This window comes from Moschus berezovskii, chromosome 10 (assembly GCF_049115385.1).
Source record: "Moschus berezovskii isolate FMDL1 chromosome 10, NW_MosBer_1.0, whole genome shotgun sequence".
Taxonomy (NCBI): domain Eukaryota; kingdom Metazoa; phylum Chordata; class Mammalia; order Artiodactyla; family Moschidae; genus Moschus; species Moschus berezovskii.
The window spans coordinates 4094526-4238704 of NC_142469.1; the positions used below are offsets into that span (position 1 = coordinate 4094526).

General features: G+C 38.7%; 1 protein-coding gene and 1 pseudogene across 6 annotated transcripts; one reads left to right on the forward strand and one right to left on the reverse strand.

Annotated features, from left to right (window-relative positions):
• Positions 1-16526: 16526 nt before the first annotated feature.
• On the forward strand, positions 16527-109184 carry PHF3 (PHD finger protein 3). Of its 6 annotated transcripts, none has more exons than XM_055433593.2 (16): positions 16527-16794; positions 29533-29801; positions 75776-75937; positions 79599-81348; positions 87026-87335; positions 89491-89674; positions 92920-93067; positions 93149-93305; positions 94524-94640; positions 96500-96631; positions 97200-97335; positions 100015-100210; positions 101009-101156; positions 103367-103456; positions 105940-106135; positions 106348-109184. In XM_055433593.2, exons 2-16 carry the CDS (start codon positions 29558-29560, stop codon positions 108447-108449), a joined length of 6072 nt encoding a protein of 2023 aa, XP_055289568.2. In that variant the 5' UTR covers positions 16527-16794; positions 29533-29557; the 3' UTR covers positions 108450-109184. The 6 variants fall into 6 exon arrangements, with proteins under 6 accessions (XP_055289568.2, XP_055289570.2, XP_055289569.2 ...); XM_055433594.2 differs by lacking the exon at positions 16527-16794 and adding an exon at positions 17754-18290; XM_055433596.2 differs by lacking the exon at positions 16527-16794 and adding an exon at positions 74717-74906 and having other exon boundaries at positions 29687-29801.
• LOC148776276 (HAUS augmin-like complex subunit 3 pseudogene) lies at positions 57939-65735 on the reverse strand (annotated as a pseudogene).
• Positions 109185-144179: the final 34995 nt, after the last annotated feature.

Sequence of the window (144179 nt, forward strand, 5' to 3'; positions counted from 1 at the left end):
AGGAAAGAACCGCCTCCATCAGCTCACAGCAGCAAATCAACGGCTTTAACGGCAGTTTTAGCCATTCTTCCCTCCTGATAAAAAGATGAGAGTATCCTAACATCTACCTAAGGCCAACCTGCAGTGGTTTATCGTTAGCACTCTAACAGACTAACTGAACCCTCACACACATGCTACTCTGCTTTGAGCAGGTCTCTATTACTCCATTTATATGTCTCCCTTAATAACAAAACTTTTGAAAGCAGCTGCTATACATGCTGCCTCTGTTTTTTTCTTATCGATATCCACTGTGATTTCTTCTATTTCCATAGAGGAAGCTTTAGCTGCAAATCAGCTTGTCTCTCAGTATCAAGCTTGATACTATTCCTCTGTTTCTTATGTGACAAAACTATCATGAATTGCATATCATTTGTCAGACACTATGAATCAAAAACTGTCCTCAAAACCCTAAAATAAACTATGGAAAGATAATTCCAACAAAGTCAACCATACCTTTTGCAGAGCATAATGATGAGAAGAGCACCAGAAACCACAGAACCTCAGAGGCTGTTCAGTGTGATTTGTGCTGCAACACATTGACTGAAGGTTTACAGTTTCATTTGTCCAGGGTTAACTCTCAGTGCCTTACTCTAAGTCCAAGAGCACTCTTAAAATATATCAGAGCCAAGTACCATTATAGAAAATTAATGCTGACTGAGGCCAGGGAGGCTGGGGTGGGAGGTGGGCAGGGCAGTGCGGCCTACTCCTCTGGCCCATTCCTGGACTGCTGCTGGGGTTGAGCTGGGGCTCAGGCCTCAGTGATGATCAACTGCCCCATCGCAGAAACTGCAAGCATTATTTTGGACTGCTACCTACTACTGAATGCCAAGATGGTGATACTTAAGGTCTTTCATTCAGAAGAAGGTAGTCAAGAAAAACCCAAGGCTCACGTGCTCCTGAGCTGCTGTGAATGGCCTCAGTGTTCCTTACCACTGTTTTGTGTGGGATGTCACTGAGATCCCTGAAATAGAGCCTGCTGCTGCTGTCACTCCTGAGTCTCCCAGACATGGCACCTCAGTCTGCCCTACTGCAATGTGATAAAACAGGTGAACTGGACATAATTCTGAGTATGAACCCACTTACAGATAAGATTTCTGCTTCACACTTTGAGAGTATTCAAACAGCTCTCATTAAAACCCATTTCTTGTCATCCTGGTGACCTCACACCCCTCAGATGTGAAAGCTAGACAGGCCATTAGACTTATGAGGTTCTTACATTTTTCTATTTAAGCCAACAGACCGAAAGGAAGACAGTTTTGCATTATCCTTAGAAGATGAGCACTTCTTTTATGTGGACATAATGAGACAAGGTGAAACTCCAGTACTTTGGCCACCTGATGTGAAGAGCTGGCTCATTGGAAAAGACCCCGATACTGAGGGCAGGAGGAGAAGGGAGTGACAGAGGATGAAATGGTTTGATGGCATCACCAACTCAATGGACATGAGTTTGAGCAAACTCCAAGAGATAGTGAAGGACAGGGAAGACTGATGTTGCATTTGACCTGTGGTTTATTTTAACAACAATCAAGTTAGGCATTTTGAAGATGATATTCAGTGGAATTAGATGTCTTATAAAGGAATGGGATGTTTCTGTTAATAAAACTAACAGAACCAAACAGTTTGAATATGTTATTCTATAGACTAGAGCTTCTAAAATGGATTTCATTGAGTTATAAGCTCATTTGTCCATAACAACAAAACAATGTGGAGTATTATTCATTAAATAATCTAGGCAGTTCAGAATTTTGTATGTATCTTACATGATTACTAGTTTTAAAAAATATTTAGTTCTGTTTAGAAAAAAAAGGAAGTTACACCAAGTAAAATTTCATCCGGTATTGGTCATTTGGAAGGTATTTCAAGATGCTGCAGTACTAACGAATTATCAATTATTATTACTTAGAATTTTGCACTTTGTGGGTGTTTGAATGTTTTGGTTGTTTCAATACTGTATCAGTTCAGTTCAGTTCAGTCGCTCAGTCGTGTCCGACTCTGCGACCCCATGAATCACAGCACGCCAGGCCTCCCTGTCCATCACCAACTCCCGGAGTTCACTCAAACTCATGTCCATCGAGTTGGTGATGCCATCCAGCCATCTCATTCTCTGTCGTCCCCGTCTCCTCCCACCCCCAATCCCTCCTAGCATCAGACTCTTTTCCAGTGAGTCAACTTGTCGCATGACAATGGAGTACTACTCAGCAATTAAAAAGAACATATTTGAATTAGTTCTAATGAGGAGGATGAAACTGGAGCCTATTATACAGAGTGAAGTAAGCCAGAAAGAAAAACATCAATACAGTATATTAACACATATATATGGAATATAGCAAGAGGATAATGATAACCCTGTATACGAGACAACAGGAGAGACACGGATGTGTGGAGCAGTATTTTGGACTCTGTGGGAGAGGGCGAGGGTGGGATGATTTGGGAGAATGCCATTGAAACATGTATATTATCATATGTGAAACGAATCTGACGTGGTTGGGTGCTCCCCACCTCAACACTCTGTGGATTCAAGAGGCCGTTCCTTCTGGAAGTGTATAAATTAGCCTGGGATAGAACCTGCACGCTGAATTTACTAATTAAGAAATGAGAAACCAGAACTATAAAGGTGGCATAGAAATACAAGAAACCATTCTTAAGTAATCTTTTAAAACTTTGAACAGAGTTACAGATTTTACCATTTGTGATAAACTGGTATATATAATTTAACCAGACTAAAAGAAAATTAGTATTGTGTGAATTCTGAAGTACTTTCAACATGTTGTAGGAATAATGTGGACTTTCTTGAGTTTTACACACTTATAAGTAAATGGTCTGTATCTCGTGCCTTTGTTGGCTTTCTTTGAGTTGTATTTTCTGGGAAGTGAGCAGCTCTCATTCCTGTAACTCTTGTAATTCAGTTATTCGTGTACCTCCTTCATGAGGATTTAGTACAACTGTGGTGCTGTTGTCCCTCTGATAGGAACTCTAACTCTGTGTAAAGCCCCAATGGTCTGTTACTTATTTTTATTTTATATTGTACTATATTTCATTTACACTGTTGTGTTTGTTTCAGGAGTATAGTGATACAGTTATATATATATATATATATATATATATATATATATATATATATATATATATGAATTAACAAAAGCAGTTCCCGTCTTTTGATGGAGTGCTCATGGTTTATAACATAAATGGCGTTATTTTGAGCGAGGGATAACTTAGGTATGGCATTGGGTTTTTTTTTCTTTTTGCAGCCTGAGGCAGTTGTAAAATAACTTAATGTAGCTTTTTACAACTGTGTATTCTATAGTATTTTTTCATTTGGTGAAATTTTAACTGTTAATGTTTGTGGCATTGTGCTTTGTCAGTTCAGTCAGTCAGTTCAGTCGCTCAGTCGTGTCCGACTCTCCGCGACCCCATGAATCACAGCACGCCAGGCCTCCCTGTCCATCACCAACTCCCGGAGTTCACTGTACCATTTATTAAATCAAAATTAAAAAAAAAATAATGTACATCCACTATACCTCAACAAAGGAAAAAAAAGAACCTGGGAAAAACTAGTGGTATACGGAGCAAAATTAACTAAATAAGCCAGGCAATGTGCTTACTATTAGGGATGTAGAAATGAAATGACAATCCAGTCCCCTAAGAGCTCAAATTCTAATGGGAAGGACAGCAGACTAATAAGACAACAGATTGGTCCCAAACAGGAAAAGAGAGTATGTCAAGGCTGTGTATTGTCACCCTGCTTATTTAACTTATATGCAGAGTACATCATGAGAAATGCTGGGCTGGATGAAGCCCAAGCTGGAATCAAGATTTCTGGGAGAAGTATCAGTAACTTCTTTGCAAGGACATATTCTTCATATCTCTTGTTTATATACCTAGGAGTGGAATTTCTGGGTCATATGGTAACACTCGGAGAAGGCAATGGCAAGCCACTCCAGTACTCTTGCCTAGAAAATCCCATGGACGGAGGAGCCTGGTAGCTGCAGTCCATGGGGTCGCTACGAGTCAGACATGACTGAGCGACTTCACTTTCACACATTGAAGAAGGAAATGGCAACCCACTCCAGTGTTCTTGCCTGGAGGATTCCAGGGACGGGGGAGCCTGGTAGGAGGCCGTCTATGGGGCCACAGAGAATCGGACATGACTGAAGTGACTTAGCAGCAGCAGCAGCAGCATGGTAACACTGTGTTTAAAAGTTTAAGAACTGCACATTGTATTCCAAAGCAGCTACACCATTTTGCATTCCCACCAGCAATGCACAAGTATTCTGATTTTCCACATCGTCATCAATAACTGTTATAATCTTTTTTTTTTTTTAATTATAGAAATCCTAGTGTATGTGAAGTAGTATCTCACTGTGAGTTTTTTTTTTTTTTTAATTTGTAATATTAGTTTCAGGTGAACAGCAATGACTCAAGATTTTTACAGATTATACTCCATTAAAAGTTATTACAAGATAATTGCTCTATTCTCCTGTGATGTATAATATCCTGGTTTCTTGTCTATTTTATGCATAGTAGTTAGTATCTCTTAACCTTCTCCCTCTAATTTGTCACTCCTCATTCCCCCTCCATTTTGGTTACCACTAGTTTATTTTCTGTGTCTGTAAGTCTGTTTCTGCTTTGTATACATTTGTTTGCATTATTTTTTAGATTCTATATATAGATGATATCATACAGTATTTGTCTTTCTCTGACTGATTTATTTCACTCAGCATAATATTCTCTAGGTCCATCCTCAGTGTGATTTTGATTTATATTTCCCTAAAGACTAATGTTGAGCATTTTTTGGCATGTTTATTGGCTATTTGTGTATTTCCTTGAGAAATGCATTTATATATCCTTTAAATTGGGTTATTCATCTTTTATTGTTCAGTTGTAAAAGTTCTTTGTGTATTTTGGATGCAAGTCTATCACTGGTTATATGATTTGCAAATATTTTCTCCCATTATGAGTGGTCTTTTCACTTTCTTAATAGTGTCTCTTGAAGCACAACAGTTTTTAATTTTGATGAAATCTACGTTATCTATTTTTCTTGCTGTTGTTGCTCATGCTTGTGTGTCATACTTAGGGAACTATCACCAAATACAAAATCATGAAGATTTACTCTCATGATTTCTTCTAAGAGTTTTATAATCTTTTCCCTTCACTTAGTCCATTTTTTAAAACTTTTTATTTTGTTTTGGGGTATAGCTGATTAACAATGTTGTGGTAGTTTCAGGTAAACAGTGAAGGGACTCAGCCATACATATATATCTATTCTTTCTCTCCCAAACACTTTTCCCATCCAGGCTGCCACATAACATTGAGCAGAGTTCCATGTGCTATGTAATAGGTCTTGTCGGTTGTCCATTATAAGCAGTGCGTATGTCCATCCCAAACTCCCTATCTCTTCCCCCATCCTTTCCCCCTAGCAACCATAAATTCCTTCTCTAAGTCTGTAAGTCTGTTTCTGTTTTGTAAGTAACTTCATTTGTTTCATTTCTTTTTAGACTCAACATATAGGGATGTCATACAATACTTTGTCTGACTTACTTCAAGCTGTATGACACTCTCTAGGTCCAACCATGTTGCAATGGTCCAACCATTGCTTATAACTCAATGTCCAATGAAATAAGGACGTTATTTCACTCCCTTTAATGGCTGAGTAATATTCCATTATGTATATATACTACATTTTCTTTATGCATTCCTCTGTTGATGGACATTTAAGTTGTTTCCACGTCTTGGCTATTGTAAACAGTGCTGCAATGAACACTGGTATATATATATATATATATATCGTTTTGGATCATGTTTTTCTCTGGATGGATGGGCTTCCCTTGTGCTTTAGCTGGTAAAGAATCCTCCTGAAATGACAAGGCAGGAGACCTGGGTTCAATCCGTGGGTTGGGAAGATGCTACCCAAGGAGGGAAAGGCTACCCACTCCAGTGATCTGGCCTGGAGAATTCCATGAACTGTATAGTCTGCTGCTGCTAAGTCACTCCAGTCGTGTCCGACTCTGTGCGACCCCAGAGACGACAGCCCACCAGGCTTCTCCGTCCCTGGGATTCTCCAGGCAAGAACACTGTAGTAGGTTGCCATTTCCTTCTCCAATGCATGAAAGTGAAAAGTGAAAGTGAAGTCGCTCAGTTGTGTCCGACTCTTCGCGATCCCATGGACTGCAGCCTACCAGGCTCCTCTGTCCATGGGATTTTCCAGGCAAGAGTACTGGAGTGGGTTGCCATTGCCTTCTCCGCTGTATAGTCTACAGGGTCGCAAAGAGTCAGACACGACTGAGTGATTTTCACTTTCTCTGGATAAAGTGAAATCCCACGCTGGGATTGTAGGATCATACAGTAACTCTATTTTTAGTTTTTTTAAGAAACCTCTGTACTATTCTCTATATGCAAATAACTATCATTGTATCTTTTCCCATATCTTTGTATTCTTTCTTTTCTGCCCATTTTATATTGGATAATATTGAATAACGGTGGTCATAGTAGGAGCCGTACTCATCCATGACCTGAGTGAGGATGTTTCTAATGCTTCATCATTAAGTGTTGTGAATTCAGACAATTATCATTGAGCTAAATCTTAAAAGGATGCAGAAGCAATCCAGAGAAAGTGGTGGAAGGAATTGTGGGGGCATTTGTGTCAGTTGGGAGGAGGACATTCTTGTCAGGGGTAATAGCATGAGCAAAGACTTCATGTTGAGGGACAGTAAGGATACGTGTAGAAAACAGCAAGAAATTTTATGTTGTGTATCATAAATTTTAATAGTAGAGAATAGGGAAAGAAGAGGCTGAGGAGCTGGAGAAGGACCAATCCTACAGGATCGTAATGACCATATTAAGAAATTTGAATTTTATTCTTTTTACTTTGGAAAGCCATGAAAATATTTCAAGCAGGGAGTTGACACTGTCTCTGAGGGTCTTTATCATACCTTCTTTGTTAAAAGATGTTTAATTATTTTGATGGTTATAGTATGTCTGACTAGGTAATGAAGCAATAGAAGTTCCAGAAACACAGCAAGATTCTCTGGTACTTTCTTACCTTTGAAGCATCTCCTCAGTCAGATAGGCCTTCTGTCCACGCTAAGCCAGGTAAAACATGACTGCATGTCCCCTGTACCAACTGCTATCAAAGCATTTACAAAGTTGCACTGTAATTGTCCCTTGGCTATTCTTTCTTACTCTTCTGAGTTCCTTGACGCCAGGAAGAATGCTTTTTATTTCTGAAACCCACTGGGAGTATATAATGGAGCAGATTTAATAAAGGAGCAAATAAATGTAGTTGTGGGTTGGCAGGGAGAGTATTATAGAGGGGTTGGGACAGGTAGCGTCATACAGATCATTACGGACAGAACGGGTTAGAAGACTGTGTCTCGGGTCTCTCTTTGCTCCCTCCCTGTACCTTAGAGTTGCTGAAGTGGGTAAAGGTGCTTTTACACCTTGTGCAGTCCTGGTGCATGGAAAAACTTTACGGCATTATTGGACTCACACTCTCTAGCTCTCCCTGAACTCTGTTATGCTGTGCAAATTGGATGGGGCATGCAGTTCCTCTCTATCCCTTGTTTGCTGCTGAAAGTCTGGGTGGCTGGGAGCCATCTCTCTGAATAAAATAGTCAGAAAATGAGGGGAAAGGGAGCGAGCCTATGAGTAATGAAGTGCACAGAGATCTGGACAAAGCTTCTAAATTTCATGATGAGCTCAATAAAATGACTTCAGGATATTTTAATCCCACAGTTTTGATCCCATGTTTAGGAATAAAAACATTTACATCTCTGAAACTAACTTGAAAGTGTATCTAAAATGTTTTTTCCTCAGAAAATCTCATTAAATAAATTTAATATTTTTATCAATTTTCTGTGCCTTACAGTTAACTGTTTCAATTATTCCCCATCTTTACTCTGATATAGTGCTGTTGCTGTTGTTCAGTCACTACATCATGTCCAACTCTTTGTGACCCCACGGACTACGGACTGCCAGGCTTCCCTGTCCTTTACTATCTCTCAGAGCTTGCTCAAACTCATGTCCAGTGATGCCACCCAACCATCTCATCCTCTGTCACCTCTTTCTCCTCATGCCCTCAGTCTTTCCCAGAATCAGGGTCTTTTCCAATGAGTCAGCTCTTCCTGTCAGATGGTCAAAGTACTGGAGTTTCAGCTTGAGCATCAGTCCTTCCAATGACCATTCAGAGCTGATTTCCTTTAGGGTTGACTGGTTTGATCTCCTTGCAGTCCAAGCAACTCTCAAGAGTCTTCTCCAGCACCACAATTTGAAAGCATCCGTTCTTCAGCGGTCAGTCTTCTTTATGCTCCAACTCTTACATTTGTACAAGACTATTAGAAAAGCCATAACTTTGACTACATGGACCTTTGTTGGCAAGGCGATGTTTCTGCTTTTTAACACCCTGCCTAGGTTTGTAATAGCTTTCCTTCCAAGGAGCAGGTGTCTTTTAATTGAATGGCTGCAGTCACTGTCCATAGTGATTTTGAAGCCGAAGAAAATAAAATCACTTTTCCCACTATTCCCCCATCTATTCGCCATGAAGTAAAAGAATCAGATGCCATGATCTTCATTTTTTGAATTTTAAGTCAGTAAGTTAAGTAAGTGGTGTGACAATATGCAGCCTTGATGTACTCCTTTCCCAATTTTTTTTTTTCCTTTCCCAGTTTTGAACCAGTCCGTTGTACCATGTTTTGTTCTAACTGTTGCTCCTTGACCTACAAATGGGATTCTCAGGAGACAGGTAAGGTGGTCTGATATTCCCATCTCTTCAAGAATTTTCTAGTTTGTTGTGATCCACACAGTCAAAGGCTTTAGCATAGGCAATTAAGCAAAAGTAGAAGTTTTTCTGGAATTCCTTTGCTTTCTCTATGATCCAGTGAATGTTGGCAATTTGATTTCTGGTTCCTCTTCCTTTCCTAAATCCAGCTTGTCTGGATTTATCTGGAGGTTTTCAGTTCATGTACTGTTGAAGTCTAGCTTGAAGGATTTTGAGCATTACCTTGCTAGCATTTGAAATGAGCACAATTTGCATGGTAGTTTGAACATTCTTTGGCATTGCCTTTCTTTGGAATTGAAATGGAAAATGACCTTTTCCAGTCCTGGAAAACACTGCTGAGTTTTCCAAATTTGCTGGTATATTGAGTGCAGCACTTTAACAACATCAGCTTTAAGGATTTCAAATAGTTCAGCTGGAATTCCATCATCTCCATTAGTTTTGTTGATAGTAATGATTACTGAGGCCCATTTGACTTCACAGTCTAGGATGTCTGGCTCTAGGTGAGTGATCACACCATTGTGGTTATCCAAGTTATTAAGACCTTTTTTGTATAGTTCTTCTGTGTATTTTTGCACCTCTTCTTAATTTTTTCAATTTTTAATGATGACAAGCATTTTTTATACCAAAATCAACCTTTTTATCTGCAAGATGAACTGTCTTTCATGACCACTTTTCCTGCCAGGCTCAATTTTGCAGGATCCAAATTTTGTCAATTTTCATTCTATCATATTTTTTTTTATACTCAGTTAAATCTATGATTTTTCTAGTAGTCATGTATGGATGTAAGAGTTGGACCATATGGACGACTGACTGGTGAAGAACTGGTGCTTTTGAATTGTGATGCTAAAGAAGACTCTTGAGAGTCCCTTGGACTGCAAGGAAATCAAACCAGTCAATTCTAAAGGAATTCAACCCTGAATGGTCATTGGAAGCGCTGGTGCTGAAGCTGAAGCTCCAATATTTGGCCACCTGATGCAAAGAGTTGACTCATTGAAAAAGACCGTGATTCTGGAAGAGATTGAGGGCAGGATGAGAAGGAAGTGACAGAGGATGAGATGGTTGGATGGCATCATTGACTCAGTGGACATGAATTTGAGCAAGCTCAGGACAGTGAAGGACAGGGAAGCCTGGCTTGCTGTAGTTCATGGGATTACAGAGAGTTGGACATACCTAGCAATTAAACAATAAACATACTGTCAGTTTTCACTATTGTTAGTTGTCTTGTTTTCTGTCATATTTAATTTTCCTAAGTTAATTGGGAGTTTTCAATGTTACCAATTGTTCAGTGGCTCAGTTGTGTCCAACTCTTTGTAATGTTACCGGTACAATCTGATTGTTTTCAAAAGATTGTTTAACTAGAACAGTGTCATGCATGAAATTAGAGCTTTCCCAGTATTATCATGTGTGAATTGGATAAGAATCACATAGTTTGTTACAAACTGTGTGAAGCAAAAAGCAAGACAAACGAGAATCTGGATTTTCGGATGGTTCAAAATAATAGAGTCCAAAGAACATGCTTCGTGACAAATATGCTGGCTTTTTTAAAGTTAAAAATCTTTGTTTTGTATTGTGCTAAGTCGTTTCAGTCTTGTCCGACTCCTTGCGATGCTATGGACCATAAGCCCACTAGGCTCCTCTCTCTATGGGATTCTTCAGGCAAGAATACTGGAATGGGTTGCTGTGTCCTCCTCCAGGGGATCTTCCTAACCCTGGGGCTGAACCACAACTCTTACATCTCCTCCATTTGCAGGAGGGCTCTTCACCACTGACCCTACCTGGGAAGCCCCACCAGTATTGAGTTGGCCAAAAGTTTCCTTCCGGTTTTTAAGTTAAAATGAAAGATGCATTTTTCATTTTCATCAAGAACTTTATTGAACAATGTGTTCATTGTTCACCACCATTTTGTTCCACTACCTTCTGCCATTTTTTCAGACAATGATGGAATTCCATCCTCCCCAGACTTTTGATCTCTTTGAGCAAAGAACTATTCCAGGTGCCTTTTACAGTCTTCTAGGGAACTGTAAATTTTTTCCATTAAGAGAATTTTATAAAGACTGAAATAAATGGACATCCAAATGTACACTGTTTGGTGAATACAATGAATGAATCAGAACTTTCCACCCAAGCTGTAACAGCTTTTGCTTGCTCATCAAAGAAACATGTGGTCTTGTCTTGTCCTGATGAAAGATTATGCCTTTTTTGTTGACTAATTCTGGATGCTTTTCATCAATTGCTGCCTTCAGTTGGTCTGTTTTGTAGCAGTACTTGTTGGAATTGATCTTTTGGTTTTACAGCAGGAGCTCATAATAGAGAACTCCCTTCCAATCCTACCTTATATACAATATCACTTTCTTTGGATGAAGTTGGGCCTTTGGTACGGTTGGTGGTGGTTCATTTCCCTTGCCCCACGATCTCATCCATTCCACATTATTGTGCAATATCCAGTTTGCATTGCCAGTTACAATTTGTTTTAAGAACAGAATGCTTTTTATGTCTAAGTAGAGAATTGCATGTGGAAATATGGTCAAGAATGTTTTTTTTCCTTTAACTTATGTGAAACTCAAACATCAAAGTAATTAACATAACCAAGCTGGTGCAAATGATTTTCAATGCTTGATTTGGATATTTTGAGTATGCCAGCTATCTCCCACATGGTATAACATTGTTTGATCACAATTAATGTCTTGATTTGATTGTTGTAAACTTCAACTGTTTTATCCGATAGTGGAGCATTGTCCAGCAAGAGATTTTCAGCATAAAACTTTGCACACGACTTTTGATATGTTCAATCATGGCATCTTCTCCATACACTTTACAATTTTTTTTTTTACATTTCAATTGCATATTTACCTTTCTTGAAACAATAAAGCATAATATGTCAAAAATGTTGCTTTTTCCTTCCACCTTCAATATTAAAATAGCTACACCAATTTTGGTAATTTTTTAAAACGCATGTGACAGCACAGCTGTCGCAACATATGTAGCAAAATTGTTTCAAATAAAGTTAAAGACAAGGAAGTGCTACTAGAACCATCTTACACAGAAGAGCTACTAGAGTCATCTTAAACAGAAGAAATGTACAAAAAAGCTCTTAATGACCCAGATAACCACGATAGTGTGGTCACTCACTTAGAGTCAGACATCCTGGAGTATGAAGTCAAGTGGGTCTTAGGAAGCATTTCTACGAACAAAGCTAGTGGAGGTGATGGAAATCCTAAAAGATGATGCTGTTAAAGTGCTGCACTCAATATGCCTGCAAATTTGGAAAACTCAACAGTACATGAACAGAGAACTTCCATATGTACAAACTGGATTTAGAAAAGACAGAGGAACCAGAGTCAGATTGCCAACATATGCTGGATCATAGGGAAAGCAAAGGAATTCTGGGAAACATCTACTTCTGCTTCATTGCCTATGCTAAAGACTTTGACTCTGTGGAGCACAACAAACTGTGGAATATTCTTGAAGAGATGGGAATACCAGACCATCTTTCATGCTTCCTGAGAAACTTGTATGCAGGACAAGAAACAACAGTTAGAACTGAAGATGGAACAATGGACTGGTTCAAAATTGGGAAAGGAGTAAGGCAAGGTGGTATATTGTCAGTCTTCCCTCATAGCTCTGTTGGTAAACACTCTGCCTGCAATGCAGGAGACCCAGGTTTGATCCCTGTGTTGGGAAGATCACCTGGAGAAGGAAATTGAAACCCACTCCAGTATTCTTGCCTGGAGAATCTCGTGGACAGAGGAGCTTGGCAGGCTCCATATAGTCCATGGGTCACAAGAGTACATTGTCACTCTGCTTATTTAACTTATATGCAGAGTATATCAAGTGAAATACTAGGCTAAATGACTCAAAAACTGGAATCAAGGTTGCTGGGAGAAATATCAACAATCTCAAATATGTAGATGATAAAGGCACAAAATGAAGAGGAACTAAAGAGCCTCTTGATGAAGGTGAAAGAGGAGAGTGAAAAAGCTGGCTTAAAAGTCAACATTCAAAAAACTGGAAGATCATGGCATCCGGTCCCATCACTGCATGGCAAATAGATGGGGAAAAAGTGGGAACAGTGTCAGACTTCTTTTTCTTGGGCCCCAAAATCACTGTGGACTGCGGCTGTAGCCACAAAATTAAAAGATGCTTGCTTCTTGGAAGGAAAACTATGACAAACCTAGACATTGTATTAGAAAGCAGAGCTGTCACTTTGCCAACAAAGATGCATATAGTCAAAGCTATGGTTTTTACAGTAGTCATGTAGGGATATGAGAGTTGGACCATAAAGAAGGTTGAGCAGTTAAGAATGGATGCTTTTGAACTGTGGTGTTGGAGAAGACTCTTGAGAGTTCCTTGGACTGCAAGGTGATCAAACCAGTCAACCCTAAAGGAAATCAACCCTGAATATTCATTGGAAGGACTGGTGCCGAAGCTGAAGTGCCAATGCTTTGGCCACCTGATAGGAAGAACCGACTCCTTGGAAAAGATCCTGATTCTGGGAAAGATTGAGGGCAAGACGAGAAGGGGACAACAGAGGATGAGATGGTTGGATGGCATCACTGACACAATGGACATGAGTTTCAACAAACTCTGGGAGATAGTGAAGGACAGGGAAGACTGGCAGGCTTCCATTCATGGAGTTGCAGAGTCAGACGTGTCTTAGGGCCTGAATTGCAGCCATGAAATTAAAAGACGCTTACTCCTTGGTAGGAAAGTTATGACCAACCTAGATAGTATATTAAAAAGCAGTGACATTACTTTGCCAACAAAGGTCCGTCTAGTCAAGGCTACTGTTTTTCCAGTGGTCATGTATGGATGTGAGAGTTGGACTGTGAAGAAAGCTGATCGCCGAAGAATTGATGCTTTTGAACTGTGGTGCTGACCTTGGACTGCAAGGAGATCCAACCAGTCCATTCTAAAGGAGATCAATCCTGGGTGTTCATTGGAAGGACTGATGCTAAAGCTGAAACTCCAATACTTTGGCCACCTCATGCGACGAGTTGACTCACTGGAAAAGACTCTGATGCTGGGAGCGATTGGGAGTAGGAGGAGACGGGGACGACTGAGAAGGAGATGGCTGGATGGCATCACTGACTCGATGGACATGAGTTTGAGTGAACTCTGGTAGTTCATGATGCACAGGGAGGCCTGGCGCGTTGTGATTCATGGGGTCGCAAAGAGTTGGACACGACTGAGCGACTGAGCTGAACCGAACAAGAAAAAAGAGCCATCTTATGGAAAAAACTGAATGAACATTTTCATCAGCCGAATAAATGTGGAAGACTTATGGTTTCTATACTTTCTTGTTATTTCATTTTATTTTTTCATAAATATATGAAAATTTCTCTAACAAGGTAAAGTTTTCCCCAGTTCTTCTAAGGGGATTTTCTATCTAATTCTGTTCTATTCAAGGTCTCCTGTATGAATTCCTTTATGGTGGAATTTGGGCTTTTCTCATAGCTCAATTGGTAAAGAATTCGCCTGCAATGCAGGAGACCTGGGCCAGGAAGATCACCTGGAGAAGGGATATGCTGCTGCTACTGCTGCTGCTGCTAAGTCACTGCTGCCCACTCCTATATTCTTGGGTTTCCCTTGTGGCTCAGTTGGTAAAGAATCTGCCTGCAATGTGGGAAATATGGGTTCAATGCCTGGGTTCAGAAGATCCCCTGGAGAAGGGAGAGGCTACCTACTCCAGTATTCTGGCCTGGAGACTTCCATGGACTATACAGTCCATGGTGTTGCAAAGAGTCAGCCATAACTGAGTGACTTTCACCACCACTATGGTGGAATTTTGTTTATGAAAATAATCTTCAAAAAACTTAATTAATTAATGACTGTGTTGAGTCTTCATTTCTACTCAAGGTCTATTCCTTAGTTGTGTGTGGGCTTCTCTTTGCAGTAGCTTCTCCTGCTGTGGTCATGCGTTTGTAGGCTGAATAGTTGTGGCACACGGGCTTAGTTGCCCCCAACATGTGGACTCTTCCCCGACCAGGGACTGAACCCATGTCCCGTGCATTGGCAGGTGGTTTCTTAATCACTGGACTACCAGGAAAGTCCTATGACAATAATCTTCTAAGGCCTTTTTCAAATTTCACATTGAAGTCCAGCAGAAGAGTAAAGTTAGATTTATTTTTGCAGTTCATCCAAGATACTGCAAGTGAAACAAAACAAAAAACAAACAAAAAACTTGACTATTCATTTCTATTTGCCTTTCTCAAAAAAAAAAAAAACAAACAAACAAAAAAAACAAACCCAACAACAACCTTTAAAAAAGAGAGATTATAAAACAAAGTTCTGAGGAATTGATGAATCAAGACAGGGCTTGAACTCTAGGATTCCAGAATTAGAACCAGAGAGTCTTTTGCTAGGAGGGATTAGGGGTGGGAGGAGACGGGGACTACAGAGAATGAGATGGCTGGATGGCATCACCGACTCGATGGACATGAGTTTGAGTGAACTCCGGGAGTTGGTGATGGACAGGGAGGCCTGGCGTGCTGTGATTCATGGGGTCGCGGAGAGTCGGACACGACTGAGCGACTGAACTGAACTGAACTGAAACTTCCATTCTGGAAGAGCATTTGGTTTGGGGAGCGCTCAAAATACCACAAAAACTGATAGAGTAGAGCACAGATCTTCACCACCTGCCTATGAACTATTACTCTATTAATATTTCACACTACATCCTCCAATGTGGCCATCCTGCTGTTGCCTTGAGGCTTAAATAAACAAGTAAAGGTTTTAAAAGCTATCATTTTTTAGTGGGTAATTGCAATGGTTCCTCCAGTAAGGAGACATTCCTGGTAGGGTTGAGATAGGGGTTAGTCTAACCTGCTGTGGAAGCACGTAAATTAAACCAGCGGTTTTCAGACTTTTTGGTCTCAGAACCCACCCCTATATGCTCTTAAAAATTACTGAGGGAGTTCGTAGACTTTTTGTTTATGTGGGTTAGTTACATGTATTGATATTTACTGTCTTAGAAATTAAACCAAAGGACAATAAAGAACATTTTAAAAATAACGAAATACATTGTTAACATAAATATTTATTATGAAAAATACATTCTCCAAGAAAACTTAATGAAAGAGTGGCATTATTTTAAAGTTGTGCAAATATCCGCAATGTCTGCCTTAGCAGAGAATGGCTGAATTCTCATATCTGCTTCTGCATTAAACTGCTACACGTTGCAGTCGGTTGAAGGAGACGAAGAAAATTTAGTCTTAGGCAGTTACAAGAACTAGAGACACTCTGAAACGTCTTGGGGCCCTGCAGGAAACCTATGGCCACCACCGTTGAGAGCTGCTGAGTTAGATCAGGAGCACTTCTCGAGGAGGCCTCTCGAGTCCTGAAAGCAGCGAGAATAGCTAACGTGCGCAAGCAGAGGGCGAGGCGGCTCACGAGCGGACTGTGGTGCAGGGCCAGCAGGGATCCCTCGGCTCGGGGTTGGTCGGTTCCCCCCTCGCCCGCCATTCTGGGACCCACGCCCCGTTCATGAAGAGAAGCGCAGGGGGAGAGACTTGCCCGTCAGTATCACACCGAGCGGGCGGTCACCGAGCCGCGGAGGAGCGGGCGCGCGCAGCACCGGCGAGCCGGCGGGCGGGCCGCGCCCTCGGAGGCCCGAGGCCCGCAGCGCGCAGGCGCGGCGCTGCCCCGGAACAGTAAACAGTGCGGTCACGTGACGCGGCCGCGCTCCAGCCGCCGGGCCGCCGCCGCACGCAGATGGCCTCCGGGTCTCGCGCCGCTGCACGGTCCGCACGAGGCGCGCTCTGCTGGGGCGCTGAGCGGCGGCGGCTGCACGAAGGCTGAGGAGGGCGGCGCAGAAGCCGGGGCGCCGGGGTCCGCGGCGGCCGGCGGGCCGTGAGGAGGAAGCGGCCTCGGCAGCGACGCCTGCGTCCCGCGCGTACCCCCTCTCGGCGCGCCGGCCCCCTCCTCCGCGCGGCGCGGCCACCATCTTCCCTCGCTGCCTGAGGTAGCGCTCTTCGGCGGAGCTGGTGAGTGGCGGCGCGGCGGCGGCTGGCAACGCGCGGCCCTCTTCCCCTGCCCCGCGCCCCGCGGCCTCCCGCCCTCCGCCGGCCGGGCTCCGCGCCTCCCTCCCTCGCAGACCGGGGCGCCCCCCGGCCTCTTGCGCAACGCCTCGGCCTGCCCGCGCCGCCTCGGCCGCCCGGGACCGTTTGGGCCGTGGCGGCGGGGCCGCCCGGCGAGGGTCGGGCCGCGGCCTCCCCGCCGGCTCCGCGCCCCCGCCTTGGGTGAGTCCCGCCGCCGCGCGGGCGCTCGGGCGGGGCGGCGCGGCCCGGAGGCCCAGCCAGCAGGCCTCGCCCTGGCGCTGCAGCTTCGAGCTTGGGGCCCGGGTCCGGCCGCGGAGCCGAGCGGGGTCCCCGCCGCCGGGACGCGGGACCGGCGCTCCATCCTCCCTCCCGCGGCCGCGCGCTTTTGTGGTCGGTCCCAAACTGTCGCCTCCTTTTGCATAGTTTGAAGTGAGGAGCCTGCAGCCTGGCCTTTGACTATACGTGTAATTTAATGAACCACTTGTCGACCCGTGGGTGTTAATGGTGCTAAATAGCTGGTCACCTGACCGGGGGGCGGGGAGGCCGGAGAAAGGGGGAGAATGCTGGTGCCGCACAGCGCCCCTGCTTCTCCCCAGCCGTGTATCGCGGGGTCAGAGGGTTCGTTCCCATCTTTGAGTTTTTAAATGCTGTTTTTCAAGACTCTGATTCGAAGAAGAGTGTGATTATTGGTGCTGTTCAGGAATCATTTGCATGATCTTGAATAGTGATTACTGTAGGTGGCAACAACGCTTTAATATCTTACCAGTCCTAATTTTCATTGCGTTTATTGATAATTTAAAATGAAGCGGAGGTAATTGAGCCTTCGCAAATACGATCTTTATCAAGTTATTTTAAGCTGATGGTGGGGGGAGGTACTTAAATACTACATTGTTTCTATTTAGTTACTGTTTTATTTTGGATTCAAACTTGTCTTCCCTTTTCTAAGCTGGTTGGGATCTTCCAAGACTGTGCTTCCATTATTCATTCATTAGCTACCATTTTTTGATTCTTGAATGAAGTGTTTGGGATTGTGAAAATGTTTGTAGATGTGTTTTTCTGGTAGGCGAGAAAGGAGTCAAAGAACCAGGAAATTTTTTGCAGCATTCTTCTGTTATTGAACTTGTATCTTCATTCCAGAGCACACATGGTGTGTTGTGAATATTTTTGTTTCAAGTAGTGATTTTTTTTTTTTTTTTACCATTATTACCTCTTAGACCTTTCCTTTATTATTTCTACCCAGTTCTGTTTATTGGTCGTATATAACGATAATGAATTTTCCCTCCATCAGCATCGTCGTCATCACTGTTATGAAATATATACTCCATTTCCTCATGATAGTAACAGGATTGAAGGAAGTACTTTTAACAGTTCTCATTGCGCTGATGAAACCAGAAACAGTTCAGTCAGTTCCTTAGCAGCAGAAAGACATCCACTCAACCGAGGTGAGCCTCTTGTTAAGTAGGCAGAACTACAACCTTAGATTTTAAGCTTTATTTGGTAGCTGTACCGGAGATTTGTGAGGAGATAGTGATGGACGGAGGAGCCTGATAGGCTGCAGTCCATGGGGTCGTGAAGAGTCGGACACGACTGAGCGACTTCACTTTCACGCATTGGAGAAGGAAATGGCAACCCACTCCAGTGTTCTTGCCTGGAGAATCCCAGGGACGGTGGAGCCTGGTGGGCTGCCGTCTGTGGAGTCGCACAGAGTCGGACACGACTGAATCGACTTAGCAGCAACAGCAGCAGCAGTGATTGGACAAGTTTCCCCGTTTCATGCATGCTTTGTAGGTCCATTTGTTGAAGAACATGGAAATGTAAATAATACTGCTTTTGCATCCATTGGGAGGATCGTGAACTTCCTTAACGATCACACTGAATTAGTTACGCCTTCAGTGCTCTTGGGATAGACGTCAGATAACTGTCTAGCTGATCTGTGACATATTCATCTGTTGCATACTTAGATAAGTCAAATCTATGAGAAGTGGTTTGTGTAAATGTAGGTGAAAAATCACATTGGTTCAAAGCAACGTCCAGGATGGACAAATGGAAAGGAAGTTGTCTTTATAATACTTAAAACCGTAATGTTAAGATCATAATTGTTTTGAGTATTGGAATCGGGAAGGGTTGATAATTTAACTTTATAATAGCAGTTAATAAAACGTTTTGAAATTTATTTTTCACTGAAGGATAATTGCTTTCCAGAATTTTGCTGCTTTCTGTCAAACCTCAACGTGAATTTATCATAGATACACATATACACATATATTCCCTCCCTTTTGAAACTCCCTCCCATCTCCCTCACACCCCTATAGGTTGATACAGAGCCCCTGTTTGAGTTAATAAAATTATTTTTGATGAAAGTTAGTTTTGGATACTAAAATATAAATTTATCTTCCTTGACATGGTAACTTTTTACCTTTTGATATGTCTTAGTTTCTTAAATTTTTTTTATCTTTACACAGATATCTCATGAAATCTTTTTTAGTTAATATTTTTTAAGGATAATAATCTGGAAGTAAGATCTTTATTTAATTTTTTAATGAGGAAATATTGATTAGCCTCTCAGGTTTGTGGATCACCACCAAAGTGTCAGGGAGTGCAAGGTTCTTGAAGTGCTGACTTCTAAATGTTTTTATTCATCTACATTTCATCAGTTCTTTTGTACTTGTGGTTGCTGGATTTCTTTCCTGGAACAGTACATCTTAGGCTCTGTTTCTTTCATTTTTTAGAGCACCCTCTGAGAATCCTGTAATATCTTTTCAGAACTGTAGATATCTTACTTTTTAACTACAAAAATGACTTGGCAAATTTTTACATATTTCTAGCATTTGCATTTTTAAGAACAGTAAAAAAAAAAAATTCTCCTTTAATGTTGCCCTTTAATTACATAGGGAATGATATTGACAGTATTGATTTTATTCAAAATGTTTGAGACTCAGGTACTATTTGTATTTTCATGGAATGTAATCTAGGTTGAGAAACCAGATTCAGATGGGAGCTGTTATATCACTGAATTAGAGATAAAAGAGGAAGATATTTCAAGAGTTACAAAACACATTGTATGAGGAATTGCCAAATGTATAGACTGAACAGTTATTGCCGTGCATTGTGTATTTAATCTAGATCATTTTTAATGATCAGGATTTAAATATTTAGGATCATTTGTATAATGGAGTGACGGTGAAGAGAAACAGTTAAGCAAAAACTTAAATAGTATCCTGACATTTTATCTTTTGTCGCAGTCTAACTTTATTAGACAGAATTTTGAATGGCATAGTGGGTTGTACACAAAGGCTTAAGTTTTAATTCATAATTTGTGGATGGTTACATGAAAACATTCTAAAATTGTAGACTTTGAAAATAAATTATGAAGTTTGTGGTTCATCACTTACACAGTGATGATATACACACTAAAGATACCTGTTTTATTTTTTATATGTAGGGAGTGGCTAAGTGCATATTTCCCAGTTTATTTTGGAAGTGGGCATGTCATTTTGTTTTCAGTATTTTAAGGATTTCATTAATGATATCAAGATTGATATGTGTTACGCATATAGACTTCACAAAGTATAGTAGGTTAAAAGTGCAGGCTCAGGAATCTTGCTGCCTGGATTCCCGTTTGGGTATAGAGACATACCTCTTTTATTGTGCTTTGCAGATACTGGTTTTTTTTTTTTATTTTTTAACAAATTGAAGGTTGTGGCAATCATGTATGGAGCGAGTCTTGCCGCCAGTTTTTTTTAAACGTCATTTGCTCACATTGAGTCTTCTATATCACGTTTTGTTAATTCTCACATTTTAAACTTTTTGTTGTTATTGTGCTGTTGCTTTGTGATTGGTGTTGATGTTACTGTTGTCATTTTGGGTTACCGCAAACCACGACCCTAATAAGATTGTGAACTTAATGGTAAATGTTGTGTGTGTTCTGACGCCTCCACCGACTGGCTGTTCCCTGTCTTTCTCCCTCTTCTTGGGCCTCCCTAGTCATTGAGATGCTATAATATTGAAAGTAGGCCAATTAATAACCCTGCTATGACCTCTTAAGTTTCAGAGTGAAGAGTCTGTGTCTCTCACTTGAAATGGAAAGTTAGAAATGACTGAGGTTAATGAGGAAGGCATGTTGAAAGCCAGGATATCTCCCAAAGTAGGCCTCTTGTGCCAGACGGTTAGCCGAGTTATGGATGCAAAGAAAAAGTTCTTGAAGAAAGTTAAACGTGCAGCTGCAGTGAACATATGAATGAAGAAAGTGAGGCGACCTTATTGCTGATACAGAGAAGGTTTTAGTGGTGTGGATAATCAAACCAAACACAACATTCTCTTAAGCCAGAGTCTAATCTAGAGCAAGGCCTTAACTCTCTTCTATTCTTTGAAGGCTGAGAGAGATAGGGGGACACAGAAGAAGACTTCGAACTAGGAGAGGTTGGTTCATGAGGTTGAAGAAAGAAACTGTCTCCATAACATAAAAGTACAAATGTGTGAAGTAGTGCATGCTGATGTGAAAGCTGCAACAAGTTAGCCAAAGGATCTAGCTAAGATAATTCATGAAGATGGCTACCGTGAACAACAGATTTTCAGTCTAGTCAAAATAGCCTTTTGTTGGAAGAAGATGCCGTCCTGGATGTTCATAGCTGGAGAGGAGAAATCAGTGCCTGGTTTTAAAGGACAGACTGGTTCTCCAGTTAGAGACTGATGCAGCTGGTGACTTCAAGTTGAAGCCAGTGCTCATTCTCAAAATGCTAGGGTCCTTAAAAATTATGTTAAATCTACTCTGCCTGTGCTCTGTAAATGGAGCAGCAAAGCCTGGATGACAGCACATCTGTTTGCAGCCTGGTTTACTGAATATTTTAAGCCCAATGTTATCCTGTTGCTCAGAAAAAGGTTCCTAAGTGTCACTGCTCATCGACCTGGTCAGTGCACCTTGTAATCCAAGAACTCTGGTGGAGATGGAGAGGGGATGAATGATCTTCATGCCTGCTCACAACAACATCCGTTCTGCAGCCCATGGATCATGGAGTCACTTCCACTTTCAGGTCTTATTTTTAAATATTTTCTGTAAGGCTATAGCTGCCATAGATACTGATTCCTCTAAGGGATCTGGGCAAAGTCAGATCAACATTCAGAGGAGTTTGGAAGAAGTTGATTCCAATCCTCATGGATGGCTTGGAGGGTTTCAGAATTTCAGTGGAGGAAGTAACTGCAGGTGTGGTGGCAATAGCAAGGGAACTAAAATTAGAAGTGGAGCTTGAAAATGTGGCTGAATTGCTGCAACCCTGTGATAAAATTTAAGTGGAGGAGGTGTTGCTTCATCTATTGTTCCTTATGAATGAGCAAAGTCAGTGGATTCTTGAGAAGAAATCTACTCCTGGCGAAGATGCTGTATAGATTGAAATGACAATACAGGATTTAGGTATTACATTAACTTAATTGATAAAGCAGCAGCAGGGTTTGAGAAGACTCCAAATTTGGAAGAAGTTCTGTGGTGTGTAATGTGCTATCGATAAGCATGTCATGTTACAGAGAAATTGTGGGAGGAAGAGCCAATCGGTGTATAAGACTTCATTGTTGTCTTCTTGTAAGAAATTGCTGCAGCCACCCCAACCTTCAGCAGCCACCAGCATTGAGGAAGGACCGGCCATCTGCAAAAAGATTACAGCTTGCTGAAAGTTCAGATGATGCATTTCTTAGCAGTAAATTATTTTTAATGTTTGTACATTGTATTTTTAGACATAATGCTATTGTATACTTAGACTAGAGTATAAACTAACTTTTATATGCATTGAGAAACCAAAAAATTGGTGTGACTTACTTCATTGTGTACAATACTCACTTTATTGTGGTGGTCTGGGAATTACACTGCAGTATATTTGAGGAACACTTGTCCTGGGTACGTGACCAGGACAAGTTTTGTATTTTATCATTGTTTTAGTAGTGGTACTTTTATTTTTTCTTGCTGCTACTATTACCACCTGTTAGAAATTTGCTAATAGTGAGCATGTTTGGTGAATTCACAGCTTAATTGACCCTACATAATGGTCTGGGCCTAAGTTTACTCATTAGCAAAATAGAGGAATCACATCTACTGTTTCTCAGTTGTGAGAGACTAGTGAGATGCGCATGCAGTACAGTTAGCATAGGGCCTCACACATAGTACACGTGAAGTACGTGTTAACTTGGATTACCATAGTTTTGATGACGAGCTGCTTGTACTATTTCTGTGGTTAATCCAAAGTACTGAAGCTTCCGATAGTGACAATAGGGCATCATAGTTGTAAATTTTAAAGGTAATTTTCTCACTGAGGGCTAAGTAATTCTGCTTTTGTCGGTTTCAGCTTGAGGGTTCTTTTTCTAGGTTGTTAGGTCTTCTCTCGTCTTAGTATGGTAGTCATCTTGGAGTCTTAAATATTCTTTTTACCTGATAAATTCAGTAACAAAGTTATGATCCTTCTTTATTTTTTTTAGGTAGTCTTACACATAGATTCCAGCTAAAGAAACTGGACCCAAATTTGAAATGGGCTTGTAGAGCAGGTGATGAGGTTGCATTGTTTTGTGGAAAGGTGCTTTTTAGAATTATGTCATACCATACATATTAACCATTCAGTGATTTTTCTTGACTCTGTCCCGAAAGGACAATTTATTCTTCTTTAACATTGTTGTATTAATGGTGGTGAAGAACTGACCTTTGTGTCAGAGGCGGTTTGGGGTTCTGTTACTTACTTATTCTGTAATATTGGGTGTAACTTGGCTCAGCTTTAGCTCACTGAATTGTGTGGGTGTGAAGTTTAAAGACATTATATACTTAAGTTAGCTTGTTGCCTGGCACATGATAGTCAATGAATTAACTGTGAAGAGATAATACTCGGTAGTGGTTAAGTGTATTGACTCTTGAATGAAACATTTGGGATTCAAATTTCAGCTCCACCACTGACTACAGCGAGTAATTTAATCTCTCTGATTCCAATTTTATCTATTTCTGTATAATCAGTATTATAGCATTGTTGAGAGGATTAAATTAATAAGTGTAGAGCAGGATTTCTTAACCTCAGCACTGTTTTTTGGCTGGCTAGTTCTTTATAATGGTGCTTTCCTAAATGCAGTGTAGTATGTTTACTAGCTGCCAGTATCATGTGTGCCCTCCAGTTTTGTTGACCAAAAATATATCCGTACATGACCAAATACCCTCTGGAGAGGCGTAATTACCTCTGCTGGAGAACTGCGGATGTGGAGCACTGTCGACTAAAGCACATTAAGTTTTATATTTTATCATTGTTTTAGTAGTGGTACTTTTATTTTTTCTTATTGCTACTATTACCGCCTGTTAGAAATTTGCTAGTAGTGAGCATGCTTGGTGAATTGACAGCTTAATTTAAACTGTGGTGTAGGGGTTGGAAGGAACCCAGGGCCTTCACATTTAGGTCTTTACTTGAGATGTTCACCATTTATGTGTGGATCACTCCCTCATTTCAAGTTTTGGCTCATATGTTGCCCTTGTTAGCAAGGCCTTCATTTACTGTCATGCATAGAAGGCCTTTCTCTTCTCACCGCTATTACAGTGTTTAATTATTCTTCATAGATTTTATAATGTTGTGATATATGTTTGTCCCCTCCTCTGCATTCTTATGTGCATGCACACACACACAACTTGAATAGTTTTAGTGATTTATTGTTAAGCTTACTATGTGTATGTGTGTGATTTTTTTAAAGAAAATGTGATAAAATACATAATTTTATTTTGAGGATATTTCTGAGAGTTTGGGGTGGTTTTAATTCACTCTTAATTTAAAGGGAATTTTGGTAGGAGTGTAATTTTTTTCCATTGATGCTTTTTAAATCTTTTTGCATTTTGTGCGTTCAGGAAACACTTAGAGAACAATTTATGTTGGTTTTATCAGTGTAAACAAAATTCGGCTGCACTGTAATTCTCTGTTACAGATGAAACAAGTGAGAAATATCTTTGAACTCAGATTCAGCATGTTAGTACTAATACTTATTTTTGGTTGTATTCTTTCTAAGTCTTCCATTAGGACCAACTCTACCTTTCACAGTCAGCACCTGCTGTTCATCTGTTTGAAAGTAGTCCCTGGAACATTAGGGCCCAGCTCACATCGCCTACTTAGCCTTTCTTGGCCCCATGGATTTTACCTTGCTCTGTGGTACCATCTGAGCCCTTCAGTTTGACACTTTCATATTTTGTTGTGATGTTTGCCTGTTATATTTGTTTATATGTCTGTACTTTGTTTTGCATCATAAGTTCCTTGAATTTGAGAATAGGGTTTGTTTCATTGGTATACTTATGATAGTACTTTATAGTAGATGCTTGATAAATACATGAGTAGAGGAGTAATTTTGAATTATTCAATTCTCTGACTTATGCATCTTATTGTCATATTTGAGGTGTGACTGTGAATCCCCAGAAGTAGTTTCTGATTTTAATATATATGTATTAGTTAATGTTACCAATTTAATTGTATAAATACATTTCATTAGGGTCTTAAAATACATCCTGGATAGGTTTGTTATGTTTTAATTATTAAATTTATGATGCCAAATATAAAGATGCATTTAAGTACAATTTCAGTGTAAGAAACAGGAATTTGTCTATTTATTTATCTTTTGGCTGCACTGCATGGCTTGTGGGATCTTAGTTCCTCTACCAGGGGTCAAAACCCAGGCCTTCAGCAGTGAACCCTCAGAGTGTAAAATCTCTGGTCTGGTGTGTGTGTGCTCAGTTGCTCAGTTGTATCTGACTCTTTGCAACCCCACGGACTGTAGCCTCCCAGGTGTCTCTGTTCCTGGTGAAATAATGGAGTGAGTTGCCAATTCCTTCTTCAGGGGATCTTCCCCACCCAGGAATTGCACTTAAGTCTCCTGCATTACAGGTGGAGTCTTTACCACTGAGCCTCTGGGGAAAAAAAGGAATTCCCAGAAATTTGTTTAAATGAAGCAATTTGTTTAATTATAATAAAAGGGACACTGAATCATCTCTTAAATTTCTCCTTTATTGGATCAGTTATCTTTGTCTATCTGCATGGCTAGGTATTTCAGGACATTGTGTTTTATGTTAGTTTTTTTTTTGATCTTATTTTGGAGTAGTTTTAGATTTATAGAAAAGTTGCAAACATGGTATAGAATCTAGTTTTCTTGATAGTTACACCTGACATAATGCTGGTGTCTTTTTTTTTTTTTTCCTTCAGTGTTTGTTTGACTGCATTGGGTCTTAGTTGCAGCACTTCAGTTTCCCTGTGGCTCTTCGGCTCAGTAGTTGCAGCCTGGAGCTTTGTTGTCCTGAGGCCTGTGACATCTGAGTTCCCTGACCAGGGATCAAACCCTGTCCCCTGCATTGAAAGGTGGATTTTTTTTTTTACCATTGGACCACTCGGGAAGTCCTAATGCTATTTTCTATTTTTTTAAATCAGAACTAGAGATTAACATTACTACTAACTTAACTCCAGATTTTATTCTGATTTCACCAGTTTTTCCACTACTCTCTTTTTTTCTGTTCCATGATCCAGATCAGGATACCACATTGCATTTAGTAGATTGGCTATTTGTGTTAACTAAGTTAATATTTCTTTCTACAGTTGGCTAACATTTCTTTTACAGTTTAGCATGGAGAGTTTTTATTTTTGATACTAAGTACTTGGTACATAAAACTGATTTAAAAAAAATGATTTATACTTCCAATCAGTGTTACTTTTAAGACAATCCTGCCATATGGCTGTATACTGTGATTTTTTGGCATTGTTTGGAATTGACTCCAGTATCTGTTGGAACAGCTTATGAAAATTCAGTCTTATCAGTTTATAACAATTGCATAAAACACTTCTGTTGAAATTGTCTTGTTTGGATCCGTAAGTTCGGGGTGCTTTATACTGTATTTTTGTCTTCTAAGATCCCCAGTTGCCTTGGCACATTCAATATGTCTTGTACAGTGGTAACTGCTTAGTGATCAGTTGCTGAATAAACTAAAGATATTAAAGAAATGTAACTTTGCTATACTGGTTTTTTTCAACTTTTTACGCTGTTTTCCTAATCTGCTTATTTAATCCAGGGAAACATACTTTATAAGTTATACTAGTTTTGTCCAAAAAAAAAAAATTGGAGAGTTAGGTTCACCCATCTTATATACAGTGTGCTTTACTTTTTAAATTGATCTTTAAAGACTAAATATTGTCTGCTGTTGAAACTACCATGTATACAATAGATAGCTAGTGGGAACCTGCTCTGTAGTGCCTGGAGCTCAGCGCGGTACTCTAGAGGGATGGGGTGGGGGGGTGGGGTCCGGGCCCAGGAGGGAGGGGATTTATGTGGTTATGTGGCTGATTTGCTTCATTGTACAGCAGAAGCTAATACAACATTGTAAGGCAACCATGTCTCAATTTAAAAAAAAAAAAAAAAAAAAAGCGACTATGCCAGAGGTTCTGAAGGGACTTTTTAGTACAAGAGTTTGGGATGGTTCAATAGTAGTATCACTGAAAAAAATTACTGCTTGTTTAGAATGGGCTGGTCTTCCTTGTAGCTCAGTGATTTCGAGCCATATAACTGTACCTTCTGAATGTCGTGAATGTCCCCAAAATGCACATGACAGAAGTTGGTGCAACAAAGACTGACCTTGGGTGAAATTTGTAGAATTTCCCAAACTCGTGTTGCTATGAGAATGAGTGCATAGTTAGTAGATTCAACATATAAATTTTTAAAGAAAGGTAACTGTTTCTTGAATTGGAATTGCCTTTTTTTCTTTGTTTCACCTGGAATGCAACTCTGAAGAGGAGTATGTTTTGGCTTGTGATTAACTTTGGGTTTTAGCATATTCAGATAAACAAATTTGTTGGTAGTTCTAGCTAATTTTGTAAATATTTAGTATCATTTTTGTAAATTATTTTTAATTACCAGAAATTTATTTTACTAAAATTTCTTTGGAATCTATAAATATATTAGTGGAAGTATTGGGGGTGTATGATAATTGAACCTTTCTTAGGTACTGAGATCAGACAGCTTCAAGGAATTAAAGCTGTTCCTGACTTTTCATCACTATTGTAGTTTAGTTTTCTCTAAATGTTTTAATTAGAGAATGCATGCATTTTATTTGGGTGCTTTGTTAATATTTCAGTGTAGATAATTTGAAAAATTTGAGAAGAGATACTGAAGTCTTATATTTAAAAGAGGATCAACTTTTGTAAGAGGCAATTTTTGTCCTTTTCTTTAAATTTTAAATTGAGTTACAGTGAAACTGCATCCATTTAAAATGAATAGATTGGTGAACTTTGGTGGGTATGTGTACTCAGTCAGATTTCAGGACATTTTCATCATCCTTCAAAATACATTCCTGTTGTTTGCAGTCAGTCCCTCTCTTATCCAAGGCCCCAGGCAACTGTTGATTTGTTGGAAAATGTTTTTGAAAGAAGAACCTTTAGGGAGTCAAATCTAGTCAGCTTCTACGTTTGTAAAAGGCTGCCTTTCTACCAGTGTGAAAGGGTTATAGCAGTGGGCCATATAGCCTTAAAACCTGGGTTTGGATGTTTAGCTCTGACTTCAGGGAACATGTTTAAATGCTTTTTGTTTACAAAACCAGGATATTAATGGAGTCTGTTATTATCACTGGGAATAAGTGAATTAAAAATGTTTAGCAGCATATAATATATACCTAGTAAATTGTAGAGTGTTTTTGAACTTCCTCTCCTCATTTTTACAGGATAAAGAATTCAAGGACAGTTTGAGGAAAGTTTGGTAGAATTGGAACTAATGTTCGGAATGTTGAAATCCAAGATGTTGTAGGTTAATTAGTGGAATTTTCTAGCTAATTAAATATTACTAGATCTTATTTAGTTGACTCTTCCCTGTCACCCAAAATACATTATTAGTTCATTATTCTCTGACACCAATAATAATTCAGCTTTTGATAATTAAGGCTCCACTGGAGCTTGAAATGACCTTTGTTGAGCAATGCCTAAGTACAGTTTGAATAGGGGATTGGCTTGATATCTGTATAAACCCCATATAGCTCACTGAGACAAATATAAATCTCTGATACATTCTTTTCATGACATTTATTTTATCTTAAAAAGGATGCTCCCTCCAAGTGTGTGTGTGCCTGCGTGTGTGTAGTTTTTTTGAGTTTTGATTTGTTGGGTTTAATTAATAGTTTCTTTCCATTTTTTTTCTTATTGTCCCACAAAAAAATTTTTGTGTTTCTTTAAATAATTTAAATGCATTGTAAATAAAACAAGGGTGTTTACAGTTTTAATAAATATGGGACAGTACTTTAAATCATTTGATTTTAGTTCATTTATATGACCTTTACTAATAAGCAGTGTCTGAGTCTTAATTTATGAAGAGAGTGTGGTTAAAAACATACGGTTTTTATGATTTAAACCATGTAATTCTTTCAAATGTGTCAAGTTAATGGACTATATATACATAGTTTTTTTTTTTCTCTAAAATTAAGTGAACCTTTAATAGGGTCTCTGTTAAAATGAAATTCTACATGCATGATGGAGAAACATTGTTTAGCAAAGATTCGTTCTACATGTCCAAATGTATATTCTAAAAGCAGTGAGGATTTTTTTAAAACAATTTAGAAATAACCTAAGTGTGTTCATAGACTCAAAACTATTAAAATAATTTGGTTTTAGGTGATTATCAGTTGATAGCTTTATTTCTTATGGTATTTTTTTTGTCTTTCTATAGGGCTGAAAGACACACAGAAGTCTTCATGGATATAGTTGATACATTTAATCATTTAATTCCTACTGAACACTTAGATGATGCCCTATTTCTAGGATCCAACCTGGAGAATGAAGTCTGTGAGGATTTTAGTACAAGTCAAAATGTCTTAGAGGACTCGCTGAAGAACATGCTCAGCGATAAGGATCCTATGCTAGGATCTGCAAGTAACCAGTTCTGTTTGCCTGTTTTGGATAGCAATGATCCCAATTTCCAGATGCCTTGTTCAACAGGTAATTCTTACTTTTTTTTTTAGTCTGCAATTTAAAATAAAAGGAATTTTCAGCAGTTTTTTTTTTTTTTTTTTTGATGAGGGTAGTACATTTAGGATTCTTTCCTTTGGATTTAGAGCTCCTTTTCTAGTCATCAGAATTAGAATTTAAATTTTCTTCCAAAGAATGTGGAGTTATCTTTGAGGATGTTGTGGATATAGATAGGGTAACCGTGTAATTTATCATCCAGAATGGGATGCCTTTTTTGAGAATCATAGGGGGTGCTGTTAATAATTACATCATGACAACAGGTATAAATTGGGACTCCTAGCAGATAGCGATTGCCTCATCAATTGCGACATGATGTCAAACTATGTCTGTTGGAGTCAAGGGAAATGGCTGAATTGACCTTTCCCAGTTCCCATCCTAGCTCTTATTGTGTGTTCCCATTTCAAGTCTTTTAGTATTTTGTGATTGTGTAATATCTCAAAAACCAGAGAAAGAGCTCTAGGCCTGTGCTGTCCAGCATAGCAACCACTATCCACTTAACTGTTAACCCCCTGAAATGAGTCTTTCTTAGTTGAGATGTGCTGTAAATTGCACATTTTATTTTAAACATTCAGTGTGAATAAAAAGATTGTAAAATGTTTCATCAAGTTTTAAAAATGTAGATTACATGTTGAGGTGATATTTTGGGTATTTTTGGTTAAATAAAATGTTTATTAAAATTAATTTCACCTGTTTTTAGTTTTTTTTTTGAAGTGGTTCCTTGAAAAGTTAAAATTACTTATGTGGTTTGCGTTATATTTCCACTGAACAGATGACACTTCTTTCAGATCTATAGTTGAAGTAACTGAAAGTAATTTTCAGAGGATAACTTTCTGTACTGCTAATCAAATTCTTAATAAGAGATTACTTCAGAGATCGTATTAATATGTGGAAAAATATGTAGGTTTTTTATTTTTTAATAAAGCAGAGAAGATATTGCAACAAACTTTGGAGCAATTAGCTATTCTGTAAGCTAAAATTAGACAAAGGAAAAGCAGCTTCACATGGAGAAGTTAGGCTTTTAGTTCAGGTTTATGTGGTAGTGTTCTGTTTTTCAATGACTCAAGACTTATGCACTACAGTTTTTCAGTAATTTTCATTACTTTTTTAAAATTTCCTACCTAATATTTTGATACAACAATACTTAAAGTTTGGATTAGGTGGCCTGCTATTCATTCGTAAATTTGTCAGATAACTCTGACTCAGCACTTTAGCTTCTAAGAATCTTTCATTTTAACGACTCTTTAATACTGAAGTCTTTTGAATTGCTTGCTAATAATGGTGTATCTCTGAATTATATACATTGTGTTGTGTTATTGCATAGGTTTACATTGTTTTTTGTTGTCATTGTATTCTTAAATGTTTTAAAGCTTTTGAAATTTTGTTTCATGTATGCATTGTTCCTGTGTCAGTACAGTATATTTAATTATTGTCAAGCACTTTTGACACTGGTTATATGCACAAAGTTTCGAGGCTTAGTCTGATTTCAGGAAGAACGATTACTGAATACTTATATGCTTATCACTAGAAGTACAGTTACCCTTAAGGATGTTCTATTAGGCCTGGAACTGGCAAATTTATCTTTTAGTCCCTGAGTAATACTGGTGTTCTTACAGTCTTTTTTAAAAATTTCTGTTGATGTGAAAAGTTTTTTTTCATATGAAAAGCCTCTGGCTGAATATTTCTTTTGCTAATAGAAGACTTAGAACTCTATATTGAAATAGTTAAATTTTTTTGAGTTCTGGTTAATACTTGTTTACAATTTCATTGTAAACTTTTAACTTTTTTATTAAGAATCTACAAACAAATATTTTCTAAATTTTCCTGTTTTAAATTTGTTTGCTACAATTATTTATCTTGGTTTTAAAGCAAAACTGTGCTAATATATGTGGTGTGTATCCATACACTTTGAAGATATGTAAGGAAATATGTGTGGGGAAATTTTAAGATTCTAAAGCTCCTTGTAGGATTGCTTAGATTTCATTGTGCCACAAAGCAGTGGATTTATCTTGGATTATTTCAAAATTTCTTTAGTCCTTTGGGATATTTGGTTCAGTAAAAGGCCAACATATTTTCTAATGATAGCAAAGTGGAAAACATTAAAAAATTTTTTTTTTGTAAACTATTTAGTGAAACCCTATTGTAACTAAGCTGTTCACAGACTGCTTCAGCTTTTTGTTATAAACTAAAGAGCGTAAGGTTCTTACCCAGACGTTTGTACCTGGCTCTCTAGGTTTTTACTAATTGTCTTGACTAAAGCTTTGCAGGATAATGGTTCTTTAGTATTCCTCGCCATTGAAAGTTATAGATTATGGTTATTTTGTATCTGTGGTTTTAACAGTGCAAAAGATAGCAAACAATAACTGCTGTTTTGTCCTCATGCTGACATAGGTTGGTTGCTGTAGTTATTAAAGAATGATTGTTGAATGTCTTCCATTATATTTCTTATATAAATTTTTCATTATATTTCATCGTCTCCAGAAATCCTAGAGAAACTTTAACAGTTATTAAAATAGGAAAGACATATGGAGGATCACCTTTAGTGCTGTCAGATGCTCAGAGTTAGGATGCTCACTGTTTAATCTTGAAACATAACCAGTAGACTTCTGATCCTCTTTTGGATGCTTTTGACTCTAAAAGTATTTATGTAAATGTAGCGACTTCACTTTCACTTTTCACTTTCACACATTGGAGAAGGAAATGGCAACCCACTCCAGTGTTCTTGCTTGGAGAATCCCAGGGATGGCGCAGCCTGGTGGGCTTCAATCTGTGGGGTCACACAGAGTCAGACGTGACTGAAGTGACTTAGCAGCAGCAGCAGTGTTTGCGTATGGTTTTTAGATTTGCCTGGTAATAAATTTAAAAAATATTCTAATAATTGAGGAAACCCTTTAAATCTGGAAAGTGTTTGATCTTGATGATCAAAGCAGTTATTTGTGTTCTTAAAAATTCCTGTTACCTTTAAAATAAAAATAATACTTTCCCAAGTAATAGGTTCAGGATATTGACTATATTGGTTAAATATACTACATTAGGAATGTATTAAAAATCATTGAAGTGCTATTTGAAAAACTGACATTGTCAGTGTAATAAAAAATGTTAATTTTATCTCTTTACAAACAACCATAATTCATAAGTGTGAAACAAATCTTGTATTTATGAAACCATTTCTTTACGTGGTAGAAGAGAAATGTTCAGTGGCTGTAATTTGGTTTATTTCCTTGAGACCAGGAGGAGGAGGGATGTGCTCTAGATAATATGGATATTCAGAGTAGCCTTTATAGCTACTGCATTCTTTAGTGAAGCCAGGGTGTCCTTTCCAGGCTATATCATTGCTTAAAAAACCATCATTGACTGAATTTAAAAAAAAGTCCCTAATGTAGCATGGTTTTGGAGAGTAAAAGCATCAAACAGTCGTTGAATTCAGTAACTTACATATTTGCCAAGAGTGTGGTTGATTGATTCATATCAATTGATTCATATCGTGTGGTTAGGTGTTTTTTCAGTGTAAAGAAATTCATATTATATAGTTTTTTCAGTTGTAAATTTCTGGTACCATACATACATGATAGTTGTTTCCTATCAAGAATGCCACTGGTAATTTATGACATCAAGTAGAATTGTTTAATAAGAGTTTTAGCTTAACTTGTGCTGCTTTTTTTCTGAGCAAAGTATTATTAATACATGTTAAGATTAGTTTTATAAGCTTCTCAGCAGTGTGATTTGGGCTTTTTTGTTTTTTTAGCACACAGATTTTTAACTTTTAAACATAGTTCTGTAGTTTGGGGCTCCTTCATCATTAAAGGCAGAATTCATCTGTGTAATATTAAAAAAATTATGGTACTTGTTCTGAAAAGATGATTGTTCTTTTTGCATCACTGAGATTTGTTTAAAAGGTATTTACAGCTTTTTATGGCTTCATGCTACTCTTGGACAACATTTCCAGTCAGTACATTGAACTAAACACTGATGGACCCCTGGTTCAATAAGATTCAGTTGTCAGGTAGTAGTTTTTGTTTTCCTTATTTGTACTTTGTAGGTGGGGGCAGCAGACGGTGCTGATTTATTGCATTTGCAGATCCAACTTCACATATGCATTCATTACATATTTGTACTGGGGTCTTTTTTCCACTAATATTATTTTTCTGAATAGTAGTGTTCATTGATTTTTTTTTAAACGTCTGTGCTTTAGTGAACCTTTCTTTGCCATTGGTCTTATTTTTGAGAGTTACACTTGAACAATAAAATACAAATTTAGTACGTGTAAACTAGCTGTGCAGGTGAAATGACAGTGTATTGGTTAAGACAAAGTGTATACCCTTTAGTTGAATGTTAGTAAAGTGTAACTGATCAACCTTGTAAGAACATTCATAATGCCTTCAAGAACAGAGATTTTTTTCTGTGAGATTGATGATTAGTATTATATGTTTTGAGTTAGAGGGGTTTCAGTGAAAGTCGGGTGTGTATGCTTGCTGAGTCATGCCTGACGCTTTGGACCCCATGGGCTGTAGCCCGCCAGGATCCTCTGTCTGTGGGATTCTCCAGGCAAAAATACTGGAGTGGGCTGCCCGTGCCTTCCTCCAGGGGATCTTCCCAACTCAGGGATCGAATCCACGTCTCTTTATGTCTACCTGCATTGACAGGGGGTCGTTCTTTACCACTAATGCTGTCGGGAGAACAAACAAAAGAAAGGCAGACACACTGTACAATCAGTGGAGAAAAGGAAATATTGGAAAATGGAAACAGTAGGACAAAACAGCAGCCATAGATTTTTGAAAGTTTGTCACTTGGACAAGAGATTTGACTCTTTTACGAATAATGGGAAAGAGGGGGCAGAGTTTGATTGGCTGAAAGGGAGAACTTGGGATTCCCTCAAGATAGAATGATAGGTTCCCTGGGGTTATGGGATTTATGCCTTTGCTGGGTGTGACGCCCTTGGCCCAGGTATTTCATTGGGGAATTTTGTCCCATAGGGTTTCTCTTAGGTGACCTTTCATGGCCAGTGTCCTCCGTCATTGTCTGTCCCAACATAAAGTGCCTGTTATTTCTTATTAAAAATTAAATTATGTTTACTTTAATACTAAATCTTATTTGTAGGCTTAATGTATTTCATTGCTTCTTTAAATTATTTGAAATACAACTTGAAAAGCATAGTGATAACTACTTTTATGTAAACAACTTTCATTGCTCTTAATTCACTGTTTCTTTCCATCTTATTTCTTATGCTCTCACTGTATGCAATTTAGACATTTTAAATATATAGTTCTTCACGAACATGTATTTTTTTATTAATCATTGCCACAAGTCATCCTACACTACCAAAATGACAGAATTGAACTCAGAGATAAAACAAATAAGCCCTTTAACACAAACATTAAAATGCCAGTTTCTAAATTCAGAAAATGAAGAGAGGGAATTTTTGGCCCAACCAGAGTTTTCCAGTTTACGGTTTTAGTTGGTATATTTTGTGGCCTTTCTGTTTTACCTCTGTTTGATTCAGTTGACTTTTGCTTTTCTTAGTTTGATGTAGTATAAAGCAGAACATATTTTAATTTTACTTTACATTGACTGAGCATTTTTCTGTCTTTTTAATTTAAAATGTGAATAAAATTAATCATGTATTCGTCACTGTATTCTTAATATCTTTCAGTTTCTTCCTTTCCTCTGTTACTTAAAATTTGCTCTTTGTTATTATTATTTTTAGTTTCTGGCTGTCCTGGGTCTTTAGTGCTTCACACAGGCTTCCTCTGGTTGCAGTGAGCGGGAACCGCAGCTGTGCGCAGGCTGCTCTTTGCGGTGGCCTGAAGCGTGGCTCCCGGGTGGGGGCTTCAGTCAGGGCTCTCAGTCTCTGTTAGTTGCAGCTTGCAGAATCTAGGATGGGGGCTCAGCAGTTGGGGTACGCTGGCTTAGTTGTCCCTAGGCGTGTGGAATCTTCCCAGACCAGGGATTGGCAGGCGAATTCTTTAACACTGGACCAACAGGGAAGTTCCAGTATAATTATTTTTTAGCTTACATTTCTGAACTATTATATAACAGACTTCTTTACCCACGGTCATGGGCATACTTCTGAGTTTACTGAAACTACCTGCTCCCAGCGCCCTCTGTCACTGTCTTGTTCTGTCTGCGTTTGCCGTGCTCCAGGCTTGTATATCTGTCATCCCCGAGTGTCTCTGCTCTCCTTGAGTGAAGCTATTGTTTTCCTAGATGTCAATTTCTTTAGCTATGCTCTCTGTACTTAATGACATCCTTAGTACCTTTCTAATAATATTACACTTGACTAATAATTTGCTTTTATAGTAACAAAATTGAATATCACTTTCCTTAAAATTTTGTAACTGGTATTCCTGATGGGTTGGCTGCTTGGGTTTGTATAAATAAGGCTTGTTGCTTTGTTAGGTGGCCTTTTCTGTACCCTACCCTGCTTTCAGTTTATTTGCTCAGTTGTGTGTGACTCTTTACGACACCACAGACTACAGCCAGCCAGGTCTCCCTGTCTATCACCAACTCCCAGAGTTTACTCAACTCATGCCCATTGAGTCGGTGATGCCATCCAACCATCTCATTCTGTCGTCCCCTTCTCCTCCCATCTTCAATCTTTCCCAGTGTCAGGGTCTTTTCCAGTTAGTCAGTTCTAGCATCAAGTGGCCAAAGTATTCGAGTTTCAGCTTTAGCATCAGTCGTTCCAATGAATATTCAGGACTGATCTCCTTTAGGATGGACTGGTTGGATCTCCTTGCAGTCCAAGGGATTCTCAAGAGTCTTCTCCAACACCACAGTTCAAAAGCATCAATTCTTCGGTGCGCGACTTTTTTTAAGTCCAACTCTCACATCCAAACATGGCTACTGGAAAAACCATAGATTTGACTAGATGGACCTTTGTTGGCAAAGTAATGTCTCTGCGTTTTAATATGCTGTCTAGGTTGGTTGTAGCTTTTCTTCCAAGAAGCAAGTGTCTTTTAATTTCACGGCTCCAGTCACCATCTGCAATGATTTTGTAGCCTAAAAAAAGAAAGTCTGTCACTGTTTCCATTGTTTCCCCATGTATTAGCCATGAAGTGATGGGACCAGATGCCATGATCTTAGTTTTCTGAATGTTGAGTTTTAAGCCAACTTTTTCGCTCCCCTCTTTCACTTTCATCAAGAGTCTCTTTAGTTCTTCCTCGCTTTCTGACGTAAGTGTGGTGTCATCTGCACATCTGAAATTATTATTTCTCTCGGCAGTCTTGATTCCAGCTTGTGCTTCTTACAGCCCGCCATTTCTCGTGATATACTCTGCATATAAGTTAAATAAGCAGGGTGACAATATACTTGATGTACTCCTTTTCCTATTTGGAACCAGTCTGTTGTTCCATTTCCAGTTCTAACTGTTGCTTCTTGACTGCATACAGATTTCTCAGGAGGCAGGTCAGTTCTGGTATTCCCATCTCTTCAAGAATTTTCTACAGTTTGTAAAACTGTCAAAGTTTTGGTCCACACTGTCAAAGGCTTTGGCATAGTCAATAAAGCAAAAGTAGATGTTTTTCTGGAACTCTCTTACTTTTTTGATGATCCAACGGATGTTGGCATTTTGATCTCTGGTTCCTCTGCCTTTTCTAAATCCAGCTTGAACATCTGGAAGTTCACGGTTCACATACTGTTGAAGCCTGGCTTTGAGAATTTTAAGCATTACTTTGCTAGTGTGTGAGATGAACACAATCGTGCATTAGTTTGATCACTGTTTGGCATTGCCTGTCTTTGGGATTGGAATGAAAACTGACCTTTTCCAGTCCTGTGGCCACTGCTCAGTTTTCCAAATTTGCTGGCGTATTGAGTGCTGCAGCACTTTCACAGCATCATCTTTCAGGATTTGAAATAGCTCAACTGGAATTTCATCATCTCCACTAGGTTTGTTCATAATGATCCTTCCTAAGGCCCATTTGACTTCACATTCCAGGATGTCTGGCTGTAAGTGAGTGATCACACTGTCGTGGTTATCTGGATCATGAAGATCTTTTTTGTGCAGTTCTGTGTATTCTTGCCATCTCTTCTTAAAATATCTTTTGCGTCTGTTATGTCCAGATAATTTCTGTTGTTTATTGTGCCCATCTTTGCATGAAATATTCCCTTGGTATCTAATTTTCTTGAAGAGATCTCTAGTTTTTCCCATTCTGTTGTTTTCCTCTGTTTCTTTGCACTGATCACTGAGGAACGCTTTCTTATCTCTCCTTGCTCTTTGGAACTCTGCATTCAAATGGGTATATCTTTCCTTTTCTCCTTTGCCTTTTGCTTCTCTTCTTTTCATAGGTGTTTTTAAGGCCTTTTTGCATTTCTTTTTCTTGGAGATGGTCTTGTTCACTGTTTCCTGTACAGTATCACGAACCTTCGTTCATAGTTCTTCAGGCACTCTGTCAGATCTAATTGGTTAAATTAGATCTCTTTGTCACTTCCACTGTATAATCTGTAGGGATTTGATTTAGGTCATACCTGAATGATCTAGTGATTTTCCCTACTTTTTTCACTAAATCTGAATTTGGTAATAAGGAGTTCATGATCTGAGCCACAGTCTGTACCAGCTTTCATATCTGCTTTAGGATGTTCTTATCTTTTGGTGTTTAGTTGTTGATTTATTTTTGCTGGCACTTGGTGGGCCTTTTCATTTGAAGAGTGATCCCTTTAGTTCTGGGAAGTTTTCTCGTTTTTTTTTTTTTTCCTGTAAACTCTTAGTAGGTGGTGGCCCTTTTGGATTAATTGCCCTTTTTTCTTATCTCTTACTTGCATCTTTTCCATCGTTTTGCTTTATGTCTTTTCAGAGACTCACTGACATAGTTTCCATCTCTTTGAATATTTAATATTGACAGTTACTGTTTCTGAGAACTCTTCTTTTTATCTGTACCGTTTTAAAAAGGTGCTTTGTTGTCATAGGTGTGTAGTGTGTGTCTAACTCTTTGCGACCTTGTGGACTGTAGGCTTCTCTGTCCATGGGATTCTCCAAGTGAGAATACTGGAGTGGGTTGCCCTTTCTTTCTCCAGGGATAGGATATAGTAAGAGTTTCTTTATAGTCTGAATTTGTTTTTTCTATTTGTTTAGTTTGATGTTTCTCGTAGTGTTGCATACTTCCCCTAAGTGATTATTTTTGGTTGCTCGTTGTTTAAAATGGGAGGAAATAGAAAATTAATGTTAAATTTTGCTGTGGGGTAAGTGGGCTTTGACTGGATAATCCTATGGTTCTTTTGAGGAATCTTTGAATGCCAGGGAGAGAAGCTCCTTATTATTAGGAGGTTGTGGTCTTGTTTCCTGCAGCTTGTTCATTCACTTTCAGTTTAGGGTTAAGAGATTTCCTTGATTGGAGTTGAGTGCTTGGCTATCAGCTCTAGTGGGTGCTGAAGTCAGGGAAGGCGTGAAGTTGACCTCTCAGTATTTAGTCCTTAAGTTAATTCCTTATTTCTGGCCTAACTCACTGTCAGTACCCTCTTATCATTCCATAATGGATATAAAATTTCTGATACTCAGTAATTCTTACTAATGGATTTCGGAATCCTGTGTATTGCTCTCTAGCTTTTGTCAGTGTTGAATTTTATGTTGTTTGTTTCTTCTGTGGTCAGTTAGCATTTGTTCCCTTCTGTTCAAAATTTCTTAACCTGTAAGTTATATTACTAGTTCTGTTAGTAATAAACCTATTAACAGACTTCTCAGAGTTAGCAAATCTCTGCTACCTCTCATCAGATTTTACAGAGAAAATGGAATGTGTGTGTATGGAGAGCACATGAGATTGCTTGCTTCACTGATTGAGACTTGTTTATCTTAAGTTTTATATAATTGTAGAGGCTAGCGAGCCCACACCTGCAGGGTAGACTGGAAACCCAGGGAAGAACTGATGTAGCAGCTTGAGTTTGAAGGCAGTTTGGAGACAAAATTCCCTCCTACTTGGGGAACCTCTACCTTTTTTTCTCTTAAGGCCTTCAACTGATTTGATGGGGCCCACCCACTTCTAGAACTAACTCCCAAAAAAGATGTCCTTTTCATTATATGGGACTGGAATGCAAAAGTAGGAAGTCAAGAGATACCTGGAGTAACAGCAAATCTGGCCTTGTAGTACAGATTGAAGCATGGCAAAGGCTAACAGAGTTTTCCCAAGAGAATGCACTGGTCATAGCAAACACCCTCTTCCAACAACACAAGAGAAGACTCTACACATGGACATCACCAGATGGTCAACACCGAAATCAGGTTGATTATATTCTTTGCAGCCAAAGATGGAGAAGCTCTATATAGTCAGCAAAAACAAGACCGGGAGCTGACTGTGGCTCAAATCATGAACTCCTTATTGCCAAATTGAGACTTAAATTGAAGAGGGAAATCCACTAGATCATGCAGGTATGACGTAAATCAAATCCTTTATGACTATACAGTGGAAGTGAGAAATAGATTTAAGGGATTAGATCTGATAGAGTGCCTGAAGAACTATGGAAGAAAGTTTGTGATACTGTACAGGAGACAGGGATCAGGAACATCCCCAAGAAAAAGAAATGCAAAAAGGCAAAATGGTTGTCTGAGGAGGCCTTAAAAACACCTATGAAAAGAAGAGAAGCAGAAGGCAAAGGAGAAAAGGAAAGATATATCCATTTGAATGCTGAATTCCAAAGAATAGCAAGAGGAGATAAGAAATCTTTCCGCAGTGATCACTGGAAAGAAATAGCAGAAAAAAATAGAATGGGAAAAAACTAGAGATCTCTTCTAGAAAATTAGAGATACTAAGGGAACTTTTCACGCATAGATGGGCACAATAAAGGACAAATGGTATGGACATAACAGAAGCAGAACATATTAAGAAGAGGTGGCAAGAATACGCAAAAGAACTGTGCAAAAAAGATCCTCAAGACCCAGATAATCATGATTTTGTGATCACTCACCTAGAACCAGGCATCCTGAGATGCAAAGTCAAATGAGCCTTAGGAAGCATCGCTACGAACAAAGCTAGTGGAGGTGATGGAATTTTAGTTGAGCTGTTTCAAATCCTAAACGATGATGCTGTGAAAGTTCTGCACTTAATATGCCAGCAAATTTGGAGAACTCCGCAGTGGCCATAGGACTGGAAAATGTCTGTTTTCGTTCTAATCCCAAAGAAGGGCAGTGCCAAGGAATGCTCAAAACTACTGCACAATTGCACTTGTGCAAACACTAGCAAAATTCTCCAAGACAGGCTTCAACAGTACGTGAACCGTGCTTTTCCACATGTTAAAGCTGTAGTTAGAAAAGGCACAGGAGCCAGGGATCAAATTGCCAACATCCGTTGGATTGTCGAAAAAGCAGGAGAGTTCCAGAAAAACATCTACTTTCCCTTTATTGACTGACAAAGCCTTTGACTGTGTGGATCACAATCAACTGTGGAAAATTCTTGAAGAGATGGGAATACAAGACCACCTGACCTGCCTCCTGAGAAATCTGTATGCAGGTCAAGAAGTGACAGTTGGAACTGGACATGGAACAACACACTGGTTCCAAATCAGGAAAGGAATACATCAAGGCTGTATATTGTCACCCTGCTTATTTAACTTATATGCAGAGTACATCATGAGAAATGCTGAGTTGCATGAAGCACAAACTGGAATCAAGATTGCCGAGAGAAATATCAATAATTTCAGATGTGCAGAAGACACCACACTTAAGTCAGAAAGCGAAGAAGAACTAAAGAGCCTCTTGATGAAAGGGAAAGAGTGAAAAAGTTGGCTTAAAATTCAGCATTGAAAAAACTAAGATCATGGCATCCGGTCCCATCACTTCATGGCAAATAGATGTGGAAATGGTGAGAGACTTTATTTTTGGGCTCCAAAATCACTGCAGATGGTGCCTGCAGATATGAAATTAAAGGATGCTTGCTTCCTTGGAAGAAAAGCTACGACCAACCTAGATAGCATACTAAAAAGCAGAGACATTACTTTGCCATCAAAGGTCTGTGTAGTCAAAGCTATGGTTTTTCCAGTAGTCATGTATGGATATGAGTGTTGGACTATTACGAAAGCTGATCACTGAAGAATTGATGCTTTTGAACTATAGTGTTGGAGAAGACTCTTGAGAGTCCCTTGGACAGTAAGGAGACCCATCCATTGCATCCTAAAGGAAATGAGTCCTGAATATTCATTTGAAGGGCTGATGCTGAAGCTGAAACTCCAATACTTTGGCCACCTGATGCGAAGAACTGACTCATTTGAAAAGACCCTGCTGCTGGGAAAGATTGAGGGCAGGCGGAGAAGGGGACAACAGAGAATGAGATGGTTGTATGACATTACCAACTCTATGGACATGAATTTGAGTAAACTGCGGGAGTTGGTGATGGACAGGGAGGCGTGGCGTGCTGCGGTTCAATGGGTCGAAGAGTCGGCCACGACTGAGCAACTGAACTGAACCCACATTATGTACAATAATCTGCTCCACTCATACTCTGTTGTTTTAAATCTCATGTGAAAATACCTTCACAGTCACATTTAGGCTGGCACTTCACTAAATATCTGAGTACTGTGGCATAATCTAGTTGATTCAGAGCATGATATTCTTTGAACTTTTACAGTTAGTTTATATGTGTTGTCATGAAGCTAGTTTTAATCTCAAGGTTTTTGGGAATGTTGTTTCATAGGGAGTTTGCAGGAAGAGTCAGCTTATATGGTCCCCAGGTCTTTTCTCTGAGGGATTATATATAAACGAAGTAGATAAAATAGTTAATACCATGTGGATGTTAATGAGCCAGGTACTGTATAAAAGTACTTTGCCAGTGTTATCTCTTTGCTGTAGATAAGTAGAATTAATACCATTTTATAGCTGAATAAACTGAGATTTTGAGGTAGTTAAGTAATTATAAGTCATAGTACTTGAATAGATTTTCTTCCTGTCTTCAAGTACATGAGTGCTCTTTAGATTAAGACTAGAAAAATTAGAAGATTTTTTTTTTTTAAGGTTCTGTTAAAAGATCAAAGGAGGTGTTAGTAGATAATCAGTAAATTTTTTAACTGGAAAAAAAGAAAAAGAGTACAAAGAAGGGAGAGAAGTAGGGCTACTTTGTGGGACCAGAGATTAAAATAGTAAATAAAGTACTGTCTGCAGGTGGGGCAATGCTTTGGCTCTCAGATTTTTCAAAGTTGTTGAAGAGAGCAGTGTAGGTGAAAACAAATCCAGTGCCCAGGGAAAGGGAAGCTATTTCTGATATTAAAAGTAGACATTTCATTCACAGTTCTGTTGTGATGTGATATAATAAAAGAAAATCCTTAACATAATTTTCAATGAACATAGGACCTTTTCTTGTGGTATCCCTGACTGTGTATCCCAGTAGAATTACAGGGACTAATAGAATGGTCTGACCTAATCCTCGGTTAAATATTAGGTTATTTTTCAGACAATTCATCTTGGATATCATTTTCAACATCATCTTTGTCTGAGAACTGTTGGGAATGCAATTATCTCTTACCTTCCCCCTTCTTTTTTGCCAGCTAAGTGCATAGAGAAGCTTTATTTATAAATAAACTGGGCTGTGATGGGGTATGAAAATTTAAAGGCACTGGTCGTGACATCTTTGTGAATAGTAGGAGGCTGCTCTGCCCTCCCTGTGGAGAGGAGGACAGAGTCAAGATTTTTCTCAGAAAATGATTTTGGATTCTCTAACACGTAAATAGGAGAAGCCTAATTTCAGACATAAGTGAAGATCATTTTATAGCCCATGTTTAAACTGGTAACTTGTTGAGTAAAATTCATAGTCTTCTGACTCCTTCAATTCCAGTTATTACTCTTGCAGTTTTCTTCTAGTCAGGCAGGATTGCAGAATCCTTTGTGGCCATTGTCACCGTGAGCATTGCCTGGATTCTGTTTGAATTGCTTTAACCCTCTCCTTTCTACTTCTGCCACTTGTACTTTTTTGTACTTATTTTCTTTGCCTTAGTTGAGAATGTTCTGAAAAGATTTCTGGACTGGAGCTACTGTTGTTGGTACTGTCCTTGGTGATTGCTTCTTCCCTAAAATACTGCTTTTCCTTAATTTTGAATCTTTTATCATAAACTTTTGTCTATGTCTCTAGGTCATGAATGATAATTGATTACTCAGTTTATATTTACATAGCAAAGAGGTAAATTGTCATGCTATGCTTAATTAGAAGTTTACTGAAATCAAGGGATCTAAAATAATGACATTGTTCTAAACACAACTTTACTCCTTTTACATGGTAAAGCTGTTTTCCTGTAACTAGAGTTCAAGATTAGGATGAGAGCAAATTACTGGTTGGCTTGTAAAACTCTAGTACCAGTCAGAGAATACAGTGTGAATGATGCCCCTTTGAGTGGATAGCAGCCTGGGATAGTTAAAAGGAGTGAGCATTAATTTCTATTTAGATATTTTAACTTAAAATGATGTCTGATAATTATTTGGTTGCAGTGTGGTAATTCAAATAGTTTTACGCTTTCTTTAACAGGAGAAAAGGTACATCTGAGCACTCTCACTGTAAGACTGCTGGTTTGGAAATGTAGTCTGAACTTTGATTTCTGTCTGTGATTATTGAACTTCTGCCTCCTGGTGGTGGTGTACAAAAAGAGAAAACTGTCACTTATATTTTAAGTCAGAAAGGCAAGGTATTGTTTTCTCTTGACAGAGCAAAAATAGTTTGATAACTTTATCCCTTTTGTCACAGTCTGGAAATTTTTTGTTGTTATTTGGAGATGTAGAATTCATAAAATATGGCTGGTACAATATTTTGAAGAGAATACTTGTCAGATTTTAAAGATATCTTAAATTGTATTTAAAATACAAGAAGAACATAACAGACATGAGTCAGTCTTCACTTCAGTCGCTCAGTCGTGTCCGACTGTTTGCAACCCCATGAATCACAGCACGCCAGACCTCTCTGTCCATCACCAACTCCCGGAGTTCTCTCAAACTCATATCCATCGAGTCGGTGATGCCATCCAGCCATCTCATTCTCTGTCGTCCCCTTCTCCCACCCCAAAACTTTCCCAGCATCAGAGTCTTTTCTGGTGAGTCAACTCGTCGCATGAGGTGGCCAAAGTATTGCAGTTTCAGCTTTAGCATCAGTCCTTCCAATGAACACCCAGGATTGATCTCCTTTGGAATAGACTGGTTGGATCTCCTTGCGGTACAAGGGACTCTCAAGAGTCTTCTCCAACACCACAGTTCAAAAGCATCAATTCTTCGGCTATCAGCTTTCTTCACAGTCCAACTCTCACATCCATACATGATCACGAGAAAAACGATAGCCTTGACAAGACGGACCTTTGTTGGCAAAGTAATGTCTCTACTTTTTAATATATTATCAAGGTTGGTCATAACTTTCCTTCCAAGGAGTAATCGTCTTTTAATTTCCTGGCTGCAGTCAGCATCCGCAGTGATTTTGGAGCCCAAAAAATAAAGTCTGACACTGTTTCTACTGTTTTTCCATCTATTTCCCATGAAGTCATGGGACCAGATGCCATGATCTTTGTTTTCTGAATGTTGAGCTTCAAGCCAACCTTGAAGATAGATAAATTTGAAGTTTCTCTTTAACAAGGTTTAGAATGGTCATATTTTCAGATTGGCTTTTCATAAGTTTTTTTAAGCCTGTTAACTCTGTTGTTTTAGAATGCTAATTCAGTGAGCCTGACCAGTGAGTCCTAGTTTTGTGCAGAGGTATGAAAGAGAAGTGTTTTTAAACCCTTTATCCTACAGTATTTAGAAAATAATGTGTTATGCTTCTTGTTGACCATCTTTTATTTTCTTAATTCTCTTACCTTTCTACATCTTCCTTTCTTCTCAGCTGAATTCCTTTCAGCCTCGTTCTTTATTTGCAGAATGTTTTTTTTCCCTCCAGAATTAATTGCTTATTCTATCTATAATGAAAATTAGTTTTTATACCTTATCTGTGATCATAGTTGAGAATTAAAACGTGTAAGCATATCACATTTGTATATAGCTAATTTTTCCCTTTTTTCAATGTTTATTTTTAATTATTGGTTTACAGTATTGTTTTGATTTCTGTAATACATCAACATGAATTAACCGTAGCTGCACATATGTCACCTCCGTCTTGAACCTCCCTCCCACCTCCTACCTGTTCCCCCCTCTCTAGGTTGTTACAGAGCCCCAGTGTGAGCTCCCTGAGTCCTACGGCAAAGTCCCATTGGCTCTCTGTGTACATATGTTAGTGTATACGCGTCTGTGCTGCTCTCCATTCATCTCACCCTCTCCCTCTTGTTCCCCACCCTTGTCCGTAAGTCTGTCCTCTGTGTCTGCATCTCAGTTGCTGCTCTGTTAACTTTGTGAATACCATGCTTCTAGTTGCCATAAGTATCCTAAACAGTTCCGCAACTATTTGCATTATTAAATTTTTTCTTTTGTAGGTGATTTTGCAAGTAATTATGTTGGTACATACTAACATAGTGGAATGAAAACGTTTTATGGCACTGTATGTGGGTAATGGGTAGTATTCTTTGGGCAGAAAGGCTAGTAGTCTACGATTTTGCAATGTGATAGACTAGGGTTCTTAGTCTGATAATTGTTTAATGTGGTACCAAATGATAGAATATACTTGTAGTTGCTGCTGCTGCTGCTGCTGTGTCACTTCAGTCGTGTCCGACTCTGTGCGACCCCATAGACGGCAGCCCACCAGGCTCCCCCGTCCCTGGGACTCTCCAGGCAAGAACACTGGAGTGGGTTGCCATTTCCTTCTCCAATGTGTGAAAGTGAAAAGTGAAAGTGAAGTCGCTCAGTCCTGTCGGACTAGTAGCGACCCCATGGACTGCAGCCCACCAGGCTCCTCTGTCCATGCGATTTTCTAGGCAAGAGTACTGGAGTGGCTTGCCATTGCCTTCTCCGATACTTGTAGTTATCAAATATTATTCCATACTAGATGAGCGAAAGTTGGTACTTAGCTTATTAATCAACATGAATGGCTTATAAACAACTTGTTAATCTTTAAAGTGGTGAATTATTCTGCTTTGTAGTTTGAAAATAATTTGGATATAAAGAAAACTAAAAATCCTTGCTTTCTTTATCTTGATTTTGATTTTCTGTTCCTTTAATTACTCCGATAATTTTATTCTAATTTTTTTCCCCATCAGGGAGAAAATTGAATTATGAAATCTCTAAACTCTTTACTTTGCTATCTTTTGATAGTGAAAAAGGAATTCTGATAAAAGAGCTGCACCTGCAGTTCTTATGAGATCGACAGAACTGTTTGACTGACTTTTATTGGTCAAAGAGAGAGATTAGCTTGTTTAGGGCCCTGCTCCTAGCCTGCCCTTCCTATCCTGGAGATGAGTGTACCTGCCAGCCAGAGGAGTTGAATTTCATAATTGCGTGGCAGTGGCTGCAGCTGCTACGTCGCTTCAGTTGTGTCCGACTCTGTGCGACCCCATAGGCGACAGCCCACCAGGCTCCCCCGTACGTGAGATTCTCCAGGCAAGAATACTGGAGTGGGTTGCCATTTCCTTCTCCAATGCATGAAAGTGAAAAGTGAAAGTAGCAAATCCCTGCTATTAAAAAGTTAGGAAAATCTGGTTACCTGGATTTTTCCATATCATAGATCCAGGCAGCCTCGGTCTCCTGGCTGACCCTAGAAGTGCTTTATCTGTTCAAGGCTTTCTGTTCTTTTCCTGGTCTGTTGCTGTCATAGATTTGATTCTCATGGATTGTAACTCACTGGGTCATCTTGATGAAAAAGTTTTGGCCTTTTGGCCTAGGTTTAGGTTCAGCTGGGAGTGACAGAAAACTTCTAAGTAACAGTAGTAATAAAGGAATGCTGCCAGCAGAGAACCCACTTCAGTATTGCCTTTGTGATGGAGTTGCCTCACCCAGAGTCACCCCCTCTTCCCAGGGCAGTCTGCATCCAGTGTCTGGGTGCTTTGGGGGTACAAAAGCCTGGTGCCATTGTCACAACTTATGATGACTCAGCTGAAGAAGTGATGATTGAACTCAGGAAGATCCCCCTCAGCTTCTGAGCTCCCCCCAGGGCTGGCCGAGGCCTTTGTTCCTGCTGTACTACATCCCAGCTTTTCCTTTGCTCCAGCCCTGCTTCTTCTCTTCCCTTCTGCAGACGTCTGTCGCATGAGCACTCCCCAGTAAATCTTTTGCATGGCATGCTGATCCTCCCTTTGTCTGGCTTACTGGCATAGAGTTAAACACCACCATCTGTGTTAGATAAGTGCATCTTGAAAAAAAAAAATTATTTTGTTATGAAATAGAAGAAAGTAGCCAAGAAGTGATGGGGTACCGCAGTGTCAGAGACTTAAGTTCCCTCTTCCTTGCACTATCAGGTGTGATCCCTGACTCTAGAGTCACTTCATAGTTTGTGATGGCTCTTCCAGCTGTCAGGTTGGTGCCTGGCCAGTAAAAGGGAAGGTGAAGGCATGCCCCCTTCCTTTACGATCACCTCCTGAGAGTTGCATGTACCATTTGTCCTTTCATTTTGGTGGTTGTTACTTGGACAGCGGCCAGATCTGATAGTAGGGTAGATTGAAAAGTGTAGTCTTAATTTGGATGACCATGTGAAATAACAGGAATTCATGAATGAGGAAGGAGGGCTGAATGGACACTGAGCAGCTGCTAGCCAGCGGTCTCAGGCACAGTTTCTTTAGTTCACTCTGTGCAGGCGCTGAGATGAGGACCTGTTTTTCCTGGTAGGTCTGTGCCAGCTCACACATCTACCTGGGTTTAAATGTTTGACCTGTTTTCAGAACTGAGCCTGCTATATTCTTCAGAGAGTTTTCTAGGGTGAGTGTATGTTTTTCACTCCTAACTAATAGAACATGGGTCTTAGTTTGTAAAACGACTTTCTAGGTAGCTCAGATGGTTAAGAATTTGCCTGTAATGTGGAGACCTGGGTTTGATCCTTGGGTCAGGAAGATCCCCTGGGGAAGGACATGGCAACCCACTCCAGTATTGTTTGCCTGGAGAATCCCATGGACAGAGGAGCCTGGTGGGTTACAGTCCATGGGGTTGCAGAGTCAGACAGAACTGAGCGACTGACACAGTTAGTTTGTGAAGTTTAGGTCTTTGTTCATAGATCATCATCACTTGCTCATATAAAAAGTTTTACCCCAAGAATGATTCTTGTATTGTTGCACCCCGAAGAGGGGGTGGGTGTCAGAATTGTTGCTTCTGTACCGGAGGCTTCATTTCATTAAGGGACGGTATCCAAACCTTCTGACTATAAATGTTTATCAGTAAAACATTTTAAAGTGCTCATTCATCCTTATTTATGTGTTTATATACTTGTCCTACTTTGTTGTTGTTCAGTCGCTCAGTTGTGTCATACTCTTTGCGACCCCATGAACTGCAGCATGCCAGACTTCTCTGTCCTCTTCTGTCTCCCAGAGTTTGATCAGATTCATGTCCATTGAGCCAGTGATGCCATCCAGCCATCGAATCCTCTGCCACCGCTTTCTCCTTTTGGCTTCAATCGTTCTCAGCATCAAGATCTTTCCCAGTGAGTCAGCTCTTCTCATCAAGTGGCCAAGTATTGGAGCTTCAGCTTCAGCAGCCATCCTTCCAATGAATATTCAGGGTTGACTTTCTTTAGGATTGACTGGTTTGCCATCCAGGGGACTCTCAAGACTCGTGTCCAGCATCACAGTTCGAAAGCATCAGTTCTTCAGCACTCAGTCTTTATGGACACTCACTCACATCCATATATGACTACTGGAGAAACCATAGCTTTGACTATACAGACTTTTGTTGGCAAAGTATGTCTCTACTTTTTAATATGCTATGTATGTTTGTCATAGCTTTCCTTCCAAGGAGCAAGCATCTTTTATTTCATTCCTGTAGTCACTACCTAGAGTGATTTTGGAGCCCAAGAAGATAAAATCTGTCATTGTTTCTTCCTTTTTCCCCATCTATTTGCCATGAAGTGATGGGACCAGATGCCATGATCTTCGTGTTTTGAATGTTGAATTTTAATCCCACTTTTTCACTCTCCTCTTTTCACCCTTATCAAGAGGCTCTTTAGTTCCTCTTCATTTTCTGCCATTAGAGTGGTATCATCTGTATATCTGAGGTTGTTTCTAGCAATCTTGGTTCCAACTTGTGATTCCTCCAGCCTGGCATTTCATGTGATGTACTCTGCATATAAATTAAATAAGCAGGAACCTCGTCGTACTCCTTACCCAGTTCTGAACCGGTCTGTTGTTCCATGTCCAGTTCTAACTTGTTTCTTGACTTGCATACACATTTCTCAGCTTAGGTGGTCTGGTACTCCCATCTCTTAAGAATTTTCCACGGTTTGTTGTGATCCACACAGTCAAAGGCTTTAGTGTAGTCAAGCAGAAGTAGATGTTTTTTTCTGGAACTTCCTTGATTTCTCCATGATCCAGCGGATGTTGGCAATTTGATCTCTGGGTCCTCTGCCTCTTTGGAAACCCGTCTTGTATGTCTGGAATTTCTCGGCTCATGTACTGCTGAAGCCTAGCTTGAAGGGTTTTGAGCATGGAAATGAACACAGTTTTATTTATTTTAAATTTATTTTTTAAATGCGAAAAATTGCTTTACAATGCTGTATTGGTTTCTGACATAGAGCAACACTAATCAGCCTTAATTGTGCATACATCCTCTCCGCCTTGAGCCTCCTCTCCCCTCATCCTAACCCTCTAGGTCATCACAGCATCAGGCTGGACTCCTTTGTTGTATAACAGCTTCCCACCAACTGTCTATTTAACACATACATGATAGTGTACAAAGTCAGTGCTACTTTCTCCTTTCGGTTCACCCTCCCCTTTCTCTGCTGTCCCCACACATCCGGACTTCACATCTGTATTTCCATTCCTTCCAAGCATGCATAAATTCATCAGTACCATTTTTCTAGATTCCATGTGTATGTGTTAATATATGATATTTATTTTTCTCTTTCTGACTTAGTTCACTGTGTATAACAGGCTCTGTTTCATTCACCTCATTACCACCGACTCAATCTGTCAGTGGATATCTAGATTGCTTCCATGTCCTGGCTATTGTAAATAGGGCCGCAGTGAATTTTGGGGTACAAGTGTCTTTTAGATTTGTGATTTTCTTAGGGTACCTGCCCAGTATTGGGATTGCTGGGTCATATGTTAGATTAAGTTCTAGTTTTTTAATAAATTTCTATACTGTTTTCCGTAATGGCTGTATCAATTTACGTTCACAACAACAGTGCAAGAAGTTTCCCTTTTCTCCTTATCCTCTCCAGCATTTATTGTTTGTAGATTTTTTGATGATTGCCATTCTGACTGATGTTGATTTGCATTTCTCTAATAGTTAGTGATATTGAACATCTTTTCATGTGTTTATTGGCCATCTGTATGTCTTTGGAGAAATGTCTTTAAATCTTCTGCCCATTTTTTGATTGGGCTGTTGGTTTTACTGATATTAAGCTGTTCAGTTCAGTCGCTCAGTCGTGTCCGACTCTCTGCGACCCCATGAATCACAGCACGCCAGGCCTCCCTGTCCATCACCAACTCCCGGAGTTCACTCAAGTATGAGCTGCTTATATATTTTGGAGAGTAATCCTTTGTCAGTTGCTTTCTTTGCAATTATTTTCTCCCATTCTGAGGGTTGTCTTGTGTGTTGTTTCCTTTGCTGTGAAAAACGTCTATGTTTATTAGGTTATGTTGATTTTTTTTTTCCTCCGTTTCTCTTGGAAGTGGGTCATAGAGGGTCTTGCTGTGGTTGATGTCAAAGAGTGTACTGCTTATGATTTCAGCTTAAGGACTGTATAGTTTGTGGTCTTACATTGAATTCTTTAATTTTGAGTTTATTTTTGTTTATGGTGTTAGGAAGTGTTGTCTTCATTTTTTAACATGTAGCTGTCTAGTTTTCCCACAGTTCTTTTTGAAGAGGTTTTCTTTTCTTCATTGTATATGCCTCCTTTTTCAAAGATAAGGTACACATAGGTGTGTGGGTTTGTCTCTGGGCTTTCTGTCTTGTTCCATTCTTCTGTATTTCTGTTTTTGTGCCAGTACCATACTGTCTTGATGACTGTAGCTTTGTCATACAGTGTAAAGTCAGGAAAGTTGATTCCTACAGCTCCATTTTTCTTTCTCAAGATTGTTTTTGCTCTTTGGGTTCTTTACTGTTTCCATATGGGTCTCCTGGTGTGTCAGCTGGTAAAGAATTCACCTGCAATGCAAGAGACCTAGGTTTGATCCCTGGGTCAGGAAGATCCCTTGGAGAAGGGAATAGCAACCCACTCCAGTATTTTTGCCTAGAGGATTCCGTAGATAGAGGAGCTTGGTGGGCTACAGGCCATAGGGTTGTGAAGAGTCGGACACTGTAAAAATTTTAATAGTCATTTCCCATTTCATTAAAATTACTGCAAACAGTCTGTTTAAAAGTTTTTAAAAATATATGTAAAAAGAGCTACATTGATGACATGCCTAAGTATTGCAGAATGCTGAAGGCAAGCAAATGCCATTAAAGGTGTCAACTTTTTTCATTTTATGAAATTCTTTTCTCTCATTAAGCTAGTGAGGAATCATGTCAGTTTGATTAAGTTTTGGTAAAGTTTAATTTCTTTTTAGTTTTTAGCTCACAATATACATAGTAATATTTTCTTTCTGGACACACATTGATTTTGTATGCACCCCTTTAGGTCTTCTTAGGACACCACTGGCAAATGTATACTTAAGTCTAATGAAAACTGTCATACCAGGTGTCTGTTGAAAGAAATGGTAATGCGTTTTATTTAGAGGCAGTACTGTTTGAATATATAATAACTATTTCTTCATACCTTTCCCCCGAAGTGTTTTACCAAATGTTTTGTTAAGTGTTTTGTTTGCCTGACAAACTTTAAACTTCATTAATAATCGAGGAACTCCTAGTAAAATGTCAATATTTGTAGCGCATTCAGTATATTAATATAATCCTTGACCTCACCTTGGTGTCTTACATGTATTTCTCTTTTGCTTAATTTTTCTTACCTTTTTTCTTTAAGATATTAGCTTATATTGTATATCTTTTTAAAAGTCACTTTAAATCTGTTTTGAAAATAGATGGTCTATCAATCACTTATATGCTGTTTAGATATCTAATTAAGGACATACTTTCATCTTGGCCTTTTTTTGTCCTGAAACTTTGTATTTTGAAAATTGAAGGCATACTGAAGCAAAGAATAGTAGAATATACACACATTTACCCATCACCAAGATTCACCTCTTAATGTTTTGCTGTATTTTCTGCATCCATTTATCAATTTACTTATTTATCCAGTTCTTCTGCCCAATTAGTTTAACTTCACCATGTATTTCTAGAAAAAGGATTTCTACATAGCAATGTCATAACTACACTGAAAAAATAGTTTCCAAAAATCTCATACTTATCCATATTCAAATTTTCCATTTGCCCCAAAATACCATTTTCACTTGATTTGTTCAGATCAGTATGCAGTCAAGGTCCTATTCTTCAGTTCCATTTCTGAGGCCTCCCACACACTTTTCCAGTGATACTGACTTTGAAGAGATAAGACCAAAAATGTCTATAAGGATTATCCCAAGTTTTGGATTGTGTGTGTGTGTGTGATATCAGTTGGCTTGTTCCTCTATTTCCTCAATTTCCTATAAATTGTAAGTTAGGTTTGAAATTAAGCTTGATGAGACTCAGGTTAAATGTAATTTGGCAAGCTTCATGGATGAAACTGTGTATCATCCATCACATAGAAGTTTTACACTATTTAGTTTTGATGTTAAGTTTTGTTGCTGGGTTAAGGTGGTGGCAGCCAAAGCTCTCCATCCTAAATATTTGAGTTATTAGCAAGTGATTTGTAGGGGTATAACTTTACAATATGGAAATATTTAGTTCCTCAAATAGCCTTTATGGTTTTGTGTATCCGTTGATGGTAATTTGGTGGAATCAGTTATAGCAAATGATGATTTTCTAGTTCTGTCTTTTACATTTTTTGCTGTTATTGCCATTCTTCTGGTTAAGACAAGTTTTCCCCCTATTTTTTCTAGGTTTAACATTGATAGAAATGTTTTTAATGAAGTTTGATACACACAAGTCACAGGAAAATTGTCAAACAAATGACTTTGACTAATGGGCAAGCAGTGTTGTCTTAATACGGAAATATTCATATGATATTTTAGGAAAATAGTTATTGCATGTAAAAAATTTCCAAAGGAGCAGATAGTTTTAAAGCCGTTTTTTATTTTAACTACTTTGGATGGGTCATTTTCTAAAATAATTAGATAGCTTTTCCTTTTTAAAAGACAATATAATGAGCATAATTTAATTGTTGATTGCATTATCCTAGGAAATAAATTATTATATAATTCATTATTGGGGACTTCCCAGGTGGCTCAATGGTAAAGAATCCACCTGCCAATGCAGGACACTGCAGTTTGATCCCTGGGTTGGAAGATCCTCTGGAGAAGGAAATGGCAGTCCACTCCAGTATTCTTGCCTGTGAAATCCCACGGACAGAGGAGACTGGTGGGCTGCAGTTCATTGGGTCACAAAAGAGTCAGGCACAACGTAGTGACTGAGCACATCATTCATTATTAGTGTTATCCTTAGGTATTGTGTCAGTAGGTGGGGCTTTTGGTTCCTGTATTAATTGAATCTGAGACAAATACACCTGGAAATTTTTTTTAATGGTTTCTCTTTTTTTATATAATGTCTTTGGACCTCATGGTATATCTTTCTCAGACATACGGTGTATTCTGCCCATCTAATTTGAGAGTCTAGGAAACAGATTACTAGAAATGTGTGAAATAAATGTAAGATTGTACATGCTTATGAATAAAGATGTCTTACAAATGTAACATGTGGCAGAAGTAAACTGCAGTTTTTTCTCTCAGGATTTCTATTTACTTGATTTTCCTTAGAAAGGGTTCTAGAATTAGAATTTTAACTAAAATGAGCTTGGTAAAGGATCTGTCAGTCCATTACTGCTCACAGGAGCCCAGAGGGACTATTGAAGATAACAAAGTATTTACTGATGCAAACCTATATTGTAGAATGGAAGGAGATATCTTTTATGCTGTATAGTTGCTTGAGGCTAAATAAGTAAGATATTAATTCATTTTTTACTCATTATGACTCTTAACCTAGGTATATGTAAGTTTATGTACTACAGTTATGTTTATGAGAATTCATTTCTTATATTTTCCAAGTTATAGCAGTTCTCTTATGTGTTCTAAATTTACTGCAAATTGATACTTTTTCTTCAAGTTTTTAAAACTTTTCAGTTTTTCGGTGTAAGTGACATATAAAGTTGTATGGTATTTTAAATGCACACCTTGGTGATTTGATACACATTGTTAAAGAATTCTTCTAGAGGAGATCAATCCTGGATGTTCATTGGAGGGACTGATGCTAAAGCTGAAACTGCAATACTTTGGCCACCTCATGCGACGAGTTGACTCACTGGAAAAGACTCTGATGCTGGGAAAGGTTGGGGGCGGGAGGAGAAGGGGACGACGGAGAATGAGATGGCTGGATGGCATCACCGACTCGATGGACATGAGTTTGAGTGAACTCCGGGAGTTGGTGATGGACAGGGAGGCCTGGCGTGCTGTGATTCATGGGGTCGCGGAGAGTCGGACACGACTGAGCGACTGAACTGAACTGAACTGAACTGTTAAAGAATTCTCTCCATCTAGTTAATTAGTACCTCCATCACCTCATATATTTATCTTTGTGTGTGTATGTATGATAAGAACATTTAAGTTCATTTCATACTGTATAATTGAAAGCCATTTCAGTTATGCAGTAGAGTGCTATTGAATATAGTCACCATCCATGCTTTTACATTAGCTCCTTAGACCTTAATCATTTTACAGCTGAAAGTTTGTACCCTTTTACCAACCTCAGTTTCATTGTTTCCCCTGGGAAACTACCTTTTTACTCTTTCTAAGTTTGACTTTTTTTTAGATTCCACATGTAAGTGATAGCTGTGTAGTATTTGTGTTTTCTTTGTCTGGCTTATTTCACTTACCTCAATGTCTTCAGGGTCCATCTGTGTCATCCCTAATAGCAGGATTTCTTCTTTCTCATGACTGAATAATATTCTGCAGAGTATATATTCCACATCTTTGTCTAGTCAGCCTGTGTTAGATGAGGTTGTTTCTGTATCTTAGCTGTTGTAACTAATGCTGCAATGGATGTGGGAGTGCAGATATCTCTCCAATATCCTGTTTTCATCTCCTTTGGCTATACACCCAGGAGTGAAATTGCTTCATCGTATGGTAGTTCTAAATGCATGTTCAGTCACGTCCTACTCTTTGCAACCCCATGGACTCTAGCTTGCCAGGCTCCTCTGTCCATGGGGTTATACTGGCAAGAATACTGGAGTGGGTTGTCATTTCCTCCTCTAGGATATCTTCCCAACCCAGAGAAAGAACCCACATTTCCTGCGTTGTTAGGTGGTTCTTTACTGGGTCAGCAGTAAAGAATCTACCTGCAATGCAGGAGTTGTGACAGAAGTCGTGGATATCCCTGAATTGGGAAGATCCTCTGGAGAAGGAAATGCAATCCACTTCAATATTCTTGCCTGGAAAATCCCACGGACAAAGGAGCCTGGCAAGCTAGAGTCCATGGGGTCGCCAAAGAGTCAGGCACGCCTTAGTGACTAAAATAACAACATGGTATTTCTATTTTTAGTATTTTGGGGAACTTCCATAGCGATTGCAACAGTTTATATTCCTGCCAACAGTACAAATGTACTTTTCCTCCACATCCTTGACAACACTTACATTTCTCTTGTTTTTTTGAAGATAACCTTTCTGAGAGGTATGAGGTGATATTTCATTGTGGTTTTTATTTGCATTTCCCAGATGATTAGGGGTTGTTGGCACCTTTTCATGTATTTATTGGCCATTTATTTGTATGTCTCCTTTGGTAAAATGTCTGTTTAGTGCTTCACTCATTTTTTAATTGGATTATTTTCTTGCTGTTGAGTTGAATTAATTCTTCATATATTTTTGATACTAACCTCTTATCAGCTGTAGGATATGCAAGTATTTCCTCCAGTTCTGTAGGTTGCCTTTTCATTTTATTGATGGTTTCCTTTGTTGTGCAGAAGCTTTTTAGTTTGATGTAGTCACACTTGTTTATTTTGCTTTTGTTGCTTTTGCTGTCAAATTCAAAAAATTACTGCCAAGACCAATATCAGGGAGATTTTTCTCTTATGTTTTCTTCCAAGAGGCTGTATGGTTTCATGTCTTATGTTCATGTCTTTAACTCATTTTGTGGTGTTGTGTGTGGTATAAGGTAGTGGTCTAGTTTCATCCTTTACATGAGCTATTCAGTTTTCCCAACACCATTTATTTAAGAGACTACTACTTCGTGTATTCTTGGCTCTGTTGTCACAAATTAATGACAGTGTATACGTGAATATGTTTCTGGGTTCTCAGTTCTGTTCTACTGATCAGTGTGCTTCTTTTGATTGTTTTATGGTATGATGGTTATATGGTATGTATGATATAGTTTGAAAATGGTATAGCTTGAAAACAGGAAGTATGATGTCTCCAGTTTTGTTCTTCTTTCTCAAGATTGCTTTGGCTATTCAGGGTCTTTTGTGGTTCCATACAAATTTAAGATTGCCTATTCTATTTCTGTGAAAGAGCCATTGGAATTTTGTTAGGGACTGCATTGAATCTGTGGATTGTTTTGGGCATGTTATTAATAAATATTTTGTTGTTCAGTTGCTCAGTTGTGTCTGACTCTTTGTGATCCCCATGGATTGTAGCCCGCCAGTCTCCTCTGTCCATGTTATTTCCCAGGCAAGAATACTGGAGTAGGTTGCCGTTTCCTTTTCCATTATTAGCTATGTTCTTCTCCAAATATATAAAACATTAAAATGTAGCACAGGCAGTGAAGATTTGAATTTTGGTAAATTTCAGTCTTCCAAACCAATAGCTTTAATCTTTGGTTTTCTAAATTCTGACAGTCTCTTTCAGATAATCTTCATCTTTTAAAAAATATACGTATAATTATTTTTCCACTTGATGCAGTTTACTAGATACCCAAATTTTTCCTTTAGTCTTCACATCAGCAAGAATATCAATAAGAAGATGATTTAGCTTAGTTAAATTCAACCTAGTGAAACTGCTCCGTTAACTCTGTTCCAGCATCCACTTACAGTTATATATCCAAAAGGAATGAAAACAGGGACTTGAATACTTGTACAACAATGTTCACAGCAGTATTGTACCCAACAGCCAAAAGTTAACAAACAACTCAAGTGTCTGATCACTAAGCAAAAGCTGATTTCCTCCTTGATACAAAGCATCACAGAGCATGTCCACATCATTATTTAGTTTGGACAGAAAGAAAGAATATTCCTGAGGAGATTCTGCCAACTGTTGTTGTACCAGAGAAACATCCTGTTTTAGTTTCTCGGCCACTGCTCCAGATTTCCATGGGTAATAATTCTTTTTTCCTATTTCCTTCTTCTAAAAATCGATAAGGCCTGTGAGTAGAATAATCCTTGGTATCAAAGGTATTCCTAGGATTTATCTGCTGAGATACTGATGGATCTGTTAGCATTTTCAGTCACTCCTGGGGCATCAAATTACTTTGACTAAGTACTTGAACCAAGTTTTCAAGCGGACAATTCATGTCCTAATGCTTTCTCAGTTCAGTTTCATGTGATAATTGTACATGTTCAAATGATGCCTTTTGCTTTATCAGTTGATTTAAAAATAACTTTTGTCTGGCTGTGTAATAGTCTTGTTTACTCTGCAGATCAAATCTCCTTTTCCAACTGGCATATTCAGTAACTGGACTTTTCTTTTTACCATAGCAGGCAAAATTTTGTCTTTTATATGAATGATTTGTTCGTCAAGTATCAGAACTTCACTGTTCAAGCTAGAAATTTTAGCCTCCAGATTATCTTTGCCAAGAGCCTTGCTAGTGAGGCTATGAAGATTCTTCTCTGCCCGTTTTATACTTGATTTCAGGCTCAAATTATTTGCTTACAAGTTAATTAACTGATGTTGAGCACAAATGTATGTCAGTGGCAGTCCATAGCAGCCCAGGAGATGACTTTTACTGATACTATACACAACATTAAGTAGAATATAAACTCCATGAGGGCAGGAATTTGTCACTGTTTTCTGATATATCTGTCATTCCTGTAACAGCAGCCGAAACATACAGTGAGTGTTCAGTCCTAAGCACAGCTTGGATAGACAAATGCATGAATATATACAAAGATTCAAGGTTTCCAAATTTTGATCTCAAGAGATTAGAAACACCTTGTAAATATGACGCCAATCACGGAGTTACCATGAGTAAACAAAAGAAACAGAATAACAAACCTCTACTCCATACCACCATTCAGGTATGACCTAAATCAAGTCCTTTGATTATACAGTGGAAGTGAGGAATAGATTTAGATAGATAGAGTACCTGATGAACTGTGGATGGAGGTTCGTGGCATTGTAAGGAGACATGGATCAAGACCATCCCCAAGAAAAAGAAATTCAAAAAAGCAAAATGGCTGTCTGAGGGGGCCTTACAAATAGCTGTGAAAAGAAGAACAGCGAAAAGCAAAGGAGAAAAGGAAAGATATACCCATTTGAAAGCACAGTTCCAAATAATAGCAAGGAGAGACAAGAAAGCCTTCCTCAGCGATCAATGCAAAGAAATAGAGGAAAATAACAGAATAGGAAGGACTAGAGATCTCTTCAAGAAAACTAGAAGTACCAGGGGAACAGAGATGGACACAATAAAGGACAGAAATGGTATGGACCTAACAGAAGCAGAAGATATTAAGAAGAGGTGCTAAGAATACACAACTGTACAAAAACGATCTTCACGACACAGATAATCACAGTGGTGTGATCATTCACACTCACTTAGAGCCAGACATCCTGGAATGTGAAGTCAAGTGGGCCTTAGGAAGCATCACTACAAACAAAGCTAGTGGAGGTGATGGAATTCCAGTTGCACTATTTCAAATCCTAAACGATGATGCTGTGAAAGTGTTGCACTCAATATGCCAGCAAATTTGGAACACTCAGCAGTGGCCACGGGACTGGAAAAGGTCAGTCTTCATTCCAGTCCCTAAGAAAGGCAATGCCAAAGAAATGTTCAAACTGCAACATGATTGCCCTCATCTCACACACTAACAAAATAATGCTCGAAATTCTCCAAGCCAGGCTTCAACAGTACACGAACCGTGAACTTCCAGATGTTCAAATTGGATTTAGAAAAGGCAGAGGAACCAGAGATCAAATTGCCAGCATCCTCTGGATCATCGAAAAAGCAAGAGAGTTCCAGAAAAACATCTATTTCTGCTTTATTGACTATGCCAAAGCCTTTGACTGTGTGGATCACAATAAACTGTGGAAAATTCTTGAAGAGTGGGAATCCCAGAACACTTGACTTGCCTCTTTTGAAACCTGTAGGCACGTCAGGAAGCAACAGAACTGGACATGGAACAACAGACTTGTTCCAAATAGGAAAAGGAGTACGTCAAGGTTGTATATTGTCACCCTGCTTATTTAACTTACATGCAGAGTACATCATGAATGCTGGGCTGGAAGAAGCACAAGCTGGCATCAAGATTGCCGGGAGAAATATCAATAACCTCAGATATGCAGATGACACCACCCTTATGGCAGAAAGTTAAGAGAAACTAAAGAGCCTCTTGATAAAGAGGAGAGTGAAAAAGTTGACTTAACGCTCAGCATTCAGAAAACTAAGATCATTGCATCCGGTCCCATCACTTCATGGCAGATAGATGGGGAAACAGTGGAAACAGTGTCAGACTTTATTTTTCGGGGCTCCAAAGTCACTGCGGATGCTGATTGCATCCGTGGAATTAAAAGACGTTTACTCCTTGGAAGGAAAGTTATGACCAACCTAGACAGCATGTTAAAAAGCAGAGACATTACTTTCCCAACAAAGGTCCGTCTAGTCAAGGCTATGGTTTTTCCAGTAGTCATGTGTGGTTGTGAGAGGTGGACTGTCAAGAAAGCCGAGTGCCAAAGAATTGATGCTTTTGAACTGTGGTGTTGGAAAAGACTCTTGAGAGACCCTTGGACTGCAAGGAGATCCAACCAGTCCATCCTAAAGGAAATCAGTCTTGAATATTCATTGGAAGGACTGATGCTGAAGCTGAAATTCCAATACTTTGGCCACTTGCTGCGAAGAACTGACTCATTTGAAAAGACCCTGATGTTGGGAAGGATTGCGGGCAGGAGAAGGGGACGACAGAGAATGAGAAGTTTGGATGGCATCACCGACTCAATGGACATGGGTTTGAGTAAACTGCTGGAGTTGGTAATGGACAGGGTGGCCTGGCATCCTGCGGTCCATGGGGTCTCATAGAGTCGGACACGACTGAGCAAGTGAACTGAACGGAACTCTGTATCACAGTAGCATTGGCTAACTCCTTCCAGAACTCAGAGTAAGAATGCTTATAGTTTTTAAAAACCAGAGATTAGAAGGAAGTATCCCAACATGAAACAGCCAAACGACAGAAAAGCTGCCTGTTCAGAAAGTTACAATTAGTAATGCAGTAATGCATCAGAGCTAAAGCTGCATTACAGCAGATAAATGTTACTATGTAAAAGAAACTTTGACATTACATAGAGATGGAAAACAATCTTAATTGAACCAAAAAGAATAAAATACCCAGGAATTATATTTGAGTTTTTGTGCAGTTAGATTGTTTTCAATCTGCTGATATTAATAGGAATTACATTGGTTGTTATAGGAGTTACAGACATATCAGAAAACAGTGTCAAATTCTTGCTCTCGTGGAGTTTATATTCTATTTAGTTTTGTGTAAAATATCAGTAGAGTCTTGTCACGGGGTGCTATGGGTTAAGGATGTTAATCAGTCTTACATACTGAAAAATATGTAATCCTCTAAGAACTTTTTGCTTAGCCTCATTTGTCTCTGGTTTTCTTTCATGTTTGAATAAAAGCAAACAAAATATCATAGAATGAAGTGCCTTGTTGGGATCTGGTTCACTGCCGTGTGAAAATAAATAAAGGTAAGATCCATGTTATAGGAGAATTAGTCACCTTCTTTTCGCCCAGTTCCTGTTTTATGGTAACATTCTTATTGAAATGCATTCCTAGCACCCGCAGCTTACAGCATGTGATTTCACAGTTGTACAGTGTAATGATTTGGCAAAAAAGTGGTTGGTGCTCTTTGTTCATTTAAGAAATAGTTGCTGGAGGATACAGTTGTGTTTGAGACAAAATCCCTGTCCTGGAGCTTCCAGGTAGAATGTAAGGTGATAGTGACTGTCTGGTTGGTTGGTTGGTGGCCAGCGCTGTCTCACAGAGTTGGGCTGGTCAGGGCAGGTCTGTGTGTGGAGGTGACCCAAGAGAAGTAGTGTGCTTGCTTGGACACATGTAGTGCCCAGCCATTCCTGGGTAAGGGAAGAATATTCCTAGTAGAGAAATAAATAGCAAATGAAAAGTATACTTAAGTGGTTGTTAGTTAATCCTCTTGTCAGATTAAAATAATCCAATGTTAATAAGTAGTTCTATAGTTGACCCTTGAACAGTGTGATTTAGGGATGTCAGCTTTCAGCACAGTCAAAAATCTTGAGTATAATTTACAGTCTGTCTTCCATGTCAGAGGTTCCTTACTGTTCACTGTTCCTCGGTATCTACGGTTTCAAGTTCAGAGATTTAGCCAACCATGGGTCATGTGATACTGAGTATTTACTGTTGGAAAAAAAAGTTGTGAATAAGTGGACTCCTGCAGTTCAAACCTGTATTATTCAAGGGTCAATTATCTCCTTGTGTTGTGCTTATCAGTCAGTTCAGTTTAGTCGCTCAGTAGTGTCCAACTCTTTGCGACCCCACGAATCACAGCATGCCAGGCCTCCCTGTCCATCACCAACTCCTGGAGTTCACTCAAACTCATGTCCATCGAGTCAGTGATGCCATCTAGCCATCTCATTCTCCGTCGTCCCCTTCTCCTCCCGCCCCCAACCTTTCCCAGCATCAGAGTCTTTTCCAGTGAGTCAACTCGTCGCATGAGGTGGCCAAAGTATTGCAGTTTCAGCTTTAGCATCAGTCCTTCCAATGAACACCCAGGATTGATCTCCTCTAGAATGGACTGGTTGGATCTCCTTGCATTCCAAGGGACTCTCAAGAGTCTTCTCCAGCACCACAGTTCAAAAGCATCAATTCTTCGGCGATCAGCTTTCTTCACAGTCCAACTCTCACATCCATACATGACCACGGGAAAAACCATAGCCTTGACTAGACGGACCTTTGTTGACAAAGTCACGTCTCTGCTTTTTAATATGCTATCTAGGTTGGTCATAACTTCCCTTCCAAGGAGTAAGCGTCTTTTAATTTCCTGGCTGCAGTCAGCATCTGCAGTGATTTTGGAGCCCAAAAAAATAAAATCTGACATTGTTTCCACTGTTTCCCCATCTATTTCCCATGAAGTGATGGGACCAGATGCCATGATCTTCGTTTTCTGAATGTTGAGCTTCAAGCCAAACTTTTCACTCTCCTCTTTCACTTTCATCAAGAGGCTTTTTAGTTCCTCTTCACTTTCTGCCTTAAGGGTAGTAATACCTTAATATTTAGTTTTTCGGCCAAGTTGAGTCTGTAATTAGTGGGTTATGTAAATCAGCTGTTTAAGACAATGATTTCCAAACAACCAAGGAGCAGATTCTGAAGCAACTCAATACTCCCCAGTACCCACTTAACACTCCAGTTTGTATTAATGGTGTTTACTTGGCTACTGTTAAATTTTCTGGAGTTGGCTGGGTTGGTGGCCAAGTGCCTCTTCTCTGTGCTGCTTAGAATTATGGAATGGAGCTAATTCAACTGAAAAATTGTTATGTACATTTTGATATTTTACTTAATTTCATAATGTTGCCTGGTAGTTAAAAAAAAAACTTTGGTACATTTTTTTGCCCTTATATCCTTTCAGTTCAGTTCAATCGTTCAGTCATGTCCAACTCTTTGCAACCCCATGATTCACAGCACGCCAGGCCTTCCTGTCCATCACCAACTCCCGCAGTTCACTCAAACTCATGTCCATCGAGTCGGTGATGCTATCCAGCCATCTCATCCTCTGTCGTCCCCTTCTCCTCCTGCCCCCAATCCCTCCCAGCATCAGAGTCTTTTCCAATGAGTCAACTCTTCGCATGAGGTGGCCAAAGTATTGGAATTTCAGGTTCAGCATCAGCCCTTCCAATGAACGCCCAGGACTGATCTCCTTTAGAATGGACTGGTTGAATCTCCTTGCAGTCCATGGGACTCTGAAGAGTCTTCTCCAACACCACAGTTCAAAAACATCAACTCTTTGGCACTCAACTTTCTTCACAGTCCAACTCTCACATCCATACATGCCCACTGGAAAAACCATAGCTATACTTAGGTACATATTTAGATATTCATGAAATCAGACACTTAGGTATTTATGATATTAGGTTTTCGTGTTTTCTGATTAGGTTTCCTTTTTTAAAAACTTAATTAATTAATTTGACTGTGCTGGGTCTTAGTTGTGGCACAATCTATTTCCTTCACCAGGAAACAAACCTGGGGCCCCCTACATTGGGAGCATGAGTTTTAGCCACTGGACCATGAGGAATGTCCCCTCTGATTAGGTTTCTGTTTTCTGTTTTTCATGGATATGATCTGTAATTAACATGGTGGAATATCTCTTTTTCTCTGTGCTTGATAGTAGTCCGAAAGACTGTCTATCTGTCTATCAAACTTGACTGTTTCTCTGTCAAGGTCCTTACAGTTGAATTTCAGTGTTAGCCACATATCATCTTTTATATTTATTCATCAGAATAGTTCTCTTGCCCTGTTCTTTTTATCTGTTTATAGCAAACTCCTGGAAAGAATTTTAATGCTCTTGTCCCCAGTATCTTTTCTCCACATTCTGATTTTGTTCTCATTAGCTGCTCTGGGTTGCAAGCCGTGTCACTCTGCCAGATGCAATTTTTGGTTCACCATTCCTGGTTATTCTCTTACCTTCCTGTCTTCCTCTCAGTTTCTTCTGATTCTCCTCTTCATCTTCTTGACCTCTAGGCGCTGGAGTATTTCAGGGTTCAGATTTTAAGCATCTTCTCTATTTCTACTCACTTTTATGGTGATGTTGTATAATTTTATGAATTGAAAAGTGAAAATGAAAGTGAAGTTCGCTCAGTCGTGTCCAGCTCTTTGCGACCCCATGGACCCTGCCAGGCTCCTCTGTCCGTGGAATTCTCCAGGCCAGAATACTGGAGTGGGTAGCCATTCCCTTCTCCAGGGGATCTTCCAAACCCAGGGGTTGAACCCAGGTCTCCCATATTGCAGGTGGATTCTTCACCCTCTGAGTCACTGGGGAAGTCCTAATTTTATGACGTAAAACACGCTTTATAATTCTGCTCTTAAATGTATATAGTCCAGACTCCTGTATTTACTTCTTTGGCTGTCTCTTGGGCATTTTAAGCTTAATGTCTGACACTGAACTCATGGTACCTGCTTCCCATCTCCCAGCTCTCCTTGTAACACTTTATGCCTGCAGTCTCCCTCATTTCTAGAAATGTTAACTTCTTTTGAGTTGCTTAACAAAGAACATTGAAGTCATTTTTATTTCTTTCATGTTCTGTATTTACTTGATCCTGTTTGCCTTGTTTTCAGAATATATCCAGACTCTGGTATCTCATACAATCGCACTTCACTGCCACTGTGGTTTTGGTCATTACCATTTCTCATCTGTATTATTGCATTAGCCTGGAAGTGGTTTCCCTGCTACTGCCTCTGAGGATTCTGTCCCATATGTTCTCAGAACAGCATCTAGAGTAATCTTGGAGAGTTAGATCCTATCACTCTTATTCAAAGTGCTCTGGTCACTTTCCATTTCACACAAAGGAGAAAACTAAAGTTCTCCTGGCCTACAAGACTGAGCCTAGCTTGCCCCTGTACCTTTCTGTTCTTCTCCCCCTTTTTGCTAATCTGGCCACGTAGACTTGCCCCCAGTCTTCTGTTCTTCCACCTATTCTGGGCATGCTCCTGCCTCAGAGTCTAGGTACTTGATGTGCCTTCTAACTAGAAAGCTACTCCCTCAACTTGTTCTGCTTTTGCTGAAAATTCACCTCGGCATTGCCGTCCCCAGGCTCTTTCTGGCCTGAGCAGTGAGCTTTCTCCTGGCCTAGTAGCTCTTGCGCAGGAGACAACCGGTACCAGTATCCCCGGCTCTCCCTGGCCTCTCAGTTTAAAATTATAGACTGTTGTTTGTTCCCTTCTTTGTACTCCCTGTTATTCTTCCCTTTTGTTTATACGCTATATATCTTTTTTATTTGTCTCATCCTAGTTAAAAGGAAGCTTCATAGCAACAGTTTTTAAAATTTTTTTCTGTTTTATGGAAAACATCAAAGCAGTAAGACTAGTATAATAAATGAACCCTCATCTACCTTTACTTATACAGTTAGTCAACATTAATAGTTCTTTTTCCATTTAAACCCCACTCACCTCTCCTTCAGTACAGTTCAATCACTCAGTCGTGTCCAGCTGTTTTCGACCCCATGGACTGCAGCACGCCAGGCTTCAGTCTTCCTTGCCTCCCCTCAACCAAGATTATTTTGAAGAAGAGCTCAGAAATCATATAATTTCATCTGTAAATATTTCAGTATGTATTTCTAAAATAAAAGAATTCTTTATTTAAAAAAAATCGCATCAATATTACCCTGTCTAAAATAAAGATACTTTTTAATATTTCCAAGTATGCAGTCAGTGTTCATTTACTTACCCAATTACCACACATTTTTCTTTTTATGGTTTGAATTCGAATTGAAATAGGTCAGTAGGTTCATATGTTCATTTGGTTGCTATGTGACTTTAGTATGTGTTAGTCTATGTAAACGCTTACCCCCCTTACTATTACTAAATGGCCTCTCAGCTCCCTCTTGCCAGTGCAGGAGGTCCAGGAGAAATGGTTTCAATTCCTGGGTCAGGATGTTCCCCTGGAGAAGGAAATGCAACCTACTGCAGTGTTCTTGCCTGGGAAATCCTATGGACAGAGGAGCCTGGAGGGCTGTCACCCATAGGGTCTCAAGGAGTCAGACACAGCTGAGCGAATGAGCATGCACACACGCTTCTATTTCTAATCCCTGACTTCTTCACATTTAGCGAAGAAGCCAGGTTGTTTGCCTTGAGAGTTCTGTCATTGGTATCTGGAGTAACCTATGCCAGCATGTGACTTATAGCAGGTGCTCAGTATTTTTGAATGAATTACTATAAAGGTATATAATTTATGATATTTTAGGATGGAATCATCATGCTCAAAAGTTAGGGAATGATTACCACCTCACTTTTATAATAACGTGATAGAATCATATTGGCAATAAGAAATAATTTTGACAGTTGGGGATGGCTCGCAGTGAAGGGTACTAAGGGCTACAGAAAATGGTTTGAAAAATAATTATACTATCTGCTAAGATATTGTAATGGCCACTCTCTTGTGTTTTCAGTCAAGCATGCAGTCAATCACTTGTTAGGATAGTTTTTACAGTAGTCTTTCAGTGGAGGGAGATAATACCTACATTTTCCCAGTGAACTAAGGTTCAGTGGGGGAAGCAGAAGGAAAGTGAGTGGGTGCTGAGCATTAGTGTTTTTCTTCATAAACTTTATAGAATTAGGCACAGTTCTTTAAAATCAGGTACATGTATAACTTTAAAAAGGAAAGATTTAAGAAGTGGCACTGGTGATTATGTATTTTTTGGGAAAATTCTTTTTGACAAAGTGTTTTTAATATGAGATGGATTAGAAAGAATGAATAAGAAGGAGAAAGCTGGTTTCTGAAATAACTACCGTTGCATTTTGGTGTATGTTTTATTGGTATGTGTGTGAGAACAAAGTTTGGGAAGCAGTTTTACCATGTATACTTCTTTCCCTCATATAATATACCTTTAACATGTTGAAGGCGCTAAAGAATTGCAGTGAAGAAACTGCTTTAACTTCATTTAACCTAGTGTCATTTAGATTTGTTTGATAGAAACTCTCTTTCTGTGAAATATTAATCAGTTTTTCCCAAAGTATGAATTGTTTGACAAAAGTCGAAATATTTGTGCATGTTTAAATATAAGACTTTAGAATGTGTTAAATTTCAACAGAAAGGATGGATAATTTAATCCTGTTGGAGTAACTGAAGACAGTATTCTGAAGAAAAATTAAGTTCGACTATGAGATAACACTAAAATAAAGGTAAACGAGGGAAAATACTTGCATTAAATAGGTAATGCAGATATTTCCCTGAGACAAACTCATTAAGACTAGCCTAGAAGAGAAGGCAGAACTAAAAAAACACAGGAAGGCAGTATGTATGTCAGGCTTATAGTAACTGTGTTTCTTTTAAAAATCTGCAACTCAGTGCTAGTAAGTTCTTAATTGAGACTTAATATGAAACTTTTTGCACTGTAAATTGTTTATACTCTATCAAAAGTCATGTGATGAGATTGAAAAATAGTGGAATATATAAATGTGCCTTCTTTGACTCAGTAAACTTCTGTTTTTAAATTTATTGTAAAGAAGAAATTTAAGAGGGAAAAAAGATAGTAACATTATTCGTACTTTTAAAATTAGAAACATACCAATATTTAAAATGATAAATTCACCCCCAAATGATTCATTGTGTATATTACACACAAATTGATGTGTGTCATAATGTAGACTCTTTTTGCAAGGAACGTGTGAATCATTCATAAAGGAAACACTTTCTGAAGGGAGGCCCTTAGAGGCTGGGTGGTGGTCTGCTGCTGTGTTAGAGGAGAAACCTGAGGGGGCTCTGTTAAGAGGATGTATCTGTGGAACTTTTTATTTTACTTCAGATCACAAACTCTGAAATAGATACATAACCTTTATCGTCATGACTTTGCAAAGAGACCATGCTGTTTAAGTTTTTCTCAAGTCTGATAATTAGGGCCAAGTTTCATAATAGAGGAGATGAGTTCCTAGAAGCAGTGGAGTTTGGCCTTTGTACTGCCAGCATGAGTTAAGGCTTGTCAGATGTGAAGTCTCTGCAGTACTATGGTTCTCCCTTCTGTATGGTATAAAGTGACTTAAACTTATGCCAGTTTTGAGAAATTTAACAAATTTTACCTTAACAAGGGAACATTTCACCTAAAAATGGGCACAATAAGGGACAGAAACAGTAGAGATCTAGTAGACGCTGAAGATCAAGAAGAGATGGAAGGAATACACAAAAGAACTGTACGAAAAAGATCTTAATGAACTGGCTAACTACGGTGGTGTGATTCTGGAGTGTGAAGTCAAGTGAGCCTCAGGGATCACTGCTGTGTAGCTAATGGATGCAGTGAAATTGTAGTGCAGTTCAGTTGCTTAGTCATGTCGGACTCTGTGATATGGTGGACTTCACCATGCCAGGCCTCCCTGTCCATCACCAACTCCCGGAGCTTACTCAAACTCACGTCCATTGAGTCGGTGATGCCATCCAACCATCTTATCCTCTGTTGTCCCCTTCTCCTGCCCCCAAGATTTCCCAACATCAGGGTCCCAATGAGTCAGTTCTTCGCATCAGCTGGCCAAAGTATTGGAGTTTCAGCTTTAGCATCAGTCCTTCCAATGAATATTCCGGACTGATTTCCTTTATGATGGACTGGTTGGATCTCCTTGCAGTCCAAGAAACTCTCAAGAGTATTCTCCAATACCACAGTTCAAAAGCATCAATTCTTTGGTGCTCAGCTTTCTTTATAGTCCAACTCTCACATCCATACCTGACTACCAGAAAAACTATAACTTTGACAAATGGACCTTTGTTGGCAAAGTACTGTCTCTGCTTTTTAATATAACTTTCCTTCCAAGGGGTAAGTGTCTTTTTAAATTTCATGGCTGCAGTCACCATCTGCAGTGATTTTGGAGCCCCCCAAAATAAAGTCTCACTGTTTACATTTTTTCCCCATCTGTTTGCCATGAAGCGATGGGACCAGATGCCATAATCTTATTTTTCTGAATTTTGAGTTTTAAGCCAACTTGTTCACTCTTCTTTCACTTTCATCAAGAGGCTCTTTAGTTGTTGTTCGCTTTTTGCCATAAGGGTGGTGTCATCTGCATATCTGAGGTTATTGATATTTCTCCCGGAAATCTTGATTCCAGCTTATGCTTTATCCAGCCCAGCATTTCACGTGATATACTCTGCATATAAGTTAAATAAGCAGGGTGACAATATACAGCCTTGACATACTCCTTTCCCGATTTGGAACCAGTCTGTTGTTGCATGTCCAGTTTTAACTGTTTCTTCTTGACATCCATAGAGATTTCTCAGGAGGCAGGTAAAGTGGTCTGCTATTCCCATCTCTTCAAGAATTTTCCACAGTTCGTTGTGATCCACACGGTCAAAGACTTTGGCATAGTTTGTAAAGGAGAAGTAGATGTTTTTCTGGAACTCTTGCTTTTTCGATGATCCAGCAGATGTTGGCCATTTGATCCTCTGGTTCCTCTGCCTTTTCTAAATCCAGCTTGAACATCTGGAAGTTCACGGTTCACATAGTGTTGAAGCCTGGCTTGGAGAATTTTGAGCATGATTTTACTAGTGTGTGAGATGAGTGCAATTGTGCAGTAGTTTGAGCATTCTTTGGCATTGCCTTTCTTTGGGATTGGAATGAAAACTGAACTTTTCCAGCAGTAGGATTTCCAGTAAAGTTATTCAAAACCCTAAAGGATGATGCTGTCAAATTGTTGCACTCAACATGTCAGCAAATTTGGAAGACCCAGCAGTGGCCACAGGACTGGAAAAGGTCAAGAAGGGTAGTACTAAAGAATGTCAGACCATCGGACAGTTGCACTCATCTCCTATGCTAGTAAGGTCATGCTTAAAATCTTGCATGCTAGGCTTCAGCATTACCTGAATCAGGAACTTGCAGATGTCCGAGTTGGGTTTAGAAAAGTCAGACGATCCAGAGACAAATTGCCAACATTCCCTGTATCAGAGAGAAAGCAAAGAAATTCCAGAAAAACATCTACCTCTGTTTCATAGACCACGTTAAAGCCTTTGACTGTTTGGATCATACAAATTGTGGAAAGCTCTTAAAGAGATTGGAATACCAGACCATCTTACTTGTTTCTTGAGAAACCTGTATTTGGGTTAAGAAACAGTTAGAACCATGTATGGAGCAACAGATTGGTTCAGGATTGAGAAAGGAGTATGACAGAGCTGTCTGCTGTCACTCTGTTTATTTAACCTGTATGCTGAACACATCATGAGAAATGTTGGGCTGGATGAGTTACAAGCTGGAATCAAGGTAGGTGGGAGAAACATCAGCAACGTCAGATATGTGAATGATACCACTCTAATGGCAGAAAGCGAAGAGGAACTAAAAAACCTCTTGATAAGGGTGAAGGAGGAGAGTGAAAGAGCCGGCTTAAACCCAAATATTAAGAAAGCTAGGATCATGGCATCCAGTCCCATTTCCTCATGGCAAATAGAAGGGGAAAAGGTGGAAGTAGTGACAAATTTCCTCTTCTTGGGCTCTAATATCAGTGCAAATCGTGACTGTAGCCATGAAATCAGAAGATGATTGCCTCTTGGCAGGAAAGCTATGACAAACCTACAAAATGTGTTGAGAAGCTGAGACGTGACTGCCGACACAGGTCTGTCTGGTCACTGTGTTCTCCCAGTGATCACTTATGCTGTGAGAGCTGGACCGTAAAGGAGGCTGAGCGCCAGAAGAGTTGATGTCTTCGAGCTGTGGCGCTGCAGAAGACTCCTGAATGTCTGTTATACAGCAAGGAGATTGAATACTGGTTGGAAGGACTGCTGCTGAAGCCTGAAGCTCCAGTATTTTGGCTACCCAATGTGAAGAGCCGATTCATTGGAAAAGTCTCTGATGCTGGGAAAGATTGAGGGCAGAAGGAGAAGAGGGCATCAGAGGATGAGATGGCTGGATGGCATCACTGATGCAGTTAGCATGAACTTGGGTAAGCTCCAGGAGATGGTGAGGGATAGGGAGGCCTGGCGTGCTGCAGTCCTTGGGGTCGCAAACAGTGGAGAATGACTGGGTAACTGAACAACAACAGCAAGTATTAGTGTCAGGAGGATTTCATGGAGGCCTGACTCAGCAGATTTAATGAGGGTCGTTTTTAGGTGAGGAGGGAAAGAATTTCAGTGATCTAAATTCAGGCTTAGGGAGATTTTGAGTATGATTATAGGCTTTATGCCAGAATTTCAAAATGAGAATGACTGAAGTATGGGAGGGAAGAAAATCATATTGTTTTTCTACATTATGCATGGCTGTCCACTTGCCTCATACAGAATTCAGGCCATTGCTATTTTTTTTTTGTTTATAACCCCAGATTGCCTTTTTAGTGGCTGTATTGAGGACTTATAGAAACTTTGGTTATCAAATACTGAATCTTAGTTTGCCTTTGGCAGTGGAAGGGGCAGATTTTGGAGGCCTCTGAGAATAAACAGATTTGAAAAGAGCACAGATTCTATGTCACTGCTTTCTATTCATTTTCTTAGTGGAAGCTGTTGGACTGAACTTTCCAAAATTTAAGTATCTAAGTGGATGGGTTTTACAAGAGATTGTTCATTCTGTGCTCTGATTTACTTTAATCAGACAAATGGAATAGAAGAAAGAAATTTCAGGTACGTTTTTAATGGAAGATTTGTTCTGTGAGGGGAGTTGAGGGGAAAAAGAATACATAAATTGTGATGGTGGGGTCCATGATAGGGGAGACTGTGAACCAAAGTCCACAGTTTCTAGGTGCCAGATTCTGTTCTAAGCCCTGCACTCACATTGACGTAATCATCACAGCGCACCGCTGACCACTAGCATGATCTCTGCGTCATAGGGCAGCTTGAGGCACAGCAAGGTTAACCAGATGCATTGGTTTTCGGGGGCCTACTGCTTGAGAGCCCTGGTAATGTTGGAGACAACCTAGAGCTTGATTTTTTTTTTTTTTTTTACTTCCCGTGTTATGGAGAGACCAGTGTGACTGGAGCACTGTGAGTCAGTCGTTGAGAAATCAGGAAAGTGGGTGGGGGCTGCTCTTCTCTGGATCCTGGAGGCCCTGGCTGGGATTTTGAAAATGTATCTCAAGTGTGTGAACATACATCTGTATTGGTAAGGTTTGGAGGATAGAAGAATGGTAACATGATATAGCTTTATATTTTGGAAGAATCTAAGATAGAGTTATGACGTCTGGAAAACAAACTGTGAGTATGAGTGTGTGTGTGTGGCGGGTGGCCGTGGAGGATCCTGGGACACTAGGGGGCTTGATGGGAGATGATAGTGGTGTGGGGAGAAGGTGAGCTGTGGGAGTGGTTAGTGTTGATCAGACAGGTGATGTGTTTTGTAGATAGAGCTAGCAGGTTGAGCTGACCCTTGAATGTGGGATATGAGGAGAGAGACGCTGGGGATAGTTCTAGAGCTTTAGCATTGAGCAGCTGGGTTCCATTACTGGGACTGTCTTCAGTTCAGTTCAGTCCCTCAGTCGTGTCCGACTCTTTGCGACCCCATGAATCACAATATGCCAGGCCTCCCTGTCCGTCACCAACTCCCGGAGTTCACTCAAACTCATGTCCATCGAGTCGGTGATGCCATCTGGCCATCTCATTCTCTGTCGTCCCCTTCTCCTCCCACCGCCAGTCCCTCCCAGCATCAGAGTCTTTTCCACATCAGAGTCAACTCGTCCCATGAGGTGGCCAAAGTATTGGAGTTTCAGCTTTAGCATCAGTCCTTCCAGTGAATACCCAGGATGGGTAGAATCGGTATTTCTTTTCTATGTTAGCCTTGAGATACCTGTTTGACAACCTAGTGGACATGTCAGATCACACCCTTAGGAGGTCAAATGTGAGCTTGGGGCTGGGGAAGATGGGAGTCAAGCGAGTATATATGGACTGGATAAAATCATTTAGGGAGGAGTGAGTGCACATAAAGGGGAGATGGGAAGACTGAACCTTTTAAGTCCTTTGGTGTGTAGTGTCTGCAAGAAGAGATCTATAAAGGGTGTTGAGAAGTAGCCAGTGAGGGAGGAGTGTGTGATGTTCAGAAATCAAGTGAGAAAAAGGGGTTCAGGACGGGGAGAGGGGTCAGCTGTAGCTGCCAGGAAAGGGAATAAGGTAAAACCTAATAATTGACCTCTGGATTTGTCTTTGCTAAATCCTATTGATCCTGCTGTGCAGCATAGCCCTAAAATTCATATTGCCCTTTTATAATCCTGCCAATGAACACTGTTAATCAGGTTTTAATCACTTTTCTCCTGGACTGTTTTTTGAATTATTAGTTTCTCTCCTGATTACAATACAAAATGCATATTTATTATAGAAAATATACAGTGATTTAAACCCCGCTTCCCCAGTTCCTTACTCTATCTTACCACCAGATAGTCACAGATAACCTTCCTTCCCCCATCCATTTCTATCTCTTCATACATGTATGCATATAATGGTTAACTTTTGCTTTTTAAAATAAACATGGTAGAACTAATTATCTGATGTTAAAGATTCTCTGAGAATGTGTATGAATGTTTGGCAGCATCCATCATGGTGGAGTAACCTTCTAATGGAACTCCCGTTTCCCCCAATTATATCTTAAATGAGTCCTGGTGAATTTTCTTAAGATAAATTCTTCTCTAAGTCTTTAGAACATATAGCATAGTGATAAAAATCATGGACTCTGTTTTTGAGAGTAATCCATGCATATAGCAGGAAATGTGGAAAATAGGGGAAAAGTATATTATTTTGTAGAATAATTGTTGTTATAATTTTCATCCATTTCTTGCTGATCTTTTTTTTTTTGGTTTGTCTAAATGTGCATGTACAACATTTCGTTTGTCTGTTACTAACAAGGATCATACTTTGTTTTCTAGCCAGCATTTTTTCTAATTTATTCTCTTTTCTATACTTATATAATATTTTGGTCGAAGTATATAAGGAGTTTCATAATTCTGTTTGTTGTCAAATTGCTCTTCAAAAGGATTGTACCATTTGAAAGTATATTTATAAAGAATTTTGTTCTCTTTAAATTTTTAGGATAGACCACTTTCTTGTTGAACTCTTAAATGAAGTTCTACTTGGATACAAAGATGAGGACTAGATAACTTCTTGAGGTTCCTTCTAACCCGTAGGATGAAGATAATAACTAACATTTGTGTAGTGCTCTAAAGTTACAAAGTGAGTTCTCATACATCATCTCACTTGATCCTCACAACAGCCCTGTGAGGTAGGTAGGACAGGTATTGTTGTTCTCGTTTTAGAGATAAAGAAACTGGTAGAGAGGTTAAGGATTTGGTCAGGTTTTATTTAAGTGTTTTAACAGGGACCTGAATCCAGGCCATATGACTGCAATAATCACATTATTTTCACAAGATTTTATACAACTGCACATTTAGAATTGCTCTATGTCAGCTAGTAAAATGACATTTGTTCGGTACAGAAATAAACCTGTTGATAATATAAATACAGTGTCTTGCATTCCTTTTCCATGCCTCCTCCCCTGCCGTTAAATGAATGACTCTCTTTTGATTAGGGGAAGGTAACTTAATTATATAGTTATATTAAACACCTACTGTTTTCCCCAGCTTGTGGGGGGAGGGGGAAGTTACATTGTGTTTTTCATTCTGTGTGTGTGTGTGTTTGCGTGCGCATGCACTTGATGTAACTCAAAAGTATATCCCATTACTTAGTCTCACACGTGTAGCATAAAAGTCTTCAAGGAATAGATTACAACTAGAGCTTCAATTTTTTGGTTCTAGCATGATCCTAGAATTGCAAGATTTTCAGGGTGTTTTTGTACTTCTTTAACCAAAATTGGGATTAACTAAGTACTCCAGGTGTAGCTGCTTACGATGTTTACAGAGGTACAGTGAGTGATAAGTGAGAGTGTGTGACAGTGGAGGGCAAACCAAGAAGAATCACAGCCAGTCTTCTCTTTGACCAGTTGCCTCATAAGGTAGAAGTTTGTAAACTGAATTTGGAGCTTGTTAGTGGCATTATCCCATTTTAGGAAACTGTCTCACAGTGTTTTTTGTACTGCCTTTAAACACTTAACATCACCAATATTTTAAAAAAAATTTTTTTTTTTTTTCCTAGTTGTTGGTCTTGACGATATTATGGATGAAGGAGTTGTTAAAGAAAGTGGCAATGATACCATTGATGACGAAGAACTGATTTTACCTAACAGGAATTTGAGGGACAAAGTAGAAGAAAATTCAGTGAGATCACCAAGAAAATCACCTCGTTTAATGGCACAAGGTAACTCTACCAAAGAGAACTAGCTAGAAAATCAAATGTAGGGACAGATGTGATAGAGTGTAAACTTACTGAGCATTGATAGTATTTTCTTGGTGTTTGCAAACCTGAGGCATTTGGATCATCAGTTTTGAGATTGCATCAATCTGTTGGTATGATTTTTTAAAAATTTTTGTTGAAATTACACATGATTCAGAGAGTTGACTAGTCCTATGAGTTTTCAGTACTTGCCATCCTACTGCTTTTTTTCCCTTTTCTCAGGGGAAACTTTGTTTTTATTAATTATTGTTACTTTTTTGATATTTCATGTCTCTTAAGTAACATATGTATATTGCTACTTCTTGACTATTCTGATGATTGTATTTATTGATTTCCCACTCTGGATGGTGAATTTAGCACTCTTTTCTCCTCTTGTTCCCCCATGAAACAAAAGTATATTTTCTCATTTTTCTAATAGATAATTTCATAAGATTATTTCATAAGATCTTATTTTATAAGATCAGTAGGAATTACTTACGTTATTATGAGTCAGTATGCTGTTAGTGATGATCCTTTTAATAAACTGTTCTATACAACTTTGTCTTTCTGATTTAATAATTGATCATTTGCTTATTAGTTTACATGTTTGCACACACAGCTTTTAATGTACATATCAGTAATTATACCCCAACTACTCTGCCAGTGGTCTGAATCTTTTTTGAATATATTTGTGCATATCAGGCATTCTGTCATTTTCCTTTTGCTGAGGAAAGTGTCTTTGGGGACCTCCTGATCTGCTGCTGTGTGCAGTGCTGTATTAGCCCTATGTAAGCTAGAGGTGTGGCTCAGAGCTCTCTTTACTAGTCTTCTGAGGATTCTGTTCTGTATTGCAGTTCCTATTTCCTTTTCTTTGGTTTAGCTCCTTCGTTGTGGTGACATACCTCTTCTAGTAGTTTTGTGAGGAAAAGGACTATGTGTGTGTGTATATATATATATATATGTATATATATATATATATATATTTTAAACCTTGTATGTTTGCAAATGTATTTATAATCTGTTTTCACATTGGAATCATAGTCTGATTAAATATAGAATTCAAGGTTGCAAATTGTTTTTCCTCAGAAACTTGAAAGTGATGCTCTATTTTCAGTCTGGAAAAAATCTCTTGAATTATTTCACTGGTTATTTTCCCCTTTATTTTCTCAGCTCTTGTTTCCTAAAACTCCTATCATTAAAGTATTAGATAGTAGGGACTGGCTCTTCTATTTTCTTCACTTATCCACCTCCATCCTCTTCTTACTGAATTTTTCTCATGTTTATCCATCAACTTTTTCATCAAATTCTAACTGTTCTTTTTTTGTTTTGGGAATAATGCTTTTCGTAGCATTTTGGCCTTGTTTCACACATGTGGTATCTTATGTTGTCTTTCATAAGGTACTTAACAGTGTTTTAATCTTTTAAAAATTTCTTTTCCTTTTTTTTTTGCTTCTGTCTTTCATGTTAAGAGACTTTCCTAAAATGTCTGATCATTGGTAGTTTGCTCAGTGTTTCATGTTTTGTTAACTGTGAGCATTCTCTATGGTAATCTGGCTGTGTTACTTTTTGGAAGAATCCCTGATATTAGAATTTAGATTGTTAGATTACTAGCATACATGGAAACCCTTTAGGGAAGCTGACAGGGGCATCTCAGCTTTCAGCACATAGAGATTCACATAATCTTAAAAATTTCAGTGTACTTTACTGCTGCTCTTATTTGTGCTTAATGTTCCTTAGTCTTGAAACTGTTTTTATATTCCTTAAAGAGTAAGCCTCCGGCCTTGGATAAGAAACTGGGAAGAGCAGTTGCCCAATAGATGGAGCAGAGGAGAGGGAGCTTGGTGTTTTTTGGCCAGCACTGTTTATCCTGGGGGGGTTTTCTGCATCAGTGTTTGATCATCTGTTGTTTGGCTTCCTAAATTGTCCCTGTCTTTTCTTATTCTTCCTTTCATTTTAGATTTGTAGCTTTTGGATAGTTTTGATGTGGGGTTTAAGAAGTGAATTAACTGAGATGTATATATTTACTTATCTTTTCCTCACTTTTTTTTTAATTGGTTATTCGGTAGATATTTGTTACTTTGAGAAATAAAAGACTAGAATGAACATTACAGACAAATAACAATAAATGTTTGGCCTATGTAGCCCGACTTCAAACTAAGGCAGTTTATAGTTAGAGGAGATAGTTAAATTATCGTTTGCTAATTAATCAATTACTATTAGAAAATAGCTTTTTGTTTAAATACCTTCACAGTTTGAATGTGCTGTTCATTTATCGACCACTTAGATAATGGGTTTTAAAAGTTTTTCATTTATTTCAGGGCAGATAAATATAGTAGAGTTATAAATTATTACAGACTGCCTTCAAAACTTTAAAAATCATCAAAATATTGATAACAAACCATAAAAATTTTAGTTATTTAAAAACATTCATGTATCTGAGCTTGAGTGGTTCATAATCTAGTAAATAATTTTTTAAAGTTGTTGGGTACCTACCTGAAGACTAGATAGTGTACCAAGTCTTGGGGGGATTAGGAAGGGTCTCTAAGGTTAGGATGACCATATGATTTATAATCCAAACGGGGACACTTTAGTGTCGTGACTGCAGGTGTTTCCTAGGGATGTTAGAGATGGAGGAGGACATGTAAAAGACAGTCACAGCTCAGGGTCAGTGATACATGACAAGTTAGGAGAATGTTCTAAATATCAGTGCATTGTAGGGTTTTGTGTTAAAAAGGAATGAGGCTTGGGGTTTTGTGTTAAAAAGGAATGAGGCTTTTTTAAACTGGTGACTTTTAGTTTTCATGCAGAGTTGATTCAGAGGTATTGATATGCGTAGGCTTGGATATGTAGCTCCTTATTTTGTACTTCAGTTTGTGGGTTGTTTTTCTGCTTAGTGAATTGTTATATTTTTTTCTTAGTGAATTATTTAGCTTTCTTTCCAATTTCTTTTCACTTTGTGTTTCTGTTTTCCTTGGAGGATGTATCCAGTAAATTATTTTCATACGTTCCTCATTTTCCCTTCTGAAACATTTTCTTGGTTTCAGTCTTTTTAAATATAGTTTCCTTTTTGGTTGATCTGTGTCTAGTACTTCAGTGTATATTTGACTTCTTGGAATATTTAAACTAGTTGAGGAATAGATTGAATGCTAAAATAGAGATACAATGGAAGTACATTTATAAAGTCATTAGAATTCTTTTGAGGCTGTAATGAAACTTACACAGATCCTATTGTGATAGATGGTTTAGTTCACATTTAATTGGCACTTGAATTTGTTTGGTTTTATATATTTAAAAGTATTTAATATTTAAAACTGTATGATAACCTTGTTTGAGATGAGTAGTAACATAAGGGATCTTAATCAATTTTAGTCCCAACTTATTTTTATAAAAAGGAAACTTGATAAAAATATTTGTCTTATTGTAAAGTATAATATCAGTCTGAATTTTATAGATGTTTTTTTCCTGCCTCAGAATTGATAGAATTTTGATAAGTGTAAAATTTAACATATCTAAAATATTGTCCATCACGAGTCATTTTCATTGAAATGGGAAAATAAATTTTATAGCTCAGAATAAATTGCACTGAAATAAAAACACATGGCAACATAACTAAGTTATTTTTATTTATTTTTTTCCCTTGTAATAGAACAAGTAAGAAATTTGCGACAAAGCACTATTGCCAAGCGTTCAAATGCAGCACCTTTAAATAGCACAAAAAAGGCATCTGGGAAGACTGTGTCTGCCCCTAAAGTAGGCGTGAAACAACCAGAAAGGTGTCAGATTAAAGAAGAAGCTGGTACATCACCGAAACCCGAACACCAAAAAGAGAGCAGAAGGAGCAACCGACACAGTGGACAGGTTGAAGCAGCAGTTTCATCTTGTCTTGAAATGAAGGATGAAGCTGGATTAGATTCTGAGCAGAAGTGTAATAATCAGGGAGAAGCAAATGTGCCATCTCATGAGTTAAATTGTCCACTCCTTTCAGAGACTTGTATTAATATTGAAGAAAAGAATAGTGAAACTCTGGAATGTAAAACCAAGTCTGTTAGCCCATTATTTAAGTTTTCAGATAAACAAGAAAATGAACGAAACGATTCCATTTCAGGTAAAATGGATGAGACTATTGTTGAAGAAATGAAGGCAGAAGAAGTTGAACAAGAATCAAAGGAGACAGTTAAATTACCCCACGAAGATGACAATGTCATTAAGGAACTTGCATCTTCTGATGCTTTCTCTGACAGTGCTGCTTGTACAAACCCAAACAAGACAGAGAAGAACTTTGTCAGTTTGTCTGGTTCTGTGGATAAAGTAAATGAATGTAGTTTGGAATTACAAGATAGCATGGAAGTTGCTGATAAAGCTAAGAACTCCCCTCTGTTTCAAAGAAATGAAATAGAAATGGCTTATTGTAAAGGCATGGAGTCTAATGATAAGCAGTTGGAGGGCACGAGATTTAATAAATCAAACTTGGAGGTGGTTAATACTGGTGCTTTTGAATCAGAAAGTAATATTTTAGAAAATGCTATTTGTGATGCACCTGACCAAAATTCAGAACAGTTGAATATTGTTGAAGGTATTAAAATGGATTTTCATGAAACAGCAACCCTTCAGGATGATAGAGATAGCCAGTCAAGTAGTGTTTCTTCCTTAGAATCAAAAAACATAAAATCTAAACATAAAAAACCTGGAATTCATCCTCAGCAAACCTTGACCATAGATACTCAGAAAAAAGTTGCTACAGCAAAGCATGAATTAATGCATAACAAAACTAAAGGTAATGTCAAAAGTGTGAAGCGGAATGCTGATGAATCAGATTCTAAGCAGAATTTTCATAGGCCAGTCAAAGTGAGAAAAAAACAAGTTGACAAGGATTCAAAGATTCGGAGTTGCATTTCTGGGGTTAAATCTATGAAAAATCAGGCTCATTCTGTATTCAAAAAAACATCACAGGATCAAAATTTAGTACAGATTTCCAAACCCTTAACTCATTCTATGAGTGATAAACCTCATGGTCACCCTAGTTGCTCTAAAGAACCTCACCATGTACAAACTGGACACTCATTGCAGGCCAGCCAGAAACAGTGCCATAAGCCCCAGCAGCCGACTCTAGCTGCGAGAACCAATAGTCATGTGAAGGAAGAGCTGGAGCATGCAGGTGTTGGAGAACATTTAAAGGAAGAGGATAAATTGAAATTAAAAAAACCTGAGAAGAACCTACAGCCCCGCCAGAGAAGAAGCAGCAAAAGTTTTTCTTTGGATGAGCCACCGTTGTTCATTCCAGACAACATAGCTACTGTAAAAAGGGAAGGCTTAGATCATAGCTCTTCATTCGAATGCAAATATATCTGGACTCCCAGCAAGCAGTGTGGGTTTTGCAAAAAACCACATGGCAACAGGTGTGTGTGTGTGTGTGTGTGTGCGTGTGTGTATGTGATATGTGTATTAAAGAGAAATTGCTGTTTTTAGAGTGAGATTAGTGTGAGAACTTTTTATAGAAAGATTATTTAATATGCAAAGACTTTTGCAAAAACAAAAACCCCTCCTCAGTCCTGGATGATAGAAAGATGGAGCCACTGAGTACATCAGTATTCTAGAACACTTTAAAATACAGTCTGACCAAAAACTGATATATATGGAATTGTTTTGTCATTGTAATCAGTTAGAGACTGTAACTTAGTCATTGCATCTTAAAAAAAAAAAATCAAAAATTTTATAGTGCTTTGGGGCCTGTAAGTTATATATTATTTTGTTTGGCTTGAAAAGGACTAGTAATAAAATGTGAAGGGCATAATGGAAATTTTATATATATATATACACACACACACACTTTTGTTTATTTTTAATGAAGCAGTTACTCTGACTTAATACTGCTACTTTATAACTATCAAACTTGACTTTAGAATGAAATTTGATAGCTAAAACAACTGTTAAATTACCCAGCAGAATTTTGTATGTAACATGGGATGGAATGAAATTTTGTTTTTTGCTATTTTAGTGATTTGGATTTCCTGTGAATTCTCCTCTTTTAGGAGGTGATTTTATAGCGCTGCCCTTGACATTCTTTCCACAGGACTCAGTGTTATCCTTAGTTTTATGACACTGCCATTCTCTCTGCTCCCCCTCTGCCCCCCTGTATTTTTTATTTGCTAGCTTTTTCAGAAAAAGAGAATAAGAGATGAAGTGGAGTTTTCGGCTACAAGATTATCCTGTTCAAGTGTTGAGATTGCTGTTGGAACTTCTATCAACATTGATATAATAAAAGAGCATTGTAACTTGCATATTGTAATATTATCTTTACTCATGATAGTGAATGTTAGTATGAAAATGAAACTCTTTAGGGAGGGACAGTTTAGTACAGTGTGCTGTAATATATTATTTTGTGTGGAAGGTGGTGGTTGGGAGTTGCTGGGGCTATTCTATAAAAAGAACTTTTATGTCAGGTTTCTTCATATAGCCTATTTTTAGTGTCAGCGGTTACTTTAGAACAGCACATTCCCAGTTTTTAAAACTTCTGACTTATTTGAATATAGTGCTACATTTACCCTCACTTTTGTGCTCTTTATGCTTTTTTGTTTGCTTGTTTAAAATACCTTATTAAAATATTCTAAAGTGGGCCTAAGAGAATTAAGGGCTGGATGGTTCTTGTGTCTTTTAAGGAAGACCTTGTTTCTTTGCAAGCTTCTTCTAAAAATGATCACATTGCCATGTTGTCAGAGTAATCAGATAGAAGCCTTAAAGTGAATGAGCTTCTGAAATGCAACTTTGGCCTAGAGTTGGAAGCCATGGTATAAAGTAGCTTTTTTGAGATAACTTCTGTTATGATGGCCTAGTCCTCAGAAGTTTGCCCAGACTTTTGAATGAAGACTGTCACTTCACCAACATCAGTTATTTTCCTAAAATGCAGATTTAGTGTTAAGTCCCATTGTTCTTTTACCTAAAGCTGCCTTTTGGATCTACCCTATAAAACCTAGAGTTTCTTTGCCTCCATCTGGGAAATGATCTAATATTCTAATATTAGATGTGTAGGGATTTTGAGTTTACCCTATGTAATGGAAATGAATATTATATTGGAAAATCAATTTTGGAAGCAACATTTCTCATTACTTCAATTATGTGAATAAAGAAGCCTAAGTTATTGTTTTTTTCTTTACATGTTAATTAGCCTTCACTACTTCTTTGAAGCATTCTGCTTGTGTACACTGAGGTTACGCAAATGCAACCGCCATGCACCATGTAATTTTCCTAGTTTAATCCATGTGTAAGTATATGGATTTATTAGGAAGGACATATGTGGAAATAATTTTCATCCATTTCTTTGATCTCATGCACTAGCTACATTCATTGAAAACTATTTGATAATGTGACTTTTTTTTTAAGCACTTGTGACATATTTATTCCTATAAAGGTTATTTTATTACTTCAGCATTTTATATATAATGCAGCTGAGGTTAGCTTCTTGTTTATGCTTCCATTTGGAAATTATATTTTTATTTTTTTTGAAATTATATTTTTAAATACAGATTTGTTCATGGCATGGCCAAAGGTAATATTTGACCTTAAGAAACTTCTGTGCATGTCCTAAAGGCAGTAGGCATCGACTGCCTTACAGTTTACGCTTCATCCTGTTTTGGCTTCCATTTATCTTCCAGATTCTTCTTACAGCTAAGGCATATTCATTATTGTAAAAACCAGACTATTTAATCTTTTTTTTAAAAGTTACCTTTGAACTTCTTTTAAACATAAGCTAGTTGGCATTTTGAAAGGACGAAATCTTAGTCTTTTCATAATACCTGTGTTGTAGTTTCTAGTATTCCCTCCCTCTCCAGGTGACATCTGCATCTTCAGTTTGTATTACACTTTCTTGTCCAGTTTTAAAAGATTAGTTCATTGGATGAAATTTAGAAACAAAAAAGTCTACTTAGCATAACGGAGTCATAGCTTTAAGCAAGAAACCTTTTTCTTAAAAGGAATTTTTCTCTTAGTGATTCTGGTTTTTCTCAGGAGTTTACAAGTTTGATAGATAAATATTTTTCTCTGCAGATTAGATTGTTAGTGACAACATCAATGATTTAGTGTTTATGTGGAAATCATTTCATCCTAGGGAAGAGTGAGTACATGTCCATTCACAGCAATACAGTCTCAATTACTTTTATACTTAGAACTTGATGGCTTATCTTAAAATAGCTCTGTTAGTGAGTTTGTGACTTTTTAAGAACAGGAATTCTCAATATTGCCTTTGTGGTTTGCTCTGAAGAAGCATGAAAATTTTCTAAGAATATGTTTTAATTTGTGCCAAAAAGATTAGAATTAGTGTTACATTTTAAATTATTTAAATTATAGTAGGATTTACAATTTTGTGTATGAACATATAACAGTAGTAGAACACAACAAATATTTCTAAACTTTTCCATTTAACTGATTTCATGCTGACTTGGTCCAATTAATTCAGAGCTAAACTTCACACATTAATTATTTTTGGTGAAATATTTAACACCCAGGTTATAGTCTTTTCTTTGAGTGATTTTGCCTGTTGGTGATGAGAATTTCAAGGACAGAGCAGAAAATGGGAGAGTATATTAGCTATTTGATCCATACTCTGTCTCCTTTTTTAAGCCCTGAGGAATATCATGAAAAGGGAAGACAATGTATCTTCTCTTTTTTGAAAAGCCATTTAAAAATACATATATGGTTAATAAAGTTTGTAATACTGCTAATTATTTCCTGTTTTGAAATTCTCCAGTTTCATTTTCAAGTCAATTACATTTTCCCCTAGGACATGGTAACAATTTTCGTCAGTGTAATTTTTTGGTTTCTCAGAATTATATTTAAGTGTATTACTTACATAAGATATAAATCATTAAGATTACATCTGTGGTTGGCACCATAGTTTTGAGATTTGTTTTTCAGAGCTTCTCAAGTTTGAGGAGATATTTCCAGAATAAACTTGGGGTATGGTGATATAGTGAATACATTCTACATCATAAAGTGACTCTTCCCTGGTCAAAGATTTGAAATTTCCCAATATGTGCTTTATAATTTGTTAGGTTTGGATTTGGGACAAAAGCATAGCTATGGTCATAGTGAAACTATTCCAGGCTGGCTTTGAAGAAATTGTTAGTATAGCTGTGATGGGGAACACATTAACTTTCCTTAAATATTTCAAAAGAATCAACCTAGATAGTTATTTTCAAGAAATGGGAGTTCTTACAACTTTGCAGTCTGAAATAGAAGAACTTTACTATTTTTTAAGCTTTGTATTTTTCTGTTGGCTATATGATCTGTATCGTTGAAACATGCAATAGACCTAAAATCTTCCACACCTAGAAACCATTTCTATCTTGCAGACAAATACCACATTGTTAGAAAGTTTTCTCACTAGGGCTGTGAATCCAAAATATGTATTTTTACTTAAGGCATGAGTTTTTTGTTTTTGTTTTTTTTTTTTCAATTTTTTTTTTTTTTTTTTTTTAATGAACCATTGAAGAAATGGTGACTTAACCCTAAAAGGTTAGCATAAGCATCACTACTTCGGTGAATTACAGACATGAAAAAACAAAGTTTCCTTAGTGCACAGCAGTGGTTGGTCCACAATATAGACAAGGGCACACGAAATGGAAGAGTGGAGTGGTCTGCAGTCAGGGACTTGATTTCAAGACATCCTGCAAGGTTTGAAACTCAGTGCTCTGAATTTTATAGTCTCTGTTAAAATAGGACCTCTGATATATTTAGAGAGAGTCGGCTATATCACCCAGCATATTACCTTTAGCATCTTACTGGACAATAGGTTTTTAAAAGGAGTTTTACACTGGTGTCTGTCGCCACCAGCTGCTTTATTTTACCATTTCAGTTTATGGGTTAATATGCAAGTCTGTTGTGTTTGAAATGTCTGTGATTATATGTTTGTAGGGCTTTTGTAAATAGGCATTTGATCTAATACAGCCTTTTCTATGGTTAAGTAGAGTAACAGAAAAAAAGTTTTGTTGTTGGTGGCACTATTAAAATCAGCACAAAGTTTTTAGATCATTAAAGAACGTATTTAAATTCTCCTAAATCTTTCAGGTATACCGTGAATTACTAACCTGAAGAAGAAAAAAAATGTTAAACATGATTAAGTGAGCTTTTGTCATTTTCTTAACAATGGGTTGAAAAGTATGTGAAAAAAGATAATTTCACCCTCAAATTGCTGTTTATGCATCTGTTTTGGTATTTTAGTCTAAAGTAATTCCAGATATTCTAAGTTAGAAAAACAAACTTTTTAGAGTGGTAAATATTCCCTTAGACTTTAATTGGCTAGTGAAATTATTTCTTAGATAAAATGCAGTAAAGGGGAAATATAAGGAGATTGTTTGGAAATTAAAGAAAACTGAGCCTGAATAGTAATATCTTCATGTTGATACACTATTGGTTATTATTTGGAAAAACAGGTTTATTATCTGAAGTACAAGGTCAAGTAGTAAGCTCACACTCAAAAGTACGTAAAAAATTCTTAAGCTAAATCAGTGTGACGTGATAAATCAGAATATTTTGAGCTCTAAGAATAGTTATACAGTTAAGGTGGTTAATAAGGAACAGTCAGTGAGGCTCCGTTAAATTAGTTTTTGAGTTGCATTTTGCATCTGGTTTTTCTTTTTTGTCGTTTAAATTAGGTGGGTAAGTGACTCCAATTTTATGTATAAATTCAGGTCTATGTGGTAAATGGGTAAATGTAACTTGGATAGGTTGAATGTCAGAACTTAAAACCCTTCTCAGTGGAGAAATATCCTTATTCTATATGTTAATTATGTAGACAGACCAGTTGCCCTTTGTTTTTATCTTTATGTGCTCCACCCGCCCGCCCCGCCCCCCACCACAGTGTGTTCTCACTTACATTAGAGGGGAAATACTGACTTCTTTAAAAAGTTTCATTTTCATACAACATTCTTTTCTTGGGGAACTTTCACAATGTTGAACTGATAGAATGTGTAAGGACAGAAAAGATGCATAATACCACAACACAAAAAATTCAGTTTAGGTTCACTTGGCATTGGTTTTTAAGAAAATGTATCAAATCAGTCTGTTCTTTTTTCTTTCCAGGTTTATGGTTGGCTGTGGGAGATGTGATGATTGGTTTCATGGTGATTGTGTTGGGTTAAGTCTTTCTCAAGCACAGCAAATGGGAGAGGAAGACAAAGAATATGTGTGTGTAAAATGTTGTGCTGAAGAAGATAAAAAGACTGAAATAGCCGATCCAGATACTTTGGGAAACCAGGCTAAAGTTGAAATCCATAGTGAAGATAAAGCAATGGAATATGAAAAGCTTGGGTTACCAAAGCACACTACAACAAATGACAAAACCAAATATGTAGATGATACAGTGAAGCACAAGGTCAAAATTTTAAAACGGGTGAGCTTCTCATTGTGCATTCTTTTTATTTAAGAACTTGTGTGGACTGACTGAGAATTTGAGATTTTTTAGATTTCACTGTTGTAGTGTACATTTTCACATTTATTTTTCCACAAAAATGAAGGTTTACTTAAAATGTTTTGTTAGTTTTGGTGAAACCAGTTAGTGACATCTTTGAAATATGCAGACTTATTCCTTAAGTCTTTGTGCTCTGTCTAGTCTCTAGTTTGGTATTTGGATTTTCAGTGGTAGAATGTGTATGTGATCTTGTGGGGCTGGGTATAAATTGTGCTTGATGAGAAGTTTTTCTAAAAAGCTTTTCACTCCATAAATATCTGTGAATCCTTAAAACCACATTTGGAATTACTATTTTCAAGTGCAAGAGTTCTCTCTGTAAGGAAATGTTATCTTAATTCTTTTGATTTTTGTTGCCAGTATTTGCTTGGAAGCCTTACTTCACAATTCCTCCGTTATAATGTGGTGTCTTAAAAAGTTGGTTTCCCTTCATCTTTCATTTTCAACTACTATATTTTCTAAATAGAAATTTTAAGATATTTAGTCAGTTACAGGAGAAGTGGATAAAGGACACAGCCTTTTATCTAATTAAGTTTTATTTTCATTGTCTACCTTTTTTTTTTACTATGATTTTTTTAATCATTGGTTATTCTTGTAGGTAGCTCTATGGAGGAAACACTGGTAACAAATATATATGGATGGTGAAATATAATAATTTCAAGATTGAGTGAACACAAATTATAGAGTTGGAAGGAACCTTGGAAATCTTTTAGTCTGACCATTCAGATTGAAGAACATAAGCAAGTTTTCTCTAAAACTTTCTCATTTACAAATGAAGTTCTTCCCGACACTCCTTATGTGACAAATCTGGATTAAGTTCCAGTTTGCCAAATCCTTGTGGCATCCAACATTTTCCGTCTGCCAAGGCTTTCTGAGAATTAGATTATGTCCTTCTAATATTTGCTATTTTTCTGTTGATTTGATTAGCACCAAAGTAATCGATAATATAGAACTGAGAGTGCCGTTGCAACGTTTATAGGAAGCCTTTGGAAAGGTTCTTTTAATGTTTAATCATCGTTTCTTGGGGACAATTTCTTGGCCACTCAGAAATATAGTTGTTTTGTCATGGATAACCTCCATCTTGTCTAAAAAGACATTATAAAGCATTAACACTGAGTGTTTTAAGAAACCCTCTAGCCAGTCTTACCAGATAAGGAACTGAGGTTAGTCTGATTTTGTAAATAAATACATGAATAAAGTAATAAAGTGATTACTGCTTCCTTTTCTTTTCCATGTTGAATTGTTGAATCTTCTTTGAACTACTCTGAGTTTAGCTTATGGAATATGCTTTTTAAAGATCACTTCTTATGATTTTATGTTGAACCATTTATTGGGTTCCTGCTTTGTGCCAAGCATGATACCGGATTTGAGTATGTATCATGGATTGAAATATGTTCCTGCTCTCAACTCCAACTAGTTGGAGAGGTAGAAAATAAGCACAAGTAAATAAGAGGATTCCCAGTCCAGAGAAAATCAGTTTTTTTTGTATATACTGTCTTCCTAAAAACTATGATTTTATTTCTATACATAATGTTCTTATTAATATGTTATTACTTGTTTGCAAGGGTCTCCAAATTCTGGTTTCATTTGTAGTTCTTTGTGGGTTATAATTATAGCTACACTGAACATTTGATGCTTTTATAGGTAAATATGACTTTGTTTGTTTTAGATAGTAGTAAAGAAAAATATAGATAATTGATATCTTTGCAATTTCTCCCTGTCCTTTTTTTTCCTATCCACAGCTGATGAAGGGAAATATTATATTTAATTTTCTTTCTAGTACAGTTATTGGGATTATAATCTCAGTGTTTTTTAGTTCCCTTTTATGGACTACTGTGTGTTCTGCAGAAAATAGGTGCTTAACAGGTGGGTTTTGGATGAAAGGATGAAGGTCCTTTTTGCTGTTGAGAGTTATGTATGTCTTCACAGAACAGTTACTGGGCCAAAGAATGGGGTATGATCTTAAAAAGGTGTCATACTAATTAGGTTTGTTTCATCTACATACTCATGAAGCTTGCTTTGTATTTTAAAGATAGTTTAGTAGTTTTCATTCTAATGAATTAAATACTATTTTTTCTAGGAATCTGGTGAAGGCAAAAACTCATCAGACTGTAGGGATAGTGAAATTAAAAAATGGCAGCTAGCACCTTTTCGAAAGATGGGACAACCAGTGTTACCTCGGAGATCCTCAGAAGAAAAAAGTGAAAAAATGACAAAAGAGTCTACAACTGTTATTTGCACAGGAGAAAAAGCTTCAAAACCAGGTAGTAAGAACAGTAGAAATTATTGTGTACTAATGTTTTCATATTTTAATGTCAAGAAAAGTAGTTTAGGTGATTTGCTTTACTTGATATAAGACATTATTGTTCGGAATTCTTGGGAAGTACTAACGACCTCAATAAGATAAGACCCCTGCCCTCATGGCATTTAAATACTAATGGGAAATGACAGATAATAGGGAGACAAATAAAATAATAGGGAGACAAAATTAGAGAATTTAGGCACTGAAGAAAAACTTGAATAATGGAATAGAGAGTCAAGGTCAAGGAGAATGGGAGGAATTTGTTTCAAAGAAAATGGAGGCAGTGGAATCTGAAGGAATGCAGAGTTGTTTTGGAGGCAGGAATCCACAGAGGGCACAACTGAGCTGAAGGCTTTGAAGTGGAAGCAGTCTGCATTTGAGGAGCAAGAAGGTCCCTGTGGAGTGGTTAGAATGTTACAGATATGTGAGGGATAGAATGGTGGCAGAAGGTGAATTGAGAGAAAATTATATAGAAACTCTGAGTCCATGACAGGAGTTTATTGTTTATTCTGAATAGAGTGGGGAGCCTTTAGAGGAATTTATACGAGGGAATGCTGGCTCACTGGTTTTTTTGTGGAGACTGGACTGTCCGGGAATAGGAGAGAAGGAGAGTAGACTGGTTAGGAGTCTACCAGGATCTAGGAGAAAGGATGGTAGCCTGAAACAGCACAGTAAAGGTGGTGAAGGTGGTCAGGTTCAGATACATTTTATAGTAGACTTGGCAGAACTTGCTGACAGGTTAGATGTAGGTAGGTGAAAGAAAAAAGAGTCTTAGCAGATGATTAGATCAGTGTTGGTGTTCTTTGTGGAGATGAGAGATTTGGGGAGGAGAAATTGAAAAATGTTTTGGATATTTTGAGATGCTTACTAAGAGATCCACAAGGAGATATTTAGAGTAAATCTTTGGCTGATGAGTCTGGACTTTGGGCCGTGGAGTATACATTTGGGATTTATTGGTGCATAGTCGTTACTTTAAAGCATGCACTTAAATGTGAAGAGCTACATAGCAGAGTCTGAGGATGAAGGAACAGAAGCAGAGGCCTCGGGGCATGTCAGCATTTAGAACTTGGGCTGGAGAGAGGCTCCAGCAGAGGAGATCAAGAGATGGCCTTTGATGTACGAGAACTGAGAGACCATGGTGACCTGGAGGCCAGGTTAAGTTCTGAGAAGAAGGTGATGATCAACTGTCAGATGCGGTCTAGATAGCTATTTGGGCTTCCCTCATACCTCAGTTGGTAGAGAGTCTGCCTGCAATGCAGGAGACCTGGGTTCGATTCCTGGATTGGGAAGATCCCCTGTAGAAGGAAATGGCAACCCGCTCTAGTATTCTTGGCTTGGAGAATCCCATGGTCAGAGGAGCCTGGCAGGCTACGTGGGGTCTCAGGAGTCAGACAGGGCTTAGTGACTAAACCATCCAACCAACCAGTGGGGACAAAAGCCAGTTGTAGTGGCGGATGGAGGAATGGAGGGTGAGGAATATCATTCCTAGGAATTTTGCTGTTAAAGGAAATAGAAATCTAAGGGAGATTGATCCTGGGTGTTCATTGGAAGGACTGATGCTAAAGCTGAAACTGCAATACTTTGGCCACCTCATGCGACGAGTTGACTCACTGGAAAAGACTCTGCTGCTGGGAAAGGTTGGGGGCGGGAGGAGAAGGGGACGACCGAGAGTGAGATGGCTGGATGGCATCACCGACTCTGGACATGAGATTGAGTGAACTCCGGGAGTTGGTGATGGATAGGGGGGCCTGGCGTGCTGTGATTCATGGGGTCGCGGAGAGTCGGACGCGACTGAGCGACTGAACTGAACTGAATGACCTGAGTATCTTGAGGTGGATATGAGGTCAGGATTTCTCTTTAAGGAGATAACATGTTTATAAGTTTAATGGGAATGATCCAGTAGCGAGATGAATTGATGAGGTAGGAGAGAGATGATGGTTGAGGTTCAAAGTTCTTGAAGAGATCAGAGGGGATGGGTTTCCCCTGGAGGGGTTGGTCATAGGAAAGGACAGCTGATGCCCTGTAATGGTAGGAAGGCTGCATGCAGAAGGAGCGGGGATGTGTGAATGAAGTTAGTAGGTTTGGTGATGGGAAAATAGGTGACGTTTTTATTTCCTTAGTGAAATATGAAGTAAGAAAGTCAGCCGAAGTTGAAGTTAGAGAGGCAGGTATTGTTGGTTTGAGAAGAAAGAGGAAAAAGCCTAAAATACAAGTTTTGGAAAGTGGGAGAGCAAATTTAAATTCTAGGATGTTTTAATAGGATTAGGGCAGTAGATTGAGCTATCCACTTGAGATTTTTTGGTTATAAATTTAAAGTGAGATCTGTTAGCACCAGTGTTTGCTTTCTCTAGTTATCTTTAGCTGTTTGTAGGCTATTTGGGTGAAGGAGAAAAGTTAGCTTTCACCAGGTTATTGTTTTTACCAATGTAGATGTTTAAAGAAGAGAGAATAAAGATGCTAAGGCTGCAAGGGAAAGGTACATTTTGGGCTGTCCGATCACATTGTGTGGATATATGTAAATAAATAAAATGAACTTCCCTGGTGACTCAGTTGTAGCAAATCTGCTTGCCACTGCAAGAGACATGGATTTGATCCCTGTGTCAGGAAGACCTCTGGAAATGGCAACCCACTGCAGTATTCCTGCCTGGAAAATCCCATGGACAAAGGAACCTGGTGGGCTGCAGTCCATGGGGTCGCAGAAGAGTCGAACAAGACTGAGTGACTAAACAATAACATATATATTCCCTTCTCCAGGGGAACTTAGTTTCTAAGTAAAATTCATTTAGAACTTTTGTTTTTTAGGTATAATTGCCATATAACATTAGTTTCAGTTGTACCATATAATGTTTGGATATATGTATATATTGCAGAATGATCCACTGCAATAAGTTTAGTTAACATCTGTCATCATACATAGGTTTGAATTTCCTTGTCAAGAATATTTCAGTATGGATTCTGATCTAGTGATTTTAAAATAGTGATTTTTTTTTTTTCTTGTGGCATATGGGTTCTTTGTTTGCCAACCAGGGGTCAAACTTGCACCCCCTGCAGTGGAAGCACAGAGTCTTAACCACTGGACCACCAGGGAAGTCCCTAAAAGTAGTGATATTTAATCAGTCAACTCTGTTATAAACTTATATTGTGCATTAAAACGGAAAATATTTTTTTAAAAGCAGATTAGTGAGTTTTGATATTTATTTAAATTAGGTGCTCATGAGAAGCAGGAGATAAAGAAGAAGAAAACTGAAAAGGGACTGCCTGGTGTGCATCCTCCAGCCGTTCCTGCTTCCAAGCCTTCTGCAGACCAGATCCGACAGAGTGTCCGGCATTCTCTAAAAGACATTCTCATGAAAAGGTAACACACATTGATACTGTAGAAGATTGAATAGTGTATGCTTCATGTATTTGAAAAATAATTGAATTATTCAATTTTAAGACTTACAGACTCAAATTTGAAGGTACCAGAGGAAAAGGCAGCAAAAGTTGCCACAAAAATTGAAAAGGAGCTTTTCTCTTTTTTTCGGGACACAGATGCTAAATATAAGAACAAATATAGAAGTTTGATGTTCAATTTGAAAGATCCTAAAAACAATGTAAGTATATTTTGTTCATATCTGGACATTTGTGTTCCCAGCTTTTCTACTGAGTACATACACAATACGTAGGGGTTTATAATTTAACACAATAGATCTACAATTTATTTCTTGAAGTGAGACCAGTAATTTTAATAAAGTCTTTTGCTACTGAATTGAGTTACAAATTCTGCACAGTGGTGATTAGTGTTATACAGTGTCTTTTAAAATATAAAATACTAAATATGTGTTAACCTGATTTATATGAATTCTTTCCTTTATGTCTTTTGTTTAATCCAGTTTAAAAAATTCATTCCTATGTAATCTTCAAAAATCTGTTAAGGCAAAATTCATGACACTATAATTAATACTTTCTGATTTAAATTTGAAAGTAGAGCTACGCTGCTTAAGAAAATAATGCACATTTTGATGAAAAGATAGCTTTTAAAATATTGATATTAATTTAAAAATGACTTTAAAAATCTTTTAGCAATGGAGTAAACTTAAATTGAATACCTAATCTTTTTCTAGGGTTTTTTATTTGGGACTTAGAGGCTATGGGTGTAGATTCAAACTCCTTAAATATTTGCTTAAGTTTTACAACGTTTTCACATGAGTGCAACAGTTTGTGTAATGATACTTGCTGTAAGTGTGGTATGAGATATTTTCTTGAAGTCTTCTAACAACTTCTTAAGAAAAATCTTCATGTAAATTCTGTTGTCATGGCCCAGGGGATCAGATACCTTTTGAATTATATAATCTGAAAACTTTTCTTCAAGTAAATATTTATTTCCTTTAGATTTTTTCTTGCAATTGATTGTTTGCTTGGGAGTTCCCTCCAAGCCTGTTAGGATTCTAAGATGCGAAGTTTTAAGAATATGAAAGACCGTGTTCAGTGAATTCCCTTTAGGCAGTAGCTTTTATGTGGTCATGGGTTGGCTGTTGTGATCGTGTGTGTCCCTGGGAAGACTTAATACGATATTGGATAGGTGTTGCAGTAACTTCACCACCATACATACTTCTCCATTATGTGTTGATTCTTATACAAAATGTTTATTTTGCTGCCTTATATGATGTTTTTAGAACACAAGGCTGTCATTTATTTTCTTTGCAGTAGGTGATATGTGAATCATTAAACATTTATAAATCAGGTTGCATCTTTATGATAAGTTTCTATACAGCAGCTTCTCCTTCTTTTAAACATGTTTTTCTCTCCTTCCCATTTTTAAATACCTCCAGATATTATTTAAAAAAGTGCTGAAAGGAGAAGTAACCCCTGATCACCTTATAAGAATGAGTCCAGAAGAGCTAGCTTCTAAAGAGTTAGCTGCTTGGAGACGAAGAGAAAACAGACATGTAAGATTATCTATGAATATGTGTTTGTCTATATTAAAACTTACATTTTTTAGCCACAGAGAAAAGGTATATACACTGAGGAAAATAAACTCAAGAGTGCACAGTTACAGACCTTTTGTTCTGTACTTCTCATTACTCATCCTCCATTGCTGATGCCGCTGCTAAGTTGCTTCAGTCGTGTCAGAGTCTGTGCGACCCCATAGACTGAAGCCCACCAGGCTCCTCTGTCCATGGGATTCTCCAGGCAAGAGTACTGGAGTGAGGTGCCATTGCCTTCTCCTCATCCTCCGTTAGCCTGTTCTTAAATTTTTTCTTTTTTCTTTTATGTTTTTTCCTCATTTTCTCCAGTTATCAGGTTACATAACCTTATATTTTGTAAATCAGAAGGATGGAAAAATTGGTGAATCTATTCTCACTCACATTTGCACATTTCAGAAGCATCGTTTAGAGATTATGAATTTTGGTAATTCGTGGAGCCAAATTAAGTCAGAATGAAAAAGTGTATGTTCATAACCCCATAAAATTCAGTTTCAAATACCAGAAGCTTTGAAAAATAAGGGCTTCTTTTTCCCCTGTTACAAATTTATTGATAAAATGTGATCCTGAAGTGTCATGTATGAAAGTTCATATTCACAGAAATACTTGGTTAAGTGGCGATGTTCCAGACCTAACTAGTGTATTATATAACATATGTAGTATGTACACCATATTGCATTTTGAAACTGAAAAATCCTGAAAGTCACCATGCCAAGGGTTTTCAGTTGGGGTTTGTGAACTTGATATACCTTTGAAGGTGAGGTGAATATGTGTCTTTGAGTTACTGTGACAGCAAGATAGCCACATTATCCCATGTTTTTTATTATACTAAATTTAGAGTAGTAGCCCTTTATTCTAGAAAATACTGGTTCCTTATAGTTCATATTAATTGTCCATAATATACTTGATCTTAAGCCTCCAAATTGATTTTCTACCAAATCTGGTTCGAAGTGCAAAAGGTCTTAATTTGATAGATTGCACTCATTCACATCATTCACATATTTCTTCATTTTCACGCTGTGTAATTTCTCTTATTTTGCAAATAGTATCACCGTTTCCTTTTTTCCCTCTGAATCCCAAATACGCACATGCCTTGCTTCTGCTTTGAATCTATGCCTACAAGTATCATCTGCGTCGGAGACTTCTTTCTTTAAAGGAAAATTTGCACTTAACAATGGCAAGACAAGTGACTGGACCTATGTTTCCACTGTCAGCTTCCTTTTACTAGTTCTTTCTGCGATTACTTGTTTATTATGTTTTACTGCTGAGTTTGTTCCCTGTAACCAAGTATGTTCTGTCAATAGACCACTGATGGGGGACTGCCTGTTTTTGTCATTTGAGTAAATTACTGTCCTGGGGAGTGTTAGAACATCAGGTTAAGAACCTACGAGGAACTTGTTCTCATTTATTTCTCTGTGGCAGCTACTAAAATAGTAGATCAGAAAGCAGATTTTAAATGTAAATATTATGTTTCATCACTTTGCAAATAATGTTGCACTTCAGTTGCCTCCAGTTACTATACATTGACCTGGAGAAGGAAATGGCAACCCTCTCCAGTACTCTTGCCTGGGCTGCAGTCCATGGGGGGTCATAAGAGTCGGACACGACTGAGCGACACACACACACACAGACACACACACACAGACACAAAAGAAACCTTTCTGGGCTGAGATACGTGGTCTCATTCTTAAAACCCTAGCACTTAAAACAGCCTGACATTTGCAAGTACTCAGTATATACTTGTTTTTTGACAGACAAACTAAAGGTTAGAAATCATCTATGATTTTAATTGTAAAGTATTTCTTTAAAATATTTCCTGTTAGACCATAGAGATGATTGAGAAAGAGCAGAGAGAAGTGGAAAGACGACCTATCACAAAAATAACACATAAAGGTGAGATAGAAATTGAGAGTGATGCTCCAATGAAAGAACAGGAGGCAACCATGGAGATTCAGGTAAATTATGATGATAAAAATAGCATGTTTTATAGTACCCAAAACATGAGGATTCAGAACAGGTTTATTTGCCTAATATTCTTAAAGCAGAAAAAATAATTTTTTAAACTGTGTGTGAGTATGTTTGATGGTTTTTTTGAGAGTGTTTAAAGTATTGTTTCTATGAAGCGTACAGACCACCTGTATCACAGACACAGTTAAACACTTGATAATATAGATTCCTAGGGTCTTTATGACTTAGAAATTTTCTTAGTAGGCCTTAACTCTGTAGGTGCTTCTTAGGCAGACTGTACTTTGAGATCTGGTGTGACTTTTCTTACTTTAAAATATCAGTGAGGTAATAATATGAAATCTTATTTGAGGCCTTGGAGAATAGGAATGTTTGAGTTTTTACTCCATTTTATGTCATAATTAACATCTAGCACTTATTTTTTAAAGAAATAGTGAGAAACAGCCTATGAATGGGACAGTTTCATTTTGGGGAAAAATAGCAGTATGAAATACAAGTTCATAAATAACTGAGGCCAAATTTTTCTGTTAACCTCATTTTTACTTTCACTTTTGTTAGGAACCTACAGCTAATAAGTCAATGGAGAAGACAGAAGGATCTGAAAAACAAAAAGGAGAGGTTGACTCGATGTCTAAAGATACCACTAGTCAACACAGACAGCATCTTTTTGATCTTAACTGCAAAATTTGCATAGGTAATTGGAATTATTTCTTCCTAAAATGTTGCTTTCATTTTGAAATGTGGACACTTGTGATTTAAGTTGGTTTTTGTTTCCCTAGTGTTGGTGTGAGTCAGTCTATGACTTAAAGGGTAGTAGTGAAAGCAGTTTTGGAAAAGGCAATGGCAAGCCACTCCAGTACTATTGCCTAGAAAATCCCATGGATGGAGGAGCCTGGTAGGCTGTAGTCCATGGGGTCGCTAAGGGTCGGACACGACTGAGCGACTTCACTTTCACTTTTCACTTTCACACATTGGAGAAGGAAATGGCAACCCACTCCAGTGTTCTTGCCTGGAGAATCCCAGGGAAGGGGGAGCCTGGTGGGCTTCTGTCTATGGGGTCACACAGAGTCGGACACGACTGAAGTGACTTAGCAGCAGCAGCAGTGAAAGCAGTTTAGTGAGTAGTGACTAGCATTTCAAACAAACAAAAACAGAAAATGGGAAACATCGCAGTGAATTGCACTGATAAAGATAAGTGCAGTGTTGAGAGACTATGTTGTTCAGTCACTCAGTTGTGTCTGACTCTTTGCGACCCCATGAACTGCAGCAAGCCAGGCTTCCCTGTCTTTCACCATCTCCCAGAGCTTGCTCAAACTCATGGCCATTGAATCGGTGATGCCATCCAACCATCTCATCCTCTGTCTTCCCCTCTCCTCCTGCTTTCAGTCTTTCCCAGAATCAGGATCTTTTCCAGTGAGTCAGCTCTTTGCATCAGGTGACCAAAATATTGAGTTTCAGCTTCAGCATCAGTCCTTCCAATGAATATTCAGGACTGATCTCCTTTAGGATGGACTAGTTGGATCTCTTTGCAGTCCAAGGGACTCTCAAGAGTCTTCTCCAACACCACAGTTCAAAAGCATCAATTCTTCAGTGCTTGGCCTTTGTGGTCCAACTCTCACATCCATACTGGACTACTGAAAAAAACCATAGCTTTGACTATATAGACCTTTGCTGGCAAAATTATGCCTCTGCTTTTTAATATGCTGTCTTGGTTTGTCATGGTTTGTCTTCCAGGGAGCAAGTGTCTTAATTTCATGGCTGCAATCACCATCTGCATTGATTTTGGAGCCCAGGAAAATAAAGTCTGTCACTGTTTCCATTGTTTCCCCAACTATTTGCCATATTACAAAAAACTCCACACATGCATACATATATGTATTACACACATCACAAACACAGGGGTATGTGGAGTGTGTATGTGTGTGAGTTAAAGATCATGATACAAAATATACTTTACAAATTACAATGAAGACTACTGAAAACCTACTTTGGTAGGCTATATTAAAGATTTTAGTCTTTTATCTAAGAGCAGTGGATAGTGATTGAAGGGTGTTTAGCAGGGGAATGACATGATCAGATTGGAATTTTGAAGATTTCTTTGACTTTGAGTAGAGATTTTGGGGAAGGAACCTAAGTGGTAGACCTTTATGCACTGATACAAGACGGAGATGAAATGGTTTTATTTAAAATGGAAGCATTGGAGGTGGAGGTGAGTAAGCTTTGAGATACTCAGGTAATACTGAGAGAATGTTGAAGACTGACTGGATTTAGGGTGTAAGAAATGGGGATGTGAAGAAAAGAATGGAATCTGTTGAAAAAGAGTTTATATTCAGTTTATTGGTAAAAAACTCTTAGTTTTTTAAATTGACTCTAGAGTTGTTGCTCTCAGTTTTAATTTTTTTGCTGTGTATGATAAAGGAATACTGAACATATTTTGTTCAGTAAGATGAAAGATTCTTCAAGTTAAATCAGTATGCTACCCTCCATCACTATATTAGAGACTGAAATGTATTATAAATTTGATAACTTTCTGATAATAGAAATAACATGTCTTCTCAGAATGTGTGTTCATATTTTTACAATGTATACAATGGTAAAGACTTAAAGACAGGGTGTTTTTAAATATTGTTATCCCTGAAGAAAGCTATCTGTAGTGTCATAGTATTTTTTAGTAACTCATTAATTTGTTTTGTTTGGGAAAAATCTTAGTAATTTTTCTATTATTTTGAATCTATTAATTTCTATTAATTTAATGATTAACATAGTAACATTTATAATATAATATTTAATATTGTAATATCTCAGATTTAATGGTAGCCCACAATACATTTGTTAAACACTACTAGACTTGACCTATTTTTAGAAAGGTGGAATGATTTTTTCTTGTGGTTCTGTAGGTAAAACTAGTGTCATTTTCTAAACTTTACTAGTGTTTTTCATGCCTAGTAAATAAGTCACTTTGCAGTATGCGTATGTCATGAATTGCTGTTGTATGTAATACGATGTAGGATACAGATTTGTTTTACTTGGTCTTCACTTTACCTCTCAAGACTGTTGGAATTTGGTGTAGTTTAGTTTAAAAAATGTTTGCTAGGGGGTCAGACTACCTGTTTTAGGGTATGGTTATAATGTTTTCTTTTCAAAGCTTATCTGAGTTGTTTAACTTTCTCTTTTTCCACATCAATAAGAGAGGTGTGTTCCATAAATCATTGTGAGAAATGATGATAGTTAAAAAATACCCCAGGTATGCAGCAGTGCAGTCAGGGAAAGTGAATAACTAGAAAGTGAATAACTTTTCTAGAAGTGAAAATGGATAAAGTTACAGAAACTTCAGTTTGCAAAAATGGTCTATTTTGGTGTTTTCTGGCTTTAGGTCGCATGGCACCACCTGTAGATGATCTTTCTCCAAAAAAAGTGAAAGTTGTTGTTGGCGTGTCTCGTAAACATTCAGACAATGAAGCAGAAAGTATAGCGGATGCTTTGTCTTCAACCTCAAATATTTTGGCCTCAGAATTCTTTGAAGAGGAGAAACAAGAATCTCCAAAGTCAACATTCTCTCCTGCTCCACGGTAATTTCCCCTTATTTATAAATAAATTCTGATCTTTATGCCTCTTTGCTAGATTGTACTTGGAACACTTCAGAAATAAGTGACGTGTATCTTAAGAAAGGAGCCTTTCTTTTGAGATGGTAACTGTACCTTCCTATATTTTCAACTAATTGAGATTTTTAAAGACTCTAAAAGTTAGAATTGAGTATGTGCAGACTTGACTTTAAATCTCTCTTTCATTATATTAATCCTAAGAAGCAAGAAATAAGTCATTAAAGAAAAATTGCTTGCATTTCTCTGGACCCCATTAGTGCACCTAAGCCAGTCTAGAAGAAAATCATGTAAAACATGACTGTGTTAATATGAGTATGTTTTATGAAGTGGAAATATAAACTCTTTAATCATAGCTTTACGTACTTGGGCCTTTTTGATTCATTTATTTACTTCTGACTGTGCTGGGTCTCTGTTGCTGCATGTAGGCTTTCTCTAGTTGCGATGCATGGGCTTCTTATTGTGGGGGCTTCTCTTTGTTGGGAAACATGTGCTCTAGGCATGCAGGCTTCAGTAATTGTAGAGTGCTGGCTTAGTATTTGTTGTGCACGGTCTTAGTTGCTCTGCGGCATGTGAGATCTTCCCAGACCAGGGATCAAACGTGTGTCTGCTGCATTGGCAGATGGATTCGCAACCACTGGACCACCAGAGAAGTCCTACTTTGGCCTTCTTGACATGCTAAAGTAGAAATAATTGATGAGCAAGTAGAATATACATTTATCATGAGCAAATCTTTAGTCTGAAAATATCTTAATGTCATTTTTTTAGTCCAGAGATGCCTGGAACTGTTGAAGTTGAGTGTACCTTCCTGGCTCGATTGAACTTCATCTGGAAAGGTTTTATCAACATGCCGTCTGTAGCAAAATTTGTTACCAAAGCCTACCCAGTATCTGGTTCCCCTGAATACTTGACAGAGGTACTGTGAACTTTTCTGCTCTTCTGTGCCTGGGTTGATACATGTTTCTGAAGACAAAAGGCAAGGAAACAGCATAATAAAATAAAAATATTTATTTTCAATCATGGTGAAAGTATTTATTGACAGTGATTCAAACATTGAATTAATGTAATTATGCGTTCACAAGTAGCGTTTTAGAGCTGTAGAAAATTGTGCTCTGAAAGTTTTAAATCCACGTCTTGTACTCTTTCCAAGATGTACTCCCTATATCAATTAAAATTTAATGGATATTTTGCATGGATATCTAAGTTTTTCTTGAAATACAGACTTATATGAAAGATTAACATGTTTATGGCCTCCAGTGCTAGACTGTTGGGAAGACTTTTCATTGTTAACAAGTCTTCTGATTCCCCTATTGCTTATATTTCCACAGCTTCGTGACTGTGATTCTTACCTGCCCATTTCTGGGAATGAGATAAAGACCACAGTTGAGCCTTGAGTGACATGCGTTTGGACTACTTGGGTCCATGTATACATGAATTTTTTCAGTAGTGAATACCACAGTACCACATGACCTTCAGTTAGTTGAATCCTCAGATGTGGAACTGTGAATACAGAGGACGTCTGTGTGTACCAACTGCACAGAGGATGGGCACCCTTAATCCCCATGTTGTTCAAGGGTCAGCTGCCTAGTTGAAACTTTCCAGCTAGTTGACAGTACTGAGATCAGTGACCATGGTTGCTGCAATGGTGCCCTCGGTTGGTTTTATACCTGAGACAATAGGAAAGGACTATTAAGCAGCATTTATGGGAAATAAGCAGCAGCAGTACTATAGTATATATGATATTATTATCAGTAATACGTTAAATGAGAAAGCACGACTTTTTAAAATTCTTTTGAATAGTTTGTACTTCTCTGTGTTTATGCAAAAAGGAAAATAAATCAGTATATGTGTCCTATATTTTTGTTGAGATGATATTATGCTATTTAACATTAAGTTTTCTATCCATTCTCAGTCTGCTGACTATAAAGGCAAAGTTTTCAGTATTTTATAGGACATAAAATTTACATATGCCTGTTTTCTTTTAAGACTAAGATAAACTCTTCGTATTAGAATGAAATTAATTTAAGTCGGTGTAATATTGCTTATCTAATCTCTATCAGCTTATTTGTCTAGTATTTTTGATTAATAAACAATTATTACTTTCGCATATAGTTTGCTTGGGAAGTAATATTTTAGGAACATTGATTTTATAAGAAAAAAGTTCAGTAGACACATTATGCTTTTCTTATAGCATAATTCGTCTTCTAAATGTCTAGATCAGTCCACAGTGAAAATAACTCTTCTTTTAAATGAATAATTAAGTCCTCAACTATGGAAACCTTTTGATTTTAAACAAAACTATTATTCTTTTTTCTGAGCACATTTATATGTGGTTGTTTTTCAGAACTCCACCTCTTCTTCCTACTTATTTCTAGTTTGATTTGGACTAAAATTCCAAATAAACTATTTAAAGCAATTAATTATTTAATTGAATTAATATTGATTATGATTTTTCTGTCTTCATCAGAAAACAAATATACTGATTAAAGTTTCAAATATTCTTAACTACACACCTCATAATTGATTTTATGTATAGTCCCCTATTCTCAGAAAGATTGGGCCTTTAAAAAAAAAGAACCTTTTTTACATCATTACATTATTATAATTGTACATTATATACATTATTATATACATTGTATACATTATTATAATACACATACTGAACAGTTATACATTATTGCATTATTACAATAATATTCTCTTCTGTGCAAAAGTATACTGTATAGTTAAACTTGATAACTTCTGAAATTCAGCTGTTAGTGATTAAGGCATACCCCAGTTCACTATCACCAAAAAAAAAAAGGATGGGGGAAACAGTGCCCCCTAATATTCTGAAGTCTGCTGTACTCTTTCTGGGTTGTCAGAGTGGGATGCTGGCACTGCTGCTTTTTCTTGACCTGAGATTCTTTCTTAATTGTATTTGAGCATCCACCTCAGTCATTTGGAGTTGACATTTGAGGTAAAGCCTAAATGCTAGTCCTATATTTTTTTATATTCATTGATGTATTTTATAATCTTTTTTTAAATCACTTTTTCAAATTAGTCTTAGAGCTAAATTTGTGTGAAGTATAGATATTATAATGAAGATAAACTGTTAACATTGATTACCTTCATTTTTTACCACAGGACCTACCAGATAGTATTCAAGTAGGTGGTAGGATATCACCTCAAACAGTTTGGGATTATGTGGAAAAAATTAAAGCCTCAGGAACCAAGGTGAGGAGAACTTTTTTCTCTCTACCAGTGTGTGAAAATATATGAAAAGTAAACCACCGAGAGATTTCTTATGCAAGGTCCCCTAGAGAGGACCTATATTGAAATAATATGCCATTGGCTAAGGCTGAAACCCATTATTCCTTTAGTTTATTTTTCATTTTCCCACTTTTGGTATTGTCTCAGTAATTTCTATCATTGTTTTGAAAGGAATGTTTTAGAATAAGTATTGAGATTCATTCTGGAATGTTCCCTTGCTTTGATTATAGACATTTGTTTTGGTTGGGGGCACAGGCTAAGCTGTTGGGACAGAGATCCTAAAATACAGTGGCTCAAAAAATAAACTTTTCCTGTTACGTTAGGTAGGTCCATAGTTCAGAGTCTTTTAGTTGTTAGATCATTCATGGATTGGGCTCTTCTGTCTGATTGTTTTTAAGACTGTGGCCCTTGGCAGTCAAGCAAAGTCAGAGCTGATTTATCAGCTCCAAGTGGGGAAAAAAAGAAGAATGGCTATTGAGTTGTTTTAAAAGCAAGACCTGGAATGTGCGGTTTTCTTTTTACTTTCTCTAACTGCCATTGGCAAGAGCTTATACGCTATTAGGCTGGGAAGTATGATCTCTGTTGGATGGCCATGTGCCCAACCGAAGGTTAAGAGGGCTGTCTAGTAGGAAATGAGGAGGATAGATATTGGGATATAGTTAATAGCCTTTACAGCAATATTTCTCTCTTTCTTTTCTCTCTATATCTTCTATCATTTCTTTAATTCATAGAACACTGCTACACAGGAATATTTAATCATTAGAAGAAATCATTTTTCTCTCCAAGGATGTTAATACTCAGCATGTTACAGACATTCAAAAAATAAATCTTGAATAAATGAACATTAATTTTTTTCTCTTATGATCAGAAGTCTTTAGTAAGGTTAGTAATAATTCAAAATGGATGCTCTTCAGCTGAAAATAATTTTTTTTCCAATATAGATTGTAGAATTTAAACTGATACAGTGTTAGAATACAGATAAAGCTTTGAAGCACTATATGAAAAGTCTTATTTATTTGCTTTCACATTCTTATGATAGTGGAAGTCAGGAAAGTGTTGGGAAGTATTACTCTCGGACATTTGGGGAATTGCTCTTCATCTGCCCCTTTATTACCACAAATACGGTATAGTGTGCCTCCATCTAGAACTGACCAAGACACTGTCACAGTTGCTGCCTCCAGATAAGGGCATTCGAGGTGACAGATCTAAGAGTTGGAGCCTTAGTCCACCTCACTTGCTCTCCTCCTAGGGTCTTGCATCAGTTTAGGCTTTGTGGTTGACCTGCTGCTGCTGCTGCTGCTAAGTCACTTCAGTCGTATCCGATTCTGTGCGAACCCATAGACGGCAACCCACCAGGCTCCCCTGTCTCTGGGATTCTCCAGGCAAGAGTACTGGAGTGGGGTGTCACTGCCTTCTCCGGTGGTTGACATGACTCTCCACTATTTGATTGTATCAGTTCAGTTCAGTTCAGTTCAGTCGCTCAGTCGTGTCCGACTCTCCGCGACCCCATGAATCACAGCACGCCAGGCCTCCCTGTCCATCACCAACTCCCGGAGTACACTCAAACTCATGTCCACAGAGTCGGTGATGCCATCCAGCCATCTCATTCTCCGTCGTCCCCTTCTCCTCCCACCCCCAACCTTTCCCAGCATCAGAGTCTTTTCCAGTGAGTCAACTCGTCGCATGAGGTGGCCAAAGTATTGCAGTTTCAGCTTTAGCATCAGTCCCTCCAATGAACATCCAGGATTGATCTCCTTTAGAATGGACTGGTTGGATCTCCTTGTATACTTTCATGAAAAAACATGTTTTTCATTCTACCAAATTAGCACCAAATTGGGGCTTTTTTTTTTTTTTAAATCTGAAACAAAGCCAAGAACTCAGAGGCAAGCAAATAAGTTTCTGAGTAAGCCAAATGATTTTATAAAATTTATGGCCTATGTGTATTTGAGGTCATTTCACTCAGCCGGCTTTATTCCTCGATTTGGTTCCTCGAAGTTGGAGTATCAGTGGACTTGTGCACTTCTCTAGAGGTGTTTGTACATAGTGGGGCAGTGGTGGTGGCTGCTATTAATTTGCAGTGTACTGAGAATATAGATGGCCCTCTGTAGAAGTTATAACATTGGAAATAGGACATAGTATAGATATCAAGACATGTGGCTTTAAATATCTTCTTTGCCCCTGATAAGTGTGTCACCTTGAACAAATTAATTACTTTAGGACAGAGTTTCCGTGAAACACTTTCAGATAAAACAGATCCACCTGTGGATCAGTAAAGATCTTTTCCTAAAAGTTTCCTTATAGTATTCATATCTCATTTAAGTTGGTAAGCCATGTTATTACTTGGTAAGTGTCAGAAAACTCAATTGATTATTATAATTGAAAATGGTATTTAAAACCAAGCTATTGTTTAGTTTATTATTTTTATTATTTGTTTTTTTCTTGAACAGGAAATTTGTGTGGTTCGCTTCACACCTGTGACTGAAGAAGATCAAATTTCTTATACTTTGCTGTTTGCATACTTCAGTAGCAGGAAGCGCTATGGAGTGGCCGCTAACAACATGAAGCAGGTCAAAGACATGTACCTCATCCCTCTGGGCGCTATGGATAAAATCCCACACCCTCTCGTGCCCTTTGATGGACCTGGTAAGTATCTATTTAATTAATAGAATATGAATGAAATGGGGTGAGAGGGCCCGAGTGGGAAAGTTGAGCCTGCTTTCCTTCTTGGGACTTGGCCCTCAGGATCTGCCCAGACAGGAACAGGCACCTGTTTAGGAGACTGTAGTAAGCAAAATTTTACTCTTTATTATCATGATTGAAAATGACTCTTGATTAATGTTTTTGATTCTGTACAGGCCTGGAATTGCATAGACCTAATCTGTTGCTGGGCTTGATTATTCGTCAGAGGCTGAAGCGGCAGCACAGTGCTGGTGCTGGTCGCACAGCTGAGGTATCAGAAAGTGCACCGGTGACAGTGCCACCTGACAAAAAAAGCAAGACAGAAGTGTCCACAGAGGGGGCAGCAGAGGAGGAGAACGGCTTTTTTAATTCTTTTACAACCGTATTGCACAAACAGAGAAATAAGCCTCAGCAAACTCTTCAGGAAGACCTTCCAACAGTCATTGAACCGTTATTGGAAGTCACCAAACAAGAACCACCAAAACCTTTAAGATTCCTTCCTGGGGTCTTAATTGGCTGGGAAAATCAACCATCTACTCTGGAATTGGCAAATAAACCTCTTCCTGTGGATGATATCCTTCAGAGCCTTTTGGGCACCACTGGTCAAACATACGAACAAGCTCAGTTAGGGACAGAACAAAACACTCTTAAAGAAATTCCATTTATAAATGAGCAAGCTAATCCAAAAGCAGGGACGATAGATACAGAAGAAGAAACTGATGGTGAAGCCAAGGAAGTGAAAGTTAAAGGAGATAACCCTTCAGAATTGACAGATAATGCAGTAGGAGGAGAAGAGGCGTCTGCACTGGGGGTCTCTTCCATTTCTGCTGGGCCTTTGACAAGTCTTAGTCTCAGAGGTAAACCACCAGATGTTTCTACAGAAGCATTCCTAACAAATTTATCAATTCAGTCAAAACAAGAGGACACTGTGGAGAGTAAAGAGAGAGTGTTAAAACAGCTGCTACAGGATCAAGAGAATAATTTGCAAGATAACAGGACTTCAAATACTAGTCCTCCCTGTAGGTCTAGTGTAGGGAGAGGAAACGTAGATGGTAACGTGAGTTGCAGTGAAAATGCTGTTACTAACACGACAAGGGCCCCGCAGTTTATCAACCTGAAGAGGGATCCTCGGCAAGCAGCTGGAAGAAATCAGCAGGTGACTGCTCCCGAAAACAGAGAAGGAGAAGGCTGCCGTCATGGAGAGAAGCCGCCGCTGCCTGGCCCATCGCACTTAACTGAGCAGAGCAGCGTGGAGGAGAAGATACCTTCTGTAGAGAAAAGCCCCTGTGTTCAACAGAGTGATGATTCAGGGGCTGTACAAGACTCACCATCGGTAGAAAACATACAGTCTTCTCAAGTGGAACAAGCAAAACCCTTACAGGAGATTTTAATGCAAAATATTGAAACTGTGCACCCATTTCGAAGAGGATCAGCAGCAACAGCATCTCATTTTGAGGTTGGAAACACATGTCAATCCGAATTTCCTTCTAAAAGCATCAGTTTCACTTCCAGAAGCACCAGCCCCAGAACAAGTGCAAACTTTTCACCCATAAGACCGCAGCAGCCCAGCCTTCAGCATCTCAAGTCTAGCCCACCTGGGTTTCCATTTCCAGGACCTCCTAATTTCCCCCCACAAAGCATGTTTGGATTTCCGCCACATTTGCCACCCCCATTACTTCCCCCTCCAGGCTTTGGCTTTGCCCCAAATCCCTTGGTTCCCTGGCCACCTGTTGTCCATCTGACCGGCCAGCCACAGCGTATGATGGGTCCTCTCTCACAAGCGTCAAGGTATCTGGGCCCACAGAATTTTTACCAAGTTAAAGACATTCGGAGGCCGGAACGGCGCCATAGTGACCCTTGGGGTAGGCAAGACCAGCAGCAACTGGACAGACCATTTAACAGGGGTAAGGGGGATCGTCAGAGGTTTTACAGTGACTCACACCACCTGAGAAGAGAGCGCCACGAGAAGGAGTGGGAGCAGGAACCCGAAAGGCACAGGCGCAGAGACAGAGCCCAGGACAAGGACAGAGACAGGAAGGGCAGGGACGAGGGGCATAAAGATAAAGAGCGGGCGCGGCTGCCTCACGGGGAGCGCGGGGCGGATGGCAGGGCGGGCAGGGAGAGCAAGAGTGCAGACAGGAAGCCCGACAAGCCGAAGGGTGAGGACCAGGAGAAGGACAAGGAGCGGGAGAAGAGTAAGCATAGAGAGGGCGAGAAGGACAGAGACAGGTACCACAAAGACAGGGACCACGCTGAGAGAGCTAAGAGCAAGAGGTAAAGCTGGCGGGCAGCTGCAGGGGTGTGTTTAATAACTGTTTGATGTCGTGTCTTTGAAACTTCATGACTGCCTGCTAGGATCGTGCCATCTTTTGAATTTTTAATATTGGTGGTTTGCAGAAGAATAAATTGTGTGTGTTGGTGCAGAGTGCTCTGTGCCAGTGCTCATCATCCCTTCTTCATACCAACAGCCCTAGTTACAGGAATTTAATATTTTTAAAAATTTACATTGCTGTATATTCAAAGATTTGTTTTATTAATATGCAATAAAGGCTTAGAAAATTTAGTTTTATTCCTTAATTGGTAAATATGGTTAACTGTGGAATATATTTACGACCTCTAGTGAATGTCCTTTCTATAATGACTAATTTGAGAGTAATGTGTACTCTGTAAGTTTGTTTTAAATTGCACTGTTTTTAAAGAAACTAGAGGAGCAACAAAAAGCCAAGCAACTTCATAATCAGATTATATTAAGAATTTCGTTCGGCAGTTTTTGACCAAGAATCAGAAGCCCAAGGAGTACATGTATTGCTTTTAATCTGCACTCACTGAAGGCGTTTATTATTGTGCTACAGCTTTGTGGTAGTCCATTATTTTCCTTTTCTTTTTGGCTCTTCAGAAACTTGAATACTTAAGCTTGTACATGATCTTGTGTTTTGCTATCCTTTTTACTGTAAAATGTAAATATTTTAAGGGATATTTTGATTCTAAATATGATAAAAGAATTTCTCACCTATTTTGTGTGTGTGATTTCAAATTCAGTAGTAAAAGAGTTTCTTCTTTGAGGCTTTAAATACCTTTAGATATTGTTTTTCTCTTACTCAACCAAGAGCATATAGGCTGAGTAAGATGAGGGGGAAAATTATTTCTTTATCTTAGATTATAGGCTATTGAGATAAATCATATAGTTCTAATGAGACTAGAATTTAGAGCTACTGCAGAAAAACTGCAACTGTAATCCAGTTTATAGGTATGTTTCTGAAAACGTGCACCAAATTTGATACACTGACTAATCATTTTAAGACCATAGAACTTTTATTTAAGAGAAACTTGTGAATCTCTCTGTAAAATGTGTAATTTGCCCTAGCTTGTTTGGGGAGTAAATAACTATAATGTTGTATGCTCATTTTTCTTGAAAGCACAGGTAGGCTATTATTAACCCAAACCTAAATTTATTTCCACTCTAAATTACATAAAACTGTATTGATTGCTTTAATTTAAAGTAGTGGCTACCAAATGATTTGGTCCCTTGAGACCAAAAAGAGAGAAAGAAAAGCCAGTATTTTTATTTACCTGTATTAGTGAAGAAAAATACTCATGACTTCACAAAATTAGGAAGATAAGTTTGTTTTCCTAAAAAGTTTACAGATAATGGGTTTTGAAACTGAATCAGCCTTTCTGTTTTTCACTGGAGAAAAAATGAGTGGAAATTCAAAACCAAATCATTTAGTCTAAGTTGCAGCAACTTGAAATCCCTTTTTTGGTCATCCTTATCCTCTGAAATTTACCATCATGTGGAGTTTGAAACAGGCTTCCCTGGTGACTCAGATGGTGATGAATCCACCTGCAGTGCAGGAGACCTGGGTTCATTCCCTGGGTTGGGAAGATCCCCTGGGGAAGGACATGGCAACCCACTCCAGTGTTCTTGCTTGGAGAATCACCATGGACTGAGGAGCCTGGTGGTCTATAGTCCATGGGGTTGCAAAGAGTTGGACACAACTGAGGGGCTGAGCACAGCATACAGCACAGGTTCTGAAAGGAGGATTTGTATTTAAATAAAAGTTTTATGTTTTGTTTTTTTTTTTGAATTTGCGCCTTTTGAAACTAGCTTGTTAGAAAACAAATAAGTGCAGATTAAAAAAAAACTAAGGTCAGTCAGCTTTTGCATCATTATGAAGAAACTGTTATTAGGTTTTACCAAAAAAAAAAAGCCCCAAACCAAAGAAAACTTAGGTTTTTTATTTCACATACAGTCATCCCTTGGTAATCAGTGGGGAACTGGTTCCTGGATCCCCCCACTGATACCAAAATCCATGGATGCTCAAGTCCCTTATATAAAAGGGCATAAATTTGCATATAACCTGTGTACTTATATACTTTAAATCATCTCTATCCAGATTACTTACAATTTTGTAAGTCTAATACAATGTAAATGTTATGTAAATAGTTGTAAATATGAGGCAAATGCTATGTAAATAGTTTCCGGTGTACAGTAAACTCAGGTTTTACTTTTTGGAATTTTCTGGAATTTTTTCCCCCATCTGAAAAGTGAAAATGAAGTCACTCAGCCGTGTCCGACTCTTTGTGACCCCATGGACACCAGGTTCCTCCATTCATGGGATTTTCTAGGCAAGAGTACTGGAGTGGGTTGGGGTTTCCTTCTGATGTTGAATTCAAAGATGAAAATCCACAGGTGTGGAAAATCAACCATTTGTATCTCAGTAAATGTGCTTTCAGTGACAAAACTGATTAGACAACAGGTTTCTTCTGCAAGATACAAGTAAAGAAGAATGGGTTAACCAACTGAGGAAAGCCTTTAAGTCAGTTTTTGATTACTCTTAGCAAATAGTTTTTATACATATAACTGGGAAATGTAAAATTCTTTGTTCATAGTAGAATCATGGTAGTTTCCATATAACTCTCTGTTAGTAATGACCATCCTCTGGGATTGCAGGGCTGCTGAATGCTGGAACCAGGTCTCTTAACCCCAGGGACTGACTACTGTGGAGAGTAAGTATGGGTATATTGAGTATTTTGAGGCTTTTGTGAGGAAACAAAGGGAAAATGAGAAAAGTTTCCAGTGAGGAGCAGTAGCTCCAAAACCATTCTCATGCTTTGTCTCACCTACCAACCTCCTTACACAAACTAGTGAAAGTCATCTGTCTGTTTCTCCTGTTTTAAGAAAAACTTGCTCTTTATAAACGATAGTTTATAAACAGTTAAGTAAAATGTACCAGGATGTCTCAGTGCTTACCAAGTCCACTCCTTGTAATCCTTGTGTCAGTAAGAAAGCCACCATGTACCCTCTGTGGGTCAGACCTCATGCTGAGTGCTTTATGTGAGCCTTGGTCAGCCTGCAAGGTGAAGACTTACCTTAGAGCTGAGGAAACTGGTACTCAGAAACTGGTACTGTCCCGAGGTTATATTGCATTTGTCAGAACTGGAATCCTAGCTCAGTTCTACTTTTTCTCCGAAGTCCAGTGGTGTGGTTGTGCTCTGAGGCTGGAGAACGGAAGAGGGACAGAAGCCTCATGAGCGCACTCGCCTTTCACAGCCCTTTTTCCTGCCATCTCATCTACCTGTGGACCACCCATGCCTCAGAGTGAGCAAGAAGACATGGGCAAAAGTCTGTGGGTTCTGTATAGATGTGCAAAGTTTGTATTCATTTCAAACCCTCATTTGCCAGTCCTCTTTTATTAGTTTCCTTTTGCTGCTGTGACAAATTATTACAAGCTTAGTGGCTTGAAATCACACAGATTTATCTTACACTTCTATGAAGTAAAGTATGATGGGTATCTGTGGTGTCAGAGGGTGCATTCCTTATCTGAAGGCTTTGAAAATAACTCATTTCCTTTCGTTTTCCATCTTCTGGAGGCCACCCACCTGCCTTGCTGCATGGCCCCCCTCTCCATCTTCCAAGTCAGTGACAGGAGCTTAAGTCTCTGCCATGTTTAGCCCTTCTTATTTCCTGTTCCTCTTTTAATGACCCTTGTCAGCACAGTGGGTCTATACACATAGTCCAGGACAGTCCTACTTTATGGTCCACTGATTGGCAACTTGAATTCCATCTGTGACCATAATTCTCCTTTCCCTGTGTAACCTTGCATATTTACAAGTTCCAGGGATTGAGATTTACAACTTTGAGGGCCATTATTTACATTATTAACTTGCTTAAATTGTAGTGAACGAGATCTTAATTACAAGTCTTTTGGAGTTATATCTCAGTCAGTTCAGTTCAGTTCAGTTGCTCAGTCGTGTCCGACTCTCCGCGACCCCATGAATCACAGCACGCCAAGTCTCCCTGTCCATCACCAACTTCCGGAGTACACTCAAAACTCATGTCCACCGAGTCGGTGATGCCATCCAGCCATCTCATTCTCTGTCGTCCCCTTCTCCTCCCGCCCCCAACCTTTCCCAGCATCAGAGTCTTTTCCAGTGAGTCAACTCGCCTCATGAGGTGACCAAAGTATTGCAGTTTCAGCTTTAGCATCAGTCCCTCCAACTAAGGCGATGTAAGTGCTTAAAAGTTAAGGAAAAATACAAACAGTAGAGAAGAAAATGGAGTGACAAGCTTCTTGAATATTAACATGTTTTTATATGTGTGATAACATAAAAGTCAATTGTTGATTATGTTTATTGCCCTTTGTGGTCTTTAGTAAGTGGCAACCTGACCTAGAGTTTTAGAGGGATCTGAGATGGATATAATGCAACTGATGTGTTCCTGCATTGAACTGTTTGCTTTAATAAGACCTGGTTCTTCATCAGCAAGCTCCTAGAATGCACAGAACTTGATTTATGCCCAGCCACTGTTAAACTGAGAACAGCTATATGTAACTTCACCAGGTAACAAGTAGTTTGTTTCCCAAAGCAAATCGTGAGGAAAATTGGTTACTACTACTATGAAGGTGCCAAACACCCTGATTCTTTGATTTGTTTCATAAAGAATTTCAATAATCGTGTAGAACAAGAGGGTACATGAATGTGTGAATTGAAACACAAAAATTATGTAAATAGCTAGAAGTGCAATTTCTTGGCTAAGGTATTTCAGCTTACTTTAAAAAATATTCTCATGTTTATATTCAACACTTTTGTTACAGAAGCATCATGCCATTTGTAGTAAAATCTGAAAGATTTTTATTAATTATTTTTATTTTGTGCTGGAAAAGCATGTCACATAGGAAATCATCCTCAACACTGTCATCAGTTTAGGATAGCAAAAACAAATAATGTTGATAATTTACCACATGAAATTTTGGATTTTAAGATGAAAAAATAACCATTTTGACCTATGAATTTTACCTACAGACTCTAGGTTGCAAGTTTCAGTCTTAACTTGTGCCTATTCTTCAGGCATTTGCTCAGTTCTTGGAATTCAGTGGTGAGCAGTACCCTATTCAGTGCTTTCAGTGAGGTGTAGAAGGCATCTGAATGTAAGATGCCAGCTGTGAGAAGCAGCTTTGAAGCAACAGTTCTCAAAGATAACTAGTTTCAAGACCCCTTTACACTCTTAACAATTATTGAGACCTCTAAAGAGCTTTTGTTTTTATGAATTGTCTGTACTTATCATATTAGAAATCAAAATTTTATCATGAGCACTTTTTTATTTTTTATCTTAATTGGAGGCTAATTGCTTTACAATGTTGTGGTAGTTTTTGCCATACATTGACATGAATCAGCCACGGGTGTACAGGTGTCCCTCATCCTGAACCCATTTCCCAACTCCCTCCGCATCCCATCCCTCTGGGTTGTCCCAGAATACCAGCTTTGAGTGCCCTAATTGTAAAAATAAATACTTGTTTGATGGTAATCTCATTCTATGCTAATAACATTTTATATAAAATAACTTCCAAGCTAAGTCAATTTAGTTAACAGAGTGATGGTTTCCATATTTGTACATCTCTAATATCTGACTTAAGACGCCTGGACTCTTTTCTTCTTTTAAGGTTTAGTAGTAATGTCATTTTGTTTGAAATATGATGAAGGTAATCTGACTTCCCACGGATTTGTTGTTGAGAAAGGAATCACTCTCTTTGTGGATCCCCTGAAAATATCTAGGGGGTCCTCAGGGGTCCTTCAACTGTACTTTGGGAAGTGACTCTTTAGAGAAAAACCGAATGTGAAAGGTGGTTTAGGCAAAGCCTTCATAACCTTCCTTGAACAACTTTCTTGCCTTTATGCATAAAATGTGTACCTTTAAAAGTCAACTATCAAAAAGAATTTTTAGAGCATTTGTGGTCTCAATAACTCCAAAGTTAAATGAAATAGTATGGACTAAAGCAAATTTAGGGCACAGTTTTTCAGCATATGTTGGAGTTGTGTGGTTTCTGTTAAAAAACAAAACCTTTGAATCAATGCATTGACATTCTGCAGTTTTGCCTTACATTATATTTTGCTCACACACTTTGTAATGTTGATGGGAATAGTATGTTTGGGGGCATTTATATCTCATCAAATGACACGATAGTTCTTAACTTTTGTTCTGGAGCTTTTGTAAACTAAGCTTTCTGATTGCACTACAGGTGCAAAAGTAAGTAAAAAATCTCAGATTCTGCAGTGATATACTGTTCACCTAGCTTCTTTGTATAGACTGGAATCTGAACAGGCAGATTTTGCTTTTTAATAGCATTGTGTATCAATCTTATGTGTGTAAAATCTTTTCTCCATTTAATAGATAATTATAGATTTTTTCTTTTCAACTTTACACATGCTCCTTATTACTAAGATTTTTTTCTTCCTTACTGTCCTGACCTGTTAGTGTTTTCTGTCAGTCATGTATTGTCAGGTGGTTTTTTTGGTGGCAAAATTGTTGTAAATCCCAAACTGAAAATGTTAAGTAGAAACAGCAATAATAACTACCTCCCAGTCTAAATGGAGGGGGGTGCAAATGTTGTTCACAATTATGTTAGTAACAGATGTTTGGGCAAAATGGACTTCCTCAGTTATGGTTTTAAAGGTACTGATATCAGGACAAAAATTTTCAATAACATTATTCAGAACCTGTTTTAAGCTCAATTTGGAGACCTGTAGAATTGAATAGTTAAGTTTAAATGAAGTTTAACTTAAAAATTTGATCAGTTATATAAGTACATGGCTTAAAATGTAAAGATATTCTACAAGGTTTATAAAGAAAACCCAACAATGTTAGCACTGCTCTCCAGAGGTAACTGCTTTCAAATCTGTTAGATGTTTCTTAGGCTATTTGCCTTTATATTTGTTAGTGACATGTATATGCTATTTTTTTTTTTCTTAACTAATATCTCTTGATAATTTGCTGGGGAAGACAAGGATTTAACCTTTACCAGCCAACTCTCCTTCCCCCCATTTTCCACCTCCCCACAATCACTCAGTGGTTTTTGGCTTACTTAGGTCCATATTCAAATTTCACATTATTTCAATTTAACTATTCATAGCTGAGCCATGTAATAGACTATGATATTTCCTTCCTTAATAATTTTAATTTTTCCTTTGGTTAATACCTTTTACCTTTTTCGTATTTTCTTTGTATCACTAATTTATTCTCACCTAAATTTCATTTAGAAACAATTTACAGATGAATAAACACTAATGGAGTGAAAACCAGGACTCAGATAAATTGGGTGTCAGATAAAGTGACCAAAGTCTTTTCTTCAGCTATATTTTATAAGCTTATATAAAAATAACTGTTAACATTTAAACTATTTGAGGTAATAGTGAACAGTTGATTTCCAGTAAACAGTATGCCAGAGAAATAACTATGACTACATTTATATATATATATTTTTATATACTTAAATTACTGATTTGTTAACCTAATCTTCATCAGCATTACAAACATTGTATCCTTGTGATTTAATTAACTCAATTTTTTTTTGTATCCTGAAAAAATACATCTTTAATTTTGCCAGCAAAATTTCTTTAAAAAATCTCTTGAGTAACAATATTTACCTTTTGGCCATACAAAGCCTCCTAGATAACAAATACCTTCATAGTTTAGAGCAACACATTTTTTATTTGGATCATTATCCTCAGAATTAGGCTGTTATCTAGGTAGGCTTTAATAAGAGTCTGATTTTGAATTATAATTAAATGGTGCCATTTATTACCACAGAATGTTCCGTTGCTATAAATCATAGATACAGAGATACTTTCTCCTAAGGTAACTGCTGTTATCACAAGGTCTGATTGTGGAGGCCAATTGCCAGAAAGCCATTTTCTTCATTTTGAGCTTTTCCTATCCATACAATTAAACCTTCAGTTTCAGTATTACCAAAATTTAAGGATATAGCAGTGAACTGAAGATTTCTCATTCTGTAAACTGGATCAATGTATTTAATGTAAAGATTAGCCATGAATTTTTCAGTTGAAAGGAAGTATTGTTTTCACAATACCTTCCCACCCAACCCAGAGCACAAACAACTGTAAGAAAATAATTGGTCAGGTATAGAGATTGGTGGAGACAAAGATTATTCAAACAGTACAGACTGGTCACGTGTTTCCAGCCCAATGTAGCAAGCAGCTGCAAGAAAATGTGCCATTTACTATACATTTACCCCTATTTTTGCACACATTGTATCCACAGGTTGTCCCATCACAGTCACCTACATTTGAACCACCTTTTGCTCCTAATTAAGCTAATTGTAATTCTTGATTATTTATAATAACTTCCCGGACGCAGCCTTGAAAACCTATGGGTTTATTCGCTGTTGCCATGGGATTTACAGGATTTAAGGGTGGTGCTTCAATGTAGAAATCAGTATGTGTCCAGGGGGCTCTTTTTAGTCTTGATGTTTTCTGTTACATTTATCCCATCCAAATCTGGGTAGCTTTCTGCACCATCCCTTCCTGCTTTAATCACATGCCAAGTACTTCTATTAATAGTACTTTTTGGAGAGTTTCTAGAAGGATAGTTCTGTCACCAAGATTGTAGCTGATTTGAACAGAACCATTTACTAAAGAGATACATAAAAAGTCACCTCCTTCACTTCATCCGAGCAGTTCTTCAGAGTGATTTCAGAGTCCTGGCTCCCAGGTTTGAAGGCCTCAGAAAATCCATCAAATAAAAGTGGAGAAATAAAGAAAAAATATTAAAATAGTTACTCTAATTAAAACTCTTGCCCTTTTTTTGGGGGGGGGGGAGTTAAGATTACAAATTTTGATCACAATTATGTTTTTTCTTCATGTTTGGATCAAAATATATCTATACATTCATACACATCCTGTATTCTTTTGTTACAGAGTTGGTCAGATATCCCCATTTTTAAATGTTTCACAGTGAAGGAGTATATTGTGGTACCAAGTTAAAATGAGGTTTTTCTTTTAACTAGTTGAGAGTGAATGTGTAAAGAAATAAATTGGATGCTTTATTCCAAGGCACTGATGCTTTTTTTTATAAACTTGTGGGTGAGGGGGGATAAGTGACTGGAAAAAATGCACAAACTAAAAGGTGAGAATTCTGTTTTATTTGATGGATTTTCTGAGGAATTGAAACCTGGGAGCCAGGACTCTGAAATTACTCTGAAGGACTGTTCTGATAGAGTGAGGGGGCCAGCCAGGATGTAATCAACGAAGACCAGGTAGTCAGAACATCAGAAGAGTACTGTTAAAAAAACGTCACGACATCTCAAGGAAATAAGTGCTTTTCTGTATATGGGACGATGTCTGGGCTCACTGAAATCATTACTTTGATACACATGTCAGCTGTCTGGGACCAGTATCCTGTTATCCTGTCCTCATCCTGAGTCTTCAGCATGCACTGTTGGTTCAGGGGCGGGAGGTGTGGTGGTGGTGGTGGCAGCTGCATCAACTGATGGCTAGGTGGTGGGTATCCTGTTCCCTCAGGGCTCGCCTAGGGAGGCTGTTGTGTAATGGCTGGATGGTTGCAACATCCTAGGTAGCAGCATTTCTCCTTCACATAAGTGAGCAGTTGGTGGTGCTATGAAAATCCTGTATCTTGGGCTTTCCCGAAGTTTCAGCCATGCTCTTGGCATCAAGTTCTATCTACAAGTACACAAATCTCTAGTTGAACTCTATGCTTGGATTATTTTAAAGGTACCTCAAGCTCCAAAGTTTCTCTCAATTTGTGAACTTCCTTCCATACACCTGGTCTTTCTAAACTCAGTCCATCCATTTTTCAAATTCTAAGTGTGATCATGGGTCTATATAATCAAATGGATTTTACTAGCATTTTGTTCACTGTAAACATCTTTGTTCTGTTCACTTCTCTCCTGCCACTTTAAGTTTACTATCCTCTCTGGCTTAATTTTTTTGTATTTTATTGTTTGCTCATTTCAAAGTATTAAATCTTTAGCAGAAACAAGATAAACAAGGTTTATCTTTTAAAAACTTTTTTCCAAAATTAGAGATCTAAAGTCAACTAGGGTAATTTTTATCATTTTGTTGTAAAATTTTGTACTATTTCAAATCGTTCAAATCATTGAACTCTAAAAGAGAAACAGAAACCTTGTTAAAAATTAAGAATTTGTTTTTCACCATATGAAAACCTAACTAGCTGCTGATGTGGATTTTGACTTTGTGTATTAAGTATTTGGGCATTTTAACTAATAGATCTTAGCAGAGGATCAACTAGAAGCCGTGGTTAATGTTTACATCAGACAACTCTTAGAGAAGGTGAAAGTACAGGGCAGTCACCTATATTTTATACAAACTTAAAACAATGAAACATACTTTGCTGCTGCTGCTTAGTCGCTTCAGTCATGTTTGACTGTGTGACCCTATGGACTGCAGTATGCCAGGCTCCTCTGTCCTCAGGATTCTCCAGGCAAGAGTACTGGAGTGGATTGCCATACCCTCCTCCAGGGGATCTTCCTGACCCAGGGATCGAACCTGGGTCTCCTGCATTGTAGGCAGCTTCTTTACCGCTGAGCCACCAGGGAAGCCTGAAACATTTTACCACCTGATTATTAATAAGTTTATGTTCTTCATCTGATAATTACCTTCAAGTTAATCCAAGCCTGAGAATGTAGATATAGATTTAATATTTTAAGGTTTTCATGAATTCCTTACTTGTCAAATGCAGCACCAATTATGACATGAAACTGATAAATGTCTTTTCATCTTTGTAAATAGTGTCTAATGGACTGAAAAAGGAAAATCTTGACTGTTATGAACTGAAATGCAAAGCCATTTAATAACAGAAGTAAGAAGATGTGCTTTTTTTTTCTGTTACTGTAAATGAGTTTTTATTTTATATACATAAACATAACTATGTATCTATCTCCTGGAGCTTGCTCAAACTCCTGTCCATTGAATCAGTGATGCCATCCAACCATCTCATCTTCTATCATCCCCTTCTCCTGTCTTCAATATTTCCCAACATCAGAGTCTTATCCAGTGAGTCAACTCTTCGCATTAGGTGGCCAAAGTATTGGAGCTTCAGCATGAGTCCTTCCAATGAATATTCAGGGTTGATTTCCTTTGGGATTGACTGGTTTCATCTCCTTTTTTGTCGAAGGGACTCTCAAGAGTCTTCTACAACACCACAATTCAAAAGCATCAATTCTTTGGTGCTCAGCCTTCTTTATGGTCCAGTTCTCATCCATACATGACTACTGGAAAAACCATAACTTTGACTAGACAGACCTTTGATGACAAAGTAATGTCTCTGCTTTTTAATATGCTGTCTATGTTGGCCATAGCTTTTCTTCCAAGGAGCAAGAGACTTAATTTCATGGCTGCACTGACCATCTGCAGTGTTAAGTCAGTTTTTTGCCTTTTCTCCCTCTGGGTCAGGCCTGTGCTAAATAACTTGTCTTTTAGACTGATAGGTATCTCATAAGTATTCACCCCAGAGGCATTTGCTGATTTTTAAGCAAATGCATTCATTTTGACTTATTGAAATTTAGAATGACAGCGGTTAAGATCACCCAGTGTGGTTGCTAAGGATGCAAAGTCCCGTACCTCATGGCTAGAATATCTGATTTACTAAAAGTGAGATGAAGTCTCAGAAGTATATTTTAATAAACACCCAGTACTTCTGACTTGAAGCATGGCATCAATTGAATTCAGTATTTTCACAAATACTGAGTTAAAGTTTAAGAATACAGAGAAGGTTATAAAGTGTATGTCCTTTTGAGATTAAGTATTACTGAAGCAATACAAAATTCATTGTAAGACATTTAAACAATATAGGAAAGTGTAAAGTAAAAGGATGAATATTTCACTGTTCTTTCTCTTAATTCCCAGGAACCATTATTAACAATTTGTTTCACTGCACATATAGTTAATATATGTATATATCTAGTATTTGATTTATTTCATATAAATGAAACCATACCTATAAACTATACATAGTACACTTTTTTTTTTTTTTTCAGTTCAGTTCAGTTGCTCAGTCATGTCCGACTCTCTGCGACCCCATGAATCACAGCACGCCAGGCCTCCCTGTCCATCACAAACTCCAGGAGTTCACTCAAACTCATGTCCACAGAGTCGGTGATGCCATCCAGCCATCTCATTCTCGGTCGTCCCCTTCTCCTCCCGTCCCCAACCTTTCCCAGCATCAGAGTCTTTTCCAGTGAGTCAACTCGTCACATAAGGTTGCCAAAGTATTGTAGTTTCAGCTTCAACATCAGTCCTTCCAATGAACACCCAGGATTGAATTCCTTTACAATGGACTGGTTGGATCTCCTTGCAGTCCAAGGGACTCTCAAGAGTCTTCTCCAGCACCACAGTTCAAAAGCATTAATTCTTCGGCGATCAGCTTTCTTCACAGTCCAACTCTCACATCCATACATGACCACTGGAAAAACGATAGCCTTAACTAGACGAAACTTTGTTGGCAGAGTAATGTCTCTGCTTTCTAATATTCTGTCTAGGTTGGTCATAGCTTTCCTTCCAAGGAGTAAGCGTCTTTTTATTTCATGGCTGCAGTCACCATCAGCAGTGATTTTGGAGCCCAGAAAAATAAAGTCAGCCACTGTTTCCCCATCTATTTCCCATGAAGTGATGGGACTGGATGCCATGATCTTAGTTTTCTGAATGTTGAGCTTTAAGCCAACTTTTTCACTCTGCTCTTTCACTCTCATCAGGAGGCTCTTTAGTTCTTCACTTTCTGCAATAAGGGTGGGGCTATCTGCATATCTGAGGTTACTGATATTTCTTCCAGCAATCTTGATTCCAGCTTGTGCTTTTTCCAGCCCAGCGTTTCTCATGATGTACTCTGCATATAAGTTAAATAAGCAGGGTGACAATATACAGCCTTGACATACTCCTTTTCCTATCGGGAACCAGTCTGTGGTTCCGTGTCCAGTTCTAACTGCTGTTTCATGACCTGCATATAGGTTTCTCAGAGGCAGGTCAGGTCTGGTATTCCCATCTCTTTCAGAATTTTCCACAGTTTATTCTGATCCACACAGTCAAAGGCTTTGGCATAGTCAATGTACCAGAAGTAGATGTTTTTCTGGAACTCTCTTGCTTTTTCCATGATCCACTGGATGTTGGCAATTTGATGTCTGGTTCCTCTGCCTTTTCTAAAACCAGCTTGAACATCTGGGAGTTCATAGTTCATGTATTGCTGAAATAGAGGAAAACAACAGAATAGGAAAAACGAGATCTTTTCAAGAAAATTAGAGATATCAAGGGAACATTTCATGCAAAGATGGGCTCGATAAAGGACAGAAATGGTATGGGCCTAACAGAAGTAGAAGATATTAAGAAGAGGTGTCAAGAATACACAGAAGAACTGTACAAAAAAAGATCTTCACGACGAAGATAATCACGATGGCGTGATCAATCTCCTGGAACCAGACATCTTGGAATGTGAAGTCAAGTGGGCCTTAGAGAGCATCATGATGAACAAAGCTAGTGGAGGTAATGGAATTCCAATTGAGCTATTTCAAATCTTGAAAGATGATGCTGTGAAAGTGCTGCACTCAATATGCCAGCAAATTTGGAAAACTCAGCAATGGCCACAGGACTGGAAAAGGTCAGTCTTCATTGCAATCACAAAGAAAGGGAATGCCAAAGAATGCTCAAACTACTGCACGATTGTGCTCATCTCACACGCTAGTAAAGTCATGCTCAAAATTCTCCAAGCCAGGCTTCAGCAATACATGAACCGTGAACTCCCAGATGTTCAAGCAGGTTTTAGAAAAGGCAGAGGCACCAGAGATCAAATTGCCAACATCCGCTGGACCATGGAGAAAGCAAGAGAGTTCCAGGAAAACATCTATTTCTGCTTCATTGACTATGCCAAAGCCTTTGACTGTGTGGATCACAATAAACTGTGGAACATTCTGAAAGAGATGGGAATCCCAGACCACCTGACCTGCCTCTTGAGAAACCTGTATGCAGGTCAGGAAGGAACAGTTAGAACTGGACATGGAACAACAGACTGGTTTCAAATAGGAAAAGGAGTACGTCAAGGTTGTATATATTCACCCTGCTTATTTAAGTTATATGCAGAGTACATCATGAGGAACGCTGGGCTGGAAGAAGCACAAGCTGGAATCAAGATTGCCGGGAGAAATATCAGTAACCTCAGATATGCAGATGACACCACCCTTATGGCAGAAAGTGAAGAGGAACTCAAAGGCCTCTTTTGAAAGTGAAAAAGGAGAGGAAAAGGTTGGCTTGAAGCTCAACATTCAGAGAACAAAGATCATGGCATCTGGTCCCATCACTTCATGGGAAATAGATGGAAAAACAGTGGAAACAGTGTCAGACTTTATTTTTGGGGGCCCCAAAATCACTGCGGATGCTGATTGCAGCCATAAAATTAAAAGACGCTTACTCCTTGGAGGGAAAGTTATGACCAAACTAGATAGCATATTAAAAAGCAGAGACATTACTTTGCCAACAAAGGTCCGTCTAGTCAAGGCTATGGTTTTTCCCGTGGTCATGTATGGATGTGAGAGTTGGACTGTGAAGAAAGCTGATCGCCGAAGAATTGATGCTTTTGAACTGTGGTGCTGGAGAAGACGCTTGAGAGTCCCTTGGACTGCAAGGAGATCCAACCATTCCATTCTAAAGGAGTTCATTCCTGGGTGTTCATTGGAAGGTCTGATGCTAAAGCTGAAACTCCAGTACTTTGGCCACCTCGTGTGACGAGTTACTCACTGGAAAAGAGTCTGATGTTAGGAGGGATTGGGGGTAGGAAGAGACGGGGACGACAGAATGAGATGGCTGGATGGCATCACCGACTCTCTGGACATGAGTTTGAGTGAACTCCGGGATTTGGTGATGGACAGGGAGGCCTGACGTGCTGTGGTTCTTGGGGTCGCAAAGAGTCGGACACCACTAAGCGCCTGAACTGAACTGAACTGAACTGAAACCTTTTCTTTGAGTTCAATCTCATGCAGCCATCTTTCTCACTGATAACTTGTCCTGGATGTTTCAGGCATATCAAACTTAGCATGTTTGAAATTGTACTGCTCAAAAATATTCCGCCCCCAGACTTCCTCAGATAAGTAAATAGATCCATCGTCTTCTGACAACTTCATGCAGAAAACTAGTCACCCTAATTGCACACCCTATCGCATTCAATGTTTCCTCTCCCTTTTACAGTATAATGCATCAGCAGATCTTGGAGATCCTATCTAGATGATCTATTTATGTTTGTCCACAACTTTCCATTGCCAGTCTTCAGATTGAGGTCACTGTTATCTCTTGATTAGACCATTGTAATAAACTCCTTTTTTTTTTTTTTTAATTACTATTTGGCTGTACTGTTTCTTCATTGCTGTGTGGGCTTTTTCTCTAATTGACAATGAGTGGGCTTCTTATTTTGGTGGCTTCTCTTGTTTTGCCTGGAGAAGAAAACGGCAACCCACTCCAGTATTCTTGCCTGGAGAATCCCATGGAAAGAGGAGCCTGGCGGGCTACAGTCCATGGGGTCGCAAAGAGTCGGACACGACTGAGCGACTGACACTTTCATTGTGGAGCACGGACTCTAGGTCGTGTGCGCTTCAGTAGCTGTAGCTCGTGGGTAGTTGCAGCTCCCAGACTTTAAAGCACAGGTTGAATAGTTGTAGCTCATGGGCTTAGTTTCTCCAAGGCATGTGGGATCCTCTTGGATCCGGGATCAAACCTGTGTCTCTTGCATTCTCAGGGAGATTATTCCTTTCCACTGAACCATCGGGAAAGCCCGCAACGCACTCCTAATTGATCTTTTACTTCTCTTAACCCTCTCTAATTCATTTTCACATAGCTGTCAGAAGAATCTTTTAAAAATATGAAGTCATTCCCCTGTTCATAATCTTTAAAGATTTTGTACTAGTGGTAAAGAACTCGCCTGCCAAGTGCAGAAGACATAAGAAACATGGGTTTGATCCCTGGGTCAGGAAAATCCCCTGAAGGAGGGCATTACAACCCATTCCAATATTCTTGTCTGGAGAATCCCATGGGCAGGAGGCTGGTGGGCTACATTCCATAGGGTCACAAATAGTCAGACGTGACTGAAGTGACTTAGCATGCGCACATACAGAATAAAATGCAGATTCTTTACCATGGCCTTGATGCTTTGCATGATTTGGTTTCCTGTCAGATCCCAACATCATCCCCTTCTGCAGGTTCTCCAAATATTATGCAGATGATGCACTGCACAGCTGCCTGGGGTGCCATTTACACTTCAGTCTGTGATTAGTGCTCCCTAGAGATGTTCAGTGAACAACCTTAATCATGGTCCTGTCTTTCCACTTTCCTTTTTGTTCATTAAAATCCAGATGTACTGGCCTCCTTTTACTTCTGGATATGCCATTGTTTATCTTTGATTAATTTTAACCCCTCATATTGATAGACACTTGGTTTGCTTAATACTATTTTGTTATTGCTCATACTGCTACAGTAAACATACTTGGTTATGCCTCTTATAAACATGTGAAAAAGTTTCTCATGTATAAACATGAAAAATGGAATCTCTGTGTCATAGTCCAAGTGGAGTTTTAGGGTTAGTTCAGTTCAGTTCAGTCGCTCAGTCGTGTCCGACTCTCCGCGACCCCATGAATCACAGCACGCCAGGCCTCCCTATCCATCACCAACTCCCGGAGTACACTCAAACTCATGTCCACAGAATCGGTGATGCCATCCAGCCATCGCATTCTCCATCGTCCCCTTCTCCTCCCGCCCCCAACCTTTCCCAGCATCAGAGTCTTTTCCAGTGAGTCAACTCGTCTCATGAGGTGGCCAAAGTATTGGAGTTTCAGCTTTAGCATCAGTCCCTCCAATGAACATCCAGGACTGATCTCCTTTAGAATGGACTGGTTGGATCTCCTTGCAGTATAAGGGACTCTCAAGAGTCTTCTCCAACACCACAGTTCAAAAGCATCGATTCTTCGGCGATCAGCTTTCTTCACAGTCCAACTCTCACATCCATACATGACCACGGGAAAAACCATAGCCTCGACTAGACGGACCTTGGTCGGCAAAGTAATGTCTCTGCTTTTCAATATACTATCAAGGTTGGTCATAACTTTCCTTCCAAGGAGCAAGCGTCTTTTAATTTTATGGCTGCAATCAGCATCTGCAGTGATTTTGGAGCCCAGAAAAACAAAGTCTGACACTGTTTCCACTGTTTTTCCATCTATTTCCCATGAAGTGATGGGACCAGATGCCATGATCTTTGTTTTCTGAATGTTGAGCTTCAAGCCAACCTTTTCACTCTCCTCTTTCACTTTCATCAAGAGGCTTTTGAGTTCCTCTTCACTTTCTGCCATAAGGGTAGTGTCATCTGCATATCTGAGGTTATTGATATTTCTCCCAGCAATCTTGATTCCAGCTTGTGCTTCTTCCAGCCCAGCGTTCCTCATGATGTACTCTGCAGAGAAGTTAAATAAGCAAGGTGACAATATACAACCTTGACGTACACCTTTTCCTATTTGGAACCAGTCTGTTGTTCCATGACTGGTTCTAACTGTTGCTTCCTGACCTGCATACAGGTTTCTCAAGAGGCAGGTCAGGTGGTCTGGGATTCCCATCTCTTTCAGAATGTTCCACAGTTTATTGTGATCCACACAGTCAAAGGCTTTGGCATAGTCAATGAAGCAGAAATAGATGTTTTTCTGAAACTCTCTTGCTTTCTCCATGATCCAGCGGATGTTGGCAATTTGATCTCTGGTTCCTCTGCCTTTTCTAAAACCTGCTTGAACATCTGGGAGTTCACGGTTTACATACTGCTGAAGCCTGGCTTGGAGAATTTTGAGCATGACTTTACTAGCGTGTGAGATGAGTGCAATTGTGTGGTAGTTTGAGCATTCTTTGGCATTGCCTTTCTTTGGGATTGGAATGAAGACTGACCTCTTCCAGTCCTGTGGCCACTGCTGAGTTTTCCAAATCTGCTGGCATATTGAGTGCAGCACTTTCACAGCATCATCTTTCAAGACTTGAAATAGCTCAATTGGAATTCCATCACCTCCACTAGCTTTGTTCCTAGTGATGCTTTCTAAGGCCCACTTGACTTCACATTCCAAGATGTCTGGCTCTAGGTCAGTGATCACATTATTGTGACTATCTTGGTCGTGAAGATCTTTTTTGTACAGTTCTTCTGTGTATTCCTGCCACCTCTTCTTAATATCTTCTGCTTCTGTTAGGTCCATACCATTTCTGTCCTTTATCGAGCCCATTTTTGCATGAAAAGTTCCCTTGGAATCTCTAATTTTCTTGAAGAGGTCTCTTGTTTTTCCTATTCTGTTGTTTTCCTCTATTTCTTTGCATTGATCACTGAGGAAGGCTTTCTTATCTTTCCTTGCTATTCTTTGGAACTCTGCATTCAGATGCTTATATCTTTCCTTTTCTCCTTTGCTTTTCGCCTCTCTTCTTTTTACAGCTATTTGTAAGGCCTCCTCAGACAGCCATTTCGCTCTTTTGCATTTCTTTTCCATGGGGATGGTCTTGGTCCCTGTCTCCTGTACAATGTCACGAACCTCCGTCCAGAGTTCATCAGGCACTCTATCAATCAGATCTAGTCGCTTAAATCTATTTCTCACTTCCACTGTATAATCATAAGGGATTTGATTGAGGTCATATCTGAATGGTCTAGTGGTTTTCCCTACTTTCTTCAATTTAAGTCTGAACTTCGCAATAGGGTTAGTAGATGCTGCCAAAGTCTCCTCCAAAGGTAGTCTGCTTCAGTTTATACCCCAGCCTGCAGCAGATGACAGAATATGCTTATCCATATCCTCATTCACACTTGAAATTATTAGCATTTTAAAATTATTAACTGGATAAGAAACGAAGGACAATTTATTAGTCACAGTATTAACAGTAATCCAATTGTTAGAATTTTTGTTTACTTAGGAAATCTGAGGTTAGAGATTCAAATTTTTTATAATGGACAGTGGACATGCCTGAGTTTGATCTGAAGGAAGGCACTATCTCTTTCTTCCAAGGATGTTTTTTACATAAATATACTGGAAAGGGCAATTCAAAACAAAACCAGCAGAGCCTAGGCTCAAAAATTGTGCAGAAACCTTAGAGACCCATGGGAAATTACCTACACATGGATGGCCCTAAAGTTCATCATAAAGACTTTGACTTAGAGTGAGATTCGAAATTACTGCAAGTTTTGAACAGAGAAGTGTCAAAATCTGACTTAATTTTAACAGTATCGTTTTGGTTACTGCACTGAAAATAGAGTGACAAAAGCAAGGGAGAAAAGGTCTCACTGTCAAAGTAGTGATTACAATAATATTGTAATGTGATGATGGTGGCGTGGATCCGAGAAGTAACCGTGGAAGTAATAAGAAGTGGTCAGATTTCAAAGCTGTTTTAAGGGAAGAGTTGACAAGATTTGCTGAAAGATTACACAGAAGAAAGAAAGAGAGGCATCAAGTATAACTGCAAAATTTTTACCCTCAGAATCTGGATGACGTTGCCATTAACCAAAGTGATGAAGACTCTGGGAGGAGCAAATTCTTTGGAGATGATGTGGAACTCAGGACAGAGTTGACATGCCTTTTAAACTTTCAAGGAAGTAGCTGGGTAGGCTGAGATATGATTGGGAATTCAATAATTAATCATTATTAGTAAGTAAAGTGACAGAAATCAGTAAGAAATGTAGAAAACTTAAAGAACACAATCCACAGGTTTGATATAATGAATGTGAAGAACATAGCACTTCCCAATGCACATTCTTATCAAAAAAGCCTGTGAAGCATTTACAAATATTTACTATGTACTGGGCCATAAGACAAGTCTCAAATATCCAGGGAATGATATTACATCCACATCTATGATTCAGAGAAAAAGGAAGCTAACCCTATCATTAACATGTAGCACTGTCTTAGGATGGTCAGTTTAATCTTCATCTCTAAGGCTTTGGTTTGGCTTGTTTTTTTTCTGCACCACATTTGCTGTGTGAGCTTTTTCTTTCTTTCTTTCATTTTTTGGCAGCACTTCATGGCATGTGGAACTTCCCAGAACAGGAATTGAACTTGTGCTCCCTTCATTGGGAATGTGAGGTCTTAACCACTGACCATCAAGGAAGTTCTGAGCTTGACTCAAAGCTCTGTTTTCAAGAATTTCAAAGCCCTGTGTTCTTAGATAAGGGATGGATCTATTATATTTTAATAGATAAGACAGATGAAGATCTATTTTTAAATGACTGTGCTCTTTTCAATCCATGAATAGATAGTTGATACTCTTTATTGCTGAATTATGATGATTTTGTACATTGAATTTTTACATTTCAAGTAGAGTACTTAAAAATTCTGATGCCTTTTTGATGCAAGCATGCCTGTCTGTGGAGATAGGTAGAAGCCATAAATAGGAAGTCAAAGGGCCCTGATCCAGCAAATAATATCTATCACCACTAAATTAGCTGCAAAACATTTCCTCTATTTTTCACTTTGAGGTAGAGGATAGGAAAGGTCCATGTTTTCCAGTAACTCATACAGTCATTCTGACAGTGAATCATTTTTAGGAGACTTTACTAATCAATGTAAGTTAATTATTAATAAGAGGAAAACACCAATACCCCTCTTCTTGGGTAACTGATAAAGAATTGAGGTTCTGGCCAATAGCCTCAAGGCTGGTCGGTGTGAGGGGCAGTTTCAAACGGGATAATTTTTTGAGATAAGTAATAGCTAAAAATTCAGATGGCTTTCAAATCGCACAAGCTTCACTCTTAACCATCATGTTTATGACTATTGATCATAAGTAGGACCCAAAAAGAGTGATTAATATTTATATTTACCACTGTTTAACAACTGTGGGGTTGACGGGTACCAGGCCAGTGGAGTCTGTTGAAAAAGAAATTATAATGGGCTGATCAGTGAAGTGAAACAATTGAATCGTAGTGATGCACTAGCTGATTTAGAGAATCCATAGATTTCTAAAAGAAGCAATATTTTAGTTTTATAAGAAACTGCAAAGTGTCTATACCATTTTACATTCTCACCAGCATTTGGTACTGTCATTTTTTAAAACTACTTTTTCTGGTAGGTGTAGAGTGACATTTTGTTGTCCATAAACTCTTTTTAGACTTGTGGGTACACATGACACCTATTGTTTTCAGTTTTGAAGCCTCAGCTGAAACTTAGACAACAGGAAAAGTAACACTGAGACATTTCCTGAATTCAGTTCAGTTCAGTCACTCAGTTGTGTCTGACTCTTCGCAACCATATGGACTGCAGCGTGCCATCACCATCACCAACTCCTGGAGCTTGCTCAAACTCATGTCCATCGAATTGGTGATGCTATCCAACCATCTCATCCTCAGTTGTTCCCTTCTCCTCCTGCCTTCAATCTTTCCCAGCATCAGAGTATTTTCCAATGAGTCAGACCTTCACATCAGGTGGCCAGAGTGTTGGAGCTTCAGCTTCAGCATCAGTCCTTCCAATGGATTTTTAGGACTGATTTCCTTTAGGATTGACTGGTTTCATCTCCTTGCAGTTCAAGGGACTCTCAAGAGTCTTCTCTAATACCACAGTTCAAAAGCATCAATTCTTTGGTGCTCAGCCTTCTTTATGGACTAACTCCCACATTGATACATGACTACTTGAAAAACCATAGCTTTGACTAGATGGACCTTTCTTGGCAAAGTAGCATTTCTCCTTTTTAATATGCTGTTTAGGTTGGACGTAGCTTTTCTTCCAAGGAGCAGGTGTCTTTTAATTTCAAGGTTGTAGTACCATTTTAGTCAGTTCTGTCAGTTTGTCGCTCAGTCGTGTCTGACAATCTGCGACTCCATGAATCACAGCACGCTAGGCCTCCCTGTCCATCACAAACTCCCGGAGTACCCTCAAACTCATGTCCACAGAGTCGGTGATGCCATACAGCCATCTCATTCTCGGTCGTCCCCTTCTTCTCCTGCTCCCAAACTTTCCCAGCATCAGAGTCTTTCCAGTGAGTCAACTCGTCTCATGAGGTGGCCAAAGTATTGCAGTTTCAGCTTTAGCATCAGACCTTCCAATGAACACCCAGGATTTATCTCCTTTAGAATGGACTGGTTGGATCTCCTTGCAGTCCAAGGGACTATCAAGAGTCTTCTCCAGCACCACAGTTCAAAAGCATCAATTCTTCGGCGATCAGCTTTCTTCACAGTCCAACTCTCACATCCATACATGACCACTGGAAAAACCATAGCCTTGACTAGACGGACCTTGGTTGGCAAAGTAATGTCTCTGCTTTTTAATATACTATCAAGGTTGGTCATAACTTTCCTTCTAAGGAGTAAGCGTCTTTTAATTTCAGGGCAGCAATCGGCATCTGCAGTGATTTGGAGCCCCCAAAAATAAAGTCTGACACTGTTTCCACTGTTTTCCCATCTATTTCCCATGAAGTGATGGGACCAGATGCTATGATCTTTGTTTTCTGAATGTTGAGCTTCAAACCAACATTTTCACTCTCCTCTTTCACTTTCATCAAGAGGCTTTTGAGTTTCTCTTCACTTTCTGCCATAACGGTAGTGTCATCTGCATATCTGAGGTTATTGATATTTCTCCCAGCAATCTTGATTCCAGCTTGTGCTTCTTCCAGCCCAGCGTTCCTCATGATGTACTCTGCATATAAGTTAAATAAGCAAGGTGACAAGATACAGCCTTGACGTACTCCTTTTCCTATTTGGAACCAGTCTGTTGTTCCATGTACAATTCTGACTGTTGCTTCCTGACCTGCATACAGGTTTCTCAAGAGGCAGGTCAGGAGGTCTGGTATGCTCATCTCTTTCAGAATGTTCCACAGTTTATTGTGATCCACACAATCAAAGGCTTTGGCATAATCAATGAAGCAGAAATAGATGTTTTTCTGAAACTCTCTTGCTTTCTCCATGATCCAGCGCATGTTGGCAATTTGATCTCTGGTGCCTCTGCCTTTTCTAAAACCTGCTTGAACATCTGGAAGTTCACGGTTCACATATCGCTGAAGCCTGGCTTGGAGAATTTTGAGCATGACTTTACTAGCGTGTGAGATGAGTGCAATTGTGCGGTAGTTTGAGCATTCTTTGGCATTCCCTTTCTTTGGGATTGGAATGAAGACTGACCTTTTCCAGTCCTGTGGCCACTGCTGAGGTTTCCAAATCTGCTGGCATATTGAGTGCAGCACTTTCACAGCATCATCTTTCAAGATTTGAAATAGCTCAATTGGAATTCCATCACCTCCACTAGCTTTGTTCGTCATGATGCTTTCTAAGGCCCACTTGACTTCACATTCCAAGATGTCTGGCTCTAGGTCAGTGATCACGTTATCGTGACTATTTTGGTCTTGAAGATCTTTTTTATACAGTTCTTCTGTGTATTCTTGCCACCTCTTCTTAATATCTTTTGCTTCTGTTAGGTCCATACCATTTCTGTCCTTTATCGATCCCCTCTTTGCATGAAATGTTCCCTTGGAATCTCTAATTTTCTTGAAGAGAGCTCTTGTTTTTCCTATTCTGTTGTTTTCCTCTATTTCTTTGCATTGATCACTGAGGAAGGCTTTCTTATCTCTCCTTGCTATTCTTTGGAACTCTACATTCAGATGCTTATATCTTTCCTTTTCTCCTTTGCTTTTCGCTTCTCTTCTTTTCACAGCTATTTGTAAGGCCTCCTCAGACAGCCATTTTGCTTTTTTGCATTTCTTTTCCTCGGGGATGGTCTTGGTCCCTGTCTCCTGTACAATGTCACGAACCTCCGTCCAGAGTTCATCAGGCACTCTGTCTATCAGATCTAGTCCCTTAAATCTATTTCTCACTTCCACTGTATAAGCATAAGGGATTAGATTTAGGTCATATCTGAATGGTCTAGTGGTTTCCCCTACTTTCTTCCATTTAAGTCTGAATTTGGCAATAAGCAGTTCATGGTCTGAGCCACAGTCAGCTCCTTTTCTAACTGTACAGAGCTTCTCCATCTTTGGCTGCAAAGAATATAATCAGTCTGATTTCGGTGTTGACCATCTGGTGATGTCCATGTGTAGAGTCTTCTCTTGTGTTGTTGGAAGAGGGTGTTTGCTATGACCAGTGCGTTCTCTTGACAAAACTCTATTAGCCTTTGCCCTGCTTCATTCCGTGCTCCAAGGCCAAATTTGCCTGTTACTCCAGCTGTTTCTTGACTTCCTACTTTTGCACTCCAGTCCCCTATAATGAAAAGGACATCTTTTTTTGTGTGTTAGTTCTAAAAGGTCTTGTAGGTCTTCATAGAAACGTTCAACTTCGGCTTCTTCAGCGTTACTGGTTGGGGCATAGGCCTGGATTACTGTAATATTGAATGGTTTGCCTTGGAAACAAACAGAAATCATTATGTCGTTTTTAAGATTGCATCCAAGTATTGCATTTTGGACTCTTTTGTTGACCATGATGGCTACTCCATTTCTTCTAAGGGATTCCTGCCCACAGTAGTAGATATAATGGTCATCTGAGTTAAATTCATCCATTCCAGTCCATTTTAATTCACTGATTCCTAGAATGTCTATGTTCACTCTTGCCATCTCCTGTTTGACCACTTCCAATTTGCCTTGATTTATGGACCTAACATTCCAGGTTCCTATGCAATATTTCTCTTTACAGCACAGGACCTTACTTCTATCACTGGTCACATCCACAACTGGGTACTGGTTTTGCTTTTGCTCCATCCCTTCATTCCTTCTATAGTTATTTCTCCACTGATCTCCAATAGCATACTGGGCACCTACCGACCTGGGGAGTTCCTCATTCAGCAGCCTATCATTTTGCCCTTTGATACTGTTCATGGGGTTCTCAAGGCAAGTATACTGAAGTGGTTTTCCATTCCCTTCTCCAGTGGACCACATTCGGTTGTGGTCCATGTGATCAGATCGACTAGTTTCCTGTGATTATGATTTCAGTGTGTCTGCCCTCTGATGCCCCCTCGCAATACCTACCGTCCTATTTGGTTTCTCTGACCTTGGGCGTGGGATATCTCTTCACAGCTGCTCCAAGAAAGCGCAGCTGCTGCACCTTACCATGGATGAGGGGTATCTCCTCAAGGCCGCCCCTGATTTTGGAGCCCCTCCAAATAAAGTCTGTCACTGTTTTCATTGTTTCCCCATCTGTTTGCCATGAAGTGATGTGACCAGATGCCATGATCTTAGTTTTCTGAATGTTGAACCTTTTGCCAACTTTCTCACTCTCCTCTTTCACATTCATCAAGGGGCTCTTTTGTCCTTCTTCACTTTCTGCCATAAGAATGGTGCCATCTGCATATCTGAAGTTATTGATACTTTTCCCAGAAATCTTGATTCCAGCTTGTTTCATCCTTTTAAATCGTCAGTTGAGCTATCTTTGAATTACCAAGGACCTGGGAGTACATAATCATTTTCCTATATCTGTTCAGTTCTAAAAGGGAAAAATGACTACCGCGTCTCCCCTTATCTCGCTGTTTTAGTGGTGGTGGAGGTGGGTGGGTTGTGGCCTGATGCACTGGTGCTCTGTAGATGAACTTTTCCTTAATTGCTGTTCCTCCCTGACCCTCTAGACCTCTGGTTAGGCTCCCACAGTATCATGTTCTCAAATCTGGGTCCCAAAGAGTTGTGTTCCCATTTGCAGTAGCCTGTCAGAGCACTCGTAGCTGTCTCTATAATTTTCAGTGCTTTATGTTTGTACCTATCAGAGTTTTTCTTTCACTTTAGTTGCTCAGGCGTGTACGACTCTTTGTGACCCCAGGAACTGCAGAACACCAGGCCACCCTGTCCATCACCAACTCCTGGAGTCCACCCAAACCCATGTCCATTGAGTTGGTGGTGCCATCCAACCATCTCATCCTCTGTTGTCCCCTTTTCCTCCTGCCCTCAATCTTTCCCAGCATCAGGGTCTTTTCCAAGAAGTCAGTTATTCACATTAGTTGGCCAAAGTATTGGAGTTTCAGCTTCAACATCAGTCCTTCCAGTGAGCACCCAGGACTGATCTCCTTTAGGATGGACTGGTTGGATCTCCTTGCAGTCCAAGGGACTCTCAAGAGTCTTCTCCAACACCACAGTTCAAAAGCATCAATTCTTCTGTGCTCAGCTTTCTTTATAGTCCAACTCTCACATCTATACATGACCACTGGAAAAACCATAGCCTTGACAAGACAGACCTTTGTTGATGAAGTAATGTCTCTGCTTTTTAATATGCTGTTTAGATTGGTCATAACTTCCCTTCCAAAGAGTAAGCGTCTTTTAATTTCATGGCTGCAGTCACCATCTGAAGTGATTTTGGAGCCAAGAAAAATATGATCCAACACTGTTTCCCATCTATTTGCCATGAAGTGATGGGACCAGATGCCAAGATCTTAGTCTTCTGAATGTTGAGCTTTAAGATAACTTTTCACTCTTCTCTTTCACTTTCATCAAGAGGCTCTTTAGTTCTTCTTCATTTTCAGCCATAAGGGTAGTGCCATCTGCATATCTGAGGTTCTTGATATTTCTCCTGGCAGTCTTGATTCCAGCTTGTGCTTCCTCCAGCCCAGCGTGTCTCATGATATACTCTGCATATAAGTTAAATAAGCAGGGTGACAATATACATCCTTGACGTACTCCTTTTCCTATTTGGAACCAGTCTGTGGTTCCATGTTCAGTTCTAACTGTTGCTTCCTGACCTGCATACAGGTTTCTTAAGAGGCAGGTCAGGTGGTCTGGTATGCTCATCTCTTTCAGAATTTTCCACAGTTTTTTTGTGATACATACAGTCAAAGGCTTTGGCATAGTCAATAAAGCAGAAATACATGTTTTTCTGGAACTCTCTTGCCTTTTGATGATCCAGCGGATGTTGGCAATTTCATCTCTGTTCCTCTGCCTTTTCTAAAACCAGCTTGAACATCTCTAAGTTCACGGTTCACATATGGCTGAAGCCTGGCTTGGAGAATTTTGAGCATTACTTTACTAGCATGTGAGATGAGTGCAACTGTGTGGTAGTTTGAGCATTCTTTGGCATTCTTTCTTTGGGACTGGAATGAAAACTGACCTTTTCCAGTCCTGTGGCCACTGTTGAGTTTTCCAAAAATTTGCTGGCATATTGAGTGTAGCACTTTCACAGCATTATCATTTAGGATTTGAAATATGTCTACTGGAATTCCATCACCTCCACTAGCTTTGTTATTAGTGATGTTTCCTAAGGCCCACTTGACTTCACATTCCAACATGTCTGGCTCTAAGTGAGTGATCACACCATTGTGATTATCTATGTCGTGATGATCTTTTTTTGTACAGTTCTTCTGTGTATTCTTGCCACCTCTTAATATTTTCTGCTTCTGTTAGGTCCCTACCATTTCTGTCCTTTATTGAGCCCATCTTTGCATGAAATATTCCCTTCAGTTCAGTTCAGTTCAGTCGCTCAGTCGTGTCCGACTCTCCGCGACCCCATGAATCACAGCACGCCAGGCCTCCCTATCCATCACCAACTCCCGGAGTACACTCAAACTCATGTCCACAGAGTCGGTGATGCCATCCAGCCATCTCATTCTCTGTCGTCCCCTTCTCCTCCCGCCCCCAACCTTTCCCAGCATCAGAGTCTTTTCCAGTGAGTCAATTCGTCGCATGAGGTGGCCAAAGTATTGGAGTTTCAGCTTTAGCATCAGTCCCTCCAATGAACATCCAGGATTGATCTCCTCTAGAATGGACTGGTTGGATCTCCTTGCAAATATTCCCTTGGTATCTCTAATTTTCTTGAAGCGATCTCTAGTCTTTCCCATTCTGTTGTTTTCCTCTATTTCTTTACATTGATCACTGAACAAGGCTTTCTTATCTCTCCTTGCTATTCTTTGGAACTCTACATTCAAACGGGTATATCTTTCCTTTTTACTTTGTTTTTTGCTTCCCTTCTTTTCACAGCTATTTGCAAGGCCTCCTGAGGCTTTTTTTTGAATTTCTTTTTCTTCGGGATGGTCTTGATTCCTGTCTCCTGTACACGGTCACGAACCTCCATCCATAGTTCATCAGCAGTTCTGTCTGTCACATCTAGCCCCTTAAATCTATTTCTCACTTCCACTGTATAGTCATAAAGGATTAGATTTAGGTCATACCTAAATGGTGCCTGGTCTTGTTTTTGCTGACTGTATAGTGTTTCTCCATCTTTGGCTGCAAAGACTATAATCAATCTGATTTTGGTGTTGACCATCTTGTGATGTCCATGTGTAGAGTCTTCTCTTGTGTTGTTGGAAGAGGGTGTTTGCTATGACCAGTGCACTCTCTTTGCAAAACTCTATTAGCCTTTCTTTAAACTATATCAAATAGTCAACTTTAGTTTCCATAAGCTAGTAGACTAGATAGCATGGTTAACCCCATCTCCATCATGAAAATAAGTAGAAATGTTGGAGAAATTATTTTAAAACACCTTTTTAGATAAATTGATGATCTGGAAAGAAAGAGCACTAAGAGGCAAAACAAATAATAACAGAAACAAAGAAAAGAACGAAGTGAAAAAAAAAAGGAAATAGAAGCTTAGTAAATATGATGATAAAATCAGATTTTGCTTTGAGATTATTTGTCAAGCCTGTTAAACCCAACCTTCAGCATTCAACTCTCCAAGGAAAAATTAAATTATACTATACATTAAATGCTGCAGATATTAAAAAGATAATCAGATATTCTAATTTCATATTTATGGCAATTAATTGGAAGAATAAGAGAAATCAATGAATTCCTAAAGAAATACAGCTTATAAAAACTGAATAAAATTAGAAGAAACACATAGATATGTCAATAAGATTTAAGGCAATTGAATCAGTTATCAAAATTTTCCCAGAGACACATGAGGCCAAGATGATTGTACTAGTTATATCAATTAAGGAGAAATAATTACCATCTTACACAAACTCTTCCACATATATAGAAAGATATAATAATTTATGATTCATATTTTGAGTATAGCATGAGTCTGATATAAAACTCTGTGTAGGACACTATCAGTTTATTTCAGTCGCTCAGTCATGTCTGACTCTTTGTGACCCCATGGACTGCAGCATGCCAGGCTTCCCTGTCCATCACCAACTCCCGGAGTTTACTCAAACTCATGTCCATTGAGTCAGTGATGTCATCCAACCATCTCATCCTCTGTCATCCCCTTGTCCTCCTGCCTTCAACCTTTCCCAGCATCAGGGTCTTTTCCAATGAGTCAGTTCTTTTCATCAGGTGACCAAAGTATTGGAGTTTCAGCCTCAGCATCAGTCCTTCCACTGGATTTCTACTGCAGAAGGCAATGGTAAACCACTTCAATGTTCTTGCCTTGAGAACCCCATGAACAGTATGAAGGACAGTATGCAAGGGGGTAGCTATAAAGTGATCTCACATAACTGTTAGAATTCTAAACAGAATGCTATCAAACAGAATCCAACTTTATGTGTAAAAAAGATATGTCATAACCAATTTGTGTTTATCACACGGTTACAGATTTATCATTAGGAAATCAACCAACATAATTGACCATGTGTATGTATGCATCGGAGCTTTACAACCATAAGAACCATATCCTGACAGGCTCCTCTGTCAATGGAATTTTCCAGGCAAGAATACTGAAGTGGGTTGTGATTGCCTTCTAAAGGGGACTGTCCAAACCCAAGGATCAAACCCATGTCTCTTGAGTGTCCTGCATTGGCAGGTGGGTTCTTTACTAGCTGAACCATCAGGGAAGTGCCGATAACTAACCATATTAAAGGAGAAAAATCATATGATTATCTCAGTCTATCCAAAAATATTTTGTAAAATTCAACATCAAATTAATGATGAAAACTCAACAAATTAGGGCTAGAATTTTGTTTCCTAATAAAGTGGGTTTACCAAATACCTGTAACAAATAGTTACCATAATTAATACTGAAATGTTAGAAATATTCTTTTTAAGATGAACATATTATGTGTCCACATAAAGAAATAATATGTATAAAGTTGGAAAGGAAGAAAAAACTGTCATTATTCTTAGATGAAATGTTTACTTATCAAAAAAATTAATCTTTAATAATATATCAAAATTGATAAGATTTAAAACTAGGTTACTTTTTTAAAAAATCAGTATGAAAAAGCTAATTATCTTTCCATATATCAGTAAGAAAATGTATTAAATGGTTTAAAAATGTATAAGTCTCACAAAACTCATGTAGGATTTTGGGGAGAGTACTACAAAACTGTAAAATTAAAAACATGTAAACAGAGACAATTAATGAATCAGAAAGGTAAAGCACTGTGCCCACAGAGAAGCAGCAAGTAAGTCATGTGATATGATCGCATGAACAGATTTGTGAATTAACAAAGAAATCAGAATTTCTTCCACTAGCACGGGCAAGACTGGAAAGCATGTCACCTATAGAAATAGCTGGTTTGATGAGTGTTCGACAAGGCCAAAAGAAGAAACCAACCAGTAAGTAAAAGTTGCCCAGATTTACAAATTTGTCACAGTTCGATTTAAAAATTTTCCTCCAAGTATAAATCTGGAACCATTGAAGGTAGGAGGTGGCACTCATCAAATTAAATCCATAATCCAAATCCTGGATGTTTCCAAATTTGGACTCTAGTTGGCTTTTCAAGTTTTCTGAGTTCTGTATCTACCTTCCTTCAGGACACAGCTCAGGTGTGAGTCTTTCACTTGGCACATTACTGATGTCACTGGCTTATCTCTGCTTTGCCACCCAGACCTGGGGGCCCTGTTGGGCCCTGCCAGCTTCTGAAATGCTCCAGGACAGGTCACTTAGCTGTTTGACCCTCCATTTCCTCACTTGTAAATTAGAGGGAATAATAGATTCTACCTCGGGGGCAGTCCCAAGATGGTGGAGGAATAGGACAGGGAGACTACTTTCTCCCCCACAAATTCATCAAAAGATCATTTGAATGCTGAGCAACTTTCACAAAACAACTTCTGAACTCTGGCAGAGGACACCAGGAACCCAGAAAGGCAGCCCGTTCTCTTCGAAAGGAGGTAGAACAAAATATAAAAGACAAAAAGAGAGACAAAAGAGTTAGGGATGGAAACCCATCCTGGGGAAGAAATCATGAAGGAGGAGAAGTTTCCAGACAGTAGGAAACCCTTTCATAGGCATCTGTGGGGAGTTTTGGAATCTCAGAGGGCAACATAATCAGGAGGGGGAAAAAATCTGTAGATTACACACCTAAGCAATGCCAGCAGAGAAATAGCCCAGATGCCCATGCCTGCCACCAGGGAGTGGGGGCTGGACAGGGAAGCGCGGACTGTATAATTGGTGTTTAGGATAAGAAATAGGCCTGAATGCCCTGAGAACAATCTGAGGGAGCTAACGTGAGATAGCAACCCAAATTGTGGGATCACCAGAGAGAGAGAAAAATAAGAACTTTCCTGTGAAAGGCTCTAACATGCAGCCTGGCCTCAATCCTCAACAAAAGACCGAGGGAATACCAAAGGACATCTAGCCGGCTTCGTGCAGTCCAACCCCCACCCCCACCCCTGCCAGAGGTAGAGAGGCAGGCTTGCCACAGCAATAGCTGCAAGGGGCTGCTCCAGTGTTGACCCCAGAGACTGGCATCCTCCACCTAACTGTGAGCAGGCTCCTAGTTGCTAACCATGTCTCCCTTGGATCCTGGATGGTCGACATCTTCCAGAAGGGTCACAGCCTGAGATCACCTCCTGAGGAGATACATGACATATCTGAGACGGTGCTCTCCTAGTGCACCCAGGAAACCGAGTGGCCAGGTCCCGGGTGGTGATTAAGACGCATGGTCCATTTGGGACAGTGCAGTCACCAAGCACCTGGTCGCCTGAGCTGCTCAGACCTGGGAAAGGCAAAAAAAATGCACACCCAACTGAGTCTGTGCCCTTGCAGAGTACCCAAGAACCTGAGCAGCTTAGACCTGGGAAGTACACAAAACACAGGGCCTGTTTTGGACAGTGCCAGTGCAGAGCACCCTGGAGCCTGAGCATTGGAGGCCCAGGAAGCATACGCTGCCTTGAGCTGGGGCAAACCCAGTGTGGTCCATACACTGCGATCACTCCCCACACACACCAGCGATATTTGTTTGCAGTGTCCCTTCCTCCCCACAACACAACTGAACAAGTGAGCTTAAATAAGTGACCACCTTCATAAATAAGTGACCACCTTCACCCCCTTGTGTCAAGGCAGAAGTTAGACACTGAAGAGACTTGCAAACAGAGGAAGCCAAAATAAACAAGAGGGAACTGCTCTGGAAGTGACAGGTGCAACAGATTAAAACCTTGTAGTTAACATTGACTAAACATTGGAGGGGGGTCTATAGACCTTGAGAACAAGTACAAGCTGGAACAAGGAACTGTCTGAAATTGAACTGACCCCACACTGCCCACAACAGCACCAGAGAAATTCCTAGATATATTTTTTACTATTATCACTTTTTATTTATTTTTTAAAAATTTAAGTTCTTTACTACTCCTTTAAATTTCATTTTTACAACCTACAACTACCTTGCAATAAAAGACCCAATTTTTAAAGCAAATTTCATATATATAGTTTTTATAATTTTTGCGATTGTTTTTGTTTTGTATTCTTAATATTTTTTTAGAGAGTCTAACCATTAATCTAGATTTTTAATCTCTGCTTTTTGGTACATCAGTTTTGTGCCTTTAAGAATCTAATCTTCAGTATTCATTTTCACTTAGGGGTGTGATTACTGGCTTGACTGCTCTCTCTCCTTTTGATTCTCCCTCTTCTCCTCCAGGTCGCCTCTATCTCCTCCCTCGCCCTTCTCTACCCAACTCGGTGAATCTCTTTGTGTGTTCCGGGCTGTGGAGAACACCTAGGGAGCTGATTACTGGCTGGATCTGTCTCTTTTCTTTTGATTCCCCCTATTCTCCTCCTGATCACCTCTCTCCCTCCTCCCTCTTCTCTTCTCTGTGTAACTCCATGAACATCTCTGAGCGGTCCAGACTGTGGAGAGCACTTAGGGAAGTGATTACTGGCTGGATCTGTCTCTCCCCTTTGGATTCCCCCTCTTCTCCTCCTGGTCACCTCTATCTCCCTCCTCCCTCTTTTCTTCCCCATGTAACTCTGTGAACCTCTCTGGGCATCCCTCAGTGTGGAGGATCTTTTCACCATTAACGCAGAAGTTTTATTATCAGTGCTGTATGTATGGAGAAGTCTTGAGGCTACTGTAAGAATAAGACTGAAAGCCAGAGGCAGGAGGTTTAACTCCAAAACTTGAGAACACCAGAGAACTCCTGATTCCAGGGAATATTAAAAGACAAGAGCTCACCCAAAAGCCTCCATACATACATTAAAACCAAGCTCCAACCAAGAGCCAACAAGTTCCAGAGCAAGACGTACCATGCTAATTCTCCAACAAAACAGGAACACAGCCCTGAGCATTCAAAGACAGGCTACCCAAAGCCATGCCAAACCCATAGACACTCCAAAACTCACTACTGGACACTTCATTGCACTCCAGAGAGAAGAGATCCAGCTCCACCCACCAGAAAACAAACACAAGCTCCCCTAACCAGGAAACCTTGACAAGCCACTAGTCCAACTCCACCCACAGGGAGCAGGCTCCACCATAAAGAGGAACCACGAACTTCCAGCCTACAGAAAGGGCACCCCAAACACAGCAATCTAAACAAAATGAAAAGGCAGAGAAATATTCAGCAGGTAAAGGAACATGATAAATGCCCACCAAACCAAACCAAAGAGGAGGAGATAGGGAATCTACCTGAAAAAGAATTCAGAATAATGATAGTACAGATGATCCAGAATCTTGAAAGCAAAATAGAGTTACAGATAAACAGACTAGAGATAAGGATTGATAAGACGCAAGAAATATTTAACAAGTACCTGGAAGAAATAAAGAAGAGTCTATCAATAATGCAATAAATGAGATCAAAAGCACTCTGGAGGGAATCAACAGTAGAATAACTGAGGCAGAATATATGATAAGTGAGGTGGAAGGTAGAAAGGTGGAAATAAATGTAGCGGTGAGGAAAAGAGAAAAAAGAAAATAAATGAGGACAACCTCAGAGACCTCTGAGACAATGCTAAACACCCCAACATTCAAATCATAGGAGTCCCAGAAGAAGAATACAAAAAGAAAGGGCATGAGAAAATACTTGAGGAGATAATAGTTGAAAACTTCCCTAAAATGAAGAAAGAAATAGCCACCCAAGTCCAAAACCAGAGAGTCCAAAATAGGATAAACCCAAGGTGAAACACCCCAAGACACATATTAATCAAACTAACAAAGATCAAACACAAAGAACAAATATTAAATGCAGCAAGGGAAAAGCAACAAATAACACAGAAGGGGATCCCCATAGGGATAACAGCTGATCTTTCAATAAAAACTCTTCAGGCCAGATGGGAATGTCAGGACATACTTAAAGTGATGAAAGAGAAAAACGTACAACCCAGATTACAATACAGCAAAGATCTCATTCAAATATGAAAGAGAAATCAGAAGATTTACATACAGGCAAAAGCTGAGAGAATTCAGCACCACCAAACCACCTCTTCAACAAATGCCAAAGGATCTTTTCTAGACAGGAAACACAGAAAATGTTTATAAACTCGAACTTAAAACAACAAAGTAAATGGCAATGGGATCATACTTATCAATGATTACCTTAAGTGTAAATAGGTTGAGTGCACCAACCAAAAGACAAAGTTTGGCTAAATGGATAAAAAACAAGACAATCTATATATGCTGTCTACAAGAGACCCACCTCAAACCAAGGGACACATACAGACTGAAAGTGAAGGGCTGGAAAAAGATATTTCATGCAAATGGAGACCAAAAGAAAGCAGGATAACAATACTCAGATCAGATAAAATAGACTTTGAAATAAAGACCATGAAAAGAGACAAAGAAGGACACTACATAATGATCAAAGATCAATCCAAGAAGAAGGTATAGCAATTATAAATATATATGCACTCAACATAGGATCACCTCAATATGTAAGGCAAATGCTAACAAATAAAAAGGGGAAATTAACAGTAACACAATAATAGTGGGAGACTTTAATACCCCACACAAACCTATGAATAGATCAACCAAACAGAAAATTAGCAAGAAAGCACAAACTTTAAGTGAAACAATGGACCAGTTAGACCTAAATAATATCTATAGGACATTTCACCCTAGAAACAATGAATTTAACCTTTTTCTCAAGTGAACACGGAGCATTCTCCAGGATAGATCACATCCTGGGCCATAAATCTAGCCTTGGTAAATTCAAACAATTTGAAATCATTGCAAGCATGTTTTTTGATCACAATGTGGTAAGGTTAGATGTCAATTATAGGAAAAAAAAACTATTAAAAATATAAACATATGAGGCTAAGCAACACTCTTCTGAATAACCAACAAATCATGGAAGAAATAAAAAAATAAAATCAAAATATGCATAGAACCAAATGAAAATGAAAACAAGACAACACAAAAGCTATGGGATTCAGTAAAAGCAGTGTTAACGTGAATGTTCATAGCAATACAAGCTTACCTCAAGAAACAAACAAACAAAAATCAAATAAATAACCCAACTTTACACCTGAAGCAACTAGAAAAAGAAGAAATGAACCCAAGGGTTAGTAGAAGGAAAGAAATAATAAAAATCAGAGCAGAAATAAATGAAAAAGAAACAAAGGAGACTGTCACTGTCTTCGTAGACTGGGATCTGGGCACTGGAGTCGACAAGAAGGACGCAGGGGACCCAAGTCTCGAGTGAAACAGGGTACTTTATTTGCAGAAAT

Coding starts and splice junctions, on each gene's coding strand:
- PHF3 (XM_088840486.1), top strand. CDS start 29,507: ATGGTATTTTTTTTGTCTTTCTATAGGGCTGAAAGACACACAGAAGTC. Junction 93,306..94,523: donor TGAAAGATCCTAAAAACAAT/GTAAGTATATTT, acceptor AAATACCTCCAG/ATATTATTTAAAAAAGTGCT. Junction 101,157..103,366: donor CCCCTGAATACTTGACAGAG/GTACTGTGAACT, acceptor TTTTTACCACAG/GACCTACCAGATAGTATTCA.